Below are 144,179 nucleotides of genomic sequence, written 5' to 3'. Positions count from 1 at the left end.
TATCATTTTTTAAGCACAATAAAACTAAATAAAAAATATTTTTAATACTTAAGAAAAAGTATATTTTTAGATTTTACTAATTTGACACTAGAAAGATGAAACTTTTTAAAACTTACAAGCGCTAAAACGATAGATGGTTTAGTTTTAAAAAATATATTCTCTCATTTTATTTCTCTTATTTAGTGACGTTCAAATATAAAAAGATAGAGTTTCAATACAAGTTAATATATGAATATACATAAGTTAAGTTATTGCATACTTGTTTTATATTAATAAAATGTTTTATAAATTTTAAAGGGCAGTTCTACACAGCTCAACATTACTCATTTTATATCAGATTTAAAACTTAAACAATGTTTAAGTTTTTAAAAATTATGATAACGTTTGGTAACAAAAAATCATAGTTTTATAGTATAAAATACTTAGTAAATCAATCTTTATAACAAAACCTTTAAGGATTTTTTAAATATTACAAATAAAATCTAATCTAAATTTTTACGTAATAAATAACTAAAGCTATAAATAGTGTTTTTAAGTTCTACCACATACTTATATGTAAAATTTATGCTTAAATATTTTTAACAAATATTTATGCAATGCTAATATCTGATGTGCAGAACATTACTTATTTTTGTATAAAAATTTTTTCAACTAGCATAGAAAACATAATTTGCTTATTCAACTTTTTTTAACCATACTTTTTTACTTATTATATTGATATAAGTATTAGTATTTAACAGTATTAAGGATATTTTTGTATAAAGAAAAAAAAAGAATAAATTAAAGTGTTTTACTTTTGAAATTATGTAAATAATAAGTATTTGTATTTTATTTATAAAGTAATGCATACTTATAATTGCAAGCAATCAGTCTGTTAACAAAATTTTTCTCAATATGAAAAATTAAAAATGCAACGTGTAACAACTTACTATTGGGTTTTGACGATGAGAATTTTAATTTAAACTACTACAACTTATTTAAAATATTAGTTATATAATAGAGAAATTGGATACACTTGTTTTTTAACTTAGTAATAAACAAAAATTAAACATCCAATTTAAATTTAAAAGACTAAACCTTAACATTTCTGAAAACTAAACTACTTAAGGGAAAATGAATGAGAAAACAAGTAATAATTTTTTGTAACTTATTAATAAATGTTTATAAAATTTATAATCGTCATTAATATTATAAAATTTAATGTTTTCTTTATAATTAAAAAAAAAGGTTGTTTTTTTTAGCAATGTATTTCTATAAAAAGTCGTATCTGTTTTGTTTTAGCAATTGTTCTATTGATTCTTAACAATGTTAATCAATAACAGTTAGCAGTATACATATTAAATAAACTTATAAATATTATAAGTCATTAACAAAGTTATTATGCTTCGCTTTAAGTATGTATAGCAAAATAAATAACAGTTAAACAATTATTTAAACTAATCAATCATACAACTTTTAATTTTTCTTTAAATATCAATTTTTAGCTTGCTTTTTAAAATCTTTTTTTTTTCTTTTAACATTTATATACAAAATACGAGGTAATGCTTGACTATAATAAGTTGACATTCGAAAAAAAGAAATAGAACCTCTAACAACATTAAGTGCAAAACAAACATAATTAAATATTTAAAAAATATTACAGTCTTTATAGTTTTGGATATAATTAACATTAATTTAGCTTAAAAGTAATTTTACTGAATAAATTTGTTGCAGTTATTAAATTTTTTCATTAAATATGAATTTTATTATTGTATACGATTAACGATTGAAAATTAATAATGTTTATTATATTAAGTTTTCTATTGATTACCAATTTGTTAAAAAAACTTTTACACATAAAACAAGTTAATTAAACACTAATTATTTGAATTATTATCATTTTTTAAGCATAATAAAACTAAATAAAAAATATTTTTAATATTTAAGAAAAAGTATATTTTTAGATTTTACTAAATTGACACTAGAATGATAAAACTTTTTAAAACTTACAAGCGCTAAAACGATAGATGGTTTAGTTTTAAAAAATATATTCTCTCATTTTATTTCTCTTATTTAGTGACGTTCAAATATAAAAAGATAGAGTTTCAATACAAGATAATATATGAATATACATAAGTTAAGTTATTGCATACTTGTTTTATATTAATAAAATGTTTTATAAATTTTAAAAGGCAGTTCTACACAGCTCAACATTACTCATTTTATATCAGATTTAAAACTCAAACAATGTTTTAGTTTTTAAAAATTATGATAACGTTTGGGAACAAAAAATCATAGTTTTATGGTATAAAATACTTAGTAAATCAATCTTTATACCATCCCCTTTAAGGATTTTTTAAATATTACTAATAAAAACTAATCTAAATTTTTACGTTTTATATAACTAAAGCTATAAATATTGTTTTTAAGTTCTACCACATACTTATATGTAAAATTTATGCTTAAATATTTTTAACAAATATTTATGCAATGCTAATATCTGATGTACAGAACATTACTTATTTTTGTATAAAATTTTTTTCAACTAGCATAGAAAACACAATTTGCTTGTTCAACTTTTTTTAACCATACTTTTTTTACTTATTATATTGATATAAGAATTAGTATTTAACAGTATTAAGGATATTTTTGTATAAAGAAAAAAAAAGAATAAATTAAAGTGTTTTACTTTTGAAATTATGTAAATAATAAGTATTTGTATTTTATTTATAAAGTAATGCATACTTATAATTGCAAGCAATCAGTCTGTTAACAAAATTTTTCTCAATATGAAAAATTAAAAATGCAACGTGTAACAACTTACTATTGGGTTTTGACGATGAGAATTTTAGTTTAAACTACAACAACTTATTTAAAATATTAGTTATATAATAGAGAAATTGGATACACTTGTTTTTTAACTTAGTAATAAACAAAAATTAAACATCCAATTTAAATTTAAAAGACTAAACCTTAACATTTCTGAAAACTAAACTACTTAAGGGAAAATGAATGAGAAAACAAGTAATAATTTTTTGTAACTTATTAATAAATGTTTATAAAATTTATAATCGTCATTAATATTATAAAATTTAATGTTTTCTTTATAATTAAAAAAAAAAGGTTGTTTTTTTTAGCAATGTATTTCTATAAAAAGTCGTATCTGTTTTGTTTTAGCAATTGTTCTATTGATTCTTAACAATGTTAATCAATAACAGTTAGCAGTATACATATTAAATAAACTTATAAATATTATAAGTCATTAACAAAGTTATTTTGCTTCGCTTTAAGTATGTATAGCAAAATAAATAACAGTTAAACAATTATTTAAACTAATCAATCATACAACTTTTAATTTTTTTTAAATATCAATGTTTAGCTTGCTTTTTAAAATCTTTTTTTTTTTTCTTTTAACATTTATATATAAAATACGAGGTAATGCTTGACTATAATAAGTTTACATTCGACAAAAAGAAATAGAACCTTTAACGACATTAAGTAAAAAACAAACATAATTAACTATTTAAAAAATATTACAGTCTTTAAAGTTTTGGATATAATTAACATTAATTTAGCTTAAAAGTAATTTTACTGAATAAATTTGTTGCAGTTATTAAATTTTTTCATTAATTAAAAATTTTATTTTTGTATACGATTAACGATTAAAAATTAATAATGTTTATTATATTAAGTTTTCTATTGATTACTAGTTTGTTAAAAAACCTTTTAGACTTAAAACAAGTTAATTAAACACTAATTATTTGAATTATTATCATTTTTTAAGCACAATAAAACTAAATAAAAAATATTTTTAATACTTAAGAAAAAGTATACTTTTAGATTTTACTAAATTGACACTAGAAAGATGAAACTTTTTAAAACTTACAAGCGCTAAAACGATAGATGGTTTAGTTTTAAAAAATATATTCTCTCATTTTATTTCTCTTATTTAGTGACGTTCAAATATAAAAAGATAGAGTTTCAATACAAGTTAATATATGAATATACATAAGTTAAGTTATTGCATACTTGTTTTATATTAATAAAATGTTTTATAAATTTTAAAGGGCAGTTCTACACAGCTCAACATTACTCATTTTATATCAGATTTAAAACTTAAACAATGTTTAAGTTTTTAAAAATTATGATAACGTTTGGTAACAAAAAATCATAGTTTTATAGTATAAAATACTAAGTAAATCAATCTTTATAACAAAACCTTTAAGGATTTTTTAAATATTACAAATAAAAACTAATCTAAATTTTCACGTTTTAAATAACTAAAGCTATAAATAGTGTTTTTAAGTTCTACCACATACTTATATGTAAAATTTATGCTTAAATATTTTTAACAAATATTTATGCAATGCTAATATCTGATGTACAGAACATTACTTATTTTTGTATAAAAATTTTTTCAACTAGCATAGAAAACATAATTTGCTTTTTCAACTTTTTTTTAACCATACTTTTTTTACTTATTATATTGATATAAGTATTAGTATTTAACAGTATTAAGGATATTTTTGTATAAAGAAAAAATAAGAATAAATTAAAGTGTTTTACTTTTGAAATTATGTAAATAATAAGTATTTGTGTTTTATTTATAAAGTAATGCATACTTATAATTGCAAGCAATCAGTCTGTTAACAAAATTTTTCTCAATATGAAAAATTAAAAATGCAACGTGTAACAACTTACTATTGGGTTTTGACGATGAGAATTTTAGTTTAAACTACTACAACTTATTTAAAATATTAGTTATATAATAGAGAAATTGGATACACTTGTTTTTTAACTTAGTAATAAACAAAAATTAAACATCCAATTTAAATTTAAAAGACTAAACCTTAACATTTCTGAAAACTAAACTACTTAAGGGAAAATGAATGAGAAAACAATTAATAATTTTTTGTAACTTATTAATAAATGTTTATAAAATTTATAATCGTCATTAATATTATAAAATTTTATGTTTTCTTTATAATTGAAAAAAAAAGGTTGTGTTTTTTAGCAATGTATTTCTATAAAAAGTCGTATCTGTTTTGTTTTAGCAATTGTTCTATTGATTCTTAACAATGTTAATCAATAACAGTTAGCAGTATACATATTAAATAAACTTATAAATATTATAAGTCATTAACAAAGTTATTATGCTTCGCTTTAAGTATGTATAGCAAAATAAATAACAGTTAAACAATTATTTAAACTAATCAATCATACAACTTTTAATTTTTCTTTAAATATCAATTTTTAGCTTGCTTTTTAAAATCTTTTTTTTTTTTAACATTTATATATAAAATACGAGGTAATGCTTGACTATAATAAGTTGACATTCGACAAAAAGAAATAGAACCTTTAACGACATTAAGTGCAAAACAAACATAATTAACTATTTAAAAAATATTATAGTCTTTAAAATTTTGGATATAATTAACATTAATTTAGCTTAAAAGTAATTTTACTGAATAAATTTGTTGCAGTTATTAAATTTTTTCATTGATTAAATACTTTAATTTTGTATACGATTAACGATTGAAAATTAATAATGTTTATTATATTAAGTTTTCTATTGATTACTAGTTTTTTAAAAAAACTTTTACACTTAAAACAAGTTAATTAAACACTAATTATTTGAATTTTTATCATTTTTTAAGCATAATAAAACTAAATAAAAAATATTTTTAATATTTAAGAAAAAGTATATTTTTAGATTTTACTAAATTGACACTAGAAAGATGAAACTTTTTAAAACTTACAAGCGCTAAAACAATAGATGGTTTAGTTTTAAAAAATATTTTCTCTCATTTTATTTCTCTTATTTAGTGACGTTCAAATATAAAAAGATAGAGTTTCAATACAAGTTAATATATGAATATACATAAGTTAAGTTATTGCATACTTGTTTTATATTAATAAAATGTTTTATAAATTTTAAAGGGCAGTTCTACACAGCTCAACATTACTCATTTTATATCAGATTTAAAACTTAAACAATGTTTTAGTTTTTAAAAATTATGTTAACGTTTGGTAACAAAAAATCATAGTTTTATAGTATAAAATACTTAGTAAATCAATCTTTAAACCATCCCCTTTAAGGATTTTTTAAATATTACTAATAAAAACTAATCTAAATTTTTACGTTTTATATAACTAAAGCTATAAATAGTGTTTTTAAGTTCTATCACATACTTATATGTAAAATTTATGCTTAAATATTTTTAACAAATATTTATGCAATGCTAATATCTGATGTACAGAACATTACTTATTTTTGTATAAAAATTTTTTCAACTAGCATAGGAAACATAGTTTGCTTGTTCAACTTTTTTTTTAACCATACTTTTTTTACTTATTATATTGATATAAGTATTAGTATTTAACAGTATTAAGGATATTTTTGTATAAAGAAAAAATAAGAATAAATTAAAGTGTTTTACTTTTGAAATTATGTAAATAATAAGTATTTGTATTTTATTTATAAAGTAATGCATACTTATAATTGCAAGCAATCAGTCTGTTAACAAAATTTTTCTCAATATGAAAAATTAAAAATGCAACGTGTAACAACTTACTATTGGGTTTTGACGATGAGAATTTTAATTTAAACTACTACAACTTATTTAAAATATTAGTTATATAATAGAGAAATTGGATACACTTGTTTTTTAACTTAGTAATAAACAAAAATTAAACATCCAATTTAAATTTAAAAGACTAAACCTTAACATTTCTGAAAACTAAACTACTTAAGGGAAAATGAATGAGAAAACAAGTAATAATTTTAACTTATTAATAAATGTTTATAAAATTTATAATCGTCATTAATATTATAAAATTTTATGTTTTTTTATAATTGAAAAAAAGGTTGTTTTTTTAGCAATGTATTTCTATAAAAAGTCGTATCTGTTTTGTTTTAGCAATTGTTCTATTGATTCTTAACAATGTTAATCAATAACAGTTAGCAGTATACATATTAAATAAACTTATAAATATTATAAGTCATTAACAAAGTTATTATGCTTCGCTTTAAGTATATAAAGCAAAATAAATAACAGTTAAACAATTATTTAAACTAATCAATCATACAACTTTTAATTTTTCTCTAAATATCAATTTTTAGCTTACTTTTTAAAATCTTTTTTTTTTCTTTTAACATTTATATATAAAATACGAGGTAATGCTTGACTATAATAAGTTGACATTCGAAAAAAAGAAATAGAACCTCTAACAACATTAAGTGCAAAACAAACATAATTAAATATTTAAAAAATATTACAGTCTTTAAAGTTTTGGATATAATTAACATTAATTTAGCTTAAAAGTAATTTTACTGAATAAATTTGTTGCAGTTATTAAATTTTTTCATTAAATAAAAATTTTATTTTTGTATACGATTAACGATTGAAAATTAATAATGTTTATTATATTAAGTTTTCTATTGATTACCAATTTGTTAAAAAAACTTTTACACATAAAACAAGTTAATTAAACACTAATTATTTGAATTATTATAATTTTTTAAGCACAACAAAACTAAATAAAAAATATTTTTAATACTTAAGAAAAAGTATACTTTTAGATTTTACTAAATTGACACTAGAAAGATGAAACTTTTTAAAACTTACAAGCGCTAAAACGATAGATGGTTTAGTTTTAAAAAATATATTCTCTCATTTTATTTCTCTTATTTAGTGACGTTCAAATATAAAAAGATAGAGTTTCAATACAAGATAATATATGAATATACATAAGTTAAGTTATTGCATACTTGTTTTATATTAATGAAATGTTTTATAAATTTTAAAGGGCAGTTCTACATAGCTCAACATTACTCATTTTATATCAGATTTAAAACTCAAACAATGTTTTAGTTTTTAAAAAATTATGATAACGTTTGGGAACAAAAAATCATAGTTTTATAGTATAAAATACTTAGTAAATCAATTATTATACCATCCCCTTTAAGGATTTTTTAAATATTACTAATAAAAACTAATCTAAATTTTTACGTTTTATATAACTAAAGCTATAAATAGTGTTTTTAAGTTCTACCACATACTTATATGTAAAATTTATGCTTAAATATTTTTAACAAATATTTATGCAATGCTAATATCTGATGTACAGAACATTATTTATTTTTGTATAAAAATTTTTTCAACTAGCATAGAAAACATAATTTGCTTTTTCAACTTTTTTTTTAACCATACTTTTTTTACTTATTATATTGATATAAGAATTAGTATTTAACAGTATTAAGGATATTTTTGTATAAAGAAAAAAAAAGAATAAATTAAAGTGTTTTACTTTTGAAATTATGTAAATAATAAGTATTTGTATTTTATTTATAAAGTAATGCATACTTATAATTGCAAGCAATCAGTCTGTTAACAAAACTTTTCTCAATATGAAAAATTAAAAATGCAACGTGTAACAACTTAATATTGGGTTTTGACGATGAGAATTTTAGTTTAAACTACAACAACTTATTTAAAATATTAGTTATATAATAGAGAAATTGGATACACCTGTTTTTTAACTTAGTAATTAACAAAAATTAAACATCCAATTTAAATTTAAAAGACTAAACCTTAACATTTCTGAAAACTAAACTACTTAAGGGAAAATGAATGAGAAAACAAGTAATAATTTTTTGTAACTTATTAATAAATGTTTATAAAATTTATAATCGTCATTAATATTATAAAATTTAATGTTTTCTTTATAATTAAAAAAAAAGGTTGTTTTTTTTAGCAATGTATTTCTATAAAAAGTCGTATCTGTTTTGTTTTAGCAATTGTTCTATTGATTTTAACAATGTTAATCAATACCAGTTAGCAGTATACATATTAAATAAACTTATAGATATTATAAGTCATTAACAAAGTTATTTTGCTTCGCTTGAAGTATGTATAGCAAAATAAATAACAGTTAAACAATTATTTAAACTAATCAATCATACAACTTTTAATTTTTCTTTAAATATCAATTTTTAGCTTGCTTTTTAAAACCTTTTTTTTTTCTTTTAACATTTATATATAAAATACGAGGTAATGCTTGACTATAATAAGTTTACATTCGACAAAAAGAAATAGAACCTTTAACGACATTAAGTGCAAAACAAACATAATTAACTATTTAAAAAATATTACAGTCTTTAAAGTTTTGGATATAATTAACATTAATTTAGCTTAAAAGTAATTTTACTGAATAAATTTGTTGAGGTTATTAAATTTTTTCATTAATTAAAAATTTTATTTTTGTATACGATTAACGATTGAAAATTAATAATGTTTATTATATTAAGTTTTCTATTGATTACTAGTTTGTTAAAAAAAACTTTTACACTTAAAACAAGTTAATTAAACACTAATTATTTGAATTATTATAATTTTTTAAGCACAACAAAACTAAATAAAAAATATTTTTAATACTTAAGAAAAAGTATACTTTTAGATTTTACTAAATTGACACTAGAAAGATGAAACTTTTTAAAACTTACAAGCGCTAAAACGATAGATGGTTTAGTTTTAAAAAATATATTCTCTCATTTTATTTCTCTTATTTAGTGACGTTCAAATATAAAAAGATAGAGTTTCAATACAAGATAATATATGAATATACATAAGTTAAGTTATTGCATACTTGTTTTATATTAATAAAATGTTTTATAAATTTTAAAGGGCAGTTCTACACAGCTCAACATTACTCATTTTATATCAGATTTAAAACTCAAACAATGTTTTAGTTTTTAAAAATTATGATAACGTTTGGTAACAAAAAATCATAGTTTTATAGTATAAAATACTAAGTAAGTCAATCTTTATAACAAAACCTTTAAGGATTTTTTAAATATTACAAATAAAACTAATCTAAATTTTTACGTTTTAAATAACTAAAGCTATAAATAGTGTTTTTAAGTTCTACCACATACTTATATGTAAAATTTATGCTTAAATATTTTTAACAAATATTTATGCAATGCTAATATCTGATGTACAGAACATTACTTATTTTTGTATAAAAATTTTTTCAACTAGCATAAAAAACATAATTTGCTTTTTCAACTATTTTTTTAACCATACTTTTTTTACTTATTATATTGATATAAGTATTAGTATTTAACAGTATTAAGGATATTTTTGTATAAAGAAAAAATAAGAATAAATTAAAGTGTTTTACTTTTGAAATTATGTAAATAATAAGTATTTGTGTTTTATTTATAAAATAATGCATACTTATAATTGCAAGCAATCAGTCTGTTAACAAAATTTTTCTCAATATGAAAAAATAATAATGCAACGTGTAACAACTTACTATTGGGTTTTGACGATGAGAATTTTAGTTTAAACTACTACAACTTATTTAAAATATTAGTTATATAATAGAGAAATTGGATACACTTGTTTTTTAACTTAGTAATAAACAAAAATTAAACATCCAATTTAAATTTAAAAGACTAAACCTTAACATTTCTGAAAACTAAACTACTTAAGGGAAAATGAATGAGAAAACAAGTAATAATTTTTTGTAACTTATTAATAAATGTTTATAAAATTTATAATCGTCATTAATATTATAAAATTTTATGTTTTCTTTATAATTGAAAAAAAAAATTTTTTTTTTTAGCAATTTATTTCTATAAAAAGTCGTATCTGTTTTGTTTTAGCAATTGTTCTATTGATTCTTAACAATGTTAATCAATAACAGTTAGCAGTGTACATATTGAAAAAACTTATTAATATTTTAAGTCATTAACAAAGTTATTTTCAAGTTGCTTCGCTTTAAGTATGTATAGCAAAATAAATAACAGTTAAACAATTATATAAACTAATCAATCATACAACTTTTAATTTTTCTTTATACAACAATGTTTAGCTTGCTTTTTAAAATCTTTTTTTTTTCTTTTAACATTTATATATAAAATACGAGGTAATGCTTGACTATAATAAGTTGACATTCGACAAAAAGAAATAGAACCTTTAACAACATTAAGTGCAAAAAAAAATAATTAAATATTTAAAAATATTACAGTCTTTAAAGTTTTGGATATAATTAACATTAATTTAGCTTAAAAGTAATTTTACTGAATAAATTTGTTGCAGTTATTAAATTTTTTCATTAAATATGGATTTTATTATTGTATACGATTAACGATTGAAAATTAATAATGTTTATTATATTAAGTTTTCTATTGATTACTAGTTTGTTAAAAAAACTTTTACACTTAAAACAAGTTAATTAAACACTAATTATTTGAATTATTATAGTTTTTTAAGCACAATAAAACTAAATAAAAAATATTTTTAATATTTAAGAAAAAGTATATTTTTAGATTTTACTAAATTGACACTAGAAAGATGAAACTTTTTAAAACTTTTAAGCACTAAAACGATAAATGGTTTAGTTTGAAAATATATTCTTTCATTTTATTTCTCTTATTTAGTGACGTTAAAATATAAAAAGATAGAGTTTCTATACAAGTTAATATATGAATATACATAAGTTAAGTTATTGCATACTTGTTTTATATTAATAAAATATTTTTAAAAATTTAAAGGGCAGTTCTACACAGCTCAACATTACTCACTTTATATCAAATTTAAAACTTAAACAATGTTTTAGTTAGTTTTATGATTAATTTTTTGGTTTTAGTTTTAATCATACCAGAGAAAGTTTTACTTTTATTTACTTTATTACTTTTAATGACTTGTGACTACACATAAAATACCTATTTAAATTATAAGTTTTCGTTGGAATACAATTTACTATGAAAAATATAAACAATTTTCATAAATCATGTAAATTATTAAAACTTAACAAACTAAACTCAATATTTTTATTATTTTACTTACAACCTAACTCTCTATAAAAACCGAACTTGGAAAATATTTATGGGTAACTTTTATACATTTTTATATTTTGAAGCGTCGATTCATATTTTAAAACATATTAACTTGTATAAAAATATTGCGTCTTAAATAGTTTGCTTTCTTTAGAAAATTCAATATTTACTTAACTAAATAAAATAAATTCTATTTTTATTGAAGATAAGCTAAATAAAGTTATTAAACTTAATTAATTAATTCGAATACCTTATCACTAATTAATAAGTCTTTTACATGGCTGCCACTAAAAAAGTAAAATTGTCTGAGTTATATTAACCCAGCCTAAGTTTCTTAAAAGTTTAAAAAGCCAAAGAATTTTTGTTAGTCAAGCTTAAATACTTAAGTAAAATATTATCATTATAAAAAAGTACAATTTGTCAGAAGAAAAAAAATTGCAATTAGTAAACTACAGTACAGTAATAAAATCTATTTTGAGAACTCGAAGATTTATTCAAAGTGTTTAAAATAAAATTTTAACACACAACTAATATTTTTTAAATGTCTTAAACAGGTTTGACCTAGTCTGAGTTTTCAAAATTTTAAAACTAGTTTGTTTGTTTGGCAATTCTGTTAGAAATAAAGTTCACAAAATAAAGAAATATTAAAGTTTATTAACAGTGAATTAATTAATTATATTTCTATAATACTATTATTAGTCAGCTTGAATGGTTAATTAAGAATATTAGATATTTTTAACAAATGTATAAAAATTTATAAAGTCCTTAATGAAGTAGAAATACTTTTTTTATGGAGCATTATAGCAATTCTTTATCTGCAGTAAAAATATTGCATTTAAATAGAGTAAATGTGAAATATAAGACGAGCTATAAGAATTAAAAAACGTTAGTTTGGAGTTATTGCGAGAAACGACGAAAAAAAAAAAACAAATTGCTAACGTCAGTTTCAACAAAGCACATGATTATTTTTAAGAACTACAGATTGTTCAGAAAAAAATTGTTAAGGCAAGTTATAAAATAGCAAAATTCGTTACTAAAAGAAGATACCGTTTAGAATTGAAAACTTATTTAAAGAATTTGTGTTGGCAGTAGTAAAAAATTTTTGTTTATTTCTTTAATAACAACACGAAGTCGTGTTTAAAAAATGTCTGAAGATTATAAAGCCGCATTAATCAAATTAAGACTTTAATCATTCTGTTAAGTAGAGAGCACTGATACAACAGATATTGCTGATCTAAGAATTTTTTATTAGAGGTGTTTTTATTAATTTTGACATTTAGAAGAAATTATATGTTTAGTTCCAATTCAAAGCACAAAAATAGGTAAGTATATATTAAAAGGAAAGGTGCATTGCAAAGTTTTTAAAATATAAATTTTAGCTTCTATTTTTAGTATAAAAATAAGTTTAAGGTAAAAAAACTGTCTTAAATAATATAGAAAAATCAAAAAGATACTGGTCAGCTACTTTAAATGTGCTTAATAAAAAAAGTAATTATATGTTAGATTTTTTGTATCAAGTCGAAATTTTAATAATTTACATGTAAACTTTTTTTTAACTCCAGGTGTTTTCAATAACTCTTAAATTCAAATTTTTTTCAGATTTTTTAAGCATAAATTGTCAAATTCCAAGTTTTTCTGGGATTCAAGTTTTTTGGCAACACTGATTGTTCACACTTATAGGTACATAATTAATGATATTTCAAATTATATCTGCTGCAAGGCTTAAAGTCTAAAATATTTTATAATTCAAACCAACACTGTGAATTTATATACATCAAAAATTTAATTTGCAACTCTTTGAAGCAAAAAAGCTGGCCTGAGTGACCAAGGAAAGTGACCGAGGTTTTTCAACAAAAACTGAAAAACTGAATAAATTGGCTTAGATTTAAAGTCTTCAAATAGTCATAGTTTTCGTTTCAGGAAATTTTTAATAGTTTATTTGATTGAATTCAAATTATTTTGATTAACAATGTGCAAACTTGATAAATTTACCATCCTTCAATCTAGTTTGTATTAGATAAGTAGTTCCAAAGAACAGCAATTGTGCATATTAGTATTGTGTATACAACGCATAATAATTAACTTAATTTGCCAAAAAAAATTGTTTGAAGAATGAAAAAGTATACCTAGTAAAAACTATTTTAATTTATGCTATATATATTCTTTTAAATGTGTCTGTACACACTTAGATATTAAACGTAGAAACAACAATGTTAGAAAGTTATGTAAAAGCTAAACTAATCTAACTTAAATATTAAATAAAAAGGTTTAAAGCATGATCATTTTGTACATTGCTGTGCAAAGAAATTAATTTAAAGTGCAACGAAAACTTCTAAAATTGTGTCAAAACCAAAATAAAGTAACCTTATTTCTTATTATTATGTTATTTCAAAATTATTTGTGAACATTTAATATAACATTTAGTAACTTAGGTAAAATAAACATGTTAAAAAAACTTGACTGTAAGGCAACGACATTTTAGTTAATTACTGTGCATTACTTTTGTTCGAAATTGAAAGCAATCGCATTTAGTTCATTTACTAATTAAGTATTAAATAACTAATTTACTCAATCCAAGCACTTTTTATACTCCTTTTTCAGATGATAACTTGCTGTTGTAAGAAGAAAGTTATTATGAAATTATGAAAAAAACCTTGGTGGAAAGCAATTCTGTTTTTTCACATTTCTATGCTTAAGCAGTTAAGTACTTTAATTGTTCTAAAATCATATTCAGGAACTTGAAATAAAATTCATCAAATTTATTTAATATAAAATACAATTTTGCTCAGCGGGCCACATTTACATGCTCGCGGGCCGCAAAATTTTCTTTCTCGGGCCGCATTCCATTGAAAAAATAAACGTGCTCGCGGGCCGCAGATTTACCTTTAAAGGGCCGCATTTGGCCCGCGGGCCGCAGTTTGCCGACCCCTGATCTAGAGCTTGCTGAAGTCATGATAAATAAGGCTTAAATCAATGATGAAACATTTCATCAAAAACCTTTGGCTAGTGATTTATAAAAGTTTTAAAAGCTGCTTATATTTATTGAGTAAGAAATTTTGTAATATTGTTGTGTGATTCTTTTGCATAATTGATGCATCACCCAAACTATTTTTCCTAATTTATATTCACTAGTTTATAACGCGACTATTCCTGCCTGATGAGTCCTAATTAGGACGAAATCGATCGTAAGATTGTCTCGGATGCTGTTGTTGTTGATCGTGCGGTGAAGTTATAAGTTAAAACTATTATATATAAATTACAAAAAAAATAAATAATAATAAACAATAAATTTATATAGAATAGATTAGAATAGTCTTTAGTATTGATAGATAAAATTCACTAATACATTATAATAAGTACCAATAAAAGTATTTTATATTTATTATGTCCAATTTAAGAAATACAAATACCAAGCTGCCCGCAGAGGGTCCTATGCACAAACGTGCTAGAAAGTCTTCCCGTCTGTAGGAAAATTATGGGCAAAAAATTCAGTTTGAAAATCTTCCCACAGACAGTCAACCAGACCCAACTGAGCATTTGGATATTGGCGCACTAACACTCATAGCTCACAAATTTTTAATAAATTTATATTTTATTTTATGTTATGTTTTTTGGAGTGAAAAATTGTTATGAAAAAAAAATCTTAAAATAATAGAAGTAATATCATTCTCTTTACAGGGTTGCCAAAAAACCTGGAACTCTGGAGTTTGACAATTTAGACTAAAAGATCTGGAAAAATATGGAATTTGATAAATTAAAAAAAAACTGGAAAAACCTAGATCTTTGAACAAAAATCAATAATAAACCTGGAATTTTAAACAATTTTTACATGTTAAGTAGTAAAATTTTGATTTGACACAAAAAATCTTTCATGTAGATAAAAATTTTATGTCATCATAACAATTTTTTTATTGAAAGCAATTTTAAAGTAGCTTTAAAGCATCTTTTCAATGTTTCTATACAATTTGATACAGTTTTTAACCTTAAACTAAACTTTAAACTAAAAATAGACCCAAAAATGTGTACATACTTTTAAAAACCTGAAGGATTTTTCGAAAACCTGGAGAAAATTTGCCTAAAATATTTGGCAACCCTGTCTTTAACAATAAATGGAGACTTGAGACCTTTATTTGTTATATATCTTTAAAAACAACAGGTTTAAGTTAGTGATGTACCGTACCCACAATTTCGGGTCCGGCCGGACCCGGATCCGGACTTTTTTTTCAAATTAGAATCCGGCCGGAACCGAATCCAGACTTTTTTTTCAAATTAGAATCCGGCCGGAACCGGATCCGGACTTTTTTTTCAAATTAGAGTCCGGCCGGATCCGGATATCAGACAGAAATTCTAATATCCGGCCGGACCCGGACCCGGATAGTGAGTCCGGTACATCACTAGAATAAACTAGCCTGAGTCAGAATGAGGTTTTTAAAAACTGAAAAAAAAAGAACTTTAATCTAATAATAAGTAAAACAGCTAGCCACAAGGTTTACAAATTTAGGTGTTAATTACAATTAAAAATCTGAAATCAAGTTCTTGAACAAAATACACTAGAAAATAACAAAATATTGAAAACTGGATCACCTTGTGCCACTCTAGTGGCAATTGTCTCTTTTTTTACTTTCTTCTTTTCTCTCAAGCGAGTATAAATTCAACAATCTCGCGTAATTTTGACTTTTTTTAGTTTCTACTGCATTGCAGCAGACTGAAGTCAGTGCAGCTTTTCGCTGCACTTAAGTTTTAATGGTTTCAATCTTGTTGTCGAGTTGATTTCGATTTTAGAACACTTTTTGAGTTTGGTTTAAACATTTAGTCTTTAGTTTCTTTTATTCGAGTATTGTCGTCTTTTAAACGAATTGATAATTTGGTTTATTAGTGTAATGTTGTGCAGTATTTTATCATCTTTTCGTTTCGCAAATTCATTGTAAATATAATCATTATCACAGATTCGAACTAAGTTTAAATTAGTATAAGTAACTGATTTATTAAACCTTTAGTAAATAGTAAGTAATTCATATTAGTTTATTTAAGTCGACTATAATTTAAGCGTTATCTTGGGGCATCTACTATACAAGTTAGAGCGCACGTTGCGTTATATAAATCAGGCCGATAAAATTGTATAAGTAGAAACCCGGGTTAGCGACAAGCTCAAACTCATTCAAAATCTAAAACAAAACTAGCCTGAGTTTTTATAAAAAACTAAACTAGCCTGAGGCAGTCGAGATTTTTAAAAACTGAAAAAATTACTTTAATCTAATAATCAGTAGAACAGCTAGCAAATGTTGACAATTTGGTAGTAAAGTTGTGGACTGATTGTGGTAAACTTATTTTATTAGTACTACCCATCATGATTAAATCCTACCTTATTTAATTAATATCTAACAAATACTAAATTCTAACTGAGACTACTTTCTATAATCAGACACGATAGTTTTGAGTGATGAATCTTTTATATAAAACACAACAAGAAATACTAGCATACACAAAATTATTAATTACTTCGGTAACACTTTAAAAACCGGAAGCTATTTAAATCTATATCAAAAGACTTAAAACAAAAAACTAAAAATTAAATAAAAATTTTAGTAAACAAGAAATTGTAAAATTTTTAATAAACTATTAAACTATAAACCTGGCTTAAATGTTTAAACAATTAAACACCTGTTGAAATATTCACTTTTAAAACAAAACACTACTTACAATAAGCATTCACAAAAACGTTTAAGATATTTTGTTGTTTTAAGCTACACACCAAACTAACTAACTGCTTACATATAAACTGCCTGTCATGTTCTGATGTTTTGTTGCATCAGTACTTAGTTTGAAACATTTGGTCATATGGTTCTCATTGGCTCGTACATTCAACCGTATTAAATTTAAGTATTCTCTGAGCTCAACTTTAAACAATAAATAATGCAAGTATTCATTCCAAAGTTTTCAATTTTACAACATATGTAAAGAGTTGCATTTCATGAAATGTTTATCTAATGATTTAAATGTAAACAAATGTAAATTAGTCACGTGTACAAAATGAGCCAATCACGGTAGGTGTTTAATTTTAATTGACGAAAATGACTCTTATTAATTTACACAGGGTTTGTTTTTGAAAAAAATACTTTTCAGTATGCTCTTTTTTACTAACTAAATCCGGTTCCGGCCGGATCCTAACAGAGATCCGGCCGGACCCGGATCCGGACTTTTTTTCAAATTAGAATCCGGCCGGAACCGGACCCGGACTTTTTTTTTAAACTAGAATCAAGCCGGAACCGAATCCGGACTTTTTTTTCAAATTAGAATACGGCCGGATCCGGATATCAGACAAAAATGGCAATATCCGGCCGGACCCGGACCCGGATAGTGAGTCCGGTACATCACTAGTTTAAATAAAAAATTTCGCTAATTTTATACTGTTTTTAGTGCGGAATTTAAGTTACCAAAAGCCATATATAATAAAAAAAATTGTTTGTTATATTTTATTAATTATAGCAATCAAGGGTTACCAAACACTCACGGTACTCGAGGAAACGCAGGTTTTTTTTAAATTTATAAAAGATAGAATTAAAAGTTAAAAAGCATATCTATTTCGATGCTAATCAAGGTGGTTATTCTCCTATAATGCCACCAGAGAAACCAAAACCACAGCATTCTTTTTGATCCGAAAAAGTTTTCAACTTAATATTCTTTGTTTAAATTAGAATTAAACATAGTTACACAGGAGGACGAGCATCAGAACTCTATTGTAAAATAGAATGTAGCAGTAATAAAGGGTTTTTTTCTACAGAAAGTTTGAACGCAGAAACTAAAAAGGGTGAAGTCTTAAACTGGTGGAACTTTAACAAGACAAATACCCACATTTTGCCAATTTTGCAAGAAAATATCTTGCTGCACTATTATCCTCTGTGCATTCTAAAAGATTACTTTTTGAAGCTGAGAATTTGTACGAGCAAAAGCGCAATCGATTGCTTCCAAAGACCGGCGAAAAACTTTTATTTCTCCAGCACAACTTGAAAAAAGAAGAATATTGTTCAAACCTTTTTTTACGAAATAAGTAATAATAAAATACGTAATTATTATTCATAAACTTATATTTTATTTACATAACAAGCAAATTAAATGTTTCAAATTCGGACTTGGACTCGGCCGGATCTATACTTCAAAATTGAAATTTGAAATTAAGACTCGGATTCGGCCGAATCCACAATCTTTGGACTCGTTTGATCACTACAGTACGGAGTCATCAAATACCTCGTCATAGTTACTCCTCACTACTGTGGTGTGACAGTTGTAAACTCTTCACTACTGTGATGTGGTAGTTGTAGCTCCTAACTACTGTGATGTGATAGTTGTAACTTCTCATTACTGTGATGTAATAGTTGTACTTGTAATGTAAGTAAAAAAGTTCTAAAAAGTATAAAACTGTTATTTCCTGTCACAAGGTGAAAATTGTTGGAAAATGTTACTGAAAGTCTTGGCTTTCTAACGGTACTCTTAAATTAGCCGAGATCGACCCCATTTAGAGGATATACAGGTGAAAATGTAAGACAACTCAAAAAAGTGTTCAGTAGTTTTTAAAGTTGCGTCAAAGATTGATATCTTAAATTACTGAAAATTGTGACATAATAACAGTAACTTCATCATAATGCAGAAATTGTGATGTTTGGGACAACTGTGATCAAGAATCTCTATTAAAGTAATAACGTCATCTTTGTTGTTGCCAGTAGCTAGGATATGACATTTTTTTTTCAATTTTTTTTTGCTTTACAGTTCATCATTAGGTCATTATAAGAATTAATAGTACGAGAAGCAGTTATTCTTTTGTTATAGCAAGTATTGTTTTTAAGTTTTCTGTTGATTAAAACAGGTTAATGAACTACACTACTTTGTGAGCTTTTTCTTGTTCACTAAACTCATTTTTATTTATTTACTTTTGATTTAAAACATACATATGTAAACATTAACAACTCAAGAAAGTACGAGTCTTTTATAGAGTTGCTTCAAATGTTTATTTCTTAAATTTTAAAGCAATTATTAAATTATAGTCGTAAATTCTTTAATACTGTGATGTGATAGTTGTAAACTCCTCACTACTGTGATGTGACAGTTGTAAACTTTACACTACTGTGATGTGATAGTTGTAGCTCTTACTAGTCACTACTGTTGTTTTTATTAATATGGTTATCAGTTTTATTATTATTTTAATTTTTATTATTATTATTACTATTTTTGTTATTGTTAATATTACTATTGTTATTTTTGAAATATTTATAATTTTTATTTAATTAAATAGTTTTAAGTTTTATTTTACTTAAAGTATTTTTTTTATAGTTGTGAGCATAAAAAAATAATTATTATCAATGTAAATAGCATAAAAAATACAATATTTCAATCGTTTTAATTTTAGTCCCTGGTACTTGTTTATCTCTAATTCTCAATTTGAATTTGAAATGTTTACAGTGTTTTTTACAACGTCTTTCAAAGCTAATGTTTACAAGCTAATTATGTAAACAGTGTTACGGATGGAGAACAGCTAGAAAATGCTGATTTCTGTTGAAAAGTTAAAAAAAAATAGTAATTTGCCGGTATAAAAAACTATCAACATAAACCAGAAGAGCAGTAAAATAAAGTATATGACCTAACACTTGCAAACTGACTCTTCTGAAAACTGGAAGGATGGAAGTATTATTTTGTTTTGCTAAGATTTTTTAAAATTCAATCTTCTTGACAGCTTGAATTTTGTTTAACTTTAAAAGTATGTTTGTGTATTATTATATTGTACTTAGTGTTATTTTATTTGAAATTTGATAAGTTTTAGATACTTTTTTTTTTTGAAAAGCTGAATTTTTTTTTTGTTTTTTTTTAATAAATGTAATAGTTTCGAAATTTAGGCAAACTGCGGCGTGCAAAGAGTAAGTCTGCGGCCCGCGAGCATGTTTTTTTTTTTAATGCAATGCAGTCCTCGAAAGAAAAATCTTCGGCCCACCGAACAAAACTTTTTTTAAGTTGATTTTTTTTTGTTAAAAATGTAAATAATAATTTTTTAATTTAAGTAACTGGAAACAATTAAAACCCATTAAAAAAATTTACTGCTTAGGCCTAAAAATGTTAAAATAACAGATTGTCTTTCTTGTAGTATTTTTTCGAAGTTTTGATGATAACTTCCTTCTTTCAATAGCAACTGGTAAACTAAAAATATTTTTTTAAATAACTTAGATTAAGTAAGTTATTTACAAAATAAGTATTAAATAAATGCAATTTTTCTTCTATTTCGTACAAAAGTAATACACAGTAATAAACTAAATTTTGTATTGTTTAAAACTTATTTATTTTAGCATGTAATTTATACCTAAGATTTTACTACATATATTTCCGTTATGTTTTATAATTAAATCTACACATAAACTATTAAAAAGTCATAAAAAAATACATAAGATAAAAAATTTTTTTTCTTTGTTTTTGATTTCTTATAATGTTTTTACATAAGCTTTCTGTGCACTTTAAGTTGATTATTAGGCACACTATGGTGTTTATAAATACGCCGACTTTTGAGTTTTCAGCTAATTTTTAGGGGTAAATACCAAAAAAAACCTGTGTAAAATTCAAGATAACTTGAAGAAATTTTCATCTTGGCAAAATTCAATTTTCTAAAATCACCTCAATGCAAATTGTATAGGACCCAAAAAATGCGAACTGAAAGTTCTTAGTTATTTTTTTTTATGTGGGAACTATATTATAAATACTTGTGCCCAATTTAAAACATTTTAGATAAAGTTTTATTGTGGCACTTCTTGATTTATTGAAAAAAAAATAGTTTAACTCTTTTTCAATCTAAAGCCTCCGACTTGGTTTTAATCACCATGCTTTGATTTTTTTTGCTTTGAAGATTGGCAAAGAAAACTTGTGATGTATGTCTTTTTTAACTTACAATTTCGGTTTTAATTATATGTAAAACTTTAAGTCCTGAAGATGCTACTAATTAAAATAGTTTTTATATTTATTGTATACATATAAGTTTTAAATTGTACACTGGCTTTGAAGGCAACTTTATTAAAGCCTGAAAACCTTTTTTGAAGTATTCTAATATAGGCTGATTCAAGCTAAATTCTATCACTAAGACTAATTTTCAAACGCCTTAAAAACGTGTAAGTCCTGATCCTTATATACTTGAAAATGAATTTAAAAGTACTGTTCTACATTTAAACTTTAATTTACAGAACAAAGCTGTACTTAAAAATACCTTTCTTTTTAACAAAGTGTACGAAATTAGTTTTACTAAGAATAAGAATATACAATAACACAGTAGTAATGGTCTGTTTTTAGGTTTAAATTCTTTCTAATGATTAAAATTAGCACGAATTTTTTTATTCTACATACGCAGTGGTTACCACAAAGGAAAAACGAACTTTCACAAAATAAATCAGTGAAAAAATATGATAAAATATAAAAATAAGCTATTTGTTTCTTTGGATGTAATTAATACTATTTTTAAGATTTTTTTTGTTGTTTCTGTATTATTATGTAAGTTTTTTCTTTATATTTATGTTGATTTTTGTTTAGTTTAACTATTTAATAGATTTAGTATTTAATAATATTTTTTAGTGTTTCTATACACTTAAAAAATTTCAGAGTTGTGTTAAATTTTTTCGAAATCAGACTAGCTTGTACTAGGTTGAATTTTTTTAAAGATTAAGGCTGTTTTACTATTTTTACTTAAATAAAATTAACAAAATCAGTTTCCAAATGATTGGTTTTTAGGAGTAAAAATAATACATGATTTTGTCTTTCTTTAGTTAATAAAGCATTAATATTTGGTCATAGGGTTGCCACGTAGTATTAAATGCATAAAGTTTTCAAAATAGTAAATATATTATTATGACTTAGCCATATCGTTTAAAGTAAGTTTTAGTTCAATAAATACAAAGATTAAAAAAAGCTTTCTGTGTATAGCTAAAAGTTTTTTAAATTAATAATTGGAATAAAAGATAGACCTTCAATAAAACTAAAACAATGTTATATCTCGCGTGACTAAAACTAAAGCCTAAAGATTATTGAAATGTGACCAAAACTAAAACTGTGGCCCGCAAAGATCTTGAAACTTAAAATTTGGCCCGCGAGCACCATTTGCCTGCCGACCCCTGTACTATAGTATTAAAAAGTTTATTTAAAACTATCATTAATTTCAAAACGACAAATTCAAGTTTAATCCTGTAAACCATGAATTTTCAAAGTGAGTCATATGGCCTCCTTAGGACTATTTCAGAAATTTAGGGACTGCAAAAGAACCATAATTTGAATCCGTACTTGTAGTTTAACTGTTTCGAGAAATTTTAAGTTTAGTTTTTAAAGTCTATATAGCATATATTTAAAAGTAATAATCTTATCAATTTTTTTAGAAATCGATAATCCAGGCTCATATTTGACTCAATACAACTCACCGTTACTAGTTTTTTAAGTCTTTTAAATTGTGAAAGTAAAATCAAAGTACTAAAATTAAGTTTTTTTTGAATGTTTTAAACTAAGTAAAAAGGAATGAAACAAGTCAGAGGAAAGCTAAACTTTAAAGTTAGTACAATAAACAAATAATGTACAAGAGTGACTGATAAATAAAAGCAGTAAGTTTTTTAGTGAGAGGATCTGTTTCAAGGTCCTGTCCCAACTCCTACTGCCCGTCTTCCTGGTGACGTGAACCTTACATTTACCATGGGTTGCTATTGCGACCGCCGAGAAACGCAGATCTTGGAGTTATGATACAATGGAAAAATTACCCTATATATTTTCTACACTATGTAGTACTCAGATTCTTTTTTGAGCTCTAACAAATTTTGCTTTAGTTTTAAGTAGAATTTTATCGCGAGTTTTAATTAAGATAGGTTTATTAATTTTTTTTTATTTCAATTTTTAGTTAGCTTCTTTTTGATAGTTTACTTAAAGACGTTGTTATTAACATTTAAAATATCTAGACTTATTATTTATTAGTTCAGAACCAAGTAAACCTAAAAACGATGTTTAATTTGAAAAACTAAATATACATAAACACTGAATATTAAAACCAATGTCATTCGAATAACCTAGTTTAATAATTTGCTCTAAACATAAAAGCTCTACTTTTTGCTCAAATTAAACTTTTTCATTATATCAGCCATATTTTGTGCCAAAGAAGCCTAATTTATACATCAAACTTTATTTTCACTCTCAGATAAGCTCGACGACCGCTTGATACATTAGATTGTTTCAAGCTGTGCGCACAGAACTGGTTAAAAATAATACATTTTTACATGAATACTGAAAATGAGACCGTATGCTAATTAGTATTTTTTTTTGCATTCAAGTTTTAGACTTTTAAGAACTTATTAAAGTTTTACAACTATAAAAAACATTAACACAACTTTCAATTATATAAAGTAGTTTTATTAACTTTAGTTAACTAATAATAAATTAATTAATTTAGTTTCTTTTTTTTTGAATTTTTTTATATAAACTAGGTTTAGATTTATCCAAACAAGTTTTAAGCGACTTGTGGAATATAATATTAAAAGTTTTGGTAAAACGCATTAATAATGACGAAAAATTTTTGAAGACTTTTATATTTAGATCTGTGGTATTTTAATTATATTAGTTTTTTGTGAATAATCAATAGTTCTGTTCGATAGGAACCCGTATTAGGCATTTAAGTATAACAAAGCAACACTTTTCTTCAAAACACCTAATAACGTTTAACTCAATTGACTAATGCGTCTATATGAGTTGAACGCTTGTTTTTTAATTAATTCATGTGGTTTGTAAACAGTTTGTCTGAACTCAAAGTTGAATTTTTAAAATATAAAGATTTCCAAAACGATAGCTAAAGCAATACATTTATATAAGAACTTTTAAAACAACTTTAAGAATTTCTAAAGCTCTACTATCTGTTTTGATGCATAATTAACTGTGCTCATTGTAAACATCATGTAAGTGAAACATGCAAGTTTTTTTTCTATGATTTGTCATGTTTTATATATTATGTTGAAGTTTTGAAAGTTAATATTATTGATGATGGGAGTCAAAACTTTTAAAAAAGTTTTGAACTTGTAAAGTGCTATAAGTTATGTATATATATTTTCAAATTAGATTCAATTGATTATTTGTTTAATATATTAAGTAAATTTAAATTTTTACTTGGTAAAAATATAGTAACATAAGTAATGCATTTTTAGTTTAAACAAAATATTTTTTTTACTTTTATCGTACTACTGCTGTTAAAAAAATATAACTACATAGTCAATTTGTCAATATCATTTTTTTTGTTATCAAAAACAGCTACTTATAAAACATAGATATCTGAATAAATTAAACATAAAAAATGAAGCAAGAAATCTACAAGGCTTAATTATTTTAAAAGTTTTAACTTATTGGAAAACCAGTTTTCGTTGTTACGGGTATTGACCTTCGCTTAGTGGCATATATTAACGATGGGTGGCCACTGAAGCATATGTTGATTCAAATTGTGTCACTTTTATGACGTCACACAGGAAATGAATCTTCGTTGCGTGGAAACCAGCTGATTATGATTGAAATGTTGCTGAAATGTAAAACTAAATTTTACTCCGGAACAAAAGTACAAAAACTTGATCTATTATTTTTTGTTTTTTGAGTTCTAAATAGTTTTAAACGGTCGTTTTAAATGTTCAATCATTGACTCATTATAAAAAGGCACTGCCTTTAAAACATTGTACTGTTAGAAAATCTCCGATAAGTTTACTTTCAAGTTTTTCTTTTGTTTTTATGTGCATAAAAACTACAGTTTACTAACGAATTTAAAACTTCAACAATTTTTTGCGAAATTTAAATAGCACAGTTTCGCTTACAAAGTGGTAGGCGAAATAAAAAATTATTTTATGCAATTCGATAGCTTAACTCTACCTACAGCTACTAAACGACTTAGTTATTATCATATCTACCAAAAAGTTAAATAAGTCATAAAGGAACTAAATTAAAACAAGAAAACATCGACTACTTGTTTTTATTGCATATGTTGTTGTTGGCTTTGTCTTGATCGAATATTTTTTGTTGCTAGAATGCTTGCTGAATTTTTTCTTATCAAAGCTGGTATAGCGTTTATTATTAACCTGGGATGTTGGTGTTTATATTGTTTATCTTATTCTTTGATTATCAGAAAATAAATAAGTATAGTTTTGCTTACAAAATAGTAAGCGGAAACAAATACATATTAAATGCAATTGGATAGGTAAAGTCTACAACTACTAAACGACTTATTCATCATCATGTCTATCAAAAAATTAGATAAGTTAAAAAGAAGTATACTAAAACAAGAAAACATCGACTAGTTATGTTTTTGTTGTTACTTATAAACAGATAAGTGTTTGCTATCCAGCAGAATTACACAGCATACAAGCTAAACTGACAAAGCTGTCTCTATTCAAACAACTTGGTCGCTGGCAACGGTTGCTAAGAAACGGACGAACAAACTTGTAATCAAATAAAGTCGACAAGCGCGAACCGCATATCACGTACCAACCAAGGTGGCATGGTTGCTTAGCAACAAGTCAGTCCATCATCACTTCGTGGTTTATAAGGATTAGATTGTAATCAAGAGTTGCCGGAAAAAGTCAGCAAGATTTGTCTGACTTTTTTTTTTGAGTTTTTTATCAAACCTATTTATACACATAAAAACAAGATGGTCAAAAAAATCAAACTAATCACGTAAAGTTTGTTATGTAAAGGTCTTTTTCTTATGAATATAATTAAAAACTACTGTATACATTAAAAACTTACTTACATGAAACTGAAGAGGGAAAAAAAGAAAAAAGTTTTGATCAACTATAGACCTAAAGTAAAGAAGTAGATGTGCTCAATAACACAATAAACACTTAATATTTAATAAATTAATTATAAATACTTATAAACATTAAAATAGATTACCTGACAAAATAAACAGTTGTTTGAAAAGAACATGTTAAGACTTGTGCTGAAACGTTTTTTATTTTTGGTTTTTAATTTTTTATGGATTTTTTCTAGTAGACTTACAGGAAAACTTAGAAATAATTCTACTCTTTAAAAGTTAAAAATATACAAAAATTTTTTTTTTTATACAAAAAGTTCATGGCTGTAATTTAAACCTTTGTTTCGTTTGAAATAATAAGTTGTTTCAACTTTAAAATGAAATGCTCTAATAAAATTCACAATAAGCGTTACTATTTTATACAAATTAATAAAAAACTTTGTACGTGACTCTGCATAACAAATAGTTCTTATGTGACAAGACGAACATAAGCTTTTAGATTATTAAGCATCCAAAAAAGTTTTAAATGAAGTCCGTAGTAACAATAAGCCATTTGACCACAAAAAATCCGTTGTTAATTTAAAATTTTAATTAACTAACATAAGAAACTGAGTTGGAAAGAAAGTTGAAAGAAAGTTTCAAAACAAGTAATTCATGCACCCATCAATCAAAGACTTGAAATCAATAGCAATTTTGTTTCTAGTTTTGTTACCAGAATATTTTATCTCAGTATGTAGTATATGTATACATTTAAAATTAAAAATTAAACAAACTTAAAAACGAATCTTAAGTACTTTTATCAAACCAAAATGATTAAACGGTGACTTTTGTTAATTAAAAAATGTTTTCATTATTTTTTAGATTCAAGTGTTTTACTTAGACTAAACCGCTTATACTGAATTTCCTTAAATACTTTTGAAACTTTAGATATATTCTTATCAACTATAATGTGTGTAATCTATTTAATTTTCAGAATGTCTTTGTTTAATTAAATTCATTAACAATTTTTTAAAACTACTTGTTTAAAGCTAACGCCTGCTATTGTTGGTTGAAACTTCTGAAAGGGTAGAATATTTTAAACAGTTTTTTCTCTTTATCTTTTAGCATTTGTATAAAAAAAATTTCACACTTTAAATTAATTTATATATATATATTTAAAAAGATAAATACTAAGATTCAATGCAGAAATTACTGAATAAAACTTATCTCAATTTTATTCCTTATGAACAAACAACTACAACAAATAATTTAAAGTAAGTTTTACTTTATTGTTAATTTTAGACTGTTTGACTTTTTTAGAAAATAACTTTATTTTTTACAGTATAAAATCGTTTAAAAAATTTGTACAAAATTATGTATGTAGTGTTTGTCAGTTGTAGCTCAAAAAAAAAAAGAAGTAATTTACAGCTATAACTGATACAGCTATAGCAAGAACTATAATTGAAGTTTATAAAACTATTTTATTTACTTTTATCCACCTTAAGAGTGATTTTCTTTAAAATATTTTTAGTTTACAAAATTAATACTAAACAAAAACCATTTAAATTTACTATCAATGTTCTGGGTAAAGTTATCTGACATAAACAACAAAATTACGCAAACGACGAAATTGAAGCCAATTACTCGAGGGAGGAAAACAATCTTGTAACGAGCGGAGCAAACAACCAATATGGATGATATTCGAACAAAAAGAATTAAGCAAACGACAAATTTTGTTTGTGACGTCACAATCTTCTGCCACCGATGTCAGAAGCCGCTTCTTCTGTCGCCTCTTTCCTTTACTGTCATGTGTTTCTTCTGCCGACGAGAGAAAAACAGTGCGACTTGTGCGTTGTTGAAAGTTGATGCTTTTTATCTGTAAAGTGGCTGTCATGCGTAATAAGGGGAAAATTTACAGGTCAACTTGAAATAGGTGAGATGTGACAAGAAATAATGACAACAAAAGACGAGGACCTTTTTTATTGCCGTTTTGCCGAAATCTTGATTTACTGATGGTTTTGATAAACAGGTGCTTGATAAGTGCACATTTTTAATAAATGGTCTATTTCTGGTTCAAAAAATTCTTACGGCTTTGTTTAGTAAAAAGGGCTTTAAATTTTATATAAATTATAAAAATGGTATTTTGTAATTTCAAGGTTTGTGTTTGTTTAAATTGTAAAATTGAGAACAAAATTGTAAATTAAAGACCAAAATATGTTGCTTATTTTGCAATATATATTTTAAAATTAATTAAAAACGATTGTAATGAAATTTAAAACAAACTATATGTCACTAACATGTTAAATGTTAACATAAATTTTTAAGATAGTCTAGTACAAATTGTTAAAATTTGTTTAATATATGAAAACGTGTTAAAAAAGTATCTAAGCTTCTTAAAAATAAAAACTTAAAAGCCTTAGTTTTTTGTAAATTAGTTTTGTACAAAAATCAATTCGTGTTATTTTTATCAAAAGAGGTTATAGTGGGGTATATTTTCTTTCAATAAAAACATAAATGAGCAATTTAGCTTTGTTTCTAGATTACAAAATATCTTGTTTACAGAATAGGTTAATAAGAACTTTAATTTTCACAGTTTATATTGTTTAAACTTACAGGAAAACAAATAAACAAAAGCATAATATTGTATTGATTTACATTTCAAAAAAAGGGAAATTTAACTGAAAAATAATAATGCAGTTGAAACTTGAAATGTGATTAGTAAAATACAAAATAATAAATTACTTCTTTTCTTTTCTAGCATTTACTAGTGTCACGAAATGAATATAAACCGGTCAATTTTTTTTTATGCTAGTATAACTTAACTTATTGTGAAAAAAAAGCTGTTGTTTTTGTAACTTAATAAAGGATCTTTTGTTAACGTTTGAAACTTAAAGCAGGTAATTTTAAGTAAGTATAGCTTATAAAAATTAAATTAAAACTTATAAACAAAAGTAAAAAAAATACTTGCATACTTAAACCATGTTTTTTTCTACTTTAATATTATGAGTTATGTCTTGTTAAAAGATATTTTACTGTATGTCTGTAACAGCGTTTTTGAAAATAATCAAATGTGCTCAGTATAAAGATCTAAAAAATCTTTTAGTTTTAGATAGGTTGATAATTTTAATTATATTAATTAAAAACAACTTTGTTTAACCTTAACTGCTAAGCTAGTTTAAAAAAATTTCTATCAATAGTAGTAGTTTTAGTAAAAGTAAAAATTTCTACGCTTGTTTAAAGCATACTGTTTTGTTTTTGCAATAAGTTTTACGATTTTTTAGTAAGTTTAACTATCATTGCCCTCCGCAGCTAAAAATAAAAAAAAGTTTTAGATCATTAAATTATTATCTGTGAGAAGAAAGTTTCCAAAAACATCTACTTTTAAACAGTGTATTAAAAGTATAGAAACGAAACTCAATTTATAAATTCTATTTGTTTTTAAAACTTTATAACTTAAGTCTAATAATAACAAACAATCGTTTAATTTGTTTAAATATTTTTCAACAGTTTTTAACACAGATTTGCTACTGAACATTCATTGTAAAGTAGCATAACTTTTAAAGGTTGAATACCTTTTACAACTGATGTAGTTTGTACTTAAACTCAAAATTTTCGTAATTGTTGCAAGTAACAGTTTTCTTGAAAACTTTAAGCAACTCATGTGAAACTAAACGTGATAAAAAGTCCTTTTAATTGTCAATGTACCACAGTAACTTTATTTAACCAAAAATTAAAAAGCTTAAAAATCTATACAACACAACTTATGATTGTTGATCAAAATATTTGCAAAACTTTCACATAGAGTTAATTACATTGTAAATTTATACTATAATTAAAACCCACAGAAGTGCAAAAACTCGTTTCAACAAAGGTCAAGCCGCTTCGAGCTACGCAGCTAATAAATGATGAAAACTTGGCACCGAAGCGCGTTTTCAACCATCCACTAACCAGTAGCCGTGAGGGAATCGCAGTTCGATTTTCCCAAGGGTCTTCTCACACCGCCACTTTCTATTAAGTTCTAATTTTACACGCGATTTTCAGTTCAGTTTACTTTTACATGCGAATTTTAGTTTATCGACTATGGCGCGAAACCGAGCGACCTCGCGGTTTAATTACAACCGAAATTTGTGTTCGAAGTTGTGTTCGCATGCGAGACTTGAAGGGCTAACAACAGGTAGCATATCATCATGTAACTAAATCTACTACATTTTAGCGGTTTGTCCGTCCCCAGGGAAATATTTCCTTCTTGAAATAATACGTGCGAAATCCCATTGAGGCCGTTTGGTTTATACCCGATATTTTCAACGGGCGCGCGATCGGTTGTTGTTTTCCACCGAAACAAATTAGAGCTCGGGTCACGTGTTGTGACGTAATAAAGCCCGATGGCTGAACGGTGAAAGCAGTTAAACTTTTTGCAATACTGCTGTTTCGTTTGTTTGCATTTATGCCGTATTTTTTTTTGACGATTTTTGTTAAACTATTTACAACTTGAAGAAACTTACTTTTAGGAAAAAAAAACATAATATTTTTGCAAACTCATTGAATTAAACAATCAACTTAAAATTTTTAAGTCTTAAAAACCAAACAGTGCCGCAGAATTTTCTTCGCTTTCAAACGAACAGCCACTTACCGAGAAAAAGCATTTGTCTAAAAAGCTCCGTCGGCCGACAAAAAAAACCACAAAAAAGTCAATAAAAGGCGGCGATAAAAGCGAGTTTCTCCCAACGCACAGCGCTACTGCTTCCTGCACTCCCACACAATTACAACCCCTCGTTGCGCGGCAGTTTTCGGTCACACGGGCGGAACTTTGAGGGGTGGCGGCGTTGTTTGAGGGTCGTGTGTGATCTGATCGACGCGGTTCGTCTCTCTTTTTAATTTCGAGCAACAGCGGCGGCGATTGGAAATTTTCTGACGCGCGTTGTGAAAAGCGGCGACGACGCGGAGAGAGGCGAGCGGCGGAAAGAAGTTCGACGGCAAATCGACGAGCAGAAGCATTTTTTTCTGTAGCAGCAGAAACAATGCGAGACTGCAGCTTTGGAAGCTTGTAGAAGTTTTGAAGAGATTCTGCCGTCGTTGGCGGTAAATAAGTCGTTTGGTGCTTTCGAAAAATTTTATTTGAAATTTGTTTTTTTTTTGTTTTTAAATGTGTGTTGTTTAGAAGTTTAGACTTATTACGTAAATTAGATTTCCTTTACTGTTTATTTAATAACTGTATAAACAAAAGTTTGAAAGAAAGAGGTAACGTTTTTTACAGGTTTGTGTTTTTTTACAGGTTTGTGAGTATTCATTACGAAACATACAGTTAACTATTAATAATCGATTCATTTACAATATAAATGCGTTTAATAGTTTTGTTTTTTTTTAGAAAAAAATAGCACTGAACTTTTAAATAACTAAAGTTAATATGCAGATAGTTTCTTGATAAAGTAAAAAAGCCATTATTAAATAACAACAAAGCTAGTTGGCAACTTTATTCATACTTTTTTTATTATGCCAACTTTTAAAGAAGTTGACTTTTTATATGAGTTTTAATCTAAAAGTTAGACTTTAATGCTAAACACAATGTTGTTGTTTTTGTTCTATAACTTGAGTAAGGCAATGTTAATCAACAAACAAACAAGTTTAAAAAGGTTTTAAGTTTAAAAAAGAAGTTCTTCATCAATTTATCTAAAATTAATATAAAAATCTAATTTTTAGCAAATTAATGGACGAAATTAATAAAGTTCGCGGAAAAACAACTTTCTGGCAAGTAGGAAAATTAAAATTTCAAGCGACACCGTAACAAAATACTTAAAGGGTTGTTGAACTGCGGGCTCTTCAAATCTCAACAAAAAAAGCTTATCTTGCACAACACATCCAGAACACCATCGAGATTTAATTAGAGAAGCGACCCTTCAAACCCCCTTTTAAAGCGTCGTGCCGTCACACACAGCGAGAAGCTCGTTATCTCAGCAGCTAGCTGCCTTTTCCTGCTTCACGAGCGACAGCAGCTTGCGAGTGAACGAAACGCGAGATGGGGATAATCTTGGCGATAAGGGAAATTAGGTGAGGGCTGCAGGGACTTGATGTGTTGTGTGAACGGTTGGCGAAGAAATGACTTTGTTTTGAACGCCTTTGTGCGTTAAGTTGGCTTCCAAGTCAAGTCAGCTCCTCATGACACGCTAATTAAAGGCGCCGAGTTAGCAGCGAGGCTTTTATAAGGCTCGCTTTGCTGGCAGCGTGAAAGTTTGTAATCTTGTTTTGCGTTTGGAGGTTGGCTATCACACAGTCATAATCTCTGATGGGCGTTTTGCATGCAGGAATCATCCGCTTTTCTTTCATAGATTGTTTTACCTCGCACATTGAATAAACTAAAAAGATGTTTATAAGCAAATTGTTATTTTGCTTAAGTTTTAATTGCTATCGTTCTAACTAGACGAGTACCTCACTTTAATTAATTTTTTTATCGAACAACTAGCGTGTTGGCTGAAAGCGAAAACACTTGAGGTACCGAGTGAAAAAAAACGAGACAGACAAACGGTACGCCGATAACTGTCGCATGTTCAATTTCCGAACACAAGAACACAAAAATCAATCTATCATCTCGCCTATTTATCTCCTAACCTCAAAACACGCGACTTTTCTCTGTAAAGTCGCTTTCAGCTACCACACACAACGCGCCGCTAATTTCTTCTCTCGCTAATTGCCAGCTCGTTAGAGGCCGTCGCTGTTTTATAGCTTGAAGAAAAATACTTGTTAAAAAGGGCGATGATTTTCGGTCGGTGTGTTTTCGGTTGCGTTTTTTTTTCGAAACATAACGAAGAGAGCTGCGGTTTTTCGCACAACGCGGCGCTCGGTTTTATGCTAAAGCCGCTAACACAATTTCGATCGTTTTAATTCGCCGAGGTCCGTCACCGTGACATAAATTGAGTTAATTATCACCGCTTCACGGCAACCGCATCCAGTTGCCAGGCGACGAAGCTTATGGCGGTCTGTCGTGCCTTTTCCCCGGTCGTCCCCACGGTCGAAATTGGTTCCCGTGGAAACAAGGATTAGAGTTTTTTTTTAAATTTGTTTTTGAACTGAGGTTGGATGCAATGTTATGAAATTGTTTTGAAATTATCAGATAAAGAGTTGTTAAGTTATGATAGTTTTAACAATTTATCTGTAGTACTTTGTTTTCAAAATAAAAAAAGTATTCTAAACTATTTACATTATAAAACGATTATTTATGTATCCTTTTTAGGTTTAATAACTTATTCATGTTATTGATAAGCGTAAAATTATCATTTACAGTTTTAAATTTATTGAAAAGTTGGTAGTGTTTAAGTAAGTTTTAATAAATATATATCAACTTACTATTTGTTATCAATTAGTCTAGACGCATTCTGAACTACACCTATTTAAAAAGTATTCTTATTGAAAAATTAATCTTAAGTACTTGATCATATCATGCAATTCGCATAAAACTGAAATTCGTAAAAATGATTAGTTTAATAAAAACTGTCTTTAAACTAGTCACTTTATTTATTTAATAACAATGAAAATTTCGTTTTAAAAGTGTATTATTCTTACAAATAATATTTTTATAACAAATAATGAATTAGTAATCACGTTTATTTCAGGTAAGTAAAAACATTTAAAATAATGGGTTCCTCAGCAGTTCCGGGTATTTTTCCGGATTTATCGACAATTTTAAGCCAATCAGGTGCCGAGTTCGGGGATTTTTTTTCTCAACCCGACCTTGCCAGTACGTGGATGCTTAACAACCCGGCAGCCATGTTGCCTGGTAACCCGTTTCCTGGGGGATTTCCGCAAGTTCCCTTAAGTTTCAGTAAGATTAATGGGGCTAAGCAGCAAAAAAGTGATGAACTTTCCGGCTTTGACCCGTCACAATTCGGAAGCTTAAATCAAGTTAACTGGTTAGAACTTAAAATTGTTTTTAAATAAGATAGAAACTATTTATTACATCTAATGTTAAAAACAAATTTGTTTGGAATGTTTTAAAGCTTCGAAGAATTTCGCTAATTTTCAAAGTAAAGAAAGAAGTGTTTCCTTTAAAATATGTTTACTTGTCTAGCGTTGTTGTGTGGTAGTTCTTTCAGTATATATATTCTCTTATATAACTTAAAAAAATGAATAGATAAATTTGATAACAAGCACGAAATCTACTTCAGGTGTTTTATACTTAGCTCAAAAAGCTTTGCAAAAAAAAAGAAAAAGTTAAAACTATTAAATCAATCTGGTGAAATATTTTCTGAAAACATTGTTAAAAGTACCAACAGGTATTAAGTAAACATTTCCAAAACGATAATAAAACTATCAAATACAAAGAAGTACTCTTTTAAAATAAATTTAGTTTAAAATTCCTAAAAGCTAAACCTCAAAAACGTTTCCCATCAAAAAGCTTTTTCCTGATAAAAAATTCGAAACTTTAGACATATGGTTTACTTTACCGCGTTTTGAGGAAGCTGAAAGCCGCTTTCGCAGTCGTTGGTGATTTTCGCCGAAGCTAGTTAAGTGAAAGTGCGGAAGTGCTGAAAGCGGGACGACCCGGTTACCAAGCAATCATGCCACCTTGGTTGCCATGCGAGAGACCACAAACGTTTATCAGCTTCGACCATTGCAGCTCAAATTGGCAACCGTTGCTAATAGTTTGTTTACATGGCAACGTGGTGGGCTCGTCGGATGTGTTCATACTGCCGCGCGTGTTGCTAGTTGCTATGGCAACTGCTGACTTGCTGAGTTGTAACAACAAAAAAATTGTACCATCGATACGTACGCTGTTTGCAAAAAGTTTTCTTTCGTTTAATTTGGGTATTTAATTTTGTGTCATGAAACTTTCTTTAATTAATTTTATGTACCTTTTTTGAGGTCGCTTAGTATGTTTTAAATGTTTAGCTGGCGACAACAACTTTAAACTTTTTATTTTTATTCATTTTGAAACTTTCCAAAGAACTGACTTATATATATAATAATTTTCACAAAGGCGTTTAATTTTATTGTTGCTTAAAAGTAAACACTTTCTCAGGTTACAAGTTTTAAATCTGATGAACTTAAACAAGCAGCAAGAAAGTATGTTGCCATTTCCAAACATGCCAATGTACGACAACACAACGTTTTCAAGGTAAAATTTTAAATTGATAAAAGTTTAATTAAAGTAAAGCGTTTTTTATCAGCTTTTAAGATAAAAAAGTTATGTTTTGCTCACAGCAATTTTAGTCTAATCTTTAACCATAAATAAAAATAACTTTAAGTAACTCTACAGCTTGATAAAAACAATTTGCTATTTTATAACGATTAAATATAATAATTAACTTAACACTACTTTATACTCTTTATACAGTTTTGTATTTATATCTGTTTTTTACTCATAGCAACAACCAGTTCAATCATCACCAGCTGGTTTCCACGCAACAGAGATCAACTTCCGCATTGACGTCATCACCAGAGCTGTCATCTACAACTTCCGTTGTCGAATGTCAGCAGCCCCCGGTAGTTACTAGTAGCAACAGGAAAAGAGTCGCTACTCCTAACAACAACAGTTAGTTATTGTTAGACCATATAGTTTTGTGTTCATCTTTGAAAGTGTCAATGGGGAAGAAAAAACATTTATACAGCTTTATTTAGTATTTATTTTATTAAATATTGCTTTTTTTATACAGCTTTAAATAAATGAAAACATATATACATATATCTTTTTTATTTATTGTTATTAAACTAACTTGTTTTGAGTTTTCTAAAAAAAGTATCAAACGGAAATTAAACATTGCAAACATGAAACAATTTGTGCGGCTATTTAATTTATATACAAATTGATTTAAGTTTTTTAAAGATTGATTAAACTGGGCGAATGTTTTAATTTTCTTAGGCTTAAATTTATTGTACAATCAACAACTTAACACAATGATACCAAGCGCGTATACATACAAACGATATTTTTCAATTAAGCTAATTTCAACTTGCACTCAACATAGTTCGTCAGACGCACTAGCTTAAATCAGTTTTCACTTAAATTCAAACAACCGTACAGCCGTAAAATCTCTTGTGTACTTGGGTACTACGCGGCTCATAGTAGATTCGATTGCTAAAAAAAGCTGATTTCAGTAACTTTGGTGCCAAAACCTGACACCGCGGATTGCCGTTGACCTTCTTCTTTGTTCCAATCAATCTTCAGAACTGCAAAACCCGACACAGCACGAAAAAACGCTGATGCATAAGGCTTCAAGGTGATTAATTATTTCAGACGTAGAAAAAGCGAGACTTAGGCTTTTTGTTGTTTTGTTGTTGGCGATTTTCAAACAAAAAGCTGCTTGCGATGTTCGTGACGAGATTACTGCCAACATATTGATGAGTTTATGTGTGTTTAAGGATTATGGATGCGCCTTTCTTGTTTGTTTTTTGTTTATTATTCTTTTGATTCGACTTTTGAAATAAAACATGTTAGACTTGATCAACTTTATTGATTTAGTCAGAAAGTTGTTGCATATCTAATAAGACTAAGCTGTATTTTTACAGTCATTCAAAACAAAAAAGCAGGCAACGAAAAATGAATGACAGAAAAAGTTGCGGGTGAGACAGAAAAAGCAGTTTGAAAAAAATCCTAAATATTTCTTCGCTAAAAGCATTCTTAAAACCCTTTACCTTCAGCTTCTAATTAAGCTGCACCTCGCGCGATTTTTAGCAAAACGAAAAGGTCGACTTATCTTGCGCTGTGAGTGTTAAATCACGGAACACGCCTCTGAAATCGGCTAAAAGCTTCAAGTAGTGCACCGAGCTCAGTCGGCTTCTTATCTGCCGTTCAATCATTCAGCGAATTTCGGCAGCAATTATTCTCGCACCAGCTGCCTCACGCGTTTCGTTAGAGAAAGCGTTTCAAACGGCCGCGGCGAATAAGAATGTGGCGCGGCGGTTAATAAACAATAGAAGCTGCGGTCGTTTCGCCTCGTTCAATTTGCCGTTCTTCAGATGTCGATCGGCGCTTCGTTCCAAAGAAAACTGGAAAGCCTGTTGTGTGTGACGAGAGCGAGCACTTTTGACGCGGAGATTATTATGACGTCACAGCGAGCGTTGTTTGGCGTGCGGGCGGCGGGTGAGAGCTTTTTAATTGGCGCGAAGCGTCGAGCGGCATTCTCTCTTATTTTTTTGCAAAGAGCCGCCGATGTTTGCTGGTAGCTCGCGCGTTGACAAATATTCGATTTCGTACAAGCAGCAGCGAAAAACGAACATTGAAAACCGGCCACTGTTGTTCGCTTCCTTCTGTGCGTCACTCGAGATTATCGCATCTGCTGCCGTCGCTGCTTCTACTTATCGCAGCTCTTAATCCCCTCACGTCATTGCAGCTTATCTATTCGCGTCGTTGTGCGTTGCCAATTGCAACCTCCGTCGAAAGCGCGTTGCTGAAGGTCACCGTTGGCTGTCTTCCGTGTGCAATTTATCGATTGAAGGGCTTCCATTTCGTTCAAAATTTACTTTAAAACCGCAACCTGCGAGTGTTTTGCCTTTTCACGAGGGAAACGGGTGATTTTTTATATTTTTTATCGGAAACTTAATTTAAACTGAAAGGCAACTTTCGTCAGTAAATGTTTAAAACTTGGATTTGTAATTACTTGTAGCTGCTCACTCGAATTTTAATGCTTTTAATTTTTTCGTTTTATAATTACAATAATAGTTCTGGTCATACAACTAAAAATCAACAGGCAAAACAACTTATCAAAGTAGAACTTGAAATAACACAAAAATAAGTTTGTCTGTGAAAAATAAAAAGACATTACGAAAATTTTATTGAACTAAGAGTAAAAAAAACTTTTACAGATTTAATGGAAAGTTCAGTGATCAAAATGAGACTTCAAAATCGGTTTTCAGGGGCAACCAGCCATCACCACGTAGCAACGGAGGGTTGCAGGTGGACGGTGAACCTGCCGAAAGGTCACGTGAGCAGCTCGGAGGTGGAAGTGAAGAAGGACGAAGGAGGAGAGGAGTTTTTGGAGGTGACTTGCGGCGACAACAATGCCCTCCTCTACATCGCAAGACTCAGCCAGGGTAGCAAAGGTGCGAAGATTTATGTTGTTTTATGTTTGGTTAGCGTGTATTATTTTTAGTTTATTTTTTTATTGAAGAATATTTAAAGAAGCAATGAGTTAAACATAGTACAGTTAAAACAAATCTTTTTTTTAATAAAAAAGTTTAAAAATAAGAGACAAGTTTATTTAATGCCTATACACTAGAACAAACTGAATCGGATTATAAATGTTGTTGTCTCTTGCTTTTCTAATATGCGGTGTTAAAAGCTTTAAATACTGATGTGGGTAAGATATTTTGTTCTTTTCTAACTAATTTCAACAATTTTTAGGTACATAACAGTAAATTAAGCTTTTTGGTTTAAACAACTTGAGTTTTGATTAAAAAACTATGACTAGTGTTAAAGTTTAATATGTTATTTACTTTTTTAACTTATTTTTACAGTACTTATGGTATCCGTGGTTTGCGACTCGATAACCGGAAAGTTCTTTGTGCACCAGGTTCTAGGACCAAATATTTTGAGCGTTTTTTTTCATCGTTAAAAAAACTAATACACTTAAAAATTTAATATAAAATAAGTTGGAATACTTTGTAGTTACTTAAAACGTCTATTAAACAAAATCCTATTTAAGTAAATTGAATGAAATTAAAGTTTTTTGTTAGTTTTTTTATGTGTGTAAAATATGCAACCGTTATCAACTGTAATTATGTTAATTTATCACAACCTTGATTTTGAATAATCATTAAAATTAATATAATGACAGAATTCAATGTATGACTTAAAAATATGTAACGACTTTAACGTAAGCGTAAATAAACAGCATTTAAAAAAACAGACTTTAACTTTTTGCAAAAAGTTGGGGCTCAAACGACTTGTTCGTCGCAACTGAGGTTCAATCTAAACTATTTTCAAACAAACAGTGTTAACAGCTCACTTTCAAAAAGGCTGCAAAGCAAACAGCAAATCGTAAACGCGCACAACCGCTCAACAAGTTTTCGTTGCAATTTAATTACCTTCTCGCAACGCAGACTGCTCCTTATGTTTCGCATAGCTTTTTTTTCGTTTGTTTGATTAGAACGTAAAATTCCATTCAATCCAGCCGCTCTTGATTTAAATAAATAATATTTCCTTCTGCGTCTAAGTCAGTTTTCTTTTTGCAGTAAGCAAGTAGAGTGAATTTACTTTTGTCTGTTAGTCTTAAAAGTTTTCGTAAAAATAAATTTTTTAATCGAAAAGTTTAAAATGCTTTATTACAAGGTAAAAGATGAAAATAAGCAGCTTAAGACATTATTCAACATTCAGATTTAAGCTCAACCGAATAAATTTTACAGGAAAATCAATTCTGTACGAGTTGGGGGGCAAGCAGAGCTGGATGCACCCCAACGAGTTCCAAGCGATAAGCGGGAGGGAGACTGCCAAGGACTGGAAGAGGAGCATCAGACATCACGGGAAGAGTCTGAAAGCTCTCATGTCAAAATCGGTGATCATTCATCATCAGAACGAATGCGAATGTGAGTGGTGTCTGAAGAACATCGCTTTCTTCGCTCAACAGCATGTGGTAAGATTAAAACTTTTTAACTTTCTTCTTGTAATTTATATAATTAAACTAAATCATCAACTATTAAGTGTTTTAACTTCCAGAAGTTAAATAGTTACTGCTGGTATAAAAGTTCTTCATCTGAAATGTATTTTTAAGAAATTTTTAAAGATTTTGTGGTTTTTCTCCTGTAAATATACTTAAAAAAAGAATACAATATAACAAGATATTTAAGTATACTACATAACAAAGTTTATGTTTTAAGTCTTTTTGGAAACTTAATCTAAAAAACATTTTCTAGTTGATGCATAAAAATTAAAAAATGGCTGCTTTTAAATTTTAATCAATAAATATTTAATACTTGCTCTTTTTGATGTCAGAAAGTTAATTCTTGAAATATTTTATTATAACATCCTTTATTGAATATTGCAGATACATTTGTTTTTCTTGCGTTTTGTAAACTAAAAACATTTAAACAGCCAAGTTCTTCTGAAGATAACACCCCAAATAAAATCAGCCATATTTTCCCTTCCACCATTAACAACCAGCGGGAAGATCATGATGACGTCACTGCATGGCAACCGTTGGTTTCGTTGCCGAGCAACCTGCAGACGCCCAACTCTTCTCTGATGGGTTTCCCCGCTGACGACTCAAACTCGCCGTTGCTGGCCAAAAACAGTGAATCAGCGAAGAGAAGTTCCGTTTTCACTTGCGTCCTGCCGTCTACAAAAAAGTTAGTTGTTTATTTATTCATCATGTGTAATACATTTTCCTTTAAACATATGCCTTGTGGAAATCAATTTATCATTTTTTTAATTTTTTTACTTAAAATAAACTCCTTAAAAACAACTATCATCTTTTAAAACACAGCAAGAAACAAAAAACATATTAAACATTACATAACACTTAAAGGCTTTGTGGTTTCTAAAGTTTAAAACTTGCACAGGGCTTCCCCATCGCAAACGCAACGGAAATCTCCATCTTCAACGGAAAAAAAAGTTCAGAGTCATGCAAGCAAAGATGCGTCTTGCCGAAAAAGACCACACAACGTTGAACAAAAACAGGTAAAATAATATTTGCAACCGATAAAAACAACTGAAGTTACTATTGTTTCTCTAAGTTTCAACTCTTTTTTTTTTGCAGAACCAGTTGAATGGAGAAGCAAACGAAATGCATCCTACTATTAAAAAGAAATCGAAAATTGAAAATGGTTTGTTTTTTAATTGCATAAATTTATCTATTTTACCACACAAACTAAGTTATGAAAAGTTTTAAAACTTGCAGATAATTAAGCACTATACTTTTTTTAATTTTGATCTGCAAACAACAAATAAAAATTCTAAAATAATATAGTATATATTTTTCAGACTGTTTGGCGAGTTTAAACGAAAAATCAATCAATTTCAACTATAAAAAGTAGGTGTTTTTTTTATGTTATGTGTAAAATCGCTTAGAGTAGCCCTTTAAAATGATAGCAACAAATTACTCAAAGTAAATGTTTCCATCAACGTACAAAAAAAGACAATTTATCTTTTAGTTTAACAGATATTCTTTTATTTTTAGATTTATTTTCTTCGTGTTTTTACCCTGTATAAGTAGCTTATTACTCAAAAAATTTATTGAAGTTTGTGTTCAAACCAATTTATTTATTCTGCTAAAAGTTATTTTAAAAGTGTAAAATGTAAAATATGTTTTTTAACACATGTTGTTTAACATTTAAAAATAAATTAACTGTTTGCGCAACTGCATGATAGTATACAGTCAATACAGCGTTACCTAAATTAACAACAGAAATATATTTGAATTGGCTCTACAAAACAACTGTTATTCACTTTAAGAATTTAAAACAATATAATACTTTTGAATTTTTATTTTCTAAATGAGTTTAAACAATAAGTTTTAATAACATTTAAAAAATTGAAATCTCTTTGAAATTAGTTAGAGTTTGATTTTTTTAATTTGTTTGATAGAAAAATGTTAATCTTGAAACAGTTGTTTTTGCACATATTTAAATGTAGAATAAGTCATAAATTAGTTTAAATATAAAAAGTCTGAGTTTGTTTAAGTAACGAAAATAAACTATCCTTACCTTTTTTTAACCTGTTGTGTTATTCAACTTTTTATACGCAGATTGACGCTGGATCAGTCGAATCTTGTAAAGAACATGGCAGCTGCATTTGGGAAATTGGCGCCAAATTTATTTGCAAATATTAAAAAAAGTTGCAAGTCTCAAGTACAAGAAGAAGTTAGCTACTCAGAAGGTTTTGATTCTGAAGAAATTTATCATAAAAACAATTCAAAAGGGGCTAAAGACGGTGCTGAAACTGTAGAAAAGTAAGCAGTTTTATATTTTTTATAACTTAATTTTCAACTTTTTAAATCTTTCTTTAAGCAAAAAAAATCGTATAATCTACAAAGATGATTATTAACCTAAAAAGTAATTTTTATTAGTGTTCTATTGTTTTATATTTACAATAAAAAATACACAAACTTAAAGCACGTTAAGTATCAAATTTAGGGCTTCAAACTTAACTATAAAGCTAAAAAAACATAAAGTAAACTTTACCTTTTAAATCATATGATAGCTATTAAAGCATACAACGCTATTATACTTTTGAGATTTGATTTTTTACTTTAATTTTAGCGAAGCAAACGAGAAAAATGAAACCATTAGTATAAAATCAATACAGAAAAACGTCAAAAGATCAAAAAGCGTTCCTATGTAAGTTTCAGTTATACATATAGTCAAATATTACAACAGAAATAATTCAATCGAACGAAAAAGCTTCATTTGTGTCACATATCTAAAAAATATTTTCGAAGCTTTGTAAAGCTGATCGTAGTAAAACCAAAAGCTATATTGTAACAAAAAAACTTAATCTTTTGTGAAAACAACGTTCATTTATTTTCAGAGATCCAAAAGAAGAAACCAAAAAGCCAAAGACTTCTCGTTCACTCTTTAAAATGTAAGTATACAAGAATACTCTTTACGTTGAATATAAATTCCATGTGTAAAAGTAAATTAAATTTTTATTTCTGCAGAAATTTATCTTCAGAAGATGCTTCTCTTAACAGCTCTAATCTTCTGACCGACAAAACACAACTAAAAACTGAACCCATGTCTCAGGCTAACAAAAACGCTTCACTGTTGGGTGATGCTAACAACAGGACATCTTTCATGTCTGCTGACAAAGTCACCATGGAAACGATAATGAAAAATTCCGATGAAATGAGCAAATGGAGTTGTGAAAGAGTCGGTCTGTATTTGGATGAGATCAACTTGGGACAATATAAAAAAGTAAGTTAAAACCTAAACCTCGTTCTTTAAAATTTAACAAAAGTTTAAAATATAAAGTTATGGCTTAAATTAAGACCCCTTTCACAATGATCTTTACTTTGTTCAGAAAGTTTTTCCTAATATTACTTTTAAAACTTATGTTCTTGAAGCACTACGAATAAAAATCCAAAATTTACAATAATCACCATGACAACAGATCTTTCTTGACAATGGCATCAACGGACACTCGCTTCCATTCATGAGGAAAGATTCTTGCTTGAACAGGTTGAAAATGAAACTGGGTCACGCTCACACCCTCATTTCCTCCGTTCATCGTCACTTGGGGTCGTACTTCTTCATCCTTGAAGCTCACCATCCACCTTCCTCGCCTCTTAACGACTCAGGGTAATACCCGAGATCGAAACTAAACAAATTTTTGCTTTTCTTTTCTTTATTTTTCTCTCTATCCGCTTAGACAGCTTACTTGTTAAAATTAAAACTGAATTACTGTGTGCTGGTAGTATAAGGTGCTCTTTACGCGCTTAAATTGATTGAACTCTTTTAAAACTTATGCGAATTCTTAACAATCAATTAAGCTTGTTTTGTGAGTTCTGCTTATTTCTATGAGTTATTAAGAAATTAAAGTACATGTATCTTGTTTTCTGTTTTGCTGCTTTTTATGTGACTTTTTCACTAGTTTGTCCACTTGAAAATTATAAAAGTTAAGAACATTATAAAGATTTGAAGGTTCAAATAAACTACTACGTATATTCCATAACTATTTAATTTTTTTAACGTCATTAAAAAAGTGTTTATTTGTATTCTATACCAGTGATTATTTTATTCTAAGTTTAATAAAAAGAACAATATACTTTCTATAGTTTTAAATTTTTAGCTACTATATTTTATAATAGTAATTTACAGTTTTTATTGTGTTTTTTATCTTCGTAGTTTTTAAATTCGATTAACTATGCATTTACAAGTTGACAAGTTTTTAGTAGGCAATAAATAAAAAACCTCTGATTTTTTAATTTGAAAATTTAGGACTGACTAAGTTTAAAGATAAATATTTTATCGTTTCGAGTTTTATCGTTTTGAAGCTGATGAGTGCATAAGCACGAAACTCGAGTCCTTTGAGTTTTACATCTTGAAATAAACCTTTTTATTAATAAAGCCCTTAAGGTGGGCTCAGCGTGAAAGATTTGATTTATCAAGTTAAATAACTTAATTCTGTTTTTATATATGTATATAAATAAATAAATAAATAAATATATATATATATATATATTAAAACGTTATTTTACTATTTTGTTATTAAATAAGGTTTGTGTTTAGCTTTACAAAGTTAGTAACATAATATAATAGGAAACTTGCATTTGTATGATTCTTTAAATGTAATGTTAATATAAAATCGCTAAACATTATAAGAAAATAAAGGCTCATTAACTTTTGAGTATAATAAATTACTAAAATAATTCTGATTTTTATATAAAGTTGTACAAAAAGACTAAAATATAACATCTTTTAGCTTCAATAAAATAGAATAGAAAAATACAGATCGCAGAAAAGATAAACAAAAAACTCCAAATAAAACTTATTTATAACTTATTTTACTTAATGTATACTCATTAAAAGTATATACAAACCTGTAAAATCATAAGATATTATGGTTTATATAGTTTAATGTCAATTTTGTTTGTTATTATTTTTTGCAACATCACTAAAAAGTTAGAAACTGATTTTATTTAATCGAGCTTACTTTTTCTAGAATAGTTATAAAATGATTACTTTTAATTTCCTTTATATTAAATAAAAACAACTAAAAAAGAAAAAAAAAATTTAACTTTAGATTATTTAAGGTCTGCTTTGTTTAGAAAAAAAAACCTAGTTGTAATTAATACTAAATAATAAAAAACAAATATAACTTTTAACCATAAATTTTTTTGAAGCTGCATGTTTTTTGATTTTAGTGGTTGCTCAAAATAGATAAAAGTTACAAAGCTAATTCATTTTGAGTAGAAAGAAAGAAGAAAGTTTTAACAAAATAAATTTTTCTAAGATTTATAAGACAACTTTTTTTACAAAATGTTACAAAAAAAGCTTTTGTAACACTAATAAGTAAAAATAGATGTTGATGACATTTAAAACTACTTACCAAAAAGTTCAAGCTGCGTTTTGTGTATTAATGCAAGCAACACCGAAATATCTTGGCACTTCTCGGCGCTATTAAAATCGCCTGCCGACCGAAGTTCAAGTGGGAATTATAATTCGATCCCCAACAAGTCCTTTGTTTACACAACCGTTTATAAGTATCTGCTTTAAATGCTCAAGTCTACAGTATTTGTAAAAACGGTTTAATTAGACTTCAATTATGTTTCATTACTTTACACAAGTAGAAACTTGAGAATTGAAATCAAATTTTAATATTTACCGAAGTACATAATAAACCATTTATATATGTCGTATAGAAAATTAATAAATGCTCTATCTTAGAAAAAATCGATTTAGTCTTTATATACTTCGTACGATATTGGAAATCCCTGATGATCTATGATACTGCTACTGCATTTTTTTTAGTAAATCGAAAACCAGTATAGGCTGTTATCCACAATCTATGTTAAACATTATCACATTCTCTTAATTCCGATTATGTTTCATATGGTTGTTTCAAACTGGTAACTGGCTTTAGCTTAATTAAAAAAATTGATCTAAACATCAAACCAAAAAATTTTAAAATTCACTAAAAGAGAAAACTACATAAATAACTAATAAAAACAGCAGTATGTTATTAATGATTTGTATATTTTTAGTTTTATTAAATACATCCAATTTTAAGGTATTTTGCTAACTTTAGTGGTTTTTATTTAAGTATAAGTTTTACTTAAAATTCTTGTTTATATCTAAACACAGAAAAAAAGAGCTCATTTTTTCTTAATATCTCAGATTCAAAAACTTAAATTTTAGTGAGAGTAGTGGTATCTTTTTACCTAAACGGGTAAATAAAACAAACATACTTTAAAGTTTTAGTCAAACTGGTCATCAATTTATTTTCAAAAAAATACTGTTTGTCGTATTCAACAAAAAAATCCGTTATAAATTTAGCACCAGAAACTAAATATTTCAGAATGTCAAACTATTGGTAAAGTTGCAATAGCAATAAAGAAAAAGGAGTAAAAAAATATTAGCAGCCTTCAAATACTTGTGTATGTTTAAATGCTTTTTCAACTTTATCTAAATGAATGGGCCTTATATTGATAAAATTAAATGGTGTGTTAAAATTCACCTTGATGAGTTATTAAAAATTTAGTATTTAAAGCGTTTATTATTTAAGTAAAAAAAAAACTACCGTTTGTCGTATATATAAAAAAAAGTAAAACAAAAATGTTTTATTTTAGCACATTCAGACTGCAGTACGCTAGTAGCTGAGTAATTTCCAAACATTTTTGTTGAAATGCAAATTTACATACTTACCAAGCACCTGTTTATCAAAACCATCAGCAAATCAAGATTGCGGCAAAACGGCAATAAAAAAGGTCCTCGTCTTTTGTTGTCATTATTTCTTGTCACATCTCATCTCTTTAAATTTGACCTGTAAATTTTCCCCTTATTACGCATGACAGCCACTTTACAGATAAAAAGCAGCCACTTTCAACGACGCACAAGTCGCATAATTTTTCTCTCGTCGGCAGAAGCCACGCATGACAGTAAAGGAAAGAGGCGACAGAAGAAGCTGCTTCTGATGACGGTGGCAGAATATTGTGACGTCACAAACAAAAAGTCGTCGTTTACTTTTTTTTTTGTTCGAATATCATCCTTATTGGTTGCTCCGCTCTTTACAAGATTGTTTTCCTCCCTCGAGTAATTGGCTTCAATTTCGTCGTTTGCGTAATTAAGTTGTTTACGTCAGATAACTTTACCCAGAACATTGATAGTAAATTTAAATGCTTTTTGTTTAGTACAAGTTTTGTAAACTATAAGTATTTTTAAGAAAATCACTTTTAAGACGGTTAAAAGCAAATAAAAAAATCATAAAATACAGTTTTTTTTTCTATAACTGTACCTTGTAAAAATATTTTTTTAATTTATTGAGCTACACCTGACATACATACATCATTTTGTACAAATTGTTTAAACCGTTTCATACTGTAAAAAATAAAGTTATTTTTAAAAAAAGATTGAAATAATTTCAAAGCTATAAAAACTTCTTTTATTCACAATAAAGAAATAGTTACACAAATTATTATAGTAGTTATTTTTTATTATGAAAATTGAGACACACTTTTCATAGTAGTTTCTGCATTAAATCTTAGAATTTATCATATGTGATATAAATATAAATCAGTTTAAATTGTAAATATGTTTTATAAAACTACTAAAAGATAACTATTTAGCATCATATAGAATTTTCTACCTCTTCAGAAGTTTCAACCCACTATAGTAGCCGTTAGTAAAAAACAAATGGGTTGAAAAAATATTAACTAACTAAATTAATCAAGTACACTCTGAAAAATTAAATGAATTACAAAATTTAAAAACTAATTAAATTCTTTAAAATTTCCAAAGTACTTACAGAAATTTAATATAAGCGATTTAGGCCAAATAAAACACTTGAATAAAATATAATTTTTTAATTAACAAAAGCTACCCTTTAAACATTTTGGTATGATAAAAGTACTTAAGATTTCTTGTTTTTAATTTTAAGTTAATTAATTTTATATTTTTTATACTAAGTTAGTAAAGTAACGAAACGAGAAAGTTACGCTAAATTTCGAGTCTGTGATTGATGGGTGCATGAATTACTTGTTTTAAAACTTCCTTTTAACTTTCCTTCTAACTCATTTTCTTATGTTAGTTAATAAAAATCTTAAATTAACCACGGATTTTTTCTGGTCAAATGGCTTTCTATTACTACGAACTTCATTAGAAACTCTTAAGGTTGTCTAAAAGCTTTTTGTTCGTCTCTTAAAATTTGCCGTCTTGTCATGTAAAAACTTATTTGTTATGCGGAATCTTCTACTGAATTTATTGTTATTTTTTTTAATAATATCTTTATTGTGAACTTTATTAGAGCATTTAATTTCCAAATTAAAACAATTTAGTCTTTAAAACGAAACAAGCCTTAAATTACAGCATTAAACGTTTGTATAAAAAATACTTTTTTGTATAATTTTATTTATAAAGAATAAATTTTTTCTAAAGTTTATCTACAAGTATACCAGAAAAAATCCATAAAAACTAAAAAAAATAGCAAATATATTAACACATTATTCTTAATTAAATGATTTTTTTTATACAACCAGTAAAATTTTTAATGTTTAATATTTTTATATTTTGTTTATCAAATATTAATTGTTTATTATGTTATTTAGCACATCTTCTTCTTTTATTTTAGTTCTATAGTTGATCAAAACTATTTTCTTTTTTTCCCTCTTCAATGTCATATAAGTTAGTTTTTAACGTATTTAGTAAGTTTTTGTTTTATTCATAACAAACATTACGTGTTTAGTAAACTTTCTTTCTTGACAATTTTGTTTTTATTTATATAAATATGTTTTACATAAAAACTCAAAAAAAAAAGAATCACACAAGTATCTTGCCTTCTTCCGGCAACTCTTTAAGACAATTTAATCTTCTATAAACTACGAAAGTGATTAAGGACAGGCTTGTTGCTAAGCAACCATGTCACCTTGGTTGCTAAGTGAGAATAGATCCGCGCTAATCGGCTTTATTTGATTACAAGTTTGCTCGTCCGTTGCTTAGCAACCGTTGCCAGCTAACAAGTTGTTTGAATAGAGACAGTTTTGTCAGCTAGCTTGTATGCTGTGTAATTCTGCTGGATAGCAAACACTTATATGTTTACAAGTAGCAACAAAAGCATAATTATTCAATGTTTTCTTGTTTTAATTTATTTTCTTTCTGACTTATTTGACTTTTTGGTAGATATGAGAATAAATAATTCGTTTGGTACTTGTAGAGTTAAGCTATCCAATTGCATAAAACAAGTTTTTATTTCGCTTACTGTTTTGTAAGCAAAACTGTACTGTTTAAATTTCGCAAGAAACTGTTAAGGTTTTGAATTTGGTAGTAAACCGAAATTTTTATGCACATAAAAACAAAAGGAAAACTTAAAGTTAAACTAATCTGGCATTTTCTAATAATAAAATGTTTTAAAGACCCCTTTATAATGAATGATTGAATGAATATTAAAAACGACCGTTTAAAACTATCCGTTACACTTAGTCGATGTTTTCTTGTTTTAGTTTACTTTTTTTATGACTTAATGACTTTTTGATAGACATGATGATGAATAAGTCGTTTAGTAGCTGTAGACTTAACCTATCCAATTGCATTTAATATGTATTTGTTTTCGCTTACTATTACGTAAACAAAACTATACTGTTTAATTTCTAATGATCAAAGAATAAGATAAACAATGTAAATACCAATATCCCAGGTCAATGATAAACGCTTTACCAGCTTTGATAAAAAACAGTTTCAGCAAGCATTCTAGCAACAAAAATTATTTGATCAAGACAAAACCGACAACAACAATGCAATAAAAATAAGTGGGTATAACTACGAAGTAAACAACAACTGAAAAAAACAGTTTATTCGGTTTAACCTTGCTCTTTTTCAATTCAGTCAAAACTAAAACAGTTCTGATTAGATCAGCTCGATTCAAAAGCACTTCAACAAAAACTGCAATCTAAGAAAAAAAAGAGCAAAAATAACAACTGTTGTATGATAAACATGAAAATGCAACAACAAATTACAATCCTTATATATTTGTAACCCAAACGGAGACCAAAGTATGAAAAAAAAATTGTAGTTGCAGAAACAAAACTAAGTGCCTTAATCATTGCAAAAAAGTAAAGCTACTAATATTAAGTAAAATCAAACCAAAACATAACTTCAACTGAGCTGGTTACAAAATTTTTACATGAAAACACCATGAAAAGCAACAATGAAAATATCATAAGTAGGTTTTTGCAACAGACACTTCAAATTTTGTGCACACGTCAATAAAATTGAGTGGAATATTGAATGATTAAAAAATCAACAACCTGGTAAAGAAACCTGCAAGTTATGTTTAATTGAAGTTTTACTTTATTAGAACAAAATGATAATTGCTTTAAATATGAAAGCGATCTTATAGACAAAAGACGAAGCTACTGAACTAAAACATTTGAGCGCCAAAAATGTTTTTGTAACATTATAAATTATTGTTTATTTGACGACAAAAGTAATATCACTCAAAATATTTGGTCCAAGGACCTGGTGCACAAAAAAACCTTTCGATTATCGAGTCGCACACTCTTTAGATACCTTTTAATGTCTAGTCTCGGACTTGTTAGTATTAACGGTATTCTTATTAAAAAATAATTAGTTTACCTAAGTGAGTTCATTTTATTCTTTATTTAATCTTTTAAATTTCTTATGAAAACGTGTTCATTTTTGAATTGTCTACATTCATCTTTTTACTTACTTAAAGTATGAATATTACTCAAAAAAAAAACAACTGGTAACTTGCTTGAATAAAAAAGTTTTAGCTTATAATTTATACAAAAGAGTATAAAAAAGTTAATTTAATTGATTAAGATATTTTTAGCTATCTGAACTTGAGTTTAAATAAAACCTAAACTAGCTAAAATTAGACTTTTACCCTTAACTGTATGTACACTTGAATTATGATCTGTTCCACATATGAAACTAGCTTTATAAGTGAGTCAGCCAAATTTCGGTAGGAGTCTAATATGCACGAAGGGACACTTTTAAACGCAGGGTCACTTTTATCTTAAAATCTGAGTTTAGTTAAAACAAAATTTAAGGTTCATTTACTTAAAAATAGCTGTTATTCGATTTTTTATTAGTTAGCCTGAGTGACCTTTTTGTTTTTTTTTTAATTACCAAACGTTAGCTTTTTATACCTGTGAAGGACTATAACAGCGGTCGAACGCGAAACTTCGCAATTTAGTCCGACATTTTACCTGACTCTCGTTGGTCGGCGCCAAGTTTTGCTTAAAAACAAATTAGTCTTTCTGTTCGTTTGGAGAACGGGTCAGAAAAGCACAGCGTCACTAAAGCACAGAGTGGTATTTTAGCACCAAAATTATTTTAAAGCTGATATGACATTTGTACTATTATGTTTAAAGTCTAAAAACGAACTATCAAACATGTAATGTAAAGTTAGCAGTCTTTAAATCAGTTAAAAGTTCAAATAAATCTTATTATTTAAATTTCACTACTAGTTATTTTAAAACCAACCGTAAGTTTTAATTCTTTTTGTTAACAAGATAAAGGCAAATCTACAAACTTTTTAACTAATTTTGCTATAGATTTTTAATAAAGATGTTTTAATGCTTTTGAATTTTCAACATAAAACTACTTTTTATAAACCTATTAATATGTACGAACTCCAGGTTTATTTAAATATTTTTAATTAGAATAAATTAAATTTGTTGAGGTAAAGTTTTAAATGTAAATTTTTAATAAAAGTGTAAAGTAAAAATATTAGTAAACAATCGAACTTTGTTTTTTTATGAGTTCTGATAATTTTATAATAGAAAATTTATTTAATTAGTTTTTGAAATACATATAGCTTATAAATAATAATACAACAAGATGTTAAGTTCCTCTTATTTCTACATGCACCACAGCGTAGTTGGTTTAAAGTAGGACATTTTGCCTTATTTTTAAATTTAAGAGTGTTTTCAAAACATGGCTCCTTAAAATAACTGATTCAAAAGATAAGTAAATAAGTTTTACTTCACAAACTCAAGTTGTCTAAAGATTAAAAAAAATCCAAGGATGACTAAGCCTTTTACATGATAATGTCATTTCAAAGATAACTTACAGGGTTGCCAAGGGTATTTTGAACTTTTTTTTCCTGTTTTCTAAACTTCTTTCTGGTTTTTGACAGTACAAGTCATTTTGTACATACTAGTAAGCAATTGAGTTCAAGGTAAAAAGTTTTTAAAGATGTTATAATTTAACTTTAAATGTTTTTTATAATAAAAAAAATATAATGATACCGCGAAAAAAGTTGTAGATGACAAGTTTATTGTACTAAATCAAAACTTCAAAGTTTTACATGTAAAATTTATTTTAAATTCTACAGTTTTTATTAATCTAATTCCAGGGTTTTCGGCAACCCTGTAACTTAACTAACAGTGGCTTTTTACTGTTTATCATTATAAAAATCAGTTTTTATAAGGACGAAGTTGGATAATTTGATAGGATCTTTATGGAAGGGCGAAGCTAAAAAAGCAGTAAAAATATTTTTAAAAATATACTTTCTCTACATTTAAAAAGCAATCATTCTCAAACTTCATAGGTTTAATATGAAAATCTTTATTTTATTTTAAACATTTATTCACTAAAAAATTTTTTTTCCAAAAAAAAAATTTCTTTTATTTTTTAGTCTTATAACTTTTATTTATATGTTTATTTTCGTATCGTTACATTATTTCTTTTAAATATTTTTTCTTATGAAAAAACTTCCTGAAGTTTTGTTTTATCGGTTAAAAATAAAGAAGAACTTTTTTTTTATCTAGTTTTAAAACTTTTAAGTAAACTAATAGTGAAAAAATGCGGCCCATACGCTTGTATAGGAAACTTAAGAAAAAAGATTACACTTCAAAAGTTAATTAAAAATTTTGTACCTAAAGGACTGAATAATAGTTTACACTTTAAGCATTTATATTTAATCCAATGTTACTTTTTATCAGAGTTGCCACTCATTTTTTCAATTTTTTTTCCAGGTTTTCCAAATTTCTTCCAGGTTTTTAAAAGTACACATTTTTTTTGGGTCTATTTTTAGTTTTAAGTTAATTTGTATTAAAGAAACTGTGTTAAATAAAATAAAAGCATTGAAAAGATACTGTAAAGTTACTTTAAATGTGTTTTTTAATAAAAAGAAATTTTGATGATGACAAAAAATCTTAATTATAAGATAGATTCTTTGTGTCAAATCAAAATTTTACAACTGAAAATGTTAAAGTTATTAAAAATTCCAGGTTTTTTGATGAAATTTCCAGGTTTTTTTCAAAATTTCTCAAATTCTAGGTTTTTCCAGGTTATTTTAGCCTAAATTGTCAAATTCCAGGTAAAGTGGCAACCCTGTTTTATAAAAAAAGCTCATTCCCACTTATGCCCTTAAGTAATTTATTTATACTGGAACTTATAGTACAGTGCTTATTCACTTATCCGGACAATTTCAGTCGAGAAAAAATTTCAATATTAAACACAAACATTTTTGTGTGGTACAAATATTCAAGCTTTCATACTTTGATAAAAAACTTTTAAGTATTTTTATAAATTCTGCCATTCAGTTTATTAGTATACTACTAGCTTACATTCAAAGTTTGTTCAAAACTAGTTTAATTACCGAAAACTTTTTAAAATTTTTTGGTCATTTTTTTAGTATAAAATTAAACTTAAGTTAAAAAATAACTATTTAAAATAGTGTAACTACATTGAAAATTTTTTCCAAGTACTTTAAATGTATTTTGATGATCCAAAAAATTACTTTTATAGAATTTTCGTATTTATTCGAAACTTTAGTTTAATTTTTTTAAACAAAGTTATTTAAAATACTAGATAAGTATTTTTGCTATAACTTTTTTGATAGTAGATTAAATTGTAAGCTTTTTTTATAAAATGAATATATAACAGTTCTTTTATGCTTGATTTTTAACTCAAATATATTTAAAGGTTGTAAATTCAAATACTTTTTGTTTAAGATGGGGTGCATGAGAATTTTCATTAATAAGTTATATAAGTTTGACACACTCAACATACCAGGTTTTAAAACTGGACAAAAATAAATAAATTTTAAAACAAAAATAAACATTTAAAATAATCTAGAAGTTTGTAAAGTGGTAAAAAAAACAATGTGCCAAAGTCTTTTATAATGGAGCAGTTTAGCATAGGCAGTCAACTTTGTACGAAGTTTTGAAAATGTTAAAGCAGAAAAAGAGGAGCTGAGCTTTTATTATTTATTATGCATAATATACAGCAGTTATATTATTTTATGAAAAAAATATGTTTGTACTTTTCCGGAAAAATGCTAATCAGGACATGTCCACAGAAAAATTTTTCCTAACATGTCCGGATAACTGATTAAGCAATGTACTCATTTAATTGTGCGTTTCAATCTAATAAGTATTAAAAAAATTAAGACTACAAAACTAAATGCTATTTAGAAAAAAAAAATTACAATTCAATAATCTTATAAACAAACAATTATTCTCAAACTTAATATAGAAATTTATCAGGGTTCCCAATAGTTTTTTGTAAATTTCTTCCAGGTTTTCTAAATGTCTTTCAACTTTTAAAAACCAAGTTTTTTGGTCATTTTTTTAGCATAAAATTAAACTTAAGTTGAAAAATAACTATCTAAAATAGTTTAACTACATTGAAAAATTTTTTCCAAGTACTTTAAATGTATTTTAATGATCGAAAAAAAATATTTTATAGAATTTTTGTATTTATTCGAAACTTTGTCACCTTACATCAGGGTGGCCACTAGTTTTTGAAAATTTCTTCTAGGCTTTTGAAGGTACACGTTTAAGGGTATATTTTAAGTTTAAAAACTGTATTAAGTAGTATAACAAAAATAATTAGTAAATATACTGTTTACGAAAAGATACTGTAAACCTACTTTGAATGTGCTTTTTAGTATAAATAATTTTGATAATGACTATAAATTTTTTATATATAAGATAGATTTTTCGAGTCAAATCAAAATTTTACTACTTAACTTCTGTATAAATTGTTCAAAAATCCAGGTTTAGTGGCCACCCTGTACAATGTAAATATAAAAGTAGTTAAAAATTCAAGGTTTTTTGTGACTTTTGTTACAAATTCTAGGTTTTTTCAAAATTTTTCAAATTCAGGTTTTTACAGTTTTTTTTGGCCTAAATTGTCAAATTCCTGGGTTTTTGGCAAACCTAATTTATGTATTTTCATGCACTTGAAACGACAAATGTTGTCGTTTTGCTAAACAAATAAATTTATCCTGATGCGAACCCTGTTTTAAGAGTAATTTCTATACTACATAAACAAAAATTTATACTAAAAACGAACTTTTTTAACCTTAGATAGATTTTTTAATAAAAATGAGCTTATTTAGCAACTAATAGATATACTTAGTTGTGCAGAACCAATAAAAAGATAACATTACAAACTTTACCAACTCAGAAACAACTATTTTCATTAAAACAGTATATTTTAAACTAATACTTGCTTACCAAAAAAACTGAAAAACATTTAACAACTTTTTAACATACGACAGTAACAAACTTTCATTATATAAACTATCGGTTAAATAAACCCTAATTTTTAAAATCTAATAATCTCTTAATAAGCTCTAATTGTTTAACATAAAATGTATAACTTTCAAGATATTAAACCTTTATTATTTATAAATCAAGTTTACTAAAATAAAATAGCACTCTGAGCTTGTAGAAAAAAATTTCTCGTTTTGAATAAATAAATATAAAAAGTATTTTTTAATTCAAAGTTGATGATTAGACGAAAAACTTAAAATTTTTTTTTTAACAAAACATTTACAAATTTACAATAACGTTTTTTTTGAAGCTTTACTTTTCAATACCTTGCTTTACTGGTATAGACTTATAAACAAAGTTGTCCAAAATTTCACTCAGATCATCAGACAAACGATCAAACTTGACTTCAAGGTTTGTACCGGCTGTAAATTTGATATCAAGATCCCTCCAATAAGCCTGACAAAGTTTCTTTATTATTTCATGAAACAGATTTTCCTGAAGAGTTGTTTTGTTTGCAACAATACTTTTTTTGTGTTCTTCTATTTCTTTGAATTTTGATTCTATCTTAAGTATATATTTTTCCAATTGGTTTGTCGCATTATTCTTTTTATTTTTGATTTCAGTGTTGATATTTTGAATGAAACTTCTCATTTCAACATTTTCTCTAACAGCTAACTTTTTTTCGTGTTCTTCTTTATACCTTTTATTAGAACTATCTGCTTTACCGCCTATGCAATGTTTTAACTTGTTATTCAAAAATTCATCAGTTTTTTTATTCAACTTTATGTCATTTTGTTCATCGTTGATTTTTTTCTCTACCTCAACATCCATTGACTCAACCTTTTCTTCCATCGATTTAATTTTTGACTTTTCAGTTTTTATTTTATCGATTGTTTTGGGGACTTTTTCAGTTTTCTTATATTCGATTTTATCAGGCTGGATGCTCTTAGGCTTAGAAACTTTGTTCTTAGGTTCACTGTCATCTTTGGGACTTTTTCTTTTTTCGGGGGTTTTAAAACTGGCTTGGTTATTAGTACTTTTTAATGAGTCAGCAACTTTTATGACTGGTTTACTAACACCTTCTTTCTCAGGCTGGCTATTCTTAAGCTTTGAGAGTTTTTTGTTATGTTCATTTTGATCTTTTCTTTCATTGGAATTTATATCACTTGTTTGATTATTAACACTTTTAGTTGAGTCGGAAACTTTTTTGACTGAATTTTTATCAACTATTTTTTCAGGCTGGTTACTTTTAGGCTCAGAAAGATTGTTTTTATGTTTAGTCTGATCTTTTCTTTCCTTGGATTTTGTATCACTTTTTTGGTTATTCATTAGGTCAGAAACATCTTTGACTAACTTATTATTAGTTATTTTGTCAGCCGCGTTGTGAACAGGGTTAGTTGTTTCAGTTAAATAACTTTTTGCATTGACAGCAGCTTCATTAATTTTTCGCAAAGCCTCATTCATAAAATCTTCAAACACATCTTTGTTTTTTTCTTGCATCTTTTTTTCAGCCGCTTTGCGAACAGGGTTAGTATTTTCAGTTGAATAACTTTTTGCTTTGACAGCAGCTCCATTAATTTTTCGCAAAGCCTCATTCATATCATCTACAAACTCATCTTTGTTTAATTCTTGCATCTTTTTCTCAGACAAAGTTTTCGGAATTATCTTACTTGTGGTGTTTTTTTCCATGCTTATAAAATATTGCCTTAGTTTATTTTTATCAAACTTTGGCAGCACAAATATGTTGAATAAATTTACAACTTTTTTATTCGCTTTCCTGGAAGCAATTTCATCTTTATGATCATTCTTAAAAGCTGTTTCAATTATTTCTAAAAGTGCCTTTTGATAAAAAATATGAATCAAGTCCGATTTAGTAAATGTATCTGGCAAATCTTCTTTACGCTTAGATTTAATTTTTTTTTTATAGTTATTATTAAATTTATTAACACTATGAATTGTTTCTGCATATGATAGTATAGTTTCAATTTCTTCATTTGTGAGTTCAGTTGTTGTATGTGTAGTTTTGAAGATATCCAGGCTTTCAATAAGCTTCAGGTATATTGGATTATCACTGCTGCACTTGATCTGTGGAAAAAAATTGAGCTGCATTGTAAACATTATAAAAAGAAACTTAAGCTGTGGATTAAAAAAAATCATTTAATCAAAACACTGAATTTAAAAACTCTTATTAGAATGTTAATTGATTACTATTACTACAGCGGTCGGCAAACTTTGGCCTAGCAAAAATTTACAGCCGAGATGTAAAAAAATATACAAAGTATGTAATCGCACTCACATCGATAGCAGGCCAGATTGGTGACTCGATCCCGTCAAGAATCTGCTGTTGAAGCTCAAGAATTTTTCTCCGCCGGTACAAAACGTCCAGAGGATTTGTCTCATCAGCTGTGAACTTGTGCTTTTCAAGCGCGTCTTCAATAGTCTCAAACTTCAATGGATCATTCACGTTTACATCATGCATGATCCTGGCTTCTGCGAGCTTGTCGAGCAAATCCGTCTCGCGCTCATCGCAACTGCCAATTTCCTGTGCGAGTTTTTCATTTGTTTTTAAATGGTGAAGCAAAATGTTTTTGTTTCTAAGTTTTTGCAGTGGCACATTTAACTGGCCTTTGAAATTAAGGGCAAAGTGGTGAAACATTTTGTTTCAATTGATCTTACTTTGTAGAGTTTTAACTAAGCCAGAAGTTGCTTTTTACAGATCATTGAACCAATGCGAGTTTTCATTGTTTTAAAATGGTTAATGATTGCAATAATTGTTTTTGATATGCCTCTTGTGTGGATAGCAGGGTGCATCTGTTGCCCCGACCTAGGAATTTCGCAAAGTTAATTTTTTTGCAGGTTGGAAATCACATAAATAGCCGCACAAAAAATAGCTTTCTAGCTATTAGCTTGTTAGAACTAAACACTTTTGAAAATTTTGCTTTTTCTAGGTATATTTAAAAAGGCAAAAAAAGACTAAATCACTAAAAATCTATTTTCTTCTACGTTTTTTGAGATAATTACCGTAGACTTTTAGGAAATGTCTCTTGTCATATTTAACTCTGTAAAAAAAAAAATAACAAAAAAACTATAAAAAAATTAAACTAAACTTTTTTTCTTTTTTTTTTTGCATAATTTTTTTTTAATTTTGCAGGGTTCGTGCGCGAAATTTTTTTCATTTAGCCTGACTGAGACCAACTTAGCCTGTTATTTTTTAAAGTAAGGAAAATCCCCTTTAGAAGTCAATTTAGGTATTGGGGGTTCTTGATTAATACTATTATAGTTACTGACTTCAACCAGCTTTATCTCAAAAATATTTTGAGCTATAAAAATCTGCAAAAATCAACTTATAGCTTAGTTACAACTCAATAAAATAAGACTAAATTGTGAAAAAGGTGATTTACCCCCCTATGCCCTTAACATAACAAATACAGTGATAAGTTTTAAAATAATTGTTATATGTAATATATTACTAGTGTAAAACTTTAATATTACTAAACGCAATTTTTCAATTTAATTAAGCACTAAGTAAATACATTATAACTAGAATATTTATAATAAAACGACGTGCATTGTCGTGTTTTATTTAAAATGAAACGCTTACATTAGTATTAAAATAAGTAAAAAATGTTTATTAAAGTATTTTGACTAATACTTAAAATTGATACATAATTATGAATTCTAAACTATAAATAAATACAGTTATTGTTGATGTCATATCAGATTTAAAAAGCTTACACTTAAATAAAAATAACCTTTAATATTTTGTTCTTGTAAATAAAAATGAGTTGTACCTAAAATTTGTACTCCCACAAAACTTAGTACTTATATCTTAAAGCTAAGTTTTAGTGTTGTGAATATCTCTAATAACTCTAAACAAAAAGTAAAATATATGAATCAACTACTAAGAGATTTAATCTAAAAACTATTTGGTATAAAGCCTTTAAACTAGAAATTAAAACAGTTCAACCAACTAAGCTCTGAGAAACATAGCTGATGTAAACAAATTCAAACAAACAGCTTAGTAGTTGAACTAAACTGTAATGTTTAAACTGAATTTTTTTTTATGAATTTTCATAATTATGACGTATATAATCTACTCAAAACAAAATAATGAAATTCTTAATTTCTTTTAGAGACTCAACAAAAGGTTTTAAGCATTTATTTTTACAAAAACTGACTGGTTTTGTCTTTACTCACTAAATACTTTTTTAGAAATAAATTCATATCTTAATTTGATCTTAAAAAGATTTTTCATTTTTTTTCTATCAAAAATTTTCAAGCATTTGAACTGAGAAAAACTGAGATTCTCAAATTATTAAAAAAACTGATTTAGCCTGACGGTTTTCAACTTTTTTCAAAAAAGCTGATTTAGCTTGACGCGCACGAACTCTGATTTTGTTACTACGTAATTTTCTAAATATGATAAGGAAAATTTCCTAAAAGTTTACGGTAATTATCTCAAAAAACGTAGAAGAAAATAGATTTTTAGTGATTTAGTCTTTTTTTGCCTTTTTAAATATACCTAGAAAAAGCAAAATTTTCAAAAGTGTTTAGTTCTAACAGGCTAATAGCTAGAAAGCTATTTTTAGTGCGGCTATTTTAGTGATTTCCAACCTGCAAAAAAATAAACTTTGCGACATTCCAAAATTTTTATTTTTCAGGGGCAACAGATGCACCATGGTGGATAGTTTAGTAATTTAGGGCATAGGGGAGTCAATTTTTTTTTTAATTATTAACATTGTGCCTTATTTGAAAGCTGTAATTATATACTATAATATACTTTTTATAGAGTTAAAATACTTGTAAACTTTAAAATGACGTCAGTTATGTAAAAAGTTTCCGATACAAACAAAAAAACAACATTGCTGATTTTCTTATATTAAAAAAAACTGACTAATTCACTATAAACCTTTTCTTTTTGTTCAAATAACCTCAAACTTTCAAGAAATATTCCTTGCATTAACAAAAAAAATCCTTTGCTAGAATTTAAAAAAAAATAATTTAAGAATTTTATGAACAAAAAATTCAACATTTTTTTTATAAATAAAAACTTTATGCTAAAATAAATAAAACTTCCTACTGTTTCGCAAAGTTGTAATTTTTTTTTGAGATATTAAGGTAAAAAGTTGGAAAATTTAATAGGTCTATTATGGAAGGAATAAATTTGAAAAATAAAAAAAGACGACTTCGTTAGAATATTTATCTTTTCCTATAATATTTAGCAACAGTTTTCAAACTTTAACAGTATCATCTTAAGTTAATCAAAAAACGACATATTGTAAGAGTATTTTTTTGATTTTAAGTAAGCTTTACTTAAAATGTTAGAAGGAGTTATTGTTTATATGAATTTGTTAACAAAAAAGCTTTTTTTAATCGTTACAATAAAATATTTTCTTAAAATACGGGGTTCACTAGCTGAAAGTTTGAGACTAAATGCTTAAAAAATGAAGGAGACCATAGATTTTTAGTAAATTATTAAAAATTCCAAAAAACGCAATGAATAACTTTTTCATAATATGTTTGGATTAAAAACTTATTATCTATATCTTAATTAAATTCTTTTAAAATATATAATAAAGTATTTAGTTTGAGCTTTCAATAAGATCAATATTCAATAAAAAAAAGTTTGCCACCATGGCCTTATTGGAATTTGGGTGTAAAATTTCAAATATTTTATCATGCATTATGTTTAGTCCAGAATTCTCATTTACAATATCAGTCTAATAACAGTCGTTCTTAACCATTTTTTTATCTTCTACCCTTTTTGGAAGGTTATTACCAAGTTTACCCCAATATACAGTATGGTGTTCAACTTTGAATAAAAAGAAACTAGACGTTTTGAACTTTTTGCTCATAAAATATGATAAATCGTAAAATTTAACTAGCTTTTTAAAATTAAAAACAACACAGTAAAATATTAACTTATAGATAGTGATCTAACGGATCCATTATCCGTTTCCGTACCTAATTTTCAAAAAAGATCCGGATCTGGCCGGATCCTAAATTTAAAAAAATATCCGGATCCAGCTAGATCCAGATCCAGTTAGTTTGGAAAGACTTTGTTTTCGCGATCAGCTTCTTTTAGTTTAATAGACTTAGATTTTTGTGTTTTGAATATTTAATATATTTAAAATTAGTCAAGCTAAACAGACTAATTATAGTTTAGTTAATTCAATAATTTGTTGTAAATATACAGGTACATTCATACATTAGAGTACACATAGTGAATTGTTGAATTAACCAACCTAGTATTGAGAGTCATCGCCCTGTATAAGAATGGAAAATAAACGACCCAAAAGTTATCAATATTCATAAAAAAATTATTACATTTGTTGGTTCTTTATAGCCATGAAACTTGATTCCGAGTACTAAGTACTTAACTGACACAATGCTTTTTCAGACTTCATGAAAGTTTAAAGATAAAAATACAAACTGAGTTATCAGAAGCTTCGATTTTGTCATTTACAAGTGATATATAGACAAATTCGAAGAAAAAGACATCATATCTTTGCGCATTGGTTAAATGAAAGCTTCGAGTACAATCACCGAGCTTTGCACTGTAAGTAAGGTTCTCACCTGGCTTTAATATTTGCGAAAGCATAAAGGAGAATCTTGAAATTTAAAATATTAATATAATTCATATTCACGTTTATCTGCGCGACAATGCATTTAACATGAAGGTTGTTCTGCTGTTAGAATTCTCTTCAGCACCCTGTTACGCTCACATGCTTCAACTGATAATTAAAGATTCACTGTTTTCAGAATATAACATAACTATGTTGATAGCCAAGGCCCGTCAAACTGTAAGCCAACTTAATCATTATTCTACAGCGTGCAAGAGACTAAAAAAAATCCAAGTCACTTTAGGTCCGTCAGTGTCAATGCAAAAAGCCTTGCTAATTGTGCAAGATGTTGAATCAAGGTGGTACTCAACCTACCTTATGCTGAAATAGCTAGAAAAATTTAAAACAAATGTCCACAACTACGCGGCTAACAACAAATCTAAACCCGAAAATATTCTTACTGCTGATGAATGAAAACTTGTTAGCCTCCTTTTAGAACTGCTCGAACATTTTTAAATTGTAACGAAGCAGTGTAGCAAAAACAACGCATTGCTGTCAAGTGTAATCCTACATGCAGCAGTACTAAAAAGGCTATTTAATCATAAAACTAATAGCCAACTAGGTAGTTCTACAACCTTACCTCCGCAGAAATATAGAAAAGTCTTTTGAAAAAGGTTTTATACTACTAATAACAGCACACAAATAAACCTTCATTATAACGACTTGTTTTTACTCACACCAGCTGGTGATCCACGGTATCGGCTTGACTTTTTCCCTGCTAATCTCAAAAAAAAAGTTTGCAAGGCTACTGAAATCAGAATTGAAAAATCATAGTTGTCGTGAGACTGGTCAAGTTTGATGTTCCAAAAAAATTTTTGTCGGTCTAACTCGTTTTAATCGGAAAACGTGCAAACACTCACGAAAATGAGCAACAAGATTCAGTTGATCAAGAAATTGAGACAGAAATTAAGTTTTTTTGACTAAAGAAAATTTATCTGCTGAAGAAGTTAAAAAAGCTGAAGTCTTGTCGTGGTAAAACTTAAACAAGAAAAAAGCGGCTCCACCATCTTCTGTTTAGTCTAAAAAGTTATTTTCAGAAGCTGGTAACTTGTACGAACAGAAGCGAAATCGATTGCTTACAAAAACCATTTAAAAACTTTTATTTCTTCATTACTACTTGAAACAACAAAAATAGGTTTCTTTGTAGCTTATGGCGTTGATATGAGCAAATGTTATTTACTAAATCACTTACTTTTATATATGTAAACAGTTGCTGTAAAAGTTATTGTTCATCTTATAGTTCAAACTTTTGTAAATAAAAGTATAATGTAAAGCAGGGTTTCCCAAACTTTTTTGCTAATGGCCCCCTTTAAAGAGTTTGAAAAAGTAATGGCCCCCTTCTACATATAGATCACTAATAAACTACGATAAAATACACATATAACCTTTTTTTTTTTTTTTTGCTCTTCATCTGAAACTCAAGAATACCTAGTGTAAGTTTCAAGTTATGGCCTCATGGCCCCCTGTGGCTCCTTTGCTGCTCATGGCCCCCTGAGTATCTGTCATGGCCCCCTAGGGGGCCACTTGGCCCAATTTGGGAAACCCTGATGTGAAGCTTATCATTAAAAAAAAGTTCGTTATTTTTTAAAGCATTGTAACACTTAATTTATTTTTTATTTACGTCAGACAAGGTAGAAATTCAATTTTAGTCGTAAAAGTAAATTGAAATTTAACATTTAATCTGAGATTTCGTATAGGTAGATTATTTGTTTTTTTACAACGTACTTTTTCTTAGTGTTCAAATAAAGTATTTAGACAATTACATAGTGTTTTTTTTTAATTATTTGTATTAAATAATTTATACCAATTAATGCTAATGTAATAATAACATTTTGTAAGTTTGTTCTCTATTGAAACTACACAACACTTAAAACATTTAAGATCCGGTTCCGACCAGATCTCAAATCAAAAAAAAAATCCAAATCCGGATATAGTAGATCACTATTTATTTAATAAAAAGACAAATTATATAAATCAATTTACATAACTTGTAACAAAGAAAATTTAAACAAAAAAAGGAATTTACCCCAGGAGTAAGTGTATCCTAGGTTAAGAATCGCTGGTCTAATATAAATATACAATTTGCTATAAAAACATTTCATACTAGCCATTCAGCAAGGTTATTCTAAAACATAAAAACTGATATCATTGAGTTGGTACAAGCAATCTTAAAGAATTTTCAAAAGATCAGTGTTACGCGTACTAAAGCCATTTTAAAGCAAGTAAACTAACAGTACAATTTAAATGTTTGATTTTGTTTACAACATAATTTACTAACCGTTATCTTATCCAACAAACACCGGGCGTTAGGAGCTTTTTCCTGTAATCAATAACTTTGGTTTTGTCTAGTTTAGACAGTTGTTTAGAATTTTAGTGGAAGTTACAATGTTGCATTTGTTCTAAAGATAACTCCGTATATAAATAGCTAATAAAACTTAAACTGTTAATTAGTTACAAACAATTAAAAGATTTGTTTTAAGCTTTAAAAAAATTTATTATGATTATAGTTTAAACGTTCATCTAAAAAATTATTTAATGTCAAATTTAAATACTGACCTCCATCTTTTCCAACAAACACCGGTCATTAGGAGCTTTTTCCTTTATATTTTCAATTCGCGGTAGTTTCTTTCTCTCCATAAAGTTTCTATACCAGTTGTCAGCAAATTCCTCATGATTTTCTAATAGCTCTTTGAAGGGAAAATCATTTTTGTGAAAATCTCGCAAGTTCCTAACGACTGGTTCAAAGGTCAATTGAGCCTAAAAAAATTATTTAAGTTTTTTGGATAAAATAAGTTTTAATAAAGGAGATGTTAAATCCCTATGCTTCCTTGAGTGACATGGTTTGTTATACTACAGTACAATGATAACTGATTGAAAATATCATTAAAGTCATTAATTATTATGTTGTTCTGGAAAAGCTGACAATTTAATTACTTTAAACTATTGTGCTATTTTACTAAATTACGGTTAACCAAGCATTTCAAAACATAAAATAAAAGATTATTTCTTTACATTTACAGTTGAGGTAATAAGTTAAAACTATATTTACCTTTTACAATTAAAATTACTCTCTTAATACAAAAGTTCAATTTTTACAACATTTTGATTGTTTTATTGTAATTTACAATAAAAAACTTACTCATTTAAAGCTTAATTACTGAATTAGTATATAAAAACTTACTCTTAGCTCAGCAATGGTGGCCCACGCTTTCTCAGTAAGATCTTCATTTCTGAACAAAATGGTACTTATAAGTTCTCTGACAGTATACTTTCTGTTAAAATGATCCATGGTAAACATGCAATTGATGTATCCTTTTTTGTTCTTCCAATAATCGAAGCAAACAAAACAGACGAACGTATAACCCTAAAAAACGAAAAAATACAAGGTTTACATAAAAAAAAAGCACTTTAAGTTACAAGTACAAAAATTTAAAATAATTTCTTTTATTTTTTACTTGGTTAGTTTTAAAAACGAGTTAGAATGCAAAAAAAAAATTGATGCTATATTTACGGCAATTAATAAAAAAAACTATTTGTTACGTGTGTTTTAAAAGAAAAACTTTAGTTATTATTTACATATACTGATTTATTTGCTTTTTAGACAATTGTTAAATTAACGGCTGTAGTGCTAGAGACATACTTTACTAAAATAAACAATGTCTCTTAAATTAAAGCTTAAAGTGTACACTATATATCAGAAAAAGTAATTTTTGTAAAAAGCTATACATAAATATTAAATATATTTAAGCTAACATAAACTTCACTTTTTTAAAATAAAAATTCATCATTAGTGTTGAAAACACACACTTAAGCTGCTGTTAGTTGATTTCAAGTTAGTTAAGGCCATAATCTTTTATTTTTTGAAATATGTTATTTATTAAGAAAAAACTGAGAAAGTTTCAGAAGAATTGCTTAAAAAATGTAGGAGCGTACATAATTTTAATGAAACAATTTTTTTTTGCCTTTTTACTTTGGTGCTCACATAAGGAACCTATTGTATTGGGCTTATCTCCGACTTTGTACCCACATATATAAAAAACTTATTTGAATTTTACAAACCGGTAAAAAGCAACTGCTAGCTAAAAAAAGATCTTAAAATAAATCAACATGTTAAAAAGTGCCTTACCACTAATGGGCTTAAATCCAGCAAATAAGCGTGACAAAGTTTATCGGAGTGTGAGAGAATATATACACATAGCTGCTAAAAATATTATCAGTTTATTAATTTTTCAATTTCAGTAATGACTTTGGAGCAGCCCATTTGGAACTGTCTGTTAAATTACATTTCGAAAGGGTTATTTTGTTATTTGTATTTAATTGTAACTTATTGTATTAATACGGAAAAAGTCCTAACCCCTCTACTTATGCCCTTATGGTCATACTTTAGGCTGTTTTCAAATATTTTGTTTATTATGTTTAAGCTGTACTTACGCATTAATTGATAGGAGTACATGCAAATATTAAAACATACAAAAATAAACATTCGTTCTTCAAACGAGCCCTTAGAGTATTTTCCAGCAAAGCTTGGCGCACGTTGAAAAGCTGATTTGAAATTACCCAAAACATTAGGTAAGTCAATTGAGCGGTGACCCTCAAACATTATTTTCAGAATCTGGTACATTGATGCAATTCGGAAAGCTTTTGTGTAGAGCATTTCATAATTTTCTTCAGTTTGATTAGTTAAATACTCTTTGCATGTAGAGAAAAAATCAAACCAAGACTTAAAAAGATGAACGAATTCATTTTCTTCAGCAATCTGTTAAAAAATAAACAAGACATAACTATCAAAAAGTCACTAGTGGCTTATTAACTAAAATAAAGAAAATTAATAATCTAAGATGTATAATTTCACAACTTTAACTTTGAAAACATTTCAAAGCAGTAAAAAGTTTAATTTTAAAGGCATGTTTTTTCTAACCACTTTTAAATTTAACCAAATATTAAAAATTTCTGGTTAAAACAAGCAAAGCATCTTGAAAGTAAACTAAATACTGTTTTATAATTATAAAATTAAGTGTACAAAATATTTTTGTACTAGTGTAAACTATTTAACAAAAAAAAAGAATCCGCAATTATCGTGCAAGCTAAACGGTTACATAATAGCTGAAATTCTGACAATTAAAATTATTAAATAGGGTCGCCAAATATTTTTGAAATTTCTTAAGGTTTTTAAAGAGCAAGTTTTTAAGTCAATGTTTAGTGTAAAATCAAATCTAAGGTAAAAAAAGTCTTAAATAAAAAACAACATTGAAAAGAAACCGTTAAGCTACCTCAAATGTGGTAAAAAAAAACATTTTAATGACAATTTTTTTCTATATGATAGATTTTTCTTATATAATGGAAATTTAATTACTTTAAATATAAAAATTCTTTAAAATTCAAGGTTTCAGTGAATTTGTTTGAAAATTCACGTTTTTCTAGTTTTTTTTTCCTAAATTGTCAAATCCAGGTATTACTAGAATTCTAGATTTTTGCAACCCTGTTTAAATTATATTTAAAGGGCTTTATCTCAAAAAGTGATAAATATTCTTAAAAAAGATTAAATGAATGTGTAGGTCTAAACCAGGGGTCGGTAGTTTTATGATGGCCACGGGACAAGCTTCAAAAAAAAGTTGCGGACCGCAACAGAGTTTCAGTTTTGCCTCATTATAAGAGACCCAAAATATCTATAATATAATGAAATTTATTTAAGATATTTTTGGACTTTTCTTCAAACCTCAGAATGTCTATTGTAAGCTTAAAATCACCCCAAAATTTTACTTAAGTCCTTTTGTTTTCTCTTTAGTAAAACTTTATGTTTTACCTTCCATGGACCGCATAAAATTTAAAATAAAAATCATGCTGGCGGGATAAAGCTTGTCGACCCCCTGGACTAAATAGTAAGAATATTGTAGCAATAATATCTGAACTCTTTTAAACAAAAAACTCCTGATGTATAACTTAATTAGTAAGATTATGATGGTAATATGTTGTAGTTTCTAAATTATTTATTAAAAGTGATAGTTAACAACAGTTCAGAAAAGTTTAAGTTTAAATTACCAGAATTCGCACAGTAGTGTCCGTTAAAAAATTTTTAAAGAAGTAAAATAACATAAAAAATTGTAACTTTATTACTTTTTTTTCCAAAATAACATAAAACCAAAAAAAGTTCTTGTAAACTTAATAAAAGCAGATAAAAATGTACTATAATTCGAAGCTTTTAATTTGTTTTAGCCTGGATCACATGAAAATTTTATGAACTAACGTATTGTACGATATAAAACAAACTAACTCCTTTACTGGTTCTTAATGAAAACTTTTTAAACAGCGTTCTAAAATCTTTATCAACTTTTTCAAAATCTTTTTGTTGAACTTTTTCAAACCCAAAAACACCATTGTTTTTCTTTTTGATCTTATTGAAAACGTTTACATCTATAATTTCAGACAAGTATTTAAGGTTTCCCGTAAACTTGAAAATTTCATTATTGTAAAAACTTTCGATTGTGATCCAATGTTTCTCACTGCATTCGAAAGCCTGTTTTGATTCAATACTTAAGAACAGTGGTCTTCAGCCTTTTAAAAAGCTGTGCTCACTAAACTACTGGTAAATATATTCTGTGCACACTATTCTATAAAGAGTATGTAATTATTATTAAAAAAACACAGTTTTATATGTTTTGAGTGTCTTAGTATATAAATAATGGCATTAAAACTATTATTTGATGTTATATTTAGCTTTTTTTCATTGAAATAGGCAAAATTAAAGTCTTTTTTTTTCACCTTACTAAGTTTTCTGTGAACAGTAAAAAAAAAATCTATGCACACTAGTGTGCACACTTTGAAGACCACTGGTTTAATAATAAGATTTTTAAACTTTTAATTTAAGACAAATTAAACATAGAAAATTATTATAACTTGTTTAATTTAGAACTTATATTAAAATAAACCTGAGTATGGATGGATTTATAATTTTGCAGTATAGGTTTTTTTTTAAACGTTTTTATTATACTACCTTAAGGGTATAGGGGGTTTAATTCTTTAACAAAATTTAACATTGGCTTTAATATGAAAGCTTAGAGAAAAACTATGAGCTAATTGTTAAAGAGTATAAAAGTTTTAATTAAACTCGAGATGTTAAATTTTTGTAAAATAAATTCCGATAAAAACGTATGGACTAAAACTTTTTCATTGCTAATAATCTCGGAAAGTTTAAGATTCAGTAAAAATCTATACTCTTCATTTTTAAGCTAGAGACCTCAAACTTTTCAAGAATATTGATTAAAAAGAATAGAGAAAATGGATTTTTAGTAAAAGTATTATTTTATGCGTTTTTGTTTTGAGCCTCCATTAGATTCTCCATTAGAAACATATTAAGCTCACCGACGTTGATCACTTATGTCTCAAACTTATTTTGAATTTTGTTAAGCACCTAAAAACTTCGATAGTTCAGGCAAACTCAAAAAAAATTAACTTATAAAAACATAGTAAACCCCCTATGCCCTAAAATCTAAATCTGTTAAAGTATGTACTAATTTCTTTTATTTAGGCAATTTAATCAATTTTACTAGCAATTGTCTTAAAACTTGATATTACTAATAATTGAATGTATTTCAAACTGTTATTTAGGTAAGCATGATATGTTCTGATATAATTGAGAAATTTATAGTTGTATTAAGTTTTAATTCACATAAAAAACTATACATGACGTGGTTATCTAAACACAGACCCGACTTTAGATCACAGTAAACCAGCAACTAAACATTGAGATTTTTTCTTTGAAATTTAGTAGGAAGAAAGCCAAGATCCTAGTGCACTTAAAGCAAAACTTCGTTTATAACAGAAGTTATGCCAGATGGTGTGATATGATTTGAAGTATTTTTGCGTAAGTTTTGATGACTTTAAAAATTAAAAAACAACAGTCTGAGAAAAAAAAAAAATTTAATAATTTTACTTCAAAATATTTGATAATTTTTTTTCATAAATTAAAAAAATTATTTTGTATAATAAGTTGAGTTAGGTTATCATCAGATAATTCTGACACTTTTCTTGAAGTTTTTTCTTTTTCTTTTTTAAAAATAAACCTTAAGTTTATTTTTAAAGAGTATTTCTTGCAGTGTTTAAAAAGTTTATCAGAACAAAATAAAACTTTATGATTATAAGTTTTTTTTTTTTGTAGTTAATCTATTAAAACTTGAAAAAGGAATTTCGAGGACAAGCTCAAGATTTTTATGTATATATTACTTAAAACCTTTACAAACAAAAAATACTTATAATCATAAAGTTTTATTTTGTTCTGATAAACTTTTTAAACACTGCAAGAAATACTCTTTAAAAATAAACTTAAGGTCTTTAGCTCAACAAACAAAAAAAATATAGTTAAGTGAAGTTAAAGTTTCTGAGAAAATGGCAATGAAAAAAAAAGTGGTTTATACTTTCTAGTTGGAATCTTTATACAAAAATGTCTGCATCTTAAATTTGAAATTTTCTTGAAACTTTTATAAGCTACAAAAACTTACTTGTAGTTCACTAATTAAGCTTTTGAAAGCCACTGCAGTAAAATAAATTTTGATCCCCTTCTATAACCTTGACTCTTTATTTTTGTAACAGTATACAACTTATTTTGATAAAAATGTTTGAAACTATTTATTTTTTACAAGTTTATTTAACGAAAGTTACTGTATTTACAGAAAGCATAAAAAATAGTTGTAGTTTTTTTGACACATGCTTACAGGGTTGCCACTCGTTTTTTCAAAATATTTTCCAGGTTTTCCAAATTTCTTTCAGGTTTTTAAAAGTACACATTTTTGGGTCTATTTTTAGTTTTAAGTTAATTTATATATAATAAACTGTGTAAAATAGTATAAAAACATTGAAAAGATACTGTAAAATTACTTTAAATATGTTTTTTAATAAAAAAGTTTTTGATGGCGACAAAAAATCTTAATTATATGATAGACTTTTTGTGTCAAATCAAAATTTTACTACTGAAAATGTTAAAATTATTGAAAATTACAGGTTTTTCCAGGATTTTTGATCAAAATTCCAGGTTTTTCCAGGTTTCTTTCATAATTTCTCAAATTCCAGGTTTTTCCAGGTTATTTTTGCCTAATTTGTCCAATTCCAGATTTTTCAAGGTTTTTCCAGGTTTCCAGGTAAAGTGGCAACCCTGTGCTTAACAAAAAATCATTTAAACATTTAGTAACACGAATTAAGATTTTCACAAATAACGAACTTTGATTTTAACGAAACTTGTGTACTATAAAATAAAGCAAAACAAATTTTGAAGACTTAACTTTTATAAATAATTTATCTAACTTAAACATACCTGTATAGTGTCTTGATGTAGTGGATAATCAATTTTTTTGAATTCTTCAAAACTTTCATTGTATCGTTCAGTTTTAAGTATAATATCATACAACTGAAACAAAATGTATGTTATTAGTTAAATTGTATATTGATGCTTAGTTTTAGTAACTGAAAATAACAAAATAGTCTATCACAGGATGGTCACTAGTTTTCAAATTTTCTGAAACCCATAAAAATTTCTGATTTTATTCTCTATTTTTCAACGTATCTTTTTAGTAAAACAGTAAACTTGAGATTAAAAATTTGTGTTTTAAATATGTTAAAACTACTGAAAACACATTGAACTGCTATTTTTAATGTGTTTAATTCCATTGCAGCAACCTGTTAACTTTTCAAAGAAGTATTTTAAAGTCCTTGTCATAAAATATTTTCAAAGTTTTACCACGCAAACATTATAAATTGTCTTAATACCTAGTTACAATAAAAACTTAGTTTTAAAGTCTTTTTTGTTTTTCTCAACAAATATGAGATCACTAGCTGCTTTTCTAAAGACAAATAAAGAAAAAAAAATCTTTTTAAAACAGTTGTGAAGATAAAAATAAGAAAGATTAAAAAGTTGACAATTATTAAGTTGTACATAAACTTTAAAACACGAAAAATTCTATAATTAAAAATACTAAACAAATGAAAACATTTATATAAATATTATTTACATTGTAAGGACAGTCCTCCACCTGCACTTTTTATGAAAGCACATTTTTAAAAACATTAACCGTCTTATTAAAAAATTACATTTTCTAACCTTTAAAAGTGTGTTTTCAATACTTAATTAAAAGTGTAAAAATTTTCCGCGCAAATGGAAATTTTTTCGAAAGAAAAACTATTTCTCTCGAAAATTCAGCACAAAACGACAAGTTTAGCTGAATTGCCTCTTTAGTTTTTGCTACGCATAAGCTTTAAGCCACAGCGGCTTTTTATGCTCTATCAGTCTAGGCGTTGTTTCAAATACAGAGCTTCAATTCCGCCAGACTTAGATTCGTCAAAAGTCACAAAAAAGATCAAAAACTTCTATATTTAATATATCGCCGTTCAGTATATCCAGTCGAGCGATTTGACGGTCATCCTACATTCAGCACTTTTATTTCAGTACACTTTTTGGTCAATCGGACCGTGTGATCCGTGTATCAAGTATCCCCTATTGAGTCTAGCCGAATACTGAGTTAGTAAACTTGTTTTTGTATTTTTATCAATTGTTTAAAGATAGTTAGTATTATCTTTACGTTTTCAAGCGTGTTGTAAGTAATTATATCGTTTTCTAGTGTCTTGTTAGTGTTTTTTAGAATTTTATAATAAATTTGTTAGTGTGTGTGTCAAAACTGTTTAAAGCTTGTCATAATTAGATTACTTAAATTTAATAATTATTGTTTGAACATATATCATCTTAAATAATAATAAATAAGCTTTTGAGAAAACCACGGGTTTCGAAAATATTGCGGAGAACATTTTTAGTTTAAGTTAAATCAGTTTTTTAACAAAATCAAAAACTTTCTTTATTAGTTTTAGATTTCCTAATTCCGTTTAAGTAAACTTATGTATAAGAATTAATTAATCTTTATTAGCTTAGTTAATAATAATTTAGCTTAGTTAGAATTTACCACGAAGATTTTATATACTTTTATAATTAACATATTTAACCAACTTAGAATTACAGTGGACTACCGCTTAAGTACGCAAATTGAACCCGACCAAAAAGTGCGTAATTAGCACGGGTAGGGCGTTTTTTTTTGACGATATAGTATAGTATGAAATTTAGTTGTTTGTTTTCTTTCTTACAACTAGCCACCAAATAATTAAGTCAAATAAACAAGTCATTTATTTCAAATAACATTTAAAACATAATTCTAATTTGCAAATTTTTTTAAATAGATTTTAAAATGATTTATTTTTTCTATAAAAAGCTTCTACATAATTAATACATACATTTAATATAGAAAGTCAATGTCAGTCAATGATTTAAAAAAAATATTAAGCTACATTTTGTTTTGTTAGAGGGAAAGTACCAAACTACTTTGTGTTTACCAAACATTTTTAAAACATCAATTTATGAACATTTAAGTTAAATTATGACTTAGCTATTTTGTATATGTAGGTTTTTTTAACTTTTTCATCTATATTTATTTATTTTGTAGCATTACAGCTCAAATATCATTATTCGTTTTACTTTTCTGCAACCACAACATAAGCATTTAGTTTGTTAACATTTAATAACAGGACTGTCACAATCTCAGGCCACTTGGCCTACTCAGGATTACTCACCCTAGTTTAAAAGTTGTGAAAGTATCAGGCTAACTCAGCAGGTTGGCCATTCTACCTGGAAACATAAAATAATCTGGAAAAACTTGATGATTGAAAATTTAGGCAAAAAAAATGGAATTTCTTGAAGTTCTTGTATAATATCCTTTACTTTGTCTTTCTGGATAAGTGCGTACTTAAGGCGTGATGCGTACAAAAAAAAGTGCGTACTTAAGCGGTAGTATACTGTAATTTACCTTTTTTATAACATTTTATTATAAGTTAAAATACAAGTTTTAAACTAAGTAGCATTTAGGCAATTATTTAGTTTTCGTAGCGCATTAATGATACTATAACATTTATCTCCCTATTTAGCTCCCCTAACATGTCCTTTACCCCTCGTAACCATTATAGACCTTTTAGTTATAACAGGGTTGCCACTCTTTTTTCAAAAATTTTTCCAGGTTTTCTAAGTTTCTTTCAGGGTTTTAAAAGTACACATTTTCGGGTCTATTTTTAGTTTTAAGTTATTTTCTATATAAGAAACTGTGTTAAGTAGTATAAAAACAATGAAAAAATACTGTAAGTTAATTTAAATGTGGTTAAAAACAAAAAAAAAATTGATGATGACAAAAAAAATCTTATTTATTTGATAGATTTTTTGTCTCAAATCGAAGTTTTTTTAATGAAAATGTAAAAATTATTAAAAAATCCAAGTTTTTTGATCAAAATTCCAGGTTTTTCCAGTTTTTTTTTTTTAATTTCTGAAATTCCAGGCTTTTCCAGATTATGTTTACCTAAATTGTCGAATTCCAGGTTTTTCCAGGTTTTGAGGTAAATTGGCAACCCTATTATAATGACCCTACACCAGATCATTATGATATTAGGTCAGATGGTTTTAAAATACTAGTATACTATATCAGGAGGTTAATATCTTGGCAACAATAATTTCTTTTTCTGTTTACAGATAGAAGGTGTCTATTGAATAGATGATATTCATTAGATGTTTTATGTATTTTCTTTAGTAATTTACCACAGTATACACAATTAAACAATGAATAATTGACATAAAATATTTCAAATATTTTAGAACATTTCACAAAAAAAAGTTTTTTTCAAAAAATACAAAATATATTGTTATCTAAATTTTTGGCCACCCTGCCATTATAAAATCATATTACCAAAACCAGAGTGACAAGCTAATTTAATCATACAAATACAAAACGCTAACCGCAGCTAACATTGAGAATTTATAATTCGTCTTTACAATCAAGTTTGTTGAACGATTGTCTGCGACATCACAAAAGCCTCTATAAACATAAACATATTCTGGGTCACAAACTACTTTATGGTGGCTAACATAGAAGTCCCAGGCAAGCACGAAGGCACGCGTTTGAAAAAACACTTTTAGATTATTGTTATGAACCTGAATAGATGAAACTACTACATGCAGTAAGTCCCATTCAAAGTCGCTTGGTTTCAAATTATCTCTAAGCTCCTGAAAAAAACAGCACAACTTTTTTATAGTTTAAAAAATGTTTAGGTGGCAAGATTAAAATTTTACGAGTGTGAAGTTAGCTTGGTAACATTTTTCAGGAGTTTTTAAAAAATGTCCAAACTTTAGACCCAATTATTTTCCTTATCTTAATAGCTAAATAACATTTTTTTTATTCTAGAGAACGGTTATTTGTCTCTAATTCAAAAAAATCCATTGAGTTGGGGTTTGATATTTAGTGTGGGGCCCCTGGAGGAAATTGAGTTATGTTATCAATTTTTACTAAGCTCGAATTAGAAAAAATAAAGGAAAAGCTTTTTTTTTTTTAATATTTATACTTATTTGTGAATAAATTTTATACAACATTTTTTTTGCAACTATTAATAATTTCTACTATTTGGCCTTATTCTAGAATTCCTAATTCCGGAATAAGGCCAAATAGTACGAAATATGAGTTTAGTTTTCAATTTTTCTTAGCTCGATTGAAAAAAGAAAAAACATTATTTTTTAAATTTTTATATGTGACTAAATGCCATACAGATTTTTTTTTTTTCAACTCTTAATATTTCGTTTTATTTGGCCTTATTCCGGAATAAGGAATTCTGGAATTAGGCCAAATAGTACAAAATATTAACAGTTGAAAAAAAAAATGTTGTATAAAATTTATTCACAAATAAATATAAATATTAAAAAAAAAATTGTTTCTTCATTTTTTTTATTAAATTCAAGCTTTGTAAAGATTAATAACAAAACTCTTTTTAGTCTAAGGGGCCCCACACTAAAATTCAAACCCCAATCCAATACATTTCTTTGAAATTTAAGACAAAGAACCGTTCTCTACAGAAAAAAAAAATTATTCAGCTGTTAAAATAAGGAAAATAATTGGGATTAAAGTTTGGAAATTTTTTAAAAGTTCTTGAAAAACGTTACCAATCTAACTTCCCACTCGTTGAAATTTTAGTATAAGCTTGTTGGAGATATTAAAAAAACTTGAAATAAAGATTTTTTTGTGAAACAGTTTTTTTTTTTATCTTTACAAATTAATAATAATTTGCTAAAACAAGAAGTAACCCCTTAAGCCTTTACAATATTTTTAGATAAAAACTCCTTGTTTTAGCGAATTATTATTAATGTGTAAAGATAAAAAAAAATGTTTCACAAAAAAATCTTCATTTAAACATTTTGTTAAATATTTTTTAAATATTTAGTTAAAGTATAACTCTTACTCTTTTTTTTTAATTTAAAGTACCCCCTCAAGCCCTAACAAGATTTTTAGATAAAAACTCTTAATTTGAAAAAAAAAGAGTAAAGTTATACTTTAACTAAATATTTAAATTTTTCTAAACTTTATAAATGCTGCATTGTTTTATAGACTAATATTTTTATATTTAAATTGCAAAAACCATACAGTAAAGTGTATGTGGGTATTTTTGTAATATTTATGAAATTAACTAAAATCAGGTTAAAAGTAAATTAAAACCCAGCTTTTTAAATTCATTCATTTACTAACATCATATATTTGTTTAAAACTTTTTGATAATTGATTTAATAATAATCTGCTAATTTCAAAATTTTTAAGCAATAATTTTTAAATTTTTTTAATATTATTGACAATTTAAAACAGAATTTAAATTCTGTGAACTTAACACAGAAGAAAGTGATTAAGTGTAACTTTATTTAAGAAGTATTAGGTTGTAGCGGAAACGTTTTTAAAAATTTTAAATAAATTATTTTCTTATTGATTATCATTTAGCTATTAGGAGCTTTAGTATTTTTAACATTCCAAATTATCAAAGTAACTTTCATCAACTTTTAACTTTCTTGTAAATAATAAAACAAAAAGAAAATTTAAATGCAACGAACCTGATTAGAATGTTTAGGAATTTTTCTTTGATAGTCAAGTTTTAATATACCGATTTGTACAAACCTATTCATATCAATATTTTTTTCTTTTAAATTTACAAAAAATGAGCTTTTTTTATCTCGATTGTCTTCATTTGTTAACGCTCGGTAGTATTCTTCCAGCTCGGCTTGAAATGCATTATCAAATCCTCGTTCAAACTGTTTCAATTTTTATAACATATTCTGAAAATTGAACTAAACAATTGATACCTATTTTACAAAGAATAAAAATGTTGTTAGAATGTTGGTAATTTTCATTTAGGGTTGACAATTTTTTACTAATTATTAAAATTTGAAACACAGTTGCAATTTGTCAAAGTATAACTCGTGGGAATCACATGAATTGTAAGAAAACATATGTGTACTTTTTTTATTTCAAACAAATTATATTTAGTAAGTTCAACATAAATTTCAATAGAAAAACGTAATTTACCTTACTCTTTTGCAATCCTTTGATGTGTGTTCTTAATTCTTCCAGTTTTTTGTCGTCTTGACTTGAAGGTTTACTCAGTTTAAGCATAAGTAAATCCCTAAATCTTGTGCATTTTACTTCAAGTCTTTGTTTTTTATTTTTATCTGTTACGCTTTCTAAATCATAAAAGTCCGACATTACTTCATCCAGTAGTTTGTTAACGAATACGATGTCATTATTAAAAAGTCCAGTTTTGAGCTGTGTATTTAGAAATGTTTAGTTTACGTAAAGTCATAAACAACTAGTTCGAACTTGTTTGAGCGACCAACAAAAAAATGTTCATTTGGAAAACATAAAACGTGGTTTAAAGCTCAGAAATATTCGTAAGTATATAAACTTATACAAAAGTTCAAGTTGGTAACAAACCACAATTACGAGCATAGGGGGGTAATCACCTTTTTCACAGTTTAGTTTTATTGAGTTTTAACTAAGCAACTAGTTAATTTTTACAGAACTAAAAAACTCAAAATAATTTTTGCGATATAGCCGGTCGAAGTCGGAGACTACAAAAGGTCTCATATTCATACTCAATTTTTACTCATGGGAGGCGCAAACTAAAATGGCGAATAACTAAAAATCACTAAAAATCTATCTTCTCCTATGTTTTTTAAGATAACTACCTCAAGCTTTCAAAAATGCTCCTTACAATATTTAGACAATTCTGTTCGAACAAAATAAAAAATTACCAACAAAAAATCAAAAAAAAAAAATGTTTTTTTTTTGTTTACTATCATTTCTAACTCGCTATCATTTCTAACCCGATACTTCTAACCTGATCACTTCTAACCCGATCACTTCTAAACCGATCATTTTAAACAAGATCATTTCTAACCCGATCATTTCTAACCCGATCACTTCTAACCCGATCACTTCTAACCCGATCATTTCTAACCCGATCATTTCTAACCCGATCACTTCTAACCCGATCTTTTCTAACCCGATCTAACCCGATAATTATTAACCCAATCTCTATTAATATATATTTATTAGTATTAGTTTATTATTGTTTTTATACAAGGATTTGTTTTAAAAACAAATTAATCTCAACAAAGTTGTTTTTTAATGAAATTTATTTAGTTTTGTTTAAGGCCATAGGGGGGGGTAGGCCATGTTTTTTACAAGTTGATCTTATTTTATAGAGTTTTTACTAAGCTTCAAGTTGCTTTTTACCGTTTTTAAAAATTCGAAATAGTTTTTGAGATATGACCGGCCAAAGTTGGGCCGCATAACAGGTTCCTTATGGGGAAGGATAAACTAAAACGGCGAAAAAAGACTAATGCATTCAAAATCTATCTCCTCCTTTATTTTTTAAGCAATCTTCTTCAAACTTTCACAGTCTATTCTTTATACAATAACAATAAAACGTTATTTGTGACTTTAAAAAATTTCAAGTAAAAATACCTTTTTTTTGAAAAAAAAAAAAATTTTTTGATAAAAAATTACTTTTTTTTTTTTTTGTCATAAAATTTTTATTTTTTAAAATTATTAAAATTCACAAATAACATTTTTTTCTCATAATGTAAGGAACATTTCCTGAAAATTTGAAGAAGATTGCTTGAAAAATGAAGGAGAAGATAGATTTTAAAGCCCGTTTTTAAAAACTCGAGAAAAACGGCTTTAAAGTTACCCTTTATATACCCTTTATAAAGACAACCCTTTTTATAACCGGTCATAAAAAAAAATACACTTAATATTTTTAAAATCTAAAAAAAGCATCTGAAAGATTATGAAATTTACTATAATATAAGTCTATATGTTATTTTTGGTCAAAAAATGGCTTCTACCCCCCCCCCCCTATGGCCTTAAAATAAAACTTAATGTTTAGTTAGCTTTTGTTAAAATTTAATTTTGATATTCATTGCTATTGGAAGTTTGTTATCCTACGCTAGACCCAGGCATCAAAATCTGGGCCACTTAAACTGAATGACACTTAACAAAGAGACGCAAATTTATATACCTTAAAATCAAAAACTATAGTTTTATCTAATATTTATAGATTAACAGCAAAAAAATTAAACACTTTAGTATAACACTAATTGACTTATTTATGATTTGAAGGAGAAGGTTTTTAACTAATTTGGTTTTGACTCCATAATAAGCAAGTTTAACATCAATTCTTTCATCGATCAGTGAGTTCCAATAAAACCAAACACAGTTGCACAATTATTCAATTTAGAATTAATTTCCGATTTCTTTTAAACAAAAAAAACATTCTTTTAAAATTTCAGCAACACATATTGAGACGATCAAGTAAATTATTTCAATGATTTTAGTGCAGCAATCAGCAAAACAGTCTGAATTACGCACTTTTTTATTAAAAGAAGGTCCATGGTTACTTTTATAAAATTCTTTATGAACATACTAGAATGTCAGAATTCAAACGAACTACAAAAGTTCATGAATAAAATTTATTCTTGTACAAAAATCACACGATGTACACATCCTGACTTTTAGAGTTAGGTTATGACATTTTTGCAACCGTTTGGTATTTCATTGTTTTATTTATCAACTATTTTTGTCGCTTTGCCAAAGCATAATCGATACAATTAGAATAAACATTATTGGAATTAAGGTACAGACAATTGTAAAAAAAAAAAACAAGTGCATGGACTAACTACTAAATTTAAAGTCCAAAACACATTAGGAATACAGGTTAAAAAAAATCTATCGAAAATATTGAAAAACCTTATATTATTTACAGAGGATGGCGCTGCTAATAAAATCAAACTGTAGAGTTACCCAAATTCTACATATTGTATCAATAGTTTATAATGGTTTATTTTCGTTAGGTTTATAAATCAATGGTTTATTTTCGTGGTAATTAATTATCTAAATAAAGTTAAAAATGGATTATTAATTAATTGTAGTTAATTAGTTTTAAAAAGCATTAGGAAAGTTATAAGTCTTCTGTATTCTAAAGATTAAGTATTAAGCTTTGATAGTCGTCAATCTAAGAAATATTATGAGTTTTGCAGTCGTTAAAGACTACTCCGTACTTTTTCTTTGAAGAGATTCTAAATGATTAATATACATTTTTTAAGTATTTTTAAGTATGGAGACCAGATTGGCAAATTGCATTCAAATTTATGGCGAATTTATATAGAATACAAGTTTTTAAGAATATTAATATCAGTTTATATGAAACTCGAAATAATACAGTTAATAAGATTTAGTAATCGTAATTAGTATGGTGGTTTCATTTAAAATTATCATTATTAAATTCTAAGTTCTTAAAACGAAAGTGTATACTGTTAAAAAAGTCAAAAGTAGAGGTAGACGTTTTTCAATGTTTAGAACCTGTCATTTACTAGAACTTAAATTTAATTTTCTTTCTTTTAGCCAATGGTAAATTATATTTAAAGATTAAATAAGATATATTATATAATAAACTTAACTATAAAGGTTAAAAGTCGAAAACTTACTATTTTGCTTTTTTTTTTTTTTCAAAATATGATGTATATAAAGAAAAACAAATTTACATTTATCATGAAAATTAAAAAGTTTTCAAAATCAAAAATTGCAAAAACAGTTTCTCACGATTAATAATAGAAACTTCTTTAAAAAATTTATAGATATCTTTTAAAAGTTATTGTTTGACAGGTTTCCAAAAACACAAGAACTTAAGATTATTCAGCGATAACTAAATATGAAATATAAGTATAAGTTACTTAATTATTTTATGTACTTTTAAAATTTATAATAAAATAATAAAACTTGTTTGTATTGTGAAACTCTAATATAAGTTTTTAGAAAATTAGAGGTGCAAAAATCATTTTTAGAAATTTAGAGGTGCAAAAAAACACCGAGAATAAAGTCCATAGACTTCAAGCTGGCTTAACTGTAATGAATGAAAAGTAAATATGTTGCGTGTATAAAAATAGTTTATTCAAGGATTCCAAAAACTTGATGTAGTTTTTATAAACTTCTACTCCTAGGTATACATAATTTAACTATAATTAATTTAATACTCTATTTCAAAATGTTTTTCAGAACTTATTTCGTTTATACTTACGTTATTTCAACTGTTCATAATAAAGTAAATTCTAAAGAAATTTTTGTCTACTTAAGTACCAATTTAAGTCGACTTTAAAACATTTTGTATATTATATATATTTAAGTGAAGGTTTTAAAGAAGATTACCTGGGCGATGATTTGATTAACCTCGGACTTGTTATACAAATAAACATGTCTGTTTAATTGTTAGTGACTTTTTTTACTCTAGGACTAAGTAGGAATTTATTAATGATGTGAAATCAAGACGGTCAATCGACGTAATATACTTTTGCAGTTTGTTATACGATATAACTGGCTTTTTAATATTCATAGGAACATAAATCAGGCTTTTTCACTTAATATAACAAAAGTATCTAATTTCTACTAGTGCTTGTTTGAATTCCATTATCTTAATAAGCCTATGCAAGTTGTATAACAATTTATAAAAGTTATTAAAATTAAAATTAAAAATAACTTACTACAGTGCTTATTTACTTATCCGGGCACGTTGGGCAAGATTTTTCTGTAAACATGTCCGGATAACTAAAAATCCGGATAACTACAAAAAATCAATTTTTTCATATAAATATAACTGCTGCATGTAATACAATGCATAATAAAAGTGCTATGGTAAAAACAAATACATAGTACATAATTGTGAGTAATATATAATAAAATGATAAATAATAAAAGCTAAATTTTAGGTTAATAATTTAATTTTTTTAAGGTAGAAAAACATCAGACTTACTAACCCTCTGCAACGGTATACGTTTTTTGAGGGTCAAGCAAGAAAGTTCATCATTTGTAAATCCGCCTGCCCTAACTATTAGTTTTAAAAAAAGATTAATTTTTGTTTAGGTAAAAATATAAACTGAATTTTTTTTTTTAAACTAAAAATATTGGCAACCTATCTCTCTAAACAAAAAAAAACTTTTTAAACAAAGAAACAAAAACAGACATAAAGAAAAATTTTGACGAGTTTAAAGTCGATTTAACGGAAACAAATTACTCCTAACAAACAAGTTTTTATTGAAAGTTTAACGTTGACAAGAAAGAATAGACGTTTTATTTAGTTTGTTCACGTTTAACATTTGTATCAAACAAAGTTGTTAGTGTTCAATATTAAAAATGTTTTGAATTTTCGTGTGACTGAAACTGTCCGGATAAGTGAGCGTCCGGATAAGTGAAGTCCGGATAAGTGAATAAGCACTGTATAAAGCGCTAACTAATTAGTCAGAAATAATACAACATTTACAACAGACTTACATTGTAGTTTTTAGATCGTAATATAACAGTTTTTGTATCTGAATATTACAATTGTAAAGGTTTACTTTTTAAAATTTGCTTATGTTAAAATTATTATAGTCACGTGAATTATTATAAGATCGAACTTAAATATAGTTATAACTGCTTACTTTAAAATCTTACAAAGAATAGTTCAAAATATTGTAAAGTAGCCGATTTAGTGAATTGTATATTATTAACGAAAAACGTCTATTAAAGTAGATTGAAAGAAGAAAAAAAAAATGTGAAACAATGAAAAAAAATTGATGGGATGAAACATCAAAAAATAAGGTGATAAAATAAATTAAATTTATGTTTGGTTAATACTAAAGTTAAAGTTTATACTAGCAATGTATTTTACGTAACACATTAAAATCATAATGTTTTAAAGAAACTAAAAAAAAATACTTTAATAATTTTATTTAGACTAGTTAGTTATTGAAGAAATCTAGATAAAATTGAGAAATAAAGTAAACAAGTAGAATGGGTTAGGTATGATCAGGTTAGATGTGAACGAGTTAGAAGTGATCGGGTTAGAAATGATTGGGTTAAATCTGGTTAGAAATGATCGGGTTAAAAATGATCTTGTTTGAAATGATCGGTTTAGAAGTGATCGGGTTAGATGTGATTGGGTTAGATATGATCGGGTTAGAAATATCGGGTTAGAAGTGATCGGGTTAGAAGTGATCGAGTTAGAAATGATCGGGTTAGAAATGATAGCGGGTTAGAAATGATCGGCTCCCGTTTTTTTTTTATAAAATTTTTATATTTTAATTTTTTAAAAGTTATTTCCGACAGAAACTTCTAATGCAAGGAACATTTCCTGAAAGATATATTTTTAGTGAAATAGCCTTTTTTCGCTGTTTTAGTTTGCAACTCCTATAAGGATCCTATTGTTGCCTCCGACTTTGACCGGCTATATCTCAAAAATTGTTTAGAATTTTTATAACCTGTAAAAAGCATCTTGTAGCTTAGTAAAAACTCTATAAAATTAGATTAAGTTTTAAAAAAAAGTGATTTATCCCCCTATACTTCTAACTATGTAAAGCATAAAGGTAAACATAAAGTATTGATGTGAAAAGTTTATGGAACATTATTTTCGAAAGATTTCAAAGAAATGTAACAGGATATCTAGTTAAACTTGATTACTGTTTAGATTTGGTTGGAAGTTTTGAGCTAAAAGTTCATTCAAGCGGTTAAAAGCTCGCAAGGTCAAGTTTTATACTGATGCAAGTTTAATACAGTTGAAAAATGAGAAAATTAAGTGCAGACCAGAAATTACTGATGTAATGTTGCAAAAAGTTAAGAACGCTGCTATATAAATCAGACACAGAAAGCAGTGGGGCATTCTAGCCACAGCCTGCTGCAGTAAACGTGATAATGAAGAATAGACATTTATATTGCTTTTTTGCGTTTTACTAAGTGTTTTTTTATTAGTGTTATTTTTATAGGTATTTCTTATTTACATTTTAAGTAATTTAATCTTATTTTGTTTTATACATTCCTAAAGTATATTCTTTCTAGATTAAATCTTGTTTAAAGGTTTTGACCACATTTAAAGTGTTTTCTAAATTTGATGTTATTTATATATTTGTTAGTGCTCACAATTGTTCTTTAATACAACATGTCCATTCATTGTAATGCCTAATTATGTATAGAGTAGCCCAAAGTATTATTGAATATAAGCATTTAGTATAAGTTAAGTTTATGATCTAAAGGTACCTACATCCATAGATTACAGAAATATGAGATAAATAATTACTTATAATACTTTATAATAATTAATAAAGGAAACAACTAACATCTCCAGGAATAGATGGCCAGTTTTTTTCATCGGCTTTAAGCAGATAAAACTCTACTTGCGACTTCCATCGCCACCACTGAAGAACCTTTAGTAATTCGCGGTCTAAGTTTTCTTTTCTAGAAGAGGACTTTTCTAGGATCCTTTTATGCAATTTTTCCATTATATACATATAACTGCAGTTGACCTTAAAAAAATAACTTTAAATTTGTTTATAAACACCAGAAACCTTATCTAGGCAGTTATAGAGTTATTTCAAATTTAAAATTATATTGTTTTATTTGATTTTTTGCTTTGTTAACAAACGTTTTTAACAGCAAATAAAGTGGTTCAGAAAAAATATTATCTAAAAAAAGTTAATTGTATACAGTTATTTCAAAAACACTAAACTGATATTGATAACTTTATTTAGCCATTAAAAAGATTTTTAACAAAACTTGGTTTTTACTTATCGATGTTTTTTCTTATATTTTTTTACTTTTGCATTTATTTTATTCCTATTTAATAAAAACAAATAAAAGTAGTCTGTGGGCTATTAAACTAGTATAAAATAAAACCACTACCTTATTTAATTTTACTTATTTCAACTATAGTTTTTATGTTATTAAATATCTAGTTTTAATGCTATTTCTTATAACTTAGCGATCTTCAGGCAAGTAGATTGATACGTTTCTGAAAATTTGCACGAGCTTTAGTTTCAATTTTTTAACTTAAAAAAAACTTTGTTCTTAGTGTTCATTTATAGTTAGTTTTGCACTCCTGAGAAATAGTTTTAATATAAACAGCTCTTTAGTATTTTAAAAGTCTTATAACTTTAACAAATAAAATACTTTGAAATTAAATATATTTTACTTTTCACAGATTTCCTTTATAAATAACAAATGCATTGTGGAAAAATTACCTACTCTTCAAGTGTGAAGGAACAAAAAAAGTACAAAACGGAATAAGTTGTTCTACTACTAAAGTATTGAATTTTAGAAATGGATATCTTTTGAAAATTTACGTAACTTTGTGCCACGAAAAAAACAGAGACAAAAGCAGCATAAACTTTGTAATAACCGAATAAAACAGTAAACTTACAGAAATGATGATATTACAGAAATAATTGCTCAACAACTTGACTTATAAAGTAGATTAGATGTACTATTACCAAAAACATTAAGTTTTTATTTAAGGACATAGAAGGGTCAAACGTTTTTTTAAACAAAACTCATTGCTTCGTATTTCAAAGCTTGAGTATATACTATAAGACACTTTTTACAGAAAAAAAATCAATTAACTTCTGAGAATAAACAAGTTTTGATAAAAACTTCTGATACAAACGTAGGGCAAAAATTTAGAAAGCCAATATTCTTGGAATTTTGAGAAGTTTATCAAAAATCTATCTCCTCCTTCATTTCTAAAGCAATTTACTTCTAGTTTTCAAAAAATGTACTTTTGAACATCACAAACAGTTTGTAGGAATCAGATTTAAAAAAATGCTTCAAAAAAACTTATGACCAAAATTTAAAAAAAATCTTGATTTTTTTTTACAAAAATCAAAAAATATGGTTCCTATGAATATTGAAAATATTTTTAAGGTTTTCTGAAGAAGTTTTAAAACAATTGCTCAAAAACTGAAGGAGGACATAGATATAGTATATTTCATCCCTTTTATCTGAAATAGTCTGTTTTTGCTCATATATGTTTTTGTTATAAACCTGGCGTGGTGACTAACATAACCATAGAGTGTATTTTTTAATCTGGTTATGTTTACGGGGTTCAATAGTACTCAATTCTTACAAATGTTAAGAACTGAGTACTATTGAACCCCGTAAACATAACCAGAATGGTCTCCAAGCACTTAGGCTAAACTACGTGTCTTACTTAAGAGTACTAAATTACAAAAATTGGTCTTACTAAAAGTAACTTATTCCTAAGTTATTTATAACAAAACACTTAAAATCAATTTAGAGTACTTTATTATTAATATAATAATTACAACAAGTCTGAAAGAAACTGTTTAAATAACCACACAAGTAAGTAATATGAAAAGTAATAAAAATCGTAAAGTTCTTCATAATACTAATCGTTTAGACGTTTTTTGCTCGCTATTTGATATTGTTGATGCTCGAAACTAGATGTTGAACTTAACTTGATGATACTTTGAACATGCGAACTTCAATTGAACATCGTAACTTTAAAACGGCACACAGCATAATGTAGAACTAACGCGTATTTGAAAGACAACCGCCGCATATACGCATCGGTTAGTAATTAACTCCTCTGAATAAACAATGTTGTTTTGGGAATTGAAAAATGGCTTTGAGGATGCTTTGAAAATGTTAATTTTCATAGCTGTTTTAGTTCGAAAATAAATTCTTTCTTAAAACTATAAAATACTGCATGCCTTTGGCACACCCTTTTAGTTTGAACCTATTGAAAACTCTAATTTTGACTGCCTATATCTTAAAAGTTACTTTTAATTTTAAGAAGCGGTAAAAATTAACAAGTAGCTTATCTGATTATGTAAAAAATAAGACTTAGTTTTAAAAATATATTTACCCCCCATACTCTTAAGTCAAATAAATTTTCTGAGTTGAATGTTGCAAGATCCAAGTGGTTGATGCATATACAAATTAAAACATTCCAATTATTATGAATTTGTTGTTGAAGCTTTATCAAGAAAATTTAAATAAATTACAACAGAAAAAAAATAAGACAAACAGCTCGTATATGAAAGAGAAAATAAAAACCCAATAATTTGATTTTTTTTAATAAGATAAATAGATTTTAGGTTTTTTGTATAGTTTTGAAGAATTCTATTTTTTATTCAAAAAATTGTTTCAATTATATCAATTTTTTGAAAAAAAGGTGATAGGTTGTGTTATGAAGACAATACTAAAATCATATAAAATCATTTTGGAAACAAAATTGAGCCAACTTCAATTGACTAAAAGAACAACAGCAGTGTATTGAAAATTAAATTTTGACTATTTCACAAAAAATATACCTATTAGTAACGAAAATGAATACAAATTGGAACTCCTGGACAAAGTTATAAATTTTTGTAGAAAGATAAGAATTCTACTTTTGTACTGATGAAGAACATAATACAAACTTGATTGAAAACAAAGAAACATATGGTTTTAAATTCAAATTTATGCCAAAATTAACAGACGAGCTTAGAGATTTTGAAAATGGAATGTTCAATTTAGTTAAACAAGTAAAATTTAGAAAAATAAGTGACAATTTCCAAAACAAACTAACAATTAACTTAAAAATGATAAATAAAACCAAAAAGATAATAGTACCTGCAGATAAAACTACAATTTTTAAAAAAATCCTTAACAAAGAATACAACAACCTAATATTAAAATCCATCAGAAACGAATACAAAAAAAGTGATAAAAATATAGAAAATAACATAAACAAAGAAGCAAAAGAAATTGTAAGTAATCTTAAACTTGAAATCAAAAAAATAAACCACCTACCAAACAAACAATGCTGCATAACTTTGAAAAACTACAAAGCAGACTTTAACAATAACACAGAAACAAGACTAATAAATTCATATTACTCTGACATAGGACAGATATGTAAAATTGTAATAGACAAAATCAACAACAGCTTAAGAAAAACAAACCAACATAACCAATGGAAAAGTACACAAGTAATCAAATGGTACAAAAATCTAGATACGCACAAATACAATCTAATGAAATTTGACATTGAAAACTTAATACATCAATAACAGAAAGATTACTAAAAGATGCTTCTTTATAAGTTTTATATAACCAAAAAGAAGTATGGATAAAAAGAAAAAATAACAAAGATGAAAACAACATTTTTGATATTACAATCGGTGGAAAACACGGGCCAGAAGTATGTGAGTTAATTGGGCTATACATTTTACAGGGATTAAAAAACATTTTTTTTTACCAAACTTAATAATAGGGTTATATAGAGATGATTGACTTATAGCTGTAGAAAAAAAATTAAGCAATTTAAAAATAGAAAAAATTTCGAAAAAATTGCACCAATTTACTAAAAGCATAGGCATAAGTATAGTTATAGAAAACCCCTCTAGGAAGGTTGACTACTTAGATCTAAATTTCAACCTACTGAACTATATATTCTATCAATACAGAAAGGACAACAACAAAATAAGTTACACAAATTCAAAATCAAACTACCCACCAACTATACTCAAACAAACCCCAAAAATGGTAGAGACTAAACTTTCTAATAACTCAAGTAACAACAAAATAAAGAAAGACGTGAATGATGCTTTAAAGACAAACGATACAATTATGAAATTAGCTATACAGAAGAATAAAAAATAAAAGAAATAGAAAAAGAAAAATTATATGATTCAATCCCCCATATTGCAAATCTTTAAAACAAACATAGGTAAAAAGTCTCTAAGATAATAAACAGACACTTTGGAGAAAATAGTAAGTTAAAAAAATATTTAAACAAAAACATTATAAAATTAAGCTACAACTGCATGACAAACATTGGAACAATAATAAAAAACCACAACAAAAAACTAATAAACAACAATAAAGTAAACAAAGATGAATCATGCAACTGAAGAAAGAAACAAACATGCCCCCTGGAAAGAGGAGAATGTAGGGTGAAGTTGTAAGTTACCAGGCAACAACAAAAACAGACAATTCATCAAAAATATACAATGGACTAAGTGCCAATCAGCTAAAAAACGTATATCAACACACAATACAACAATAAAAAGCAAACCAAAAGAAAAAAATTACTTCCAGTACAAACAAGCAACTGAGCTTTCAAAATTAACCCACAAATTAAAAAATGAAAACATGAACCACAAAATAAGTTGGAAAATACTACATAGGAAAAAATCTAAACCGGGAACAATGATTGTGCTTAAAAGAAACTTTATTAATAATTGAATCTGGTACAAATTGCATCAAAAAAGAACGGAATTAATAAACTAATGCAGACATAGAAACACATTTTTATTAATAAACTGGAAAGCAGACAAAATTTAAATCAGATTATAATACTAGTACATAATAATTTTTTTGATTTTTTCATTGAGTTTTTGTTAATATTTGATTTAAATCAAAAAATTTTAAATAGTTCTTAATTCAACTTAAACAATTTTTAGATTTTTTGGTTTAATAGTTCTTAAATCCATTTAAATTTTGACTGTTACATTAACTTAGTAGAAATTAGATTTTGAAATTTTCAGTGACTTTGAGTTTTGTTAATGTTTTTTTGATGATACTTGGCTTAAAATTCCAATTTTAAATAGTTTTTAATTCCATTTAGATAAATTTCAAGGTATAAATATCTTTATTTAAAAAAGCTTTTAATTCAGTTATTATTTTTGATTTATTATATTAAGTAAATTTATTTCGTTTTAAACTAGTACCAATTTTACCTAATTATACTCTGACAAGCTTGAATTTTCGAATGTGTAACAAATTAATTTTTGTTTATATTTTCACGCATGAATAATTTTCTAAATGACATTATAGATAACCAACATTGTTAAGTACAGTTTACTACTTTATTCTACTTGAAGAGGTCGCAATTTTTTGTCACCAAAACCGGGACGTAAATAAAATATTTAATTTGCACACCTCTATTTAAACAAAATTATACTAAATAATTTGCAATAAAATTTCAAGTAGTTTGCAGAACCCAGTACAAAATTTTTCAGTTATCCATGATTTCTTAAGCATATAACCTTATATTTTCAGTTTCTTGTATATAAGAAAATTTTATTATATATATAAGATAAAGGCATTTTATTGTCAAACTTGAAAAATGTGTATGACTCAATACTTTTATTTTAATATTCAGTTATAGAAATCGTAATTTATTTAGTAAAAAGTATATGATGATATTTTTACAACTAATTAGTTAATGCAACCAAAGCTAGAAGTAACATTTGATAAGACATGTACTCTTCAAATTAAAAAAAAACATTTTTTTTGATATAATAAAATAATTGTACATCTGAAAAAACTCAGTTTTGATGAAAATGTCAAGGTTTTTAAAATGTTATAAACTAATCTAAATTATCAAATGTGTTGTAATTTGCTATGACGTTTGTTTTTTAGTTTGCCAATAAAATTGTAAAAGTTAAGCATTTTTATCTAATCAAAGTAACAATTGTATCGAGTAACTTCAGAACTGTGAAATATTTAATCAAAGTTAAAAATTAAAAGCTCAGGGTTGACACTCAGGATATTATAAAGTTTTCGAAAATCTCAGGACAGCTAAGAATAACTTATGATATTTTGATTTTTTTTGAAACTCAGGCTGACTCAAGAGAATTTTGATTTTTGACTCAGAGTAGTTTTGAATTTCTTATAACCTAAGGTGAAATTTTATTGAGTGATATTTAGTTAATTTATATTCATTATTTTGTTAAAAAAAATTTCAAAGATTCAAAAAACTCAGGATAACTTTGGACAGTTTTTGGTCACTGAGGACAGTTTTTTCTTGACTCAAAGAATGGCAACCTTGGCCTAGCTAACTTATCAAAGAAAAAAAATATGACAGTTATATTGCATGAAAGATTTTATGGGTTTACAAAAGTTACGAGAAGTGATAGGGGATGTGGAGCAACATAAAATGCATTGTTTAGAGTTATTTTTCATACTTCAACATTCCATTTATTCTTTTAAACTTTGAAACAACTGCAGACTTTAATATAAAACACATTAGAGGTAGTTTAATTGGTATGTTCACACTATGACGTCATCACATCAACGCATTGTCTTTAATAGTTTTATTTTTAATTAAGCAGATTCGTGACTTTTTTGAGCTGGCTACGACCCAGGCATATTTTAAAAGCTAATATTTTTTTCACTTTTGATTTTACGATACAAAATTTAAATAATTTATCAGATTTTAAAATGCTGTTGAAAAAATAAATAAAGCATAACTAATAAGTACAGGGTTGCCACTCGTTTTTTTTTTCAGGTTTTTAAAAGTACACATTTTCGGGTCTTCTTAGGTTACCCTTTAGAAATTATCGAAAAAACAATTAATAGGACTACAGCAAAACTTGTCAGCCCTACGAAACACGGCCCAAATAAATGTTCAGTATATTTAAGACTTCCATATTTAGGAAAGGAGGCTAAGCTTTTTGGAAACCAAATTAGAGAAACTGTAGATAACTTTTTTGGGGCAGTAATTTTAAAAATAACTCATTCCACCAGAAAACCCCTTAATAGGATTGTTAAATATCTCACTCCTGATCCAGAAAAATGCAACATAATCTATAAGTCCAAATGCCACTGTGATATTGGAGAACTTCGCAAAGATTCCACATAAGAAGGGACCAACATGTTACCAACGCCTTAAGAAACTGGATGACCTATGGGACAAACAAGCCACTAAAAAGTCAATCGGCAATAGCTGAACATTTTTTAAATAACTTAGAATGCTCAAAAAACTATAACGATATTATGTTTTCAATTGTTTGTATAGGACGTAATATGTATCATTTAAGTGCATAGGGTGGGTCCACCTTGATTTTTACAAGTTGACCTTATTTTATAGAGTTTTATCTGAGCTATCAGACACTTTCAATTGCTTAAAAAAATTCAAAGCATTTTTTGAGATATGAGCGATCAAAGTTGGTGACCTCAATAGGTTCCTAATGGAAGGCGCAAACTAAAAATGCAAAAAAAGACCATTTCTATAAAAATCTATCTCTTTCTTAATTTTTTAAGCAATCTTCTTCAAATTTTCACAGAAAATGTATTATTAAATTTTAAAAAGATTGAATGCTATAATTTTTTTTAATTTTTACCTTTTTTTTTTGTTTTTTCCAACATGCAAATTCTTTTAAATTACAAACAAAAGGAACGTTTCCTGAAAGTTTGAGGTATTTAGCTTAAAAAATGAAGGAGAAAATAAATTTTTAGTGATTTTTTAAATTTCCAAGAAAATTGATGTTGAAAAATTTGCGGTCCATAAGTTTGTATCTGAAACTTTTTTAAAAAATAACAATATCTCAAAAGTTAAATAAGATTTTTTAATTCTGTAAAACTGGCTTGTAGTTTGTACTTTCAACGTTTATGTAAGATACAATATTATTTTTAGTAAAAAAAATTTCCGAACCCCCCTATGCCATTAAGTGTTTTAGAATCTTTATTTATAAAAACTAATAAGCCAAGTTTATGCAAACAAAAATTTGTTTATAATTCTAATTTGTTAAAATTATTGTAAATTAGCTACTAAGTTTTGTTTTTGTTGTTTAATTTTATTTTCAAAGAATTTTTAAATAAATCCGTTTCCTCTTATTAAAATTGCTACTAATGCAATCAATTTCTAATACTTTAGCTTTATACTTTAAATTTTGTTAAACAACTTTATAATACCATAATTTTATTTAGCTACTATGACGCATAATCTTACAATTGATTAAGATTACTGTTTTACACAAGTATTTTTAATTATCTACATGAACTGTTGATAAGCGTAGATTGAAAAATTTTAAGTTCACAAAATAATAAATTGCAAAAATGAATTTTTGTCTCAATTTTTATATTTAGTTTGCATATTAATATTTTCTATCAACTTTCTTGTACTAGATTTAAAACACCAGAAAAAAAAATTGCCAAGTTCTATTTTTCATTGAAATACTAAAACCGATCATATTTATTGTGAAAATTGCAGACAACTAACAATGTAGTAAAGTTCCGCACCTTCCTCGTAGGTTAAAGACTTCTTGATTTTCTCATAGTCCGCAAGATCAAATTTCGTATAATCAATGTTTAAGGATGAAAAATATAACTCATTTATTGAGATTATGAGCATGTTTTTCATTATGCCATTACTGGACCCAAATCCGTAAAATTCCACTAGATTGTCAATCTTTCTTTTCAATTCCTCGTTAGTTAAAGGCAAATCTAACAATGTGCTGAGTTCCTTTCTAGCTGTTTGCTGTTTTGCTTCCTTTTGAACCGGAACTGTTGAACGCTTTGCATCTTGCTTCTGCAGAAAAACATTCGCATTATAAAGAAAATATACAATTGAATGACAACTTTTTGAAAAAGAACTACAAATTTTCGAGCACAATAAAAGAATAAACCAGTGAAAAAATGACAAAACAACTTAGACTGTGTCCTGGAAGGATTAAGAGTTGTATTTTGTATACAAAAGCCTGCATAATAAGCATAAACTTAACTTACTTTTCTTTTTCTATCTCTATTTTTAAAACCTGTACTGTACTCAAGTGATTTATCATTTTTACTCTTCCTATGATTTTCGCAAGTTTCTTTGAATTCTACAAAAACAAAGAACTATTTTAAAATTCGACTAAATAATTTTTACCAGCATCTTTGGTTTCTATTTAAAAGATTTATTTATACATTAACATGACATGATGACAAGGTTTCGTAAAAAGTGTTACAACAATGTTTAAACTTACATAACAATAGTTTTTAAGTTATAAGAATAAGGAACTTTGAAAAGCTTGACTTAAACAGTTTTAAAAGTAAACTGCATAACAAAAAAAGTTTATTTTTTTCAAAATTAAGTTGGTTGATTTAAATTTAAACAAGTGAACTTTAATGTTAACTTTTTATTAGTTCAAAATAAATTCTAATGGTAGATATTTAGGGTATTAAAAGATCTACCGATACTATACAGTCTGATGTTTTTGTACAGTTTTATCTTTGCAATTTTTTAACCGCTTAACACATTTCAATGTAAGTTTGAAGATATCAGCAACCAAAGTCGGAGACTTCAACAGGTTTCTTATAAAAGGTATAAACTAAAATCCAAAAAAAAGTGTTTTACTAAATACAATCTTTCTCCTTCATTTTTCAACCAATGTTTCAAATTTATACAGTAAGTCCATTACTAATATTTAGATTTTGAAGTTTTTTTAATTGAAAAACTTTTTATTTAGTTTTTGTTAGGTAAAATTTTTACTCTTTAAAAGTTTAAAATTTCTATATTTCTAAGCTTTTTGAACTTTATTAAATATTTTTTAATAATATGGGTTCTGTAGCTTAAAAATTGAAGTAGATAGATTTTTAGGAAAATAAAAAATTTCCAAAAAACTGACTATAGAAACTAGGTGTCCATTTTTTTGTAAAGGAAATTTTTTACAACATTTACTAAATATCAAAAATTAAATTAGATGTTTAAAATCTGTAGAAACTGGCTAAAATTTAATAGTAGCCAAAGTTTTATAAGCCAATTTTATTGTTTGTTAAAAAAAAATCCCTTACCCCTCTATGCTCTATATTACGGAATTCTGTACTATTATTATTTAAAACACAAGTAAATTTGAACTTTGTTTCATACAAACTGAAACATTGTACACATTATCAACTTGTAATCAAACAACTAAGTAATTAAAAATGTTTGATACTAAAACCATCAATGACTCGTCAATGCTGGACATTTTTAGTTTCAATAAAATCTTAAAACTAGTTATGTTGAAATGGTGTTGTATTACTGTGCAAAACAAAAACTTCAATAACTTACTACTAAAAGTTATTCCTGGTTTACGATTCAAAAGCTGATCTTTAGAAACACGCTCAATAGATAAGATGGCTACTTTCATGCAGTCATCGAAAAATGGAAATACGGAAGCTGGATCATCCTGGTTTCTGTTTTTAAGCCCCTCGACTTTTTCATGGTATTCAGTTTTTTTCTTTTTTAATATATCTATTATGCAATCCCTGAGGTTCCCTATGAAGCTTAATCGCATATCCCAAACATCTTTCAATTTGTTATTGATACCATCAACCAACTCATTTACTGAAATATTTTGAGTTTTCAGATGACTAATAGACATTTTAAACATTTTTAAACGTTGATCGATGCTTTTATTTGTTATGGCTTTGTTCTTATAGTTATTAATTAAGTCGTAATTTGATTTAATCGTATCTATCAAATTATCATCATCCATCCCATTATTCAAATCAAGCATCAAAAAGCAAATGTTGTTTACAATTCTGTTCAGACTACGACCTTCTGCCTTTAGGACCTGAAAACAATACTTATGCATTGATACTTGATCAAGTAATAAGAGATTACTCAGTGTTATATAAGTGAGGAGTTAAATGGTTGCAATAGACTAAATGTAAATCAAATTTGCTAGTAAGTAACTTTTTTATTGTAAGCTATCTTCTTCAGCAGATTTTGAGCAGCAATTTTGAAAAGTTTTAGTCTACTTAAACTTAAAAAAAAAAAATTACTATGTAGGAACTTTTTAATAGAGGGTTGCCATTGGTTTTTGGCAAATTTTCTCCAGGTTTTCAAAATATCTTCAAAGCTTTTAAAAGTACACGTTTTTGGGTCCATTTTAAGTTTAAAACTAATTTTTAGGTAAAAACTGTGTTATATAGTATAAAAACATATAAAAGATACTGCAAAGATAATTTAAAAATGTTTTTTAATAAAAAAAATTTTGATGATGATTTTTTTTTTATGATAGATTTTTCCTGTCAATTATACTTAACGGGTAAAAATTGTTTAAAGTTCCAGATTTTTTAATGACTTTTGTTCGAAATTCCTGGATTCAAAGTTTTGTGGCAACCCTGTAAATATTATTTTTTCAAATTTCATTATACTTTTAAACTTTTTTTTTTTGAAAACTCATTAGATTTTATACTTCAATCTTTCATATTAGGTGTATATAATTCAATTTCTAATAATTAGTTTATCAAAAAACGATCACCACTCCCTTTTCAAACAAGATTTTTAAACAATTTACGAGTAGAGATAAATATAACTAATTATAACTACATATCAAATTCTGACCTCATCTAATTCATTTTGAAAGGGAACTCTTAATTTCATTTCTCTGATAACATGTGACAAACTTTGCATGCAGAACTTGAACAGGTTCACAGTCATATTTTTTCGTATAATGTAGTGAGCTATAGCGTTTCTTACCTTCATTAAAAAAAATGTTACTAAAAGTTCTTACAATTAACAAAAGAAACAAAACAAAATCACATTTTAAACTATAGAAACAAACTTCCATTTTATTGGAAGTAAAAACATGAACTTTAGTCTTATTACGTGCTTTTTTAGATACTTTATAACTTAAGATCACTTTATAGACAACTTAACTCAAAAAAAAAGATGTGTATATGTTTACTTAAAAACAATATAATAAAAATAAACATATAATGACACTTTAGTTCAAATCAATATTGTTTTTACGATGCCAATTACAATCAACAAGTATAATACATAAACAAAGATAACAGTTCAAAAACTAATAACAACTACCATAACTTTTATTAGGGTTAAAATAAAAACATAACTTTTTACATACAAATATTTACTGTACAACTTTTTAAAGCTATCATAATGAATAAAATTATTTAACTCATACATATTTCATTTGAAGCAAAGTAAAAACCATTTTGAACTGAAGAACATAAAAATAAAACGTTAGCTAGCAGATAATTTATTTTTCATTAACAAAACTGCAAATGCTTTAAAATAAAACAAGCTTAATTATATATTGATGATAACAATGCTTTTAGATTGGAAAGCTTTTAAAACAACAATACATTTTGAAAACACAACTGATTACGCCGAAAAATCGTTCAGAATATCTAGTTATCGTTAAAGTAAATGATCAAACACTACATTACAAAAAGTTTAAAAAAACACACTGTACTTAAATCCGCGCCAGTGTTGTACTTAATCATATTGCCGTGATCTCGAAATTTGTAGCCGAAATTTCTAGCAAAACTGATAACATTTTGCGGTTCAAGCTCGGATATCCTTCTCTTTTTCTCTTCTGTGTAAAAACTATCGTCACTCTTGTTTTTCATTCCAACAACTACTGTATCTTCAAATTGCTCATTGAAATATGTCTGTGCAGTATCAAAAAATAATGTTAAAAAAAACATTTAGTACTCACAACTATAATTGTAAAAACTCTACTATTAAAGAAACACAAGGTTGATGATAGTTTAAAATTTCATGGTTATATCATCTTTTAGGTTTATTTTAAAACTTGACGTTTGTTATTAAACGTTTTTTACAAAATAATGCATTAGCTATTTATAACTTAAAAAACTAACTTTGACCACTTTTAAAAGTGTACAATAATAGAAATTTATTTTATTTTATACTCAAAAAACATATGTTCTTCTAGTTTATAGTCAAAAGTGTACAGCATTAATAAAATTAACTTTTAGTATTGGCAATCCTTTAGTGTAATCTCTGTTCAAATTTTTTAAAATTTTTGGGTACTCTGCAAAACTCTCTCCCACTGGAAAAGTGCTTTGATGGCGAGAGTTTTTATGGAACACATCTCGTATGTAACCAATCCACTTAGCATCATCGGACCTATTATTTTTTATTTTTAGTATTAAAAAGTTATTTACTTCAGTATCAAAATTTTATTATGACGTCCATTAAAATTTATGTTTCAAAGGATAGTGACTTAAATAATAATCATAGGCCACTAGTCTGCACTAAAGTAGTTCACTTTAAACACAGCAAAATACTTATTTTTTTTTAGCTACAAACTTTTTGCAGATTGTTTTTTAATTACTACCGTAATGCTTTTATTGTGCTAGGATACAATTAGTTATATATTGTTACAAACGTCTTACGAACAAGAAACCAAATAAAACATGTGGCAATATGAAACTATAATTTTTCACTTTGTATTTTTTTGTGCACACTACTAAGCACAGTTGCACACTTGGAAAACTAATACATGAAATTTGTACTGCCGATAAGAATTTGAAAAGTATTGCTAAACTAGGTTTAGACATTTAGCGTTTAATAAAATATGCATTTTTGCAATAACAGTAAGTTCATGAGTTAAACGATTGAAAATATAACAAAAAGTATCTTAACTGAAGTTTTAAAAGTTTGTTTTTTATTTAAAAATGTTTTAGATGTTTTTTTTTTTTTTTTAATTATCTTATGAAGAATAACTTTAATGGTTGTATGAGTACTTGTAACATAAGTTCTAAAAAGTCTACACTTGACTTAAAAAAACAAGTTTTTACATAAAATTTAAGTTTCTTAAATAAAATTCATAACGGTACATACAAAAGGTTAAGATAGGATTTTGAGGCAGCAGAAGTTTACAAAAGGCATTTCAAATCCTCACAAAATAATTTTTTCAGCATGCCAAAGTCATAAATCACTTTTTATACAACTTGATCTTATTTTGTCTTTTCTGAGTTAAAATTATATCTCTTTTTTTTGGTTAATCTGACCTACTGACTAAAAAAGTTGCTCACTCCTAACTTACATTCATGTCCAACGTACATTAAAGTATAAAAATATTTTTAAATGTATTATAAACATACAGAGTATTTTTTGAAGCATTTTGCATGGACTGTTTAATACCCACATCAATCTCACTTTTTGTTAAATTGAATTTAAAACCTGCTGACATATTGTCTAAAAAATCCTCCATCTTTTCAAGTGCTACTGGCTCCATCTGTCTCATTACATAGCTGAAAAAGTATAGTATAAAGTTATATCGCTAACAGAGCAGTCATAATAATGTGAACAATCATTATTCCTTGTATAAGGTTTACAAAAACATTTACTACTTTTCTTTAAAAACAGATAGTAAATAACTTGGTATGTAAAACTAAATTGTAATAAAACTTGTATACAAAGATGTTGTTTTAATTTTTGAAAAATATGTATTTCATTTTATACTGTTACTTAAAATCAACTACTTTTAAAGTATTAAATAATGTTTTGACTATGTTTTTTTATTTATACGCAGCTGAAATTACTTGATTAGAGAATTCGAAATAGAAATGGAATTTTAAATTGAGCTTGAAAAAAAAACTTGTATAATCTTGGACTATGCATTACAACTAAGTCTTTAAAAAGATTAGCAGTTATTGATTTGATACGAATTTTTTTTAAGTTCTAAGTTAGTTAACTTGATGGTGTAAGAATTTTCTATTTATTTAGTTTTACTTCTTAGATTTTTTATCCACTACCAGTTTTATTACTTAAAAAGTTCAAAATATTTTAGAGATATAACAGTTCAAACTTAAAAGTATTTTATTGAAGAAGCAAACTAAAATAACAAAAATAAAAACATGCAAACTTTTTTTTACAGTTTAAAGACAATAACTTTAAAATGTTTCTATTCTACCTCATGTAGAATAAAAGTAAATAATAACAACTACACTATAATCTTGAATATTTCCTTAAAAAATAATAGTTTTAAAAAATTTTAGTTAGAGAACACTGAACTTTTGTTCATTTACAACAGAGGTTGATATCCCTTTATAAGTTAAGTGCCAGATTTACTGAAAATAGCTGTTTGTGGTCTATAATACAAGCAACATGTTCTTTGCAGACTGAAGTATTTTTCAAAACAAAAACAAAAAAAGAGCAAAGATATTAAATAAACACAAAGTAGTCAGCACAGTTGACTAACAAAAAATGCAAATTTGTTATTTTTTTATTGTTAAATAATAGCTAAAATTTGTTTTTCATGCACCAATGTTTTTTAAACACAAAATAAATTTTGGGCAAGAAATTTTTAGTTTACAAGTCATAGTTTGATGACTTTTTATTTAAGGAACATCAGTAAGGTTTGATTTTTATTTTCTTCAATAAAAACAAATCATAAGTGGCATTTTAATGATTGTGTAAAAAATATCCTGGAAGTTCAAGTTTTCTAAAATTTAAAACTAGAACAATAATCAACTCAAGTGCAATTTTTTATTCCCTCAAAACTTTTATATAGAAAATTGCACCTGTATCTATACAACTAGATTTTAACTTTGTTACATAACTAACTAAATCTCAGAAAACGTTAGAAAATGTTTTATTCTACAAAAACTAACTTACTTATCATATCTATTTATCATACATAAGTTTGCATATTTTAGAGCTTTTACAAGCCTGTGATTAAGATGAACAAATGTCTATTAATATGCATAAAACTTACCAGAAGCAATAGTGTACAGCTGCAAGTCTCTTGTAACTGGCAGGATCAAAATTACCTGAAAATTTAAAATTAATAATTAACAACATCTAATTTTATAGTTAAAAAGTTGAGTACAAAAACAACACCTAAATCCTGAAATCATACACTAAAAAAATCTGTAATAATCATTTAAGTTAAAACATTCAGATTTGAAACTAGTCACTGAAAACTAATCTAATTTTTTACACTATCATAAATTATAAAATGTGGTAGGAATGGTCATATAGAAACTTATTGCTTATGGGAAACGTTTTACACCATTTTTTATAAAAATAACAAAAGTAAGAAATACTCAACTCACATTAAAAAATTACTAAAGGAAAAACTTATTTGTACAAAAAAAGTAAGACAAACAAATGATTTTCTAAAGTTTTAAAATTAGTCAAAAGAATATCAGTTAGAATATCAGTAAAAAAATACAAACTTAAATATGAAGAAAAATTCTGCAAAAACCCTAATTTGAAAAAGTTTTATAGTTAAGTAAAGTCTAAACTTAAATTAAGTACTGCAATACTCCTTGTATATGACAATAATTTAGATAAAACAATAACCATTCATTTTGAAATAGCCTCACTTTTTAACAGAAGTTTTCAAAAAGTATTTAAAAAAGATGATAACCACCAAAGCTTTAAATTAGCTCAAAAAATTGTAGTAAAAGGCAAAGCTTTTTTATAACTTATGGAGACATTAAAAATTCAATTAACCACCTAAAAGATAAAATCATAAGAACCCCAGAAAATATTTTATAAAATATGGTTTCCATCAATAATTTTTCCACTTTCATTGATTTTCAATGGCTGTATAGAATTAGCTGAAGTACCAAAACGATGGATAATGTCTTTTGTCATTTCAATTCATAAGAAAGGTAACAACCACAACACGTTACACTATAGGCCAATATCTTTATTCAGCGGGTTTTCTCAAATTTTTGAGCACATTATATCCTTATAAATTTAAATAAACTTTCTGACTAAAATTTAAAATCTGATAAACAATTTGGTTTCATTCCTTACCGCTTGTCAAACGTTCAACTATTAACATGCATACATTCATGAATATTTTGTTATCTCAAAAACTAATATATTAAAGTAGCTTACACTGATATCCAAAAAGCTTGATTCAGTATCACAAAAACAATTATTTCAAATATTGAGTTAGTATGGACTACATGAATCCTTAGTGAAATGTTTCTTTAATTTTTTAATTGGGAGATCACAAAGAGTGGTCATTAATGGTACGCTTTCAGACCCTTTATCTATGTACAGTGGAGTACCACAAGGTGGTTTAATTGGTCCCCTCCTTTTTTTAATTTACATTAATGACATTAGTTCAAATATTAATATTAAAAGTGATATGAACTTATTTGCAGATAATACAAAATGTTTAGTAAGTCAAATATCTCTTTACAATCTACTCTAAATAGTATTTACAAATGGTTAAAAACAACAAAACTTGATTAAAATCCTACTAAATGTAAGATTCTAACAATTGAAAAAAATGTTTGACCTAACTATCAATAAAACTAAGATACCAACAGTTAAAGTTTTTAAGGATTTAGGATTATATATCTCCAAAAAGAACACATAAACTATTTATATAATGTTGCGTAAGTTTCAACCTATTAAAAAATTTAAAAAAATTTAAAACTAATTTAGCTTCTATTCTAACATAAGTATTTAAAATATACTTCCGTCCCAAGCTTGAATACAATACACAAACTGGGTCATTCTTTTTGAAAAAAGACAAAAACAAAATTGAGTCTGTGCAAAGAAATTTTACTCGGTTGATGTAGTTGTTGTAACATATCCCATTCGTCATATAGTGATAGATTGGTTAAACTTAAATTGAGGTCTCTAGAGTATAGAAGAAGGGAATTTGATTTATTTATGCTTTACAAAATTATTAATGGCAAATACAAGGCTTTTTTCCGTCAATTTTTTAGTTTTTGCCATAATAAATATCAATTAAGATGAAATTACAAAAAAAAATGTAAAAATAATTTTAACAACAGTCAGTGCAAAGGTTCATTTTTTCATTGAGCAGAGACTATGTGGAACAAATTACCACAGGATGTAGTATCATGTGAGAAAGTGGAACATTTTTGATTTGATTTTAATTCACTAATTAGACTAATTAAGGCTCTATTTGGATAAAAACAAATAATTACATGTTTGACCTTCCACATTTTTGGGTCTATTTGTTGTTAAAAGCTAAGTTTTAGGAGAACTAAATTACACAAAGACAAAAATGCACGAGATTACTAAATTGCACAAAAACAAAACTGCACAAAATTGCACTAAGTCAAAATTGCAGGAGGGCACAAAATTGTGCATAGACAATTTTGCACAAGTTACATTTTTACATGAATAAAAAGTTAAAATAAACAGAAAAAAAAACTAAAAATAATTTAATAAAAAACAAAATTACTGACCAATGGTTGCAGTTAGGGGTAACAGTAGTAGTATGAAAAAAATGTTTATGTATTTAAAAAACAAAAATTTAAAGTTTAATTACAAATAAGTAAAAGTAAAAAAAAATTAAATAGCTTACCAACAAGGGCGAGGGTTTGAAATAACAGTGAAAAAATAAACTAAATACTAAATAAAGAAATAAAAAATAAAATTAATTAATAACTAAATGTTTAAATAAAAAAAATTTACTTGTGCAAAATTGTCTGCTTGTGCAAAAGTGTCTTTGCGCAAATGTGACTTTTTGTGCAAAAGTGTCTTTGTGCAAATGTGACTTTTTGTGCAAAAGTATCTTTGTGCAATTTTATCCCCTTGAGCACTTTGTGCAGTTTTGTGAACTTCTGCAAATTTTGTCCCCTCCTGCAATTTAGACAGCTACTGTAATGATATTAACATTTCATTTTAACACTCTTAAAGGGTTTGAATAAATATGGAATTTTTTGTAATAATAAATGCATTTGATAAGTTTTCTCAAAACAAGCTTTTCCAAAACAATTTTCACTATTCTCAAAACAAGCTTTTCCAAAACAATTTTTATAACTCTCACAACAATTTTCTTAAAACAATAAACTATATTGTTTACTTAAGGAGTTACATTTGTTTCAGTGCTTATAAAACTTAATTTTACTTGCATTTTCACAGTATCGGTTGGTGAAGAAAAAAGTTCTTAGGTTGACATTACCCTAACTTTCTCCTGTATTCAAAAAGTACATGAGTACTTTGTAAATGTCAAAGTAAATGACAGTATACTGTACTTCAACTCCATCCCTCATACTGAAACTGAACATAATGATTCTTGGCAAACATTTTCTATCTATATAATTTGTTATTTTTTTCAATAACAAACTCAACAAAAACACTTTCTAAGTATCTATTTGTTTAATAATTTAAAAAGAATCATAAAGCACACAATAAAATTTTTTTAGATAAACCAAGTTTGACAACAAAACACTTTTTGACATCAAGTTCTTCTTTAATAATCAATGTCTGCTCAAAGTAATATGCAAAGCCACATTTTCTTATCATTCAAAAAGATTAAATCAATTTGATCAGGCTGTATCCTAATTGTGTGGTTCCAGTAGATAAGGAATTGTAATTAAAAATACATGCATAACTAAAACTTCATTAGCTAATTTCAAACTATTACAAATAAAACGCAGTAACTAGATTAAAAAAAAAATTGTACAACAGAAAGTATCTGACACAACAACTTGATATTTTTTGATCACTAAACCTCATTCAAAAATTTACTAAATAAAACTAATTTCTTACCTGCGTTATTATTGTTCATTTTTTTATCTAGAATTGTCTCTTCAGTTTTACTAGAAAAAGAGTGTTTCTTGCTTAAATTAAAAATTAACTGTTTAAAGGCTGTATGATCTGAGACAAAACAAAAGTTGTGTTTACAAAAACTAATACTAACAAAAAAATATAAAATAGTTGAAAAAATATATATCATGTTTTCAAACTACAATACTTAATAAAGTACAATTCAAATAATAGAAATTGTTTTCAAGTATACATTTGAGCTTTTTAATATGGTCTAATGTGAAACTTTATTCAAGGATAAGGTGGGGGGAGGGGTAAATATTCTTTTTTTACAACTTTATCTTATTTATTTAATTAAGCTACAAACTGTTTTTTTATTTTTTTATTATTCAAAGAACTTTTTGAAATATAGTTGGTTTAAGTCAAAAGTACAATAGGTTCTTTATAGAACGTTAAACTAAAAACACAAAAAAATACTACTTCTTTTTAAATTTATCTTCTCTTTAGTTTTTTATTATAGTACCTCAAATTGTCAAAAAATGTTGGAAGCAATATTTAGAAAAATATCAATTACCAGTTCTTTATAAATTTAAAAATAAAGTATTTTAGTAAGAAATTCAAATAAGTAGTAAGTAGTAATAAGTAGCAAGAAAATAGCTTTTTACAAGATATATTTATAAATAAGAATATTCTTGAAAAAATATTCTTGAAAAAATGGAGTATTTATTGTAAAAAAATATAAGATATAGATTGTAGATAAAATAGTTTTTGTTTGGTAATTTTAAATTGTGTCTTCTTGAGGAACCTACTATACTCACCAACTTTAACTGGCTGTATCTTAAAAATTAGTAAAATGTAAAAATCCTGGTAGCTTAGTTAAAACTCCACAAAAAATGATAAAGTTGTAAAAAATTAATTTACCCCCTTGCACTGTCCTGAGTCATCCTGAGATTTTTTAAAACTTCCTGAGTACAGGGTTGTCAAAGATTTTTTCCAAACTTTTTTCAGGTTTTTTAAACTTCTTCTAGATAAAAAAACAGTTTTTTAGTCCATTTTTAGTATAAAGTTAGACTTAAGGTAAAATATATGTCTTGAATAGTGTAACAAGATTGAAAAGATACTGTAAAGCTACTTTAAATGTATTAAAAAAAATTGAATATATTTTGTTAAATTCTTATGATAGGTTTTTTGTAATTAATTTTCTTTTTTACTTTACATAAAAAAATATTTTTAAATTCCAGGTTTTTAGTGATTTTTCTTCAAAATACCAATTTTTTCAAAATTTCTTAAACTCAAAAAGTTCTTAAAGTTTTTTTTTAACTTAAATGTCAAATCCTTGGATTTTAGAGGATTTCAAGTTGATTGGCAACCCTGAAACCTTTAACAAACTATTAAAAACCAGCAACCATCTTTTTACGAGGCGGCCACTGGTTTTTGGAAAAATTTCTTCCAGGTTTTCTGAATTTCTTCAGGTTTTTAAGAGTACATTTCTGTGGGTCCATTTTAGTTTAAAGCTAAGTTTATAATTGAAAAGTACTATAACAACATTAAAAAGATACTGTAAAGCTACTTTAAATGTGTTTGTTAATTAAACAAAATTATAATGACTAAAATTTTTATCTATATATGGTAGATTTGATGTGTCAAATCAAAACTTTACTAATTAAAATGTCAAATTATTTAAAATTCCAAGTTTTTTTTTTTTGCTTAAATTGTCAAATTTTATTTTTTCCAAGGATTTTTAAGTGGCTACCATTCCTTTAATGTGAAAAACAACATCTTACCAGAAATTTTTGTTCTTAGAAACCTTTATTTGACAACTTCTAGTATTTATAAACTTTATAATTGCTGAAGGTAGTTAGCTAGTTATGATTTAGACTCTATACTTGTTATTAAATAGTAATGTTGGAGGAGATTGTTATAAAACTTGAGCTAGTCTAAATACAAACCAATTTAATCGAGCATTTTTTTTATTATAAAAAAAGTAAAAGAAATGATGTTTACACATTTATTTATATATTTATACATTTCCCCAGAAAACGTTTATTGTTGAAAAGGGTTGAGTTTGAGAGTGATGTTTTTAATTTTACCATCTAAAACTGCAGTTTTTAGTTATTCTTTTTTAATTTTTTTTTTGTCATGTATGTAGAGTAATTTAAAAAATATTTTTTTTTCTAATTATAAATAACTATAGTTCTTTATAAAAACTTAACTTTATTATAATTACCTCTGTTCTACATTTTGTTTCTTGTGATCCATATGTTTGTTTACACTTTCATGTCTTCAAATTTTTGTCTTGGTAACTATTCAAAATTTTAATTTTGTTTCAAACATTTTTTATAAATTTAGAGTATAAAATTCTTAGTATCAGGGTCGTTAATAAGGTCTTAGGCCGAAAGCATATGTGTTTTTTTGTTATTTAGTCTATTTTTTAATTACAAGATAGTCGAACAGTTTGCTAGTTATATCATTTTTATTTTAATTGCATCTAAATATATAGATATCATAAATATATTTATTATACTTTAAGAGCATTTTTGCCTAATTTAACATTTTTTTAATTTTTTTCAGTCATTTTGTTTTTACAAACAGTATTTAATTAGATATAAATAAATCAAAACATAGTAGTAGTTAAATAAATCAAAAACTTTTAAAACTTAGATGGACCGCTTTGAAACTGAATAACATATTCAAATGTATCGCAGAAAAAAAATCGAAATTTGATACATAAACAACAAATTAAAGATCAAATTTCGTAATTAGGTATAAAATAGAGAGATAAGAAAAAGCTAAATGCTTTAGAAATTATTAAAAAACTAAATCTTTGATCGTTAATTCTATTAATAATTACTTAGTTAACTTATTAATTGACTAATAGTTTTGCTAATAGTATATTTAATAAAAATATACTTTCATCTAACAGTTTATTTACTTATGGTTATTGCGAAAGCATAAAACAATTGTAACATTATAAACTGTGTAAAAAATTCGATTTAATTTAAAATTGTTTACTGCTTTATTTATGTTAAAATAAGTTTGGTTATCTAGCTTTTAGATTTTTGTAAAGCTTAGAATTGTTTTAATTATACGTTTTGTTGGGTGCTCGACTATTCAAATTCTGACAATTCAAATTCCGACAATTCAAATTTGGACAATTCAAATTCCGACAACTCAAACTCGACAATTCAAATTCCGACAATTCAAATTTGGACAATTAAAACTCCGTCAACTCAAATTAAGACAATTCAAATTCCGACAACTAAAATTTCAACACTTCAAACTACGACAACTCAAACTTGGACAATTCAAATTCGGACAATTTAATTTTTGACAATTCAAATTCCGACTACTCAAATTCGGAAAGTTCAAATTCCGATAACTAAAGTTCGGACAATTCAAACTACGACAAATCAAATTTGGACGATTCAAACTACGACAATTCAAATTCGGATAATTCAAACTACGACTATTGAACTATTTTAATAAGACGACTAAAATGCACACATATGTTACAATAAATTATGTAATGAGAATTATAAATTTTATCAAATGTTGCTTTTTAGATTTGAGATTTTAAAGTTTTTATAGAACTATTTTTTTACATAACAAAAAATATTTAAGTTTTTCTTAAAAATAAACAAACAAATTATTAGATATAAAATTAAGTAATAGAAATAAACGACTATATAGATAATATTTAAAATTTTTTGAATAATTTGGACATAAAAACTAAATAATCTTAAAAAATATCTATTTTTTTGTAAGTACAGTAACCTCTCGCTTATTTACGCACATTGTGTCCACAGAAAAAATGCGTAAAGATATGAGAAATCGTAAAGATACGAGAGGTACCAAATATATTTACTATAATTTTTGATATTGCTTCTAGTTAAAGCAGACTGGGGACTTTCTCACTTTTTAAAAACTTGTTTAATTTATTTAAAAATATGGAAACAAAAAATAAAACTGTACATATATTTAAAAAAAAAATTAAATTTATACAAAATGATAATCCTTTTAGAAAAATTTTACTAATTTTAATAATAAAAAGATTTTATCTTTATCTATATGTGATTTATTTGATACTTAACATTTATATTCTATTCTACTTAGCAAATTTAATTTATAATTAAGCTTTTGTGTTAAGTGTAAGCTCTAATATTTATTAAGTATCACTGCTACTTTTCGCTAGGAAGTTTAATTGGATTTCTTTTTTAGATCTTTGTTTATATGTAGGGCAAGAGTGCTGTATTATTTGTTTGTGTTTTAAACTTTCATTATACTTTCTAAATTTAACACAGCCATATTTCTTTCAGAATTTTAATTTAAACTCTTATTGTTAACAAAATTTATGATATATTGAGGTAAAACTAAATGTTTACCAATTAGTCAAGGAACATAAGTTTACAAAGTCTTAACCTAAAGTGAAGTGAATTAGCATTTAATAACATATTTTACATTAAAATAATAAAATAAACCTAATTTCTGCAATTTTAAAAAAACATTAAAATTTTTTTTTGAATTTTTTAGAACTCTAAAATGCGTAACTAAACTAGAGTGCGTAAAGATGCGAGAGGTTACTGTAAATAAACTATCAGCTTTAATATTTTTTATTAAACGATAATAAAAAGCGCTCAAAAAGTTTGGTCTAAAGACGTTGGGTACAAAGGAACTTTTTGGTTATCAAGTCGTACACTACATACTTATAAAGTTTCTTACGAGTTATTACACATAATTTTTTATTATTTAAATGTCTAAATTCTTAGTAATAAAACAATCTATTAAACGAACAAGTTTTATAGTCAAACTTTTCTTAAAGTAAACATTATAATTCATAATTATTTATTACAACATTTAATGTTTACCAACTGTTCGGAATACGTTTTTAGTACTTTTTTATAATGGTTTTGCTTATGTTGATATCAGTTTAAATTATTTATGTAATTAAAAAGTATTGTTTAGTTATAAAAAAGTTATTGAAATCAGTATAATTCAAACAATTATTGTTTATATTAAAAAAAAACCACAGTTACTTGATAACTTATTACTTTTTTACTAACACAAGTTAAGGGATATTAAATTTTGTCATCGTAAGTATCTCTGAATAATAGAACAGGTAGTTTTAAAGTTTAAAAACATTTTTATTTTTAAATACTACGAAATATTTTTAATTTTAGTGTTATGCTTTATTTCATAAAAAGTTTAAATTTCTAAAATGTTTTGTACGACACTATATTAATCCATAATATTTCTTGTTTTTGTCGCTTCGGCTATTAAGTCGAAGTGTTTCTTGTCGAACTATATTGTTAGTACAATTTGTTGTGGTTTATCGCAAATTTATTCATTGTAAATATAGTCTAAACTTATTGAATCGATTTCATTATACAAGTAGTTTTCTTTCTAACAACCTTTCAAACCTACTTCAATAAAATAGTTTAAGTAATCTAACTATTTCAATAAACAACAGTTTAGGTTCAATTAATACTTATAATCTATTAAAATAATAGTATAAGTCTAATTTATATATTATATACCTACTTTATTAATTAACGAGATTAGTCTGAAAAGTATCGTATAACTAACTAAGGATATCATTTTAATGGCGACCTAAAGCCAGTAACCGCCAGGATCGAGCATATATAACCAAGCATGTCTCTTAGATTGGTTTAATATAAGGAAATATATTACCCCTGTACTTAAACTAAACAAAATATTACGACAAAAATGATGTTTTTATCGCTATACATAAACTAAACTTCAATTTTTGAAATAAGTTTCTTTTAAGTCAAATTCTTACAGTTTTTTTTTGTGTAAAACTATGATACAAAGTGTAATCACAATTTATAATATTGACTTTAGTGAGCCGGTCATTTTCACTCTGAGAGCCGGATCCGGTCCGCGGGCTATACGTTGCCAAACCCTACTGTGTAACAAAAGAAGATTAAAAGCCAACATAACATCTTGAAGACTTAAAAACAAAACTTAGCAAACTTAAAAACACATCGCTTAAAAACGACAAGTATGGAGATATACAATCAAAAGTTTAAATAAAAACAAATTCTTATTGTTAAACTTTTTATAAAATATAGTTTTACTTTGATTATCTTTTGTATTTATTTTAAAATTAGAATTTATTATTTAAAATAATAATAAATTAAACAACCAATGCTGTCAAAGCTTAAATAGCAAAAACTGAAAAAAAACGAGGTTACTTGCTATAAAAATAAAAAAAACTCTTGAAACTTTATTTTATGTTGTTGGTTTTATTTATCGAAGTTTTAGTTGACGGCATTTGAATTGTCAAAATTAAAATTGTCAGGTTTGAAATTTCGGAGTTTAAGTTGCTGGAATTTAAATTGTTCGAATTTTAATTGTCCTAATTAAAATTATCGAAATATAAATTGTTAAGTTTTCAGTTTAAAAATTTGAAATGTTAGAGTTTGTATGGTAAAAACTCGAATTGTCGGAATTTAAGTTGTCTGAATTTGAATTGTCGTAGTTTGAATCGTCCAAATTTGAGTTGTCGTAGTTTGAATTGTCTGAATTTGAGTTATCGGAATTTGAATTGTCCGAATTTGAATTGTCGTAGTCTGAATTGTCGGAATTTGAGTGTCGGAATTTGAATTGTCGGAATTTGAGTTGTTAGATTTTGAACTGTCCGAATTTGAATGGTCGGAAATTGAGTTGTCTGAATTCGGGTTGTCGGAGTTTGAATTGTCGGAATTTGAATTATCGTATTTGAGTTGTCCGAATTTATATTGACGGAATTTGAATTGTCGGAATTTGAATTGTCAGAATTTGAATAGTCATGTAACCGTTTTGTTTTCTATTTCATAATTTTTTTTGTTGTTAAACTTAGATTATATATCTTTTTCAGTTTTAATATACTTTCCAGTGTCCCTATAAAAAAAGGGAAATGTGTGAGGCATCGGTTTTAAATTTAAAAGTATTAACTTTTGATAAGTTTTGAACTTATAACTTTCAAGTTTTAATTTTATTTGTTGTACATACCATGTTTAAGCTTTATTGAAATTAAAATTGTCAGATCTCAGATGCATCATTTAAGCTCACACTAGAACTTATAACTTTTACTAGACTTTAACAAAACTAATCAACTAATTTTTTTGCTTAAATTATAAACTCTAGTTAGAACATTTTTTTTGTGTGTGAGAGCTTTTCGATCAGTTTAATTTAATTAGTTTTTCGACGTAATATTTCTTTTTATTTAGAGGTTTTATTTTAATATTACAAAGTATACAAACATCATTATAACTATTATTAAAAAATATTTTCAAAAATTTTGACTGAGTTCAGGGATGGAAATTCTTGATAACAATAAATTAGTCCAATTAAATGTAGTAAATTTTTTCTAAAACCTAATTGATTCGTAAGCTGTGTATGTGAATTGAAGATCTTGCCTAATTAAATATGGTGCTAAACTTAAAAAAATGTTAAAATTCAGTAGTTAATCTAGTAGTGGCGTAGTTGTTGTAAAAAACGTTCATTTTTTAGTAAAAAATTAATATTAAACTTTTAAAAGTTATAAATTAACAAAAAGTTGAGTACTAAAGATAAATTGACATGACAAAACTGAAAACTGCTACAATTTTAGTTTATAGAATACCTGAATATTTACATGTTCTTGCATTTGACATTAAAAATATGAAAACTAGTGTAAGGTTTAATTTCTAAAAATTAACTTTTAATAACTCTAAGTTTATCTTTATACCATAAGGTTATATTTTAAAAAAAGTTACTGATGTTTTCATGGTTTACTTCATTTTTGTGTGCTACTATCTCATTTATGATTGTATCTGTAAACCAAAAGTTTTAAAATTAATTAGAAGATATAAGTCTGTTACCATATTTAAAATTTCTTATCCAAAATCAATCTTGGTACAAAATTAATTTTTTATATCAATTATTTTTAGAGTAGCACATATTTTAAAAAACCTGTCAAGAGCCACTTATGATTTAGCACACAATTTTTAAGCTAAAAAAGCCTAAGGCTATTGTTTATTTCAAATTGTCAAATTTTACTTTAAGTTATAATGAGACTTTACCTTCTAAAAGTTAAAGCTAACAAACATATCTTTTGCTACTCAATGAAGAAAGAAGGCTTAATATTGCAACCAGATGCATTCCACATGTGTCAAATTGCAAGAAACATTACAGGGAATATTAAACTTAATCAATGTCAGATAGCGTAAACCAAAGTTGCCAGAGTAATAATGTTCTTATACTACTGAGCACTGAAACTTATTAAACTTCTGTTTGTTTGAGTTTCACGCACGAAAATTTCAAGAAATTCATTTCAATAAGTACTTTTTAAACAATTTCACATGAGCTGTTTTTATTTTAGATTTGTGCTACTTTGTCTTCTGATTTATACTAATTTTATTATATTAAGATTTAGTTTTTTTAAATATTTTATTTCGAATTTAACTGTTCAGAGTATTTAAAATTTTAGTCTTTAAGTATTATATCACATGTTTAAAAGTTATATAGTTGATATTATTGATTCATATTTTATTCACTACAACTTACTGATATTAGTTTAGTAGTGAAAGTAAAATTTGTTTGACTATTAATTTATTATGTATATGAAATAAGTTTTTTTCTTTTAACTATTTTTACTCAAAAAGGTCTCTTGTCATAAATTTTTGAATAACTATATTTCATGCAAAAAACACCATAACTAGCCTTGTATTAGATTAGATAAAAAACAATTAAATGCATCAGAGGCAAACTAAACATTGAAGTTGGTATAATAAACAAATACAATACCGACTGCTAAAAAACAATAGATTTATTATTGAGAAGCAAAACTAGTTTAATGCTCCAGTATCAACCATAGCTAGCATATTTTTAAGGAAATTTTTTTTATACCAAGTACTTAAATAACATTAATTTTTATTTAAATTTTATGTTCTACTAAACTTTGTTGGTATACGCATTGACACAATGGCAACTATCATACAGGTGCATCAACTGATAAACTTTTATTGTTGTTTATAAACTTTAAGTAAAACAAATTTTATTTAAGTATCAGCATTGTAGAGGCTAATAAGTAATAACTGAACTAGTTACTCCTTTTACGAATTCGATCAAATGAAAATCACGAGATTAAACAGAAGTATACTAGAAAAACTCATTCTGAAAATAGTAGGTATATGATTTGTTCTGACATGCGATATAACTTCTATCTATAAGATGGTTGCTAACTCATAAAAAGCAATTAAAATTTTATCAGTTAAATTGAGATAAGATAACCAAGAACAAGCAGACAATCAAAGAAAATCTTTGCGGCAACTTAACTCGCAGTACAAGTCTAATTTATTATTAAAGCAATGAAGAGAGTTACTTAATACTAATTTTAAAAAAGTATATTTTTAACGGAAAACATGTAAAGTGACTTATTGTAATATAATTTTTATTTATAAACAAGAATTAAAAACCCTATAATTTTAGAAAAGAGAATAAAGCTTATATATCTTAGTTTCCAAAAATCATAAAACAACATATGTGTTGGGTTAGGAACTAACCATGTTTTAAAACGGTTGGGAACTATAATTTTTTTTAATTAAAAGAAAAACTACATATAAAAAAAAAAACTTTAGCGTTTAAAAATCAATAAATTAAATATTTTGTTCTCAGCAGCAATTGTACCTACAATTTGGGCACTGAAATTTCGCAATATTTGGAATGTCTTCTTCTATGTCGTATTGCGGCATTACAGGAGAATCTTGATCCATTAAAGGAAATCTTTGAGGTTGATCTAGCTGTGGAGATCTTGGAGGTTGATCCAGTGGTGATGGTCTTGGAAGTTGATCCAGAAGTCGAGATCTTGGAGGTTGAACCTGAAGTTGTTGGGATCTTGCAGGCTGATCAAGTAAAGAAGATCTTTGTGGTTGATCAAGTAATGGAGATCTTAGAGGATGACCTTGTAGTGGGGATCTTTGTGGTTGATCAGGTAAAGGATCTATATCACGTAATGGAGATCTATCACGTAGTTGAGATCTTTCATAGAGTTGAGGTCTTCCTAGAAGTGGAGATATATCACGAAGTAAAGGTCTTCTTAGTAGTGAAGATCTATCTCGTAGTGGAGTTCTACCTCGTAATGTAGATCTTCTTAGTAGTGCAGGTCTTTGAGGCACATATGTACTTTCAAGTAGTGGAGGTCTACTTGTGAATTCATGTTCATCTAGTAGTGGAGGTCTGTTTAGTGGGTCATTAGTTACACCTAATGTTGGAGAGTTAGAATAACTGCTACTACTTCCATCTTCTACAATTGGGCTTTCATCTTCTGGTAGTTTGAACCACTGCTGTATGCACCGTCTATGGAAAAAGTCGTTACACGGCATGCGAGATAGTTCTTGTCCAATTTCAAAACCTTCCATACAAATAGTACAGTTTGTATCTGCTTCAAAATACTCCGCCGTTCCATCATAAACAAATGAAAGTTCTGCAATTCGTTCTGTTGATACAATATTGTTTTGCATATCATACAACCTTCTTTTACTCTTCTCCCTTAGTTCAGCATAAGAACGGTTTTTCCATCCTTTGTCATTTAAAAAGGCTATGTTTTCAAAGTTATACACGTCTGTCTCAGTTATTTCGTGTAATTGTTTTTGCAAAACTCGTTGTAAAAGCATGACAAATCGTGGTTTAGAAAAAAAAGGTTGGCACTCTAATATAAATCTAGAATTTGTTTCGTCCTCAGTAAATTTTAAATAATTTTCAAAGACAAAAAACTGTTCAGTAAATTCTTGAGGTCTTAAGTATGTTCTCTTTTTAATTTTGCCATCTAAAGTTTTAAATGTGCAATGCTTCACAAAAAAAGCGCCGTTGAGTTGTTTAAAGAAATCACCCAGATCTTGTCTAACCTCGTCAAATTTTCTTTTGTGTATGTCTATGTTGTTGGAATCATTTATAATTCTATCTTTCATTTCAAATAGCATCTTTATGTAGCTAGACATTATGTCAAATATCACTGGATGAACAGCCCTGTAGAGGTCTTCAGCAATTACGTACCGCAACTGAGTTTGATTGTTCATAATAGGTTATAGGTATTTTATATTTTCTAAAAGCAAGTGTGATATTAAATGCTTTTTCAGCTTTATTTGAGTACTGTATTTTTTTTTAAACTTTTTAGTCTTAATTTATTAATACAAAGCTAAACAGAAGAATAAGATTAAGGTATAAAATAAAAGGAAGCTACATTTGTATGTTAAATCTGTGTAGTTATTGGTTTGTACAATTTGTTTAGTTTAAAGTGAACCATCCGAATACGAGTATTAATTTTGAAACTAGGATTCGGCCGAATCTGGATCCAAATTTTTATTTTGAAACTAGGATCCAGCCGAACCCGAATATTTTAGTAATTGCAATCTGAAATGTTTAATCCGCTTTTAGTGAAGACAATATAATATTTTTAAATATTATTTACGTATTATATTAATACTGATTTTGTAAAAATAGTTTGAACAATATTTTTAACGTGTTAACAAATAAATACATTTTTATTTTAGAAAACTTATTTTAGAAGTGAACAAAACAACGAATGCCTTTCTGGGAAAAAAAAAGTTACATACACAAAACTTAGTTTCTATATTTTGATGTCCATGCAAGCAACAATAACAATTAAGTTGTACTTTTTTTTTGCAAAATAAATAAACTATACTTTAATAAATCCTTAAAACAGAAAACAAATGACAAAAAAAGTTATATCATTTATGTTCAACTTAAGAGTTAGTTCTTATTGTGACCATAAACGAGTCAGAACATAATGTTTTGCAAGTGTTGATATTTATAATACAAAGTGCAATTGAAAAAACATGAAGCCGTAAAAAATTGAAAAATTGAAAAAATTACTTCTAACTGTAGTAACGGCCTAAAAAAGAATAGGAATTACAATTTTAATAGAAAGTTTTCAAATTCCACTTAGGATTACACTTTTACCATTACAAAAAGAAAATATAGATTAACTTAAGAAACTGTTTAAAAATATAAAGCTAACTACAATAGCAAAAGATGTCTCTGTTGTACTACAAAAGACTGTTCTTGTTTTTTCAAGTTGTGGTGGATAAATAAAGTTTTCGCCGGTCTTTAGAGGCAATTAATTACGATTTTGCTCGTAAAAATTCCAAGCTTCAGAAAATAATTTTGCAGAACACTCAGAAGATAATGGCTCAGCAAGATATTTCCTTGCAAAACTGGCAAGATGGGGTATTTTGCATTGTTCAAGTTCCACCGGTTTAAGACTTTTCCCTTTTCAGTTTCTGCATTCGAATTTTCTGTAGCAAAAAGATTCTTTACTTCTGCTTATTTTGTTCATAATAAAATTTTATTGCTCGTCCTCCTGTGTAGCTGTAATTAATTTTATTTTAAACAAAGAACAGTAAGTTGAAAACTTCTTCGGACCAAAAATTACAGAGTTTTGTGGTTTTGGTTTCTCTGATGGCAATATAAGAAAACAACCTTCTTGATTAGCCTCGATACAGATATGCTTGTTACTATTTAATTTAAGCTGCTCTCTTACATTCTTTTTTAGGTAAAAAGGGAAAGCGGAAAGTCGATATCGTGGTTCAGCAGCTATTGTAACTAACAGTAATTTGTTGTCATTGGTACAGAACCTTCTTTCGCAAGCCGTCTCTATACTTCGGCTAAAGTTTTACAAACATTTGATACATCTTCTGAATTTTCATAAAAGTTAAGAAACTTTGTCAGTGAGTTTGCATGCGGGATCACGCTTGAGAGCAATGCATTGATTTAACTACACTCCATTGTTACAAAAAGAAAGCTCCGAGCAGTAGAATACTGTCATCAACCAGTTTCCCTTCTTCGCGTGTAATATTCGAACCTTGATCGTTTTTATAGTTAGCCACATAGTGCTGGACACTTTATTTTAGCTTTTTTAGTCACTAGCATTAATTATGTTGAGTTTCACCCTGTATCCACATCTTGAACAAGAAGCAAGGCTTTTCGTTTTGTTTGTGCGTTTTCAAATCTACCTAGATTTTGTTAGCGCTTCGCTCGCTTTAGAAAAATGGCTGGAATAGAAAATTAACTTTCGTACCTTTGCTAATAACAATTTTTTAGAATTGTCTTAAAACAATGAATCCTTAATAACTAGCTGAAGAGTATGGATAAAACTGGGTTCTGACGAGGTTTCTAACAATGATGTTGCCTTTTTAATACTTCTTGAATTGACTCGCAAAAAAAAGTGAAAACAATCCAAGGTATATTTATATTCAGAAAGTAATTACAAATGTTTTGGCCAGTGTGCTTCACCCTCCACTTCCCGGCAGTTTAAAACACGATCAATGTTTTAACTCAAAATTTTCATTCAACAGTGCGCGGTTAAAGAAGTATATGATTCATTTGTCCTAGAACTTTTCCACATATCGCTCGTTAATGACATAGACGAAGCATGTGACAACACTTAAGTAATTTTTTGCTTAAGACTTTCATAAGTCTGTGGAAGCATGGTCTCATTAAAGTACTTAGTACTTGAAATAACGTATCTAAATTCTAATTCAGCTAAGAGCTCTATGAAGCCTTGATCTTCTACAATTGAAAAAGGCTGAGTATCCATAGCAATCGTATTTGCAATTTTTTATGAACTTTAATTGCTTTAATGTCTTAAAGTTTCACATACTTATAATCATCAAGGATAGTTTTCCTGATAGTTTCAAGCTTTCTTTTCTTTGGATGTTCGCGGGTAGTACAATTTCTATCTTTGTTTAAAGATTCACTTTGAAAATATTTAAATTGAATTTAAAAAAAAATAAGTTACCCCACATTTTCCTAAGTACCCGGAGTGTTTGACAATCCTTGATTGCTATAATTAATAAAAGATAACAAACAAACTATTTAAAACTATATATGGTTTTTGTAAACTATACTTCCGCAATAAAAACAGTATAAAATTAGCCAAATTACTTACTTAAAGCTGTTGTCTAATAAAAAAGGTCTCTAGGTCTCTATATAATATATAATAAAAAAGTCTCTAGGCTTTCAAAAATTCCTCCAGGTTTTAAAAAGTACACACTTTTGAGTCTATTTTCAGTTTAAAGTTTAGTTTAAGATTAAAAACGCTGTTAAATTGTATAAAAACATTAAAAAGATACTTTAAAGCTACTGTAATAGTGTTTTTTAATGAAAAAGAAAATTTATGATGACAAAAAAATAAATAAATATGATAGTATTTGTGTTAAAATGTTGTGTTAAATTAAAGTTTTACTACTTAACATGTCAAAAATGTTAAAAGTTTCAGGTTTTTAGTGATTTTTGTTTAAAATTCAAGGTTTTTTTTCGAAATTTTCAAGTTTAAGATCTTTCCTGGTTTTTTAGTCTAAATTGTCAAATTCCAGGGTTCCAGGTTTTTTGGAAACCCTGTAAAGAGTGTGATATAACCTTAATTATCTTAAAATTTTGTTGTCATAACAATTCCTTTCTCCAAAAATAGAACATCAAATGGAATAGAAATTTATCAAAAAATTGTGAGCTAAGGATGTTGGTGGGCCAACTTCCAAAGTCTCAGCTGGGACTGGTTGACTGTCTGTGGGTAGAATGTCAACCTGACCTTTTTGCCCATACTTTTCCTGCAGACTTGGTGACTTTCTAGCACTTTAGTGCTTAGGACCCTCGGCGGGCAGCTTGGTATTTGTATTTCTTTAAAATATTAAAGTATTTATTAAGGTATTAAAGTAAAATATTAAAGGTATTAAATTGGACAGTGTAAATATAAAATCTTTTTATACTAACTTATTATAATGTATCAGTGAATTTTTTTTATCAATACGAAAGACTATTGTAGACTACTTTATATAAATTAGGCAAGATAGTTTGGTTGATGTTATACAAAAGAACCACACAACAATATTGCAAAATTTCTTACTCAAAAAATATAAGGTGCTTTAAAACTTTTATAAATCGCTAGGCAAACAGTTTTTGATCACATATTGCAGCATTGATTTAAGCCTTATTTCTCATAACTACAGCAAATTCTAAATATTCTATTAATATTTGAAGTTCAACAATAAATAATGCAAGTAATTGAACCAGTTCATTACAAATTATTCAAGTTTATATTATGAACAATTTTTTTAGAACATTGTTTACAAAATAAAATATTAAAAGGTTTAAGGTTATAACATAAATGTCATAAACAAAAATTACCAGTTAAATAAATTATAAAATATTAAAAAAAATTATATAGCTAAAAGTATGCAAGCATCTGCTAAAATGTGACATATTTAAGCTGCATTTTTTCTTTGTATAAATAATGCAGCAGTTCATTACAACTAGCAAACATAAAAAACTAAACACATAATAAATAAGAGCGGTTATCCAAGAAGCTGAGATTAAACGCCTTAACTATGTACTTAATTTTATTTGAGAGTCTAACAAAAATAGTTGATCATAGTTTTTATACTGTGTCCAAAACTCTAAATCAAATTGATAAGGCTATAAGTGTGAAAAAATATTTTTTTATCCACTCCAGTGTAAAATCATTAACTAGTTTTACATTTCATTTAACTTTCAACAAACGAATAACTAAAATTCTAAAAATTTAAAGTGGTCTACCAAATCAAAAACTTTGAATTTGGTCGAATCCGAGTCCAAATCTTAGATTTGATAGATCACTAGTTTAAAACCTTAATAAGTTCAATTACTTTTGACTTGCTAATTAAAGAGCACAACCGCCAGATTTAAATAAAATAAGGCCAAATAGTTACTTGAACATAAAACTTTATTCAAATTTATTCAGTAATCAGTGTTCAGTTAGCATAGTAACATAAACATTTTAGCAACTGTAAAGGAGTAACAATAAATTAATTATTTATAAAAAATGTGTTACTGGTAGCAAACTTTGAGACAAAAAATTAAAAAAATTCTCAAAATAAAAACGACTTATTACTGTCAATTTTTAGGAAAAGGTATTTCAGTTAATAAAAACTTTATTACAATATTAAGTTAAAAGTGAGGTAAATAATTAGAAAATTAAAAATATCATAACAAAAATGTATCCTAAGAAAAAATACGTATTTTTCAGAAGTTTGAAAAGATTTAAATTTATTAAAACTAATACTTTACTTTTTACCTTAACACCTACGTAAAAATTATACATGAGATAAATTATAAACTTGTGTATTTTAATCTCTATGCTTCAAAATTTTCTAAATGATAGTAAAATATAGTTCTTACAAGCTAGTCATACTCAAATAAATGAGCAAACTTATAAACTGTATGTTAAAAAATATAATAACAATGTAGTTAAAGAAAATTACTAATATCTTAAATGAAAGAATGTTTAGAATTTGTATTTCTTAGAACCAAAGCTTAATAAGATATATAAAAAAAACTTAACAAAACATACTTATTAAGTTTCTGTAAAATAAAAACGTGGTATTCAGAGCCCCTTACTTAAAAATAACTCACTGAGAGTTATGCTTGGAAAATTTAAGAACTTTAAAATTAAACAAAGAATATGTATAGATAACTTTTAAAAAACTAAAAAAATTGAATTTATTGAAACTAACTTGATTTTGGATAAATATCAAAGTTAACCTGGTTTAACAAAATACCAACAGTATACAATCAGCCTGAAATTAACTAAAAATTTCAAAATAGCTTGAGTTATCCTGATTAGTCCTGAATTGATATATATCAGTCTAAATCATCTTGAATTTTTCTAAAACTTTATTAAATCTATTATATTACAACCTAATATTGTGTTATGAATTTATTAAAGAGTAATTTTTAGATATTTAAAAATTTAGAATAACTAATAACTAATGAACTTTTAATAGATAATCTGTAGTTAGTACTGATTTATACTTAGAAATTTAAATTTGGATTTAGATTTCAAAATATTGAAAATATTTAACTTTCTAAAAATTTTAAAAAGTTTTAGATATACTAAATTAAGCAAAAGTAAGCATCATTAACTTTTAATGTTATTACTTACAAGTATTTATTACCATAATAAGTCAGTATCAAGGAAGTACTAGTAAAAAAGTACATAATTAGAAAATAATTTGCAGTATTCATATTTTCTTAATTATCAAGATTTTACTTAAATCTATTTTATATAAAATACTATTTACAGTAATAGTTAGATTACTTAAAAATCAATAGTTTAAAATTATAAAAAATAATTACATATTTTTAAGGACTCTTACAAGAAATTTCATGTCTAAAGTTGTCTGCATATAATTATTTAAAGTCAAGGAAGTTAAAGTACTTAACTAATGGTAAAATTAAAATTACTTTGATAAAGAATAAGATAGACTTCTTTTAAACAAGACTAAATTGGTCTGTATTCAAATAGCTAAATAGATCAAAAACTGAGCTTACTTAGAATTTCAGAGTACTTATACTGTTGAAAATATATTATAACAGATTTATTCAATACAAGTAAGATTTTTTCTCAGAATCTGTAACAGATTATTAAAACTAAATTAAATATACTAATTAAGTAAGAAAATTAAATGTTTAGTAAATTAAAAACTTAATCTCAGAAACACTGACTGATCTAACTGACTATCATGCTTGAAAGATTAAAGAATCTTAATAGTAAAAATAGACTAAGCAAAGATATTTTTCAAAAAAACAATAGGTTTTAAAGTTTTTAAATTGGCTTGATTTTTTTGCATAATAATCAAAAGTAATCTGATCAAAAGAAATTCAAACAAAAAAGAATCAGCCTGCCTAAGTTTTACAAATTAACTAAAAGTAGTTTCAAAATAGCTTAAGTTATTCTGATAAGTCCTGAATTTATTTATATAAACCTGAATCATTTTGATTTTTTTTTAACTTTGAATTAAACTGTGTATTTGATTAACTGAAATTGTTTTTTCAAAGTTATTATAAGATTCAATAGAGACAAAAAAAGTATTAACAAAACTAATAATTAAAATATTTTGTTAGATAACCTGAAGTAATTATTGATTTATACTTATAAAAAAAAATTTACCCTTAGACTTATAGTTGTGTTAATAAATTTTAAAATGGATTCAGACTCACCAGGTTAAAAAAAATAAGCCTCAATAAATTTTAATCTTAAAACTTGTAACCATAGTTTAAGTTAATCTTAAAGCTGTTGATCAGCATCCCCTTATTTTAATTTTATATTTATAGATTTGCAAGTAATTATTACTATAGTAAGCTAGGATATAGAAAATAATAGTAAGAAAGAACATAATTAAAACATTTTGCAATGCTCATACTTTCTAAAATGTTAAGATATATACTTTTATTCATTTTTTTATTTAAATTTATTTTATTTTACACAACAGATTATTTTATTAAACATTCATACAATAGACTATTTACAGTGATAGTTAAGACTAAAATTTAAAACAATAATTCAAAACAATATTTATTTTTTAATAGGACACTTATATGAATTTTAATATGTAAAGGTTTAAATGCGTTTATATATTTTAAGTTGGAGCTGTTAAATTACCTAAACTTTTATAAGAAATAAATCTACCCTAAAAAACAATATAATAAGCTTCTTTCAACCTGTTCTCATTTTATGTAGCTGTAACAAAAATGTTATCTAGGTAGCTTCATGTTTAGCCAACAGATCCTTCGCTCCACTGAACACGAAGCATAGTTTTTTTGAAGGAGTTAAAATCAATCAGCCGTGAAAATTGATGTTAACAGCTAAATAATAGTTATATTATAACGTCAATTACAATTTTACAAACAAACGATGATTATAAAAGTTAATTTAAAGATTAACTACAGTGGATAATAAAATGTTATTTAGGTAAATTTTAAAAGTTCAAAGAATATAGGCCTTGAAAATTTTTAACTTCACTTCGTTATATGGTTTTTTTCAAACTGATTATATCTCCAAACTTTATTGAAATATTTTGTTTTTAAAAATTTTATAATAATATATACTTTAATCTTTCAAACAAGAGCCTACCTTAATTTTTGTAAAAGAAAAAAAAACGTCAAACCCCCAACTCCCCCATCCCCGACACTTAACCTTTTATATGACAGTTTTTGAAAATTAAGGCAACAAATACCCTGGAAATTGATATTTTTTGAACATAAGATGTAAGTGTTTTATATCAAGTTCATTTAGTTTTTTGGTAAATATATTTCAGTTTTGAACTTAAATCATCTTTTTTAAGTTTATTTGTCTATGCAGTGTTAATATTTTTTGTTTCAAACAGGATAAGTTTTTAGTTTAAAAGTGTAAAAGATAGCTTTTACTAAAATAGTTTAATTGTTAGGAGAGATTTTTTGTAAGAAGTCAGAGTAACTAAGGGTGTAGCTTATATAAATTTGTTTAATCTGAAACACCGTTGTAAACGCTTACATTCTGATTAAACACAAAAATCAACAAAAACTAAATTTTTTAGGAAAAATAAAATTAAAAGGTAATAATATATACAATATAAATAGTGTTTGAAAGTTTCAGTTAGGTAAATCTTTGAGTTCCCTGTTTAAAATCAACAGAGCTAACATTGTTACTCTACTGACTTGTTTCAAAAACAACTTTTAAAGAAGCTCAAAAGTTGAACTTAAAGGTGAGTAGTACTACATTTTTATATGAAAGTAGTGCTGTATTTCAATTTACTATTATGGAACCACCCTTATGCCCGTTAAGGGAGTTCAATTTTTTTATGAAATTTAAATATATATATGAAGGGTAAAACTATTTCCTAAAAGTTAGTCACACACAATGAAAGTATTTTAAATAAAGTCTTCTTGTTTATTTTATAAGTAAAAAAAAACTATGTAGCGATCATGATGTTCCCAATTCGGTCATTGAACCTTGAAGGTAATTTAAGATTTTGCTTTTATATATTTTTTATGTTTGTTTAATTGTTTTTAATAAACTATTTCAATGCAATCATATTTTTAAATGTTAATATATGAAACATACTTCAAGAAATATATAGTAAGACAATTAACTAAATATATATTTTGTTAATATTACAACTAAAACCATAATAAGAAATTTACAACAAATTGCAACACTCCAACAGTAAAAGGAATTGTTTTGTATTTGTTTTTACAAAAAGTTTGTTCGTTGTAAATTTTTTTTTTACAACTGCTTAGCATATCATTTACAAATGTATACTGTGGTAAACTTATGGTAACAGAATAATGAAGTAAAAAAAAAACATGTTTAATATATTTTAAATTATTAAAAATATATTTTTAACAAACCAAAAAACTAATAAGTAAAGCAATTATTTTAACCAACAGTAGTTGTTTATAAACTTATTAGTCTAGTAAAAGTGGTAGCTCCTATGTTTTGAGCTGTTATACCGAAAAATAAGCTTAATATGTTTATTAATAACTACAAATATTTTAAAACTATGTCCCTATCAACCTTTTTATGTCTGTTTTATATGAATCCTATAAAAGTTTTTATTTATTTATTAAGTACACTAGTTAAATTATATTTAAAATTTTGTCTACAATAACTTGAAAGACATTTACTTGTGTCTTTTTTTTTTGCTAAAAAGATTAATTTTTAAAAATTTATATATTTAAACCCGCTAAAATAACTTTTTTAATTACTTATTTTATTTCTGTGCTAAAAACCTGAAGATAAGAGGTTTTGTCAAATTTTTTATGTTTGTATCTACTAAAAAGTATGTTTATTCAATTTTTTTTTATTAAAACTATTTTTTTTTATTTACTTAAATGGTATCTTTAGAAATTCGGATACTTAAAATGTGTTTTCGTGTCTTTTTAAACTTAAAAGTATATTTTTCTTATACTTTTATATTTGAAATTGCCTATAAAACCATGCCTCGACCAATTATTGATGTAATTCGTTTACAAAAGGGACGTTTAAACAATTTTTCGTGTTTATTTTAATTGAAAGACTGAATATTGAAAACATTTTATAGAAACTTCTAAATTACCAATTTTTAAGCACTGAAAATTGTTTTTATTGTTACGTTTAAACGCGGTTTTTGTGTTTATCTTAGGCATAGGTTATACTTGAAGTCATTTTTTAATTAAAATCAATATCGTTACAATCTTTTAGTCTATGCTTTTGCTTTATTATGTTTCACAGTATTCTTTTGTTTTAACTTAAAAAGTTAATTAATTTTCTATATTTAACTAATCTGTTTGTCATTTGATTTATTTCCTTTCTATATTTAATTTTTTTTATCATTCTATAAGTTTGCAATTACTATTTTAAGTTGAATTTCAAATAAAACCAACTAAATAACTAATAAAATTAAAAAAAATATCCCTTTGAGTGTTTAATTTTAATAATAATATCTTTATTTATGCTTATGTCAAAAAATTATTCATATATAGTAATTTTGTTTTATGTTAAATGTGCAAAAAATGTAAAAGTTTTGGTTTTAGAATTTTAGTTATTTGTGTAAATTCTTTTAAACATCATTTATCTCATCAAACTAGGTAAATCTTTTTTTGCAGTTTGTATTAAAAAAATATTTATTTTAGTAAGGTTCATCTTTACATGTACTTTTATACAAAACAATATTTATTTAAACATTTTGACGTAACAAAATAATATAACAATTTTGTATAATTAATAAAAACTAAATAAAGTATAATGTAAAAGTACAGTAAAAATAACTTAAAAGTATGCCAGTTTAAAACTGATATATATGTTTTTAATTTTATTAACCCAACTCACATTGGTTATCATCGCTGTTTAACTATTCACCATGGGTGCACGACAGGCATGGTAAAATTTAAAAACCACTAACTACAGCTGTTTTATCGCTATAGTAACTAGGTAGCTAAAATAACAAAATATAGCTAATTTTTTTTTTCATATTTTACACTAGATAAATTTCAAATTTAAGCTTTATTACTTTTGTTGTTGAAAAAATGAACTTTCATATTAGATAACAATTAACTTAATTTAAATGTTGTGATACTTTCTTGAAAAAAGTTATTTTTCGTGTTTAGTAGAGCGGAGGATCTTTTGGCAAAACGCGATTCCACTCATATAAACTAAATAGAACTAAAATGGACGAGCGTTAACTTAGCTCGATTAGCATTTTTACAATTAAAAAAATAAAAATAAACTTTAGATTTAATTATTTTCCTTATCTTTAATGCTAACTAAGATGTTTTTATTGTAGAGAACGCTCCTTTGCTTTTACTTAAAAAATAACCCAATGGAATTTGGTTTGAATTTTTAAGTTGGGTCCCTTAGAAAAAAAATTTTTTTTTTGAATTTTTACTCTAACGGATGTTTTAGCCAAAATATGGAATTATTTTTAATTCTTATAATTTTAATATTTTTAGTTTGCTGTGCTCTCAAGGGTTTTTTTTCCTAATTTCCAATATTTAATATTATATACAAATATCCCCGATTGTAAATTTCAAAAACCTTCAATTTTCTAACGGTCACTGTACCAGTGAATTATTTTAAAACTTATTTTAATATACTTAATTATGAATATTTTAAATGATTCATATTTTTTTTATCTAAACTGTTTTCATCCAAGGCATAACACAGGTACGTTTTACTAAAACTATCATTAATTGAACATAAATCCCTCATATTTCTTTTAAGGTGACCCACTCAAAAATTCAAACCCCAGTCCAATAAATTTAAAGGCAAAGGAGCGTTCTCTAGAAAAAAATCTTAGTTAGCTTTAAAGATGAGGAAAATAATTGGAACTAAAGTTTGGACATTTTTTTTAAATTGCAAAAACTGCTAATCGAGCTAAGTCAACGCTCATCTAAAATGGGCTGTGTTCAATCAGCAAAAATGACCAAAAAGTGAGCTTGATTATAACTGATTTTACTGCAAACTTTATTATTTTAGATACTAAATGCAAGTTTGTCTTTTTTTACAGAATCTATAACGGTTTATTTAAACTTATTATGTAAGAAAAAAAAATTTAACTAGCTTAAAAAAATAAGATAACTTTTATTTTTGAAAAATATTGAACAGTTTTTTGTATAAGAATGCTTTTAATGCAAATTCAAAATGTTTACAAAATATTTTTAATAGCAAAGAATAAACTTTGAAATAGATTTATTATTTTAATCTAAATTCTATGTTTTTTTAATGCTAAACAATGTGATAAAACTTAAATTAGTATAGTTTCTTAAAATGGCTATAATTAAATTATCAAAGACTTATGTAAGTATAAAAGTCATAAAAGTAATCTTAAGCACAAAAGCCTTTCGCCAACCGTCAGTTTACCTAGCTGCAATGAAAAAAAGATTAATCTCAATGTGGTGAAGCAAAAAAAAAAAACAAGTATGGTTTCAAGACATGAAAGCAAAATGAGTTTTGCATATCGTGCAAAGAAAACATCATGTATCGCACTGGTTTTAACAATGTCATTAAAGATATTAAACTTGTTTTTTTAAATTGCCTTATACAATCTTTTTCAATAGAAAACTTTTCAAATCGTTAGACTATACGCTATACTTGTCTAGTTAAGTAAAAGCCGTTTTGCTAATTGCAGTGTTTCAAGCTACCTCGACTAAATATAGAGTGCTTTATGTCAAAGCTTATAAATCTTTAGTAAATATAGAACTTTAAAGCACGTTATAACGTGGAATTTAACTATTTTTTGTTAGTAGAATGTATATTAATTATCAAATTTAAGATACAATAAGTTTTTATCAAAATTAAACACTTTAACAAAAAGAATAAAAATCAAGCTAGACCATTTACTTTACTAAAGTTTATTAATTTGTGAAATAGCAGTTTAGAAATAAAAATATGTAGCCAATAATATAGTTTAAACCATCAAGTTTGTTTAATTTATGAAGTAGAATGTGTTATGTTTTAATAAAAAAAATTGAATTGTTTAAACAGTTTTCAAGTTAATTTTATAATGTCAGCATGAGTTTGCTATGATATTTGTACTTATTACGCTTATATGTAATGTTGCGATGATTAATATTACCAAATTTTTAAGGTATTTATTTTTCTAAAAATGTTTTAATAACAAGTTTTACTAAATATTAATAATTTAAGTTGTTAATTTCGTTTTTAACTACCTTATTAAGTTCTTAAGACCTTTGTTATAAAATTCTTTACGAATTCAAAAAAAATTAGACATAAAACTTATGAGCAAGTGCAAAGCAAACGGTTACAATCATCAGATTATTTTTTACCGATTTCCCACTGTTACCCTGTACTGGTTCGGTGGTACCTTCTTCAGCTGGTTTGACAGTTACTTCACACGGAGGATGGCTGCAACATTTCATATCACTCGGGGTGGTTCTGAAAACAACATTACTTTATCAAAACGGCAAAAAGTTTTTTTATTAATGTTATAAACTATGTTTTCGATAATGTTTAATTTTGTACAAAAAAAAGTAAGCCATCAGTTAGAGCAAGATTACGAAACCTTTTTATATTTTACACACATCGAGAATGAACTCAGGTTTTACAAGTTGAGTTTTATTAGTACCATTAATCAATGTGCTAAAAATTAATCTATTGTTTAAAAACACAAAAGTAACAGTATCCACAACCCACCCTCCCCCTTCAACGGGAGAGCCAAGCCAATCGACGATTCTCATCAACAGCGTGGTCAGCGTCCTCATTCCAAAATCGTTGTACTCGATCCATTGGGCTCCCTGATCGCAATCAAACTTAGAAGCGCAGCCGCGAATTTCAGCAACTTCGTCTGCATTTAATATTGACTTGTAAACAAGTATGATAAATAAAGGATTGAAAAGTTCTTTTGGAACAACCGCTGCTTTAGACTAGTTGTTATTACTTTAAGATTAACATGCTTTTGAAATATGTTGCGTTCCGATAATCCGGCCATGATGGGCAAGTTTCCTTTTGTATTAATGGCCGGATTAGTCCTTACCTAGATAAAAAAAACTATGTATTACAATAGGGGTCGGCAACGTACGGCCCACGGGCCGGCCCGCAGAGTGAAATGACCGGCCCCAGCCGTTTTTTAAACTTTAATGGGATCCGACCCGCAAATGAAAATAACTGGCCCGTTAGCGAAATTACATGCCCGCAAAGGGTCAATGTTACAAATTTTGTTCAAAACTTTGTATCATATTTTACAAAACTAAGCTGTAAGAATTTGACTTCAAAAACATGCTAAAATACTACTTTTTAAATTAATGTGTAATAATATACACACTACTTTGTTCTAATATTTTGTGTTGTTCTAACTTAGTTGGAATATCTTTTTGTAAAATTACCTTAAGCTAAGTGTTTTTTTTTTTACATACGTACCTTTGTCAATTACAATGTCAATTCTATTTATAGACACTATTTAAACGTCTGACATATCTCAATCTACATCTTAAGTTTTCAGACTTAAGAAAATTTTTTGAATTTGAAGGATTTAAAAAAGTGATCAACTGTATATATAAAATTAGATTCCGGCCGGATCTGAAATTTCATTAACATTAGAATTCGACCGGATCTGTATCTCGACTTAAAATTAGTTTTTAGCCGGATTCAGATCTAAAAATTCATTATTCGGCTGGATTCGGATACTGGGTCCGGTAAATAACTAATTCGAAATGGTCCGGCCCGCAAAAGACTAAATTTTGACGGATCCGGCTTGTTGATTGAAAAACGTTACCCTCCCCTGCTTTACAAAGATCAACTTCTTTTGTGTTATACTATGCGATATGAACTTCACTAAATTTTTTAAAAATAAATTGTTTTAAATTATTTCACCAAATCAAAAGTTTAAAACAGAAAACAAACAAACGAAACATAACTTTAATCGGGTTTAAAATAAATTAAGGTACATAGTTTGGACAACATTTTCATTACAGTACTTTAAGCTTAAAAATTAACACATAGATTTGAGCTAAAATATCTAGATCTACTTTTAAACTTAAACCGGACGGGTTATCAAGGATCCGGATTAGTGAGGACCGGATGAGCGGGGAAGCACTGTATATATACAGTAGAGTTGCAATACTCAGCTAGTTCTTACTTATGACTGTTCTGAATGAAACAACTGTTTATTATCCGAATCAATAGCAAGATAGAAACTGCACGTTTTAAAAAAGGCAGTGCGTATAAAAAAGGCTCAAAACGTATTTAGAGATTTTACTTGAACTACAAAATTCGCACTCTGTTATTTTCAAACTCACAAGTTACTCCGTTTGCCACCAAAGATCCCTTGGCGGAGTAGCAAAAGTTCTGACCCGCCTGACAGTTCTCCTCTTTAAACTCCTGTGCTTTTGTTGCGTTATCCTCGGTGAGCTGGTACCCCGTGAGACATTTCGAATTACCATCGGAAGCTCCGTCGCGTACTGAGTTGGTAAAAAGAACGAAAATAAGCAGTTCAGCCCTGATTTTCATTAATTTATAAAAAAGGTTTCTGTACAATGGTTTTTGTTAGTAAAGAAGAAGTTTTGTTGTTGTCTTCAACTATGTAAAGTCTTATATTTGAGTAATATTTTTTAATCAGAGATCTACAATGTACTTCTAGAATCACGACTAAAATTCAAAAAAGCTAATCATATTAACTGTTACTAGACTCTATAAACCAATTTTTTTTAACATTAACAATGATTCTGTTAAACTAAACTTGACTGGCTACTTAATAGTTTATAATTACAACAAGTTTTTATTAATTCTGTTTAGAGTTGAATTTTTTTTAAAATATGACAAATAACTTAGTTAATATATTATGAAATTTTATTGCTTTAAATAAAGGATAGAACAATTATTACTATATTGACGAAGTTCAAAGTTTAAACAAAGATTATTTTAGTAGTTTAAAAACTCTATTGAAAAATGTAATACTTTTAGATAAGTTGTTTTATGTATAAGTTAGTTAGTTTTTAAACCGGAGTAGATTCAACAAAATTTAAGTTGATTTATAAACTATGATAAACAAACACACAATTCTGATAAACGAATGATAAAATATTTTTGTGTTCATCCACTAAAAAGTTCTTAAACTAAAAAACTTACTATAAAATGATACATAAAACTAAAGCTTGTTTAAAGTTTATACTGTTCATTTACTTTATACTAATCAAGTGTTATTAGCTTAATCTTATTTACCTAAAATGATAGAAGTAATAAGTGAGTAATTACTGACTAAAATTTTAGTCAATGCATTCTGACTAAACTAAAAATAAAGTGGAATGCTTGTTGCTTAACAATTTTTAATAAATTCAAGAAATTTTATTTTTTCATATGTTTTAGAATTGAAAAAAATTAAAACTTTGACTTGCTGTGAATAAACTAAATTAGTAATCAGTAAAAGTTTTTCTAATCACTAAGTTTTTTAACTAAAAAAAAACAGGCTTTGGTACAATATTGTTTGTAAAACTCTATTTGATAGAAATTAAAACTCATTTGAGTTACTCAACTAACATGAAAATGTTTTCCGTTTATCAAAAATATTTTTTTGAATATAAAAAATAAAACTTTAAAAGTTATCATTATTGTTATTATTATGAGTATTAGTCTATCTATAAGTCTATATAATTTACTTACTTTAAGCAAGCTAAGTAAATTATTATTAAACTGAGTTGAAATTTTATATCAACTTCATAATTTATTCTTTAACAAAATTTTTACTCTTGTGTTTAATTAGCTGTTTAAAAATCAGCAAAGTATTCTAATTTCCACAATTTTTATTAAAAAAAACTTGAATTAGTTTTTTTGAATAACAACGTTATAAACAAAAGTTATTACTTTTTTCTACACACAGTTAAACATTTACTAATGTGATTACTTTTTTGTTAAATAGTATTGTGTACAGAAAACTAAATTTTTATAGTTTACTCTATATTAAATATGGTTTTGTGAAATTCAATATAAATGTTATTTTATGTTTCAACTTAATATTTATGTAAGTTGTTTTGTTAATGCTATTATAAGTTGTCTTAATAAGTATTTGTTTAAGTTTTACGCAAGAGTCTTAGTAATTTATAATAGTAAGTTTTATTAGATAACTTTTGTTATCATAAACTCTATAAAAATAACTAATTTATTTCAGTACTGTTTAATTCATTAAAAAAGTGTTATAGTTGTACTAACAAAACATATTGATAAGTTTTTAGTTGAAGGTCTGACAACAAGCTCTGTGTTTTAGTAAATAAAAAATAGTTTGATGTATAAAAAGCTCAAGTTTACTATAATTATAAAAATGTTAAGCTTTTACAATAATAAACAACAGTTCAAAGTATGTTTATACTAGCTAAAATTTACTAAATAAAAGGATAGTGTATTAAAAAACAAGCAACAAGCATTACTACTGATAATACCATTGAAACTATCATAATTTAATTACGTACTTCCGATTTTTTCATTACACAACTTCAAAAAAAAGTGAACATTAGTTTATTAACTAGTAAAACTTGTTGTAAGTAATAAATGAGCATTTCTAACACTGTTAAAGCTAATTACCTATTTTTTTTTAAACCAATCAAATTAACTCTTATTTACATTTTGAAAGTTGTAAAAAATAGTTTGTTCATAGTAAAATTTTCATCTTTTAACAAAAAGCTGAGACTGATTTGACTTTTACAAATCATGAAATATTAAAAATTAATCAATTTTATTTCTATTAGTTTTTCTGCTCTTTAAAGTATATCTCTTTTAAACTCGAGGTTTGCATTAATTTTGTTATTAAATAATTTAATCTTATATCAAATTAAATATATGTTAAGTCAGTGTTAAGATAGATAAAATAAAAAAACTGTTAAATTAAATTTAAAATTTATGGTTAAGCAAACTAATTTTAGAAAAATGAACAAAATAAAATTTAAGATTATAAAAGTACTTTCTTTATAAGTATTCTCACGGCATACGAAAGTCCAGGCTTAGGCACTGTAGAATTTTCACAATGTTTTCGTTGACAAATAAAATTTAAATAAAAAATTTAGTTTAAAGTACTACGAAATTCTGCCTAATTACTTATCATTAAGTTATAGTTTAAGACACTTAAAGCTACATAAAAAAAAAATAATTTAAATACTATATATTAGTAGTAATGACTAAATCTAAAGTATAGTATAAGTAAAAAAAAAAACACAATAAAAGCCAATTAAAATATAAACTGCTTACATGCAAGTCCAAAAGATACTGAGCCCTGAAAATTAAAAAGGTGGTCAAGTGTTTAAAATTTTAATCGAAAATTACGTCACACTATTGGGTTAAAAAGCATTACAAATTAAAATGGGTAGACTTTACATTGCAAATATAAACTATTCAAAATATAAAATTAGTTATGAATCTATGTTGAAATACTGAAGCAACAAAAAAATCTCTGAAAACTGAGTAGTAAACATGTTTCTTTTTGCTTGGCGTACCGTAATCCGATGGTAATTGACTTTCGAGTTCATCAAAAACTTTAGCAAAGGCTGTAAAAAACATTCGTATTTCATTGCTGTTATGTATAAAAAGCGTGAAATTCAATAGTTTAAAAAACGCTAAATAATTATTTTTAACTAGTTATATGGGTAGCTGTCTAAATTGCACGAGCGTACAAAATTGCACGAAGATACTTTTGCACGAGGGAATAAAACTGCACAAAAATAAAATTGCACGAAGGGTCATTTTTGCGCGAAGACACTTTTGCACGAGCGGACGATTTTGCACGGAAACAATTTTGCACGGGTTAAATCTTTAGTTTATATTTATTTATATTTTAAATATATTATTAGTTTTTTTAAGTTTAGTTTGTTTTTTACAATATATTTTTTACAATAAATATAATAATTTTTAAATTTTTGAATTGTTTAAATTTTTGTTTTTTAATTTAAAAAATTTTTTTTTTTTTTACTATCACTGTTACCCCTAACCCTTACCCTCGGTCTGTAGCTTTTTCTTTAGAATTTTTTTTCTATTTACTTTTATTTTTTTACTCATGTGCAAAAATATAACTCGTGCAAAATTTAACCTTGATGTAAAATCGTTTTCGTGCAATTTTGTGCACTCGTGCAATTTAGTCCCCTCGTGCATTTTTGTCTTCGTCCAATTTAGACCCGTTCTTAACTATATAGTCCACGGACTGCTTGATAGTAAGCTTTTTTGAACTTTAGTAGTTTACGTCATTTTACGCATGTTTTGTAAAACTGACCATGTTTTGTGAGCAGCGAAACGTCTTAATCTTATAAATAGTTTGCCTACAAGTACATTTGTTTTGACTTCAAAAAGAGCACTGCTTGTTTGGATCTCTAGGATTTAACGCCTTAACACGTGATACTTATACATACTTTTAGTTACTTTTATAATACTTTGTAAACTATTAAAAATAGTTTCATTAAACTATTCTGTGTGGTTACTCTGGAACTAGTTACTTTTTATATTACAATTTTGTATTAAAAGAACAGACTCTAGTTTTGTTTTAATTGTTTTTATTTTGACAAAGATTGGACCGTTTGTTAACCAAAAACGTTTGATGCAAACATTGTTAAATTTAAATTAACACTGGTTAAATGTAATACTCTTGAGACAGTTTAAAGCAAAAGCAAAAAAAAAAATTTGCATGCTAAACACTTTTAATTTTATTTTACGTTTTTAAAATATTTTCGTAATGAGAAAATTATTCCCAAAAGAGATATTTTTTTGTAAAAGTCCATGTATATTGACAAAGTAAAAGTCTCTTGATAATAGCTACACGTTTATTGAAAAGTTGACAAACGAGAATGATATAAATGATTCTTTTTAGAGACAAAAACTTATAAGCTTATTTTTTGAGTTTAGAGAAAACTTTTTTTTTTAAGATTGTACAGAAAGCTAATATGTTTGATAAACAAAAAGTGTTGTTATTTTGTATACAGGACGTAAGCATGGAAAACTGGTCGAATGGAATGTATTTAATTCAGCTGAAAAAAAGTAAATATTTTTGTTTAAACATGTTTGCTTACTAAACAATCTTGTGTTTCTTTTCTATCTTGTATTTTCAATTTAAGAAACTTACTACTGAATATATTCAAAAACAATTTCATCAGTGGCTGTTTATTTACATACAGTAGTATAATAACTTTTGATAATACTTATCTTATAGTGCTTATGGTTAAATTAATACTACAAGTAAAAATCATATAAATAAAACTTCTTTGATAAAGCTACAACAAAATAATTTACCTCCATGCAGTGAAGTTAACTAAAGTGCAAAGTTAGGTTAATTCTGAGTTTATGTTTTAGCCATTGTATATATTTATAGCAGCTTACATAAAATTGACTACCTCTGGATTATAGATAAAGACCAAAAGTTTCAAGTTTTTTAAATATATTTCCAAAGAATAATATTTTGTATAATACGATACGTTTAACTACTAAATCTAGTTTTGAACTAAGTAAAATGCTTTACTATTCTGACGCCTTTGTTTGAAACTTTGCACATTAAAGTTGTTAAACTTTTCTGTATGGTATTAGAAGTATGAAGAATAGTAAAAAAGTGTATGATTTTTTGGTACAAGTGTAACTTTTTATTTTAATACTTAGTTAGTTTATTTCTTTACAAAGAGTTTTGTAAAATAACGATTTTTAACTGTAACCAAATTATATTTATTAAACTAGTAAACGTTAAACAGCTTAAGTTGCATTGTTCGGCAGTCTAAAAAGAATAAAGTTAGTTTATTGTATATATCAGAATGTTAGTTTTTATTTTAGTATACATCAGGACTGAAATAAGTTATGCGCGTTTTGTCATAAGCAAGCTTTGTTTTTATCTGTAGTAAAACATTTTATTTAAGAATTATAAAAGCTAATATTCTGTGAGGTTTGCAGCTTTATAAGAAGCTATCATCATAGAGCGGTTTTTAAAATATTGGTAAAATTTTTACTGTACTCTATGTTATACTGTACTTATGATAAAACTGTTAGTTAATTTACTGTATAAACTTTATTAATATTCTGTTAAGATTCTTTTTTTAGTCGATAAACTTGTAAACTATGTATAAAATCAATAAATAAGCGTTTTAAGTCATTATGTGTTTCAATTAAAAAAAAATCATACAAAGTTTAAGTAGAAATAATTAATACTAATGCGTTTTAAAATACGCCATTTGTGAATTAATGTCCTCGTTTTGACATACTAATCACTTTAAAACATTTTGTTACGTAATAACATAGTGTTTTTAGCGGTGGCATTAAGATAGTTAATGTAAAATGATTGCCTAAAAACCGTTTTAATAAATATATACGTATTTCTTTTTTTTTTAAATTAATAAATAACTTTTATGGTCAAAAATTTACCATATAAAAATTATGATGTAAAAATAAAACAGCAAACACAATTTGAAATACCGACTATTTATTTTTATTGTAAAATGTACGGATGTGTGAAGTTAATATTCATGAATTATTTGAAAATGAAAACTTACAATTTTTTTTTAAGTGTATTCAGTAAACAATTAGTTAATAGTCTTAACTTCAAGTCTTTGCATTTTAACCATGAAAAAAATAAATTAGCTCATTGAAAAACAAATCACATGGTATTATTGTTGTAAAGATCAAACTAAATAAAAAGTTTATAAATCATTTAGTCATGTATTGATATATTATAAACAACAGGTTTTTTTACAGGTAGTGTTTTGTTTTTATAACATAGTTTAAACTTCAGTTAGAACTTATAGACAAAGCACTAGGTTTTTTAATAAAAATTAAATGTTTAATTTCATCATAACAATCAGAGTACATCTCTTCATAATAACATTTAAAAGGTTTTAGGAAACTAAATAATGTTATTAACTAATAACTTATAATCAGTTTCCTAGTCTTGCAAAATTTTCGGATATAATTATAATTTTGAAGTTGCTCTAAAAAAACGAACAATACATTTAAATTTCTTTATAAATATAATGATTTATATTTATAAACCTGTTACTTATTCTTCCTTCAGACTTTTAAGTTTTACTTTGAGAAAAACTTCTTTTTTTTTAAAGTATGCTAAATATTTTGTAGTAGCATAATAAAATATAACAAACTTGTAAAAACGTAAAGGGCTAAAGGTTTTAGAGTTATTTCAAAAATGCTTCTAATAACTACTCATTCATTTTTACAAGGAAATCTGATAAAATATATATATCTTTAAAACATTACTTGCTTTATAGAAATACTTAATGGTATTATATGTTCAGTGTTAATAAGTTGTTTACGTTGGAACTTTTAACAACTAGTAAAGTTTATTTGTTTATTTTAACATTCACCAATTTTTTTCTAGATCTAAATATAACAACTAAAATGAAGCTAATAGTTGCAAAGGTTGAAGGACCCCCATGTCTAAGCTGTAAGTCAGATCCCTGTATTTGTATCACTTCATTCAAGAAAATTAGTGGCTTCTCAGTTGAAGGACCCCCATGTGCGCTTTGTCTGGTGGATTCCTGCGTTGGCATCACTTCTTTCCAAGGAGTTTGTCGTCCCTCAATTGATGATCTATGTCCAAGCTGTAAATCAGATCCTTGTGTTTGCGTCTCTTCATTCTAGGAATTTAGCGGATATGTATTGATGAATTAGAGCTAGTATCATCCTAGGCATTCATTATCTAATAGAACTGAACTCGCAATTATAATTTTTGACGGACTTTAGTTGTTTCATTTTAGTTGAGAAAGTAGTTTGTCGTTTTAGAATAAACTATTTGCTAACTGCTTTTACATCTTTTTAATAGCACTAATTTAAACAAATGGTAAAGACTAAATCCGGTTATGACTAAGTTTAGATATAACATATATAAAATAACATTCAGAAAAGATAAACTGAAGTTAATCAATATGTACAGCAGAAAACTAAACGCGTATTTTTAGTTTTTATTTTGATTCTTACTAAGTTTTACGGTTTAAACATTGCAACTTGACTGCATAAATCACGTACTGTTTGTTTTGTATACTTGGGTTTACTTCTTAAATATTCCTGTAAGTATTTCTAGTCAAAAAGTTGTTTTAAGAAGTCAAGCTTCTCCAGTTTATTGTATTTCCTTCAGCAAATACGAGTGGCGAGAAGTGATAGTGTCTAAGGTGTGCTGAAAAGTATAAAGAAAAATGATATTAATATTTTTTTAAAATGTAAAACTACTAAATTATGTTTTTTAATTCTTTTGAAAAAGTCTTATGTCAAATTAAATTTATTTGATTATTTTAGGTAGGGTTAATAACTTATGAATAGTATTATTGTGTTAGTACCATAACTTTTCCAAATGAATGGATCGTTGTTACGGTGTTATATAAGTTTTTTAGTTTTATAAAACTAAAGTTATAATATTGCTTGAAACTTCAGACATTATACATATTCCTTATTGTTATATAAAAGTATAATTATATTTACGGTATGGTAGACAATTGCTTCTAAAGTATGTTAGATTTTAGAAAAAATATAAAAGCTAATAAAAAATATTTGCTTCACGTTAATAAAGCCTAGCCAAGCCCCGGATTAAAGTTAGCATGAGTATAAAAATACGTTTACGCCAAAAATTTCTAAGTTTATTTACATAATCGCCACTACTAATATAAATATAAATAAATTTGGCTGCTTTAATAGAAACCACCTTATACTCTTACTTAATTTCCTATTAACTTTTTCGCCCCTTACTGTATTCGACCCCTGGTATCGTCCTCTTTTAAACAAATTTTTTTTAAATCTCACTTAACAGTTAAGTTCTGAAGAACAATCAAAGTTTATAAAAGTAGCAAGCCAAAAGTACGTGTCTGCCTAAAATTTTGAGTTTGTTCTCATTTCGCAACCCTACTAACTATCGCCTCCTGATTTTTTTAATAAACATTTATTATTGAAACACAAGTAATGTTTCTAATGCACACAAAAAAAGTCTATAAAAACAAATTGGAATCGTTATGTTTTTATTATGCTAAAAATGTTAATATTTATGAACTATTTTTAGAGTTTTAAATTGTTTTAATTTGCCCATCTTAAGCACAACTTACTATACAAGACAAATTTTTAATCACTTAACTTTAAAAAAGTTTTATAGTTCAGAGTTTATTTCTTAATTAGATGTCATTATGTTATATGGTTATGTTAAATAGTTTAAGCTATTATTGTTCAATTTATTATAAATAAAATTATAATTGATTGAAGAAGTAGTATTTTACCGATTTTTTTCATAAAAACGAATTTAAAAGAACCAGGTTAACTGCGATCACGAAATATACACAACTGAAAAATGCAAGCAATTTAAAACCTCGAAGGCCGAACTGGAACATTTAATAAACTTTAGTTTTTTTATATTTTTACTGCTAGTTTCAATTTAATTTAAAGTCTAATTTTAAGCCTTATAGTTTATTGTTTAGTCTGTTGTTTATTAAAATTTGTTTGTACTTTAAAAGTTTATAGCCAGTGGTTTATAAGCATGTTTGTTTAATTTGAATTAAAACATATTATTAGATAGTATATATTTTTAGATAATAAAAAAACTAAGTCTTGTAATAGTTTTATAAACTTATTATAGTTTTGTCTTAATAAACAGCCTAATGATTTTAATATTTTCGCTAAATTACAGGTATTTTCGATTTTAAGTTTTCATTTTCGTTAGTTTTTATACATTATTAACAGTTATAATTTACGTTAAGCTTAATTTCTTCTTATATGTTTAACTTTTTTCAGTATTTATTTTTAACTGATAGTATGATTTTTGAGTGAGACATTTTTTAGAAAATCAAATCAAAACGTTTTTGAAATTCTTCTTATTTATAAGTTGATATCTTTACTTGTTATCTTTAGAAGTAAAAGTTTTACAAAATTTAGCTTTCATTTTATTTTTTTAGGAGCAACTAATCAAGTGTTCTTCCCAATGCTTTGCCCTAACCATTAATTGAAAAAACAACCTAACATTTTTTTAAAGAAAATGTAAATGTTAGATGTTGAAAATTTCTTTTATTATTTGTTTAATTCCGGTGACAACCTAAAATGTCTACTTTTTATACTTTCCAAATGATGTTAAAAAAAATTAAATAATTTGCTTTACATGTCAATACTTTTTTGCATTAAGCAATTTTAGACAAATAAAATCTCGATAACTTTGATGGTAAAAATTAAAAAGGTTTACTTTTTCATTTAGTATTTGAATAAGTATTAATTTAGTATACACTATACATAAGTGTTTTTTTTCACGTTAATTTGGGCATTAAAACTGTTTTGTCAATACTTTCAACTAGGTAGAGCTAACTTACAACTGTTACAAGCAAAATGGCTTAAAACTAAAACTTAAGCTTAATTTTTAAAATCAGTTCTTGATAGATCTGTTCAATTGTTTTGTTTTACCAACAGGAATACTTAATGTTGAAAATAGTAAAACTAAGAGCATGAAACAGCACACTGTATTTCTGGAAAATATTAGGGTTTATTTGAGTAAAAATAAAACAAATAAAAAATATTGATAAAGTTTGCTGCTAAACATATTTTTAAATGAAAATTACTTTAACGCATATTTCTTGGTTTTACTTAAAGTTGGAGCATAGTTTAAAATATAAAACATAAACTATAAAAAAGGTGAAATCTAACTAAATTAGATTGTAAATGATTAAAAACATACTTCAGATATAAAGTATTTTCAACCAAAAGTGTTTTAAACCGAAAAAAAAAAACAAGTTGTTACATTTTTTAGCTTCCTAGTAAAGGGCTTACTTAAAATAACGACAAAAGAACCTTAAACAAACATTCCATGTTTTGTGTGCATAGTATATAAAAAACTAAAAATCTAACATTCTATATATCAAGACAAGCAACGCTAGTCCGAAAAAAATATCTTTTTATAATATTTTATATTGCTTTACGTATTTTACTTTAGTAGTACTCCGCAGGGACGTAGCTAGCTAGAAAAAGTTACAAATCTATGGCTTCCGCGCGATCGTTGTGTAATCGATCGCCTTTTTACTTCATAAAGGTTTTGCTGGCAAGTTTGTAAAAATTATAAGTTCCTTCGTCTAGAAGTTACCTCAGTTCAGTATATTACACACGAGTCTTCTTTGTATCAAGAAATCATAAACCAAACATAAATTAATTAATACTTATTGTTTTTTTAAATGTAAAAACCAAGATTTTATGAAGGAAGTTTTAAGAAAAAAAAATTGAGCTTGAAAACAAAAGTTTCTCTAATTTATCAGTATTTAAAAACTTGAAGCAAAGTAAATAAGTTTTGCTAAAGTGTTTCAAAATTTCACTTTATACACCTACTGTTAAAAATATAAATCAATATTTTGTTGTTTTAAGTTTAATACATTGTAAATTTATAAAAAAAAAGTGATAGCTGAGAATTTTAAATGCCATTTGTTATGGTTTTCTTTTTGATAATCGAATAGCAATATTTCAGACATCTTTAGAAAAGCTGAGACATTCAGTAAAAAAAAACTAGACTGCACCGCATGACCATCAACAACAAATATTAAAACATTAAATTTTTAGAAATAAAAATATTTTTAGTAAAAACGACACTATGGTTTACGAAAAAAGAAAGTAATCAATAAGTAGCTTATTAGCTTAAAATTATGAATAAAACCAATTTTTACAAGTAAAGCTAAAACTTTAACGATATATAATGACAAAGATTAAAAGACGATTTTCATAATTTACTTAATAAAAACTTAAATCTTTATGCGATTATGATAATTATTAAGTGTTAATCAAGTCTTTTATAATCTAAAAGCTGTAAAATCTGGCGTAGAAATATTTTAACTTAAAACCTTATAGTCAAAAGCGGAGTAAACCCAAATCACAAAAATTTTGTTAACAAATCTTTTCTGAAAAAAATGCCAGAAAGTATTTAATTTTCGTTAAGTACTTCATCGTAAGTTTTTACTTATTTTTGTTTTGAAATTTTAGCTAAGTTTTTAAAACAAAATTTACTTCAGTAATTGAAACTTACTTAAGTAGTTCAGGTTTTTTAAAGTAAAATAGGTCGTTTTGTTTGTGTTTTTGTTTAAAAGTTTTTTTTTTGTCGACAACAGATAACCGTTAATGAGATTTAATCCTACTAAAACAAAGCTTTTATGTGTTAGTTTAATCACTTAGATAGATAGCAATGATATTTCTAGTTTAGTTCTCTAAGATGGAAAACGTTTTTCAAAGTTATCAGAATTCTTTTAACTAGCATCAAATTTCTTTTTAGATATTGAGTTGAGTTAACATATAGGAGTGGAACATTCAAACTTTTTGTAATATTTCAAAACTTAATACAATAATATTCAGTCTTTATTTGGTAGCGTTTTAAAAAAAAGATGTTTATTTTATCTTAATAAATGTTTAATACAAATGAAACGGTGTTTTATTTATAAAACCATGTTAGATGATCAAAAAACGGATAAAAATAAAGTAACTATTAAAAATGTGAACGACTTATACAATTTGTTTTTGATTTAAAACATATTAAAATTTTAGCTTTGAATAATAAAAAAAAGTTAAATATACAAATCACTTTAAGCTATAACTTTTATCTATGTACTAAACATAAATTAGTAAGTAAAAGAAAACTGGTTGCTAATTACTTAGTATTTTTTATTAGTATACAGTTACATAACTTTAATAACTTTTATTACTTTATAGCTAATTTTCCATAACTTGAGACAAAAAAAAATTTAAAACAGTTTTTAAATAGCATTAAAGTTGTAACTAAAATGTATACAATCATTGAACTGTCAACACTTTGCAATTTGTAAAATATGCTCTTCTAGATAATAGACTAATAGAGTTTAAATTTATAAGGATACCTTTAGTAATTAATGTTGAACTATCAAGAATAAATTTAACATCGTAAAATCGTAAATAACTGCACTTATATTTACAAATGTTCTAAAATTTAAAAAGTGTGTGTACTAGATTTAGTTACAACATTTAAAATCACTACAACGATTGCTGCAATGCCTTGAAAAATGTTACTACATAAACTTTATAGTAAAATTAAACAACTTATTTAATTTCATTATCAATACTAAGTTTCACAAAAAAATATTCTTTAATGCTTTTCATATCTCATTAAGGACCGCTAATATATGATAAAAATCTAAGTAACTTATACTAAAATTTAAGCTTAAATATATTGCCTAAAAACTTGTGTTTATATTCTTAAATCAAATAAATAAAAAATCAGATTTAAATAATAAAAATAAAGTATGGCTGAAAAAGCATACACAACTATGTCTTTTGACGTTTGGGATTACAACTTCAGCGACATCATGTGGTTTTTACGAAAGCACATGCACAACGGATTCTATAAAATAATCGCACTGGTATGTTGTACTTATATTACTTAAAAATAGTGTTTAGTTAAGTTATTTGAATATTATTAATACATAGAAATTGGTTAAAGCCTGATAATTTTTTTTACATTAAAACCTATTAACTAGTCTAGTTTAACTTTAATGTGAACAAAAACTATTTAGACAAATTATTTATTTCAAATTTATTTTTTATGTACTTTTATACCTTATACTTTAAACATCATTTTTTATAAGGACACCGAGTACCCAGGACACCCGTTCGGTCCAAATAGAAAATGGAAGGTGAGCAACCGGGGCGATCAGGTGTACCGTGAGCACCTGAAGCGAAACGTAGACGTCTCCAATGTGATCAGCGTCGGGCTCTGCATCGTCGATCCCACTGGGGATTTGACCCCCGTCAAGATCAGATTCAACGTTCTGTGGGAAAAAAGGTTCAGTTTTTTTTTAAGTTTGCCCCAAGTATACTTAAGTTAAAGGCTTGTGTTTTGTAATATGTTATTTACTTATGATTGGTTTCTTACATTTTGAAATTTACC

At 26.4% G+C, this 144,179-nt stretch overlaps 1 protein-coding gene across 1 annotated transcript in view; it reads left to right on the top strand.

Moving 5' to 3' along the window:
• The first annotated feature begins 143,535 nt into the window (after positions 1 to 143,535).
• The window catches only part of LOC145840296 (uncharacterized), a 2,858-nt gene continuing 2,214 nt past the window's right edge, over positions 143,536 to 144,179 (top strand). The window contains exons 1-2 of the mRNA XM_082947503.1: positions 143,536 to 143,652; positions 143,878 to 144,074. Coding sequence (XP_082803629.1) covers positions 143,536 to 143,652; positions 143,878 to 144,074 — 314 coding nt within the window. The remainder of the gene's footprint in view (positions 143,653 to 143,877; positions 144,075 to 144,179) is intronic.

Source organism: Thalia democratica, chromosome 1 (assembly GCF_965202585.1).
Source record: "Thalia democratica chromosome 1, ktThaDemo2.hap1.1, whole genome shotgun sequence".
In the NCBI taxonomy this organism is placed as follows: Eukaryota; Metazoa; Chordata; class Thaliacea; order Salpida; family Salpidae; genus Thalia; species Thalia democratica.
This window is presented reverse-complemented; position numbering and strand designations above follow the sequence as displayed.